This window comes from Colius striatus, chromosome 4, assembly GCF_028858725.1.
Source record: "Colius striatus isolate bColStr4 chromosome 4, bColStr4.1.hap1, whole genome shotgun sequence".
NCBI lineage: Eukaryota > Metazoa > Chordata > Aves > Coliiformes > Coliidae > Colius > Colius striatus.
The window spans coordinates 61,696,139-61,815,670 of NC_084762.1; the positions used below are offsets into that span (position 1 = coordinate 61,696,139).

The following is a 119,532-nucleotide window of genomic DNA, read 5'->3' on the forward strand; positions in this document are numbered from 1 at the left end:
GCAAGTTCCTTCCCCAGGAGGAAGTACCAAGTTGGGCTCATTCTTACCTGAAGCTCTGGCTCAGCAGCCAAAGGCTTCTCCTGTTCCTCAGCCTGGGGCGAACAGCCCAGGCACCTTCCGGGCTCTGTGCCCAAGGCTAGGGCAGGGCCTGTGGGACTGCTTCCTGAGGCAGGAGTCCCAAAATAATTGTAAGGATCTAAAGTGAACATGTTTTCAGACAAGAAAGTCCCCAGGTATGGCCTAGGACAGGGGTTTAAGATTTAAGCATTACACAACACACTGAAAAAAACCCAAAGGCCCACAGCTAAGACTAAAGGCTGTACAATGACAGTTCATTAAAACAACCTCCCTTCTCCCTCTTTGGTTCTGCTCCACCCCAACTGAAATGACGAGGGAACAGGTCAGGCTTTTCCATAGCTATTTCATTCAACTACTACACTCATTCTTGGAGCCTGCTGTGAACAGCTACAGCAAGATTTGTTCTTTGACATCAGGCTCCCTCATCCACCTTCTCAAGTCTTCACACTTTTCGGTGCCTGTTGAGAGTTTCAGAACACACTGCAGAACAATCCAATTCCACTTCTACTTCTTACAAAGACACTGACAAGGCTTTAGCTGGACAGTGTATTTTGAACCAGCAGCCCTGGAGGGTTCATTGGACTAGTCCACGTACAAGCACTTTTACTATTTCTTTTCTGCTTTGGTGTTCTGGGGTTTTTTTTAGACTTACTGTTCTTTTTCACCCTGCATTTGCCAAACCACCAGTAAGAACACACCTCTAAGTCAACCGAAGGGCACTCCCGTTGCGGCCTCTGGTGGGATGGGCTTTGTCCCTCGGGAAGCAGAGCGTGAGAGGCAAAGGAAACTGTCAAACAAGTAGCGGGGGTTTAGACAGGTTTTGATTGCACTGATGAAAGAGTTCAAAAACTTTATTGACCTATAACCTGATTAGAATATGCCAGATGAGAACCAAATATTGTACAGAAAGTTGTACAGAATTTTTTTTACATAGAAAACTTTACATATCTGTACCATATACATTTTGTCCATCTGAAAAAAATTTCTACATCCATTGTAATACAGAATGCTTGACAATCTTGTCTTTCAACCAGCAGAGCACAATTCACAGTATGAATACATTTCCAATAAATTTAACCATCCCCAAACCATGCCAGATCTGTTACTTGAATATATTCAACATTAAATTCTGTACATAAGAGTGAAATCTACATCAAACAGAAAACATCTGACAGCAGACACAACCTAGACTTGTTTGCAGTGATTCAAGTTCCAGTCCTTGAAGGATCATCATTTCAATGGCTCCTTATATTTAAAAGCCCTAAAACAAGTATATTACAGGTAGTTACGTCAGTCGTGGTATTCCTACCTCTGCTCTTGAGGAAAGTCAGCAACACTAACTTCTGGGCTACAATGAAACCAACAACCAAAAAAAAAACCCAAACAAACAAAGGAAGAAAAAACCCAATGATCAGAACCCAAAAAAGGAAACCCAAACTTCTAGTGCATTTGGTAAACAATGAAGTGTTATGGGTTTTCAGCAAATCAATAATACAGAAATAAAACAATTGAGGAAGAACTGTATAGTGTTAAGGAGTTTATATTACAGACCTGCATCTCTGTACATTTTTCACAGCAGGGTGATTACCAACGTCTCAGGCAGCCTGAGTGTGCAAAAATCTTAGAATAACAATATCAGACATAGTTGCTAAATATCTTTTACCATGAACAATAATCTCCGTTTTCTTTTCGCTATAAACATTTTATCCTTCAAAATACAGCTCTCCTGAGTTGTACTTCTTGCCGAAGCTCAAACCTTTACATATATAGTTCTTTGGGTACATTTTGCTTCCTCACCCGCCATAAACATCCATGTGTGGCTACTCTGCTGTCTGGGACGGTAAAGGGTATTGCAGCCCGTGCCGACAGCAGGACTGTGCTAAAAACGGCTCCCTGCTCAGCATGAGCCGGCTAAGGGAAATGAGAGAGAGAGAGAGAGAGAGAGAGAGAGAGAGAGAGAGAGAGAGAGAGAGAGAGAGAGAGAGAGAGAGAACCTGTCAGGAAACAAAGGGGCTGGAGTGTTGCAAGCCTTAATTATAGTCTTAAGTGTCTGTACCATTAACCCTTGGATGCACATTGCCATACAAAGAAACCATTTTTACTGGTGTCCAGACAGAAGGCTCAGCTACCTGATCCTTTAATTTAGCCGAGGAACAGAAGCTTTTAAACGCTCAGTCGCTACCTGCTACTGCTTGCTCATTCCAGGCTCTTGTTCTGGAGGTTGGGATATTTGGAAAACCACACCAATCCGCAGGAAGAACCTCCGCAGAACAGCTCGCAGTTCAGGAATGAGGTCAAACTGCATAATTTCACACAGCAGAGGATAGTAGAACGAGGCGTGAGCCTTGAACTGAGGAGAGAACAAACAGAAGAAATTCTTCCATTAGGCACTGACACACCTCCGGAAGTGCTGGCAACTCTGAATCCTCTCCCAAGTCAAGGGGAGAAACCCACAAAGCAACAAGCAGAAACATCTCCACCCAACTGAAGGCAGCAGCACCAGAATAAAGCCAAGACAGCTGTGATGTGCTCCAACAGAGGCTCGCTAGCTACACACAGCTCCTAGCTAATGCTTATTCTACAAGAGGAAGAATGTTTCTATTTTCAGTTCGTGTTCTGTTTGTAGTTGGCCTCTTTCATTTAGTAGTTCAGTCAAGTTTTGATTTAGTCAAGATCTAAATACAGATTTATTTACCACAGAACTGCTTTGGGGATGGTCAAGGTGACATACATGGAGCACTGGAAGCAGAAACAGGAGTCGTTTCTTGGAATAAAGTATCAGCCACTAATCCTCTTCCTCAGCAGGGAAGGGCAGTAAAAGCAACTTTACACACCCTTTATAAAGGATTTGAGCATCCTTTAAACTCTCTCAGGCACGTTGTGTTTTACCACTCACTGCATCCTCACTCTGCATTACACTGTGGGTATCTGTCAAGTGCAGTCTCAGTGTACATCCCCTCAACAAAGAGCACTGACAGAGCAGCAGGAACTTTTAAAGTCAAGTGTGTAACTCTGCATGGAGAACGATTCTGGAACTACTTTGAACCTGTAAATGTTGTCTTAATTACCACTCCAAACAGTTACTCACCCTTTCATCACTTATCTTCAGGACTTTTGTCAAAAACAAGAGTAACAGATTAGTCCAGGCTTCCCGATGACTTTCTGATGTAAGAGTGAGGAAGTAACTCAGAGCCTCACTGCAGACACTAGAGGAGAAGAGACACAAAAACCAGTAACCAACACTTTCTTTTGAACTCTACTGCAGAGAGAGAGCTTTGGCTTTGCAGCTATACCAGTGTAGAGCCCTGGTGTATTGTGTCATACCATACCATAGAATGGTGTCAGAGTTGGAAGGGACCTTAAAGATGATCTAGTTCCATCACCCCAGCCATGGGCAGGGCAGCGACACCTTCCACTAGCCCAAGTTGCTCAAAGCCCCATCCAGCCTGGCCCTGAACACTGCCAGGGATGGGGCATCCACAGCCTCTCTGGGCAGCCCGTTCCAGTGCCTCATAACCTCACAGTGAGTATGGTTCTTCCTTATATTTAATCTAAATCTACCCTCTTTCAGCTTGAAGCCATCGTCACTTGTCCTGTCACTACATGCCCTTGTAAAAAGTCCCTCTCCAGCTTTCCTGTAGGCCCCTTTAGGTACTGGAAGGCAGCTATCAGTTGTCCCTGAAGCCTTCACTTCTCCAGGCTGAACTCAGCTTGTCTCCATAGGAGAAGTGCTGCAGCCCTCTGATCACCTTCATGGCCCTGCCCTGGACTCACTCCAACATGCCCATGCGCTCCTTACGTTGGGTGCCCCAGAGCTACACACAGTACTCAGGTGTGGTCTCATGAGACTGGAGTAGATGGAGAATCACCTCCCTCAACCTGCTGCTGCTCTGCTTTCCATGCAGCCCAGGACATGGTTCTCATCAACCAATGCCCCAAACCCTTCTTTGCAGGGCTGCTCTCCATCTACTCATTGCCCAGCCTGTGTTTGTGCTTGGGATAGCCCTGACCCATGTGCAGGACCTTGCATTTGGCCTGTTACCATTTTATGAAAGTTACTGTAAGCCTGATCTGTAACAGAAAGCAATGATTTTGTTAAATGAAAAAAAAAAATTATATGTAGACTTGAAAAATCAATCTCATGCTGATGTAATCAAGTAGTTTTCAGCTCTGCTCTCTGGTCTATAAACTTTAAATCTCTTTCACTGTGTTACTGCCATGGTTTTAAACCCTCTGTTATTCCAACACTTTGTCGAACAACTTTATAAACTGAAAACATTTACGTTGACCTTAGTATGCACAAAAGCATCTGTGTGCCCCCAGGCTCCTCAAGCCCAGTGCTCATTTCTGATCAGAACAAACAGCATGAGCTCCCTAAAACACCTGAGCATACTGGAAGAAAAAAAAAAAAACCAAGGTTTAGGTGATAGTTGCTTTTCTTGTTAAAGAGGTCCTGTAACAACCACCCACCTACCCACATGCTATAAGAGGTGACATAACTTTTGTTCTCTCCTGCAAAACATGTAACTGGAGCAAAAAGCAGAGGCAGCATTAGTAGCTGGAGGCGCAGCATTCTCCATGTGACACAAAAACTGTTAACCTTAGCCACCAGCACCACACTGCCTTAGCTCTAGGAAATTAACTGCAAACAGAGGACACCTATCCTTTTAAATAAAAACAAATGTTCTTTAACACCAGACCTAACATCAGCAGGTTCAGCCACGTGGTCCTTACTTGAGCAGCCTGTGCTGGACTTCCTCCCAGGCGCTGGTGCGGCTCTCGTCCGTGTACATGCGGAACAGGATGCGCAGCCCGCAGGCCAGGCTGCTCGTCTCCTGCTTCAGCAGGTTGGGCTTCGATTTGCCTTTGAAACCTAGAGAAACCCCACGCAGCCTCTGTTAGATCTTTGTTCCATCTGACATTTTTCCTCCTGGTCCCTCACTTCTCCTTGTAAGCACCTTCTGCACCTGGACAGTCAGAAGAACGCACCTCCTGCCATTAATTGCTCTCCACATTTCCTATAAGGAGTACGGCTAAAATGTAACCTGTGTGTATACACAGGGTAACTGTGTTTGGCACCCAGCTTTAGAAAAGCTTCCAAGTGGATGTGAAACCTGGGTGTACAAAAAGATTGCACTCCAACCACCTGAACAATGGACTTGGTCTCAAACCTCTCTCTATAGTCTATACTCTCTTATTGCTTGGTTTTGGTAACATTTTATGCAACAGCACAGTAAAAGCTTTGGAAATGGTAGAACTCAACTCAGTTTGCTATTGGTGGTCCACACTGGCAGCAATCAGACCCAGAAATATTAATGCTACCTCATCCTCAAGCTGAAGTGATTCTGCGTAGGCACGTACCAGAGCACAAAAAAGCTTGCTGCACATTCACAGGATGCCTTCACCATTGAAGATACTAACAGAGCTGACTTTGGTCAGGAACAGATTCAATACGATGCTATGGACAGTCCATTTTCCATCTGTTTCAGAAAATGATGTCCATTTCCCTTACACACTGGCAGCTAGAACGACTTTCCCAACAAGTTTTGGGGTTTTGTGCCTGCAGCTTCCAAGCGTGGGACTCACACCTACAGCCAAGGGATCAACTTGGCAGCTGTAAGCCTTACATTTTTAGAAACAGAAAAGACACTTGGCACCTGCACAGATGAGTCTTCCTCTCCTTAAGATTCCAAGGTTATAAAGTTACAGCCTGATATTCTATTTTACATTCAGCATCAAAGTACTTTTGACCTATTTTTGGTCAAAGCACGTTCTCGCAAAATATTTCTCCCAGGTGACTGACTCACCTGCTTTCCAGAGAGCAGTTCTTTGCTCGTTGTTTGAATTAAACGCTTTAGCAAATCTGTGAGACTCCAGCAGACAATCGAGAAGTTTGAAAAGCTGCTGTGATGTTAGAAAACGATACATGCCTTGATCTTGGGTATCTACATGGACATCAAAGTCTACTGCATCTCTCTAGTAAAAAAAAAAAGAACACAAAAGATTTCAAGTAAAAATTCACAGCTGTCTTCAGCAAGCTCCTGCGATGCCTAAATCCTCCCCTTGTTTCCAACTGTCCTTGCATTTAAACTTGAAACTGTATTAGAAGTGAACACACACCCCAGTCACATAAACCCCTTCCAACAACACACGTTTTCATCTCCACGGTGCGCTGCCCCAGCACAGCAAAGGCGATTTAATGCAGGATGTAAAAGATCCCTCAATAGTCTGCTGGGAAGTTCTGAGGCGCTACTAAAAAATCTGTAAATTAGAAGATGATACGTGAGTTTATGAAGCTTTACCCACTGGAGAAAACCTGTTAAAAGGAGAGATGCCTATCAGTTCTACTTACTTGTGCTGCTGCTAGATTCTCTGCATCCTCTTTTTTGCTAGTTGCTGGGAAGAACACAATATTGTCAATAGTCTGAATCAGTTCCAGCTGTACAACGCATTTGATCAAAAGAGCAGCAAATAACTTCTGTTCTGGAAATTCTTTAAAGGAAAGAAAAAGAAAATTGTTTGTTAACAGAAGAACTGCAATACTTTTTTCTTTTTCTGAGCTATTTTGGGGCTAAGTTGAAGAGCAGCTTAACTTCAAGCACATTCATAAACCAAACCTGGAATCCACTTGTCTGAACTGTTGTTCTCAGACTTGGACTAATCAGCATGTTGGCAACTGGCAGGTTTAAAAACCACCTATTTCCTAACTTCAAAGATGCCCACCATGAATTGGACAAATATTCAGTGTTACCTAAAAATCACCAAAATCAGTGACCTTGTCGTTGGCATCAGTGCAATGGCAAGAACCAGAGTCACAGACTGTCCACAGGCAGCGGTGGCTTTGGACAGCACCGGCATCACTGGTGCTTGTTTGTACTCATGGCAAATACCACAACCACCAGGCATGAGCATTTTAAGCACCAACACAACTCAGCACAAGTATCTTAAGGATTTGATATACCCTCTTCAAATTGGTCCAAATTCACTTTTTTTTTTCCCCCCAGCTATTGCTTCTGTTGCATTCTGCACAGAAAAAACTTTGCTCTTAAGAAAAAAACCCACAAAACAAACCAAACCACATTGCTCGTTTCTATAGCATGGTAAGGAGAGTACTACTTTTCATATTTTACTTTGGGCAAAAAGCCTGTGAGTTGGCAGCTGAACTCTAGATTTTTAAAGCACAAATCACAAATGTGAACCCACAGGAGTCCACCAGAATTCCATCACACTGCCTGAAGACAAAAATCTAACGAATGTAACTTTCCTCACATCATGCTTCTAAAGTTATAGCTGGGGCTGTAACTAAAGATATCAAACACCTGCTAAATACTACTCTTCTCAGACATAAAATGCCAAATCACTACAGAACACGCACTTGCTGTTGGCCTGGTTTTACTCATTTCTTCACCTACTGTGGACCCTGCGCTGGGTTGAAATGGACGTCCATCTGAAGGTCTGGGCTGAATAGAATCATGAATATCTACCGACTTCTGTGAGATTGTATCCTGAAAAAGAAAGAAAAAATAAAGTATAATTGATTTACAGAAAGCTGCTGTGAGCTAATAACCAGCAGTGTTGTGCTCTTCATAGCTTAAGACATTTGCTGCTTCAACATTGCACTTTCTTGTTCAACTTTAGTCGTACTAGGTGTCAGCATCCAAGAAAGACACACTAAAAAGATGACCTACCAGGAAAGATCTGAAAATTTATCACACAGCAAAAGCTTAGTGACACGGCAAAGTCAATGAGTAGTATTTTGCACATAAACTTTTTTGTATGCCATCCAAGCACTGAGGATGTCAGCCAACAGTTTGACTGTTACTGCATTAAGTCTATGAGGTTTGCTGCAAGGTTCTGATACTGGGAAATGCAGTGTCTACCTTGATCTGCAGTACAAACCTCCAATAGCTTCTGTGAGAATTTGCACTCCTTTTGTAATGGGTGAAAACGTGAACACATAACTCTCAATTGACAACTCCAAACAATATCAGGTATTACTGAGTCTTTACTTGCCTTTACTCTCTTCCACATTCTGAATTGTAAGTTCCTACTAATGTGTTTCTAGGCGCTACAGGAATTTACCACAGTAAAAAAAATGGAGGAGAATACCTAAGTATCAAGAAAATGCTCTAATTTAAAATCCTTTTGCCAGGGAGCTGCTTCAGCAGATTTCTGCAACGTGTTCCAATTCTCCATGTTGTATGGTGTTACTTTGTGAGCCTGAACCCATCGACTTCCGAAGATGAATTGTTGGGGCTTCTATTTTTCAATAAATATCTGCTTGATCAATTGAATGCAAAGCATTAGAATCAATAGTAATGCCTATTGTTGGCATCTGCCTCTTTCAATGAATGCTTTCTGAAATGTAATCAGTAATAGAAGACATCCCCTTCCAGTAACGCAGCATTTCTATGGGTGTTTGTTCCGTGCGTGCCAAGGGAGACCAAATGTTAATGCTCTGCATTGGGTTGTCAGCGAGACTGAAATCTACACATACAGTTCCTATGGAGAACATAGCAACTCCTCATACCAGCAAACGACCAAGTTTTTAATCTCTATCAAGTATAAATACACTTTCAATAGATATTCTATCTATAGACAGTAAAATACTTCACTAGATTTGAACTACCTGAAGAAAAATTAGATGGAATTATCTAAAGCCTGTGAAAATTCTATCCTACCAAAAGTGAGGATCCAAAGTGTAGCTCCTTTAACACTATCTATTATACAACTTCTGCTAGTTTTGAAGATGTAAAGTGTCTTTTTACACTGAAAACAAAAAAGATTTTTGAACACATTCACATTAAACTATTTCAAAGAGAAAAGATCCTTCAATTTATCCATGACTAAGACATTTAACATATTTGCCAATTTATGTGCTATTATATTTGACATAAATGGATCAAAAATGTAGCCAACATTTAGATCAAGCCCTTTATACATCAAATCACTACAAATGAGTCAAGCTACAGCAAGTGCATTCAGTCACGTGGATGTAAAATACCTGTATCATGAGAAATGGCCATCGTCAACATTTAATGCCCTGTTGTAGGTAAATTATGTTAACACTCCATAAAGACAAACGGAGGGAGTGGATGTCTCTCAGTAGAGCTCCTTTGGGACCACATCTTTGAACAATTTTTATCAAATGCTTCATTAATCTGCAACGACCTTCATGCAGCAATCTCCTGAGAATGGCCAAAAGCTAAACTAATTCTCCTCAGTAGTAAAGTAGCTACAGTGCTGCCACTTGCAAGGAAATCCAAATTTTACATCAGTTTATTCCATCAGTGCTAAGAGATCTGATGGTTATACATATTTTCTATTTTAAACACTGATGTTTAAGTTCTTACTACGAGAGCGAATTCGAAAGGGGAAAGAAGAGTTAAATTCCTCGGGCCAATACACCAAAGATAATACTGAGCCACATGAAACTAAAACTGGAAAACAGCTCAAACCCAAATAACAGTGTTACAGAGACCTACCAGGCACAGGACATTACCTAAAACACACACAGATAACAACCTACAGCCAGCTTCTGGAAGCCAGCTTTGGTGCAAACAAATATACCTTTCTCTTTTTCATTTAATTCCTTGCCATTTTTAAGCATTAACTATCACTTTATCAGGACAGAACTTCAAGGGAATATAAATTTAGGTTTAAATTAAATATACTTTTCACTTCTCACAACACATTTGTACAAAACTCTTGCAAGCTTTTAAACTATTTCTTATTTCAGCAACTTACCAGCTTTTCTTTAGCATCAGAGGGCGATCCAGAGCCAAACTCTCCGCTGACTGGTCGCCAAGTCAGCAGCCTTGAAGACACAAAACCAATACTGAATTTAGGAAGTTTGAAATACAAATCAGCACCAGTATTCTAAAACATATCCACTTCAATATGGTGGGGTTTTTGTTTGCTTTAATGTAAATTCATGGAAGCCAAACATAAAGAAATAGATGGACATTTGCATAAATTAATACACTAATTTCAGTTTTAAGTATATCTTTTATTCTTTAACACACACTATTCAAATGTCACTGTTGTGTTGTTTTGAACTTCAGCGTTTCTGGCAATTGCCTTATGGTCAACTGGCTTATGTGGAGATGGATTAATTTTTCTCCCAAATACTGGGTTTGGCTTTAGGCAGTTCTCTAGTGCCAGCAGCAGGGCTTGTTCTCTCACACTGCCTTAAGCTTTACCTGGAATAAGGAATGAATCTACCCCAGGACAAATCTACATGAATGTCTGGAGATGTTTCGTATTCTCCGTTTGCGTTATGTTCCATCATTATGGTCTGTTTCCACTTAGGATTCACTGCTGTTGTGGGTCCAAGTCACTGACAATACTTCAGACCTTTTCCCCTACAGCTCATTGATGTCTTGAGGATTTTCAAGCACTACAAAAATTTCTCCTTAATTGTAACTTACTGAACCAATCTCCCTGCCAAGAATTTGGGGAAATCCAACTGAATAACCTACGTGATCCCATCATCTCTTGTTATATCAAATCTACTGCTACAAAGTAAAAATTAAAGTTATTTGTCACTGTTAAGATCTCAAACTATTTAGCCCCAATCTGTGAGGCAAGCTTGATGGACATTTGTGTCTGTATCCTCAGTGAGATCTTTCCCATTGTGTTAAGGACCCTCAATTAACTTACCACTGACCTCAATACAACTAAAGACCATAGAACTAAAGAGACAAATCAAGAGATAAAAGAAAATCTTGAGGCGTGAAATGAGACAACAAAGTAGAGCACGGAACTAAATTGATTCTTGAAAGCGACCAGGACACAAATTACAGATTATTCTGGATCAGAGGCTGTTAAATACAGTGCAATTTATTTCAGGCTATAAAGTCTTAAACTTCCATCTGCCAAGGGAAGTATTGGAATAAGGAGCCATTATGAGCCTGCAGAGATCATGATAACTTGTGCAAGGAACCTATTCTAACTCTTGAATTTCCCGAGGACAAGTGGCCATTCACCCCGATGTTCTCAGCCCCAAGAAGTAAAGATCTGCGCTCATGAAGCTTCAGAAAATTTCAATTTTTAAAAGTATAAGCACAATAGAAATTAAATAAAAAGAAGAATCAAATAAACTACTAAAAACCAAGTGAGGTGGACTGAAAACTGGCTGAAGAAAATGCTGGTGATCAAGTCTAGTCGAAGGCCAGTAACTAGTGGTGTATGGTATCCCAGGGGTCAATACCATGTTCAATTCTGTTCACAGAATCACATGATGGTAAGGATTGGAAGGGACCTCTACAGATCATCTAGTTCAACCCCTCTGCTAAAGCAGGTTCACCTAAATCAGGTCACACAGGAATGTGCCCAGATAGGTTTTGAAAACCTCCAGAGAAAGAGACTCCACAACCTCCCTGGGCAGCCTGTGCCAGGGCTCCCTCACCCTCACAGTAAAGAACGTTTTCCTTAAGTTTAAATGGAACTTTTTGTGTTCCAACTTTTGTCTATTACCCCATGTCCTATCACTGGAACTCTACAGATAAAAGTGCTGCCTCATCCTCTTGACATACACCTTTTAAATACTTTTAAGTATTAATGAGGTCCCCCCCTCAGTCTCCTCCAGGCTGAACAGCTTTAGATCCCGCAGCCTTTCCTCACAGGAAAAATGCTCCAGTCCCCTGATATCAGCTCAGGCAGTGTGGGTTGGATGAGTAGATGGTGAGGTGGATTGAGAACCGGCAGAATGACAGAGCCCAGAGGGTGGTGATCAATTGAGTGAAGTCAAGTTGGAGGCCTGTGGCCAGTGGAGTTCCACAGGGATCGGTTCTGGGGTCAGTCTTGTTAAACGTCTTCATCGGTGACCTGGATGAGGGGACAGAGTGTACCCTCAGCAAGTTGGCCAATGACACCAAACCGGGAGGACTGGCTGATTCACCAGAGGCTGTGCTGCCATTCAATGGGATCTTGACTGTCTTTAGAGTTCGGCAGAGAGGAACCTCACGAGGTTCAACAAGGACAAGTGCAGAGTCCTGCATCTGGGAAGGAACAACCCCATGCACCAGTACAGGCTGGGGATTGACCTGCTGGAGAGCAGCTCTGCAGAGAGAGACCTGGGAGTCCTGGTTGATAATGAACTAAACATGAGCCAGTAACCTTCAATAATGATCTGGATGATGAGGCAGAGCAGACCCTTAACAAGTTTGCTAGTGATACAAAGCTAGGAGGAGTGGCTGATACACCACGGGGTCATGCTGCCATCCAGATGGACTTGTCAAAGAGTCTAGAGAAATGGGCTGACAGGAACCCTAAGCTGTTCAACAAGGGGCAATATCAAGTTCTTCACTTGGAGAAGAACAATCCCAGGCACCAGCACAGGCTGGGAGCCACTCAGCTGGAAAGTAGCTTAGCAGAAGAGACCATGGGAGTCCTGGTAGAAACCAGGTTGGACATGTGTCAGCAATGTGCCCTTGCTGCATTAGAAGGCAGATGGCATCCTGGGCTGCAATAGGAATATTGCCAGCAGGTGGAGGGAGGTGACCCTGCTCAGCACTGTGTCCAGTCTTGCGCTCCCTAGTACAACAGAGACATGGACATGTTGGAGACAGTCCAGCAAAAGTCCACTAAAGTGCTGAAGAGACTTGAACATTTCTCCTCTGATGAGAGGCACTGGCAGCTGGGACTGCTCAGTCTGGAGAAGAGAAGGCTCAATGTATTTAAATACGTGAAGGGAGAGTGTAATGAGGACAAAGACAGGCACAGAGGCAGTGGGCACAAACTGAAACACAGGAGGTTCCCTCTGAACATCAGGAAACACTTTTTCACTGTGAGGGTGACTGAGCACAAGCACAGGTTGCCCAGAGAGGCTGTGGAGCTTCCCTCCTTGGGTATATTCAAAACCCATAGTCCTTGAGCAGGGGGTTTGGACCAGATGACCTCAGATCAGATGACCTCCACAGCCCCTTCCAACCTCAGCCATTCTGTGTGATTCTGTATTAGCATCTTCAGCAACCAACACCTCAGTGATTTTGTAGAAGCTTGGCAGGAGTAGAAGACTTTTCTAATTAGTGATCCTTGCTGAAATTAGTAGTTGACTAATATGCTAGTACAAAGTTTTCCAAACAAGGAAATAATATAACCATGTCTCTTTGCAAAAAAAGGTTAATCTGCCAAGAACCAGCAGAGTCTAGTACTGCAACTAAGAACTCTTGTAGCCAGAGCTGCATACCTTAATTTGAAGAAGCAACCTGGAAATGTTTTATATGAGTGCTAAAAAAACCCAAATGTAATCCTACCAGATCAGATTAATAAAAACCTCTGCCAGAAGATATCTCACACTCCTGAGATTCATAGCATCTGCCTATTTCAAGACAATTAGCAATAAAGCACTTTTCCATAAAACTTTCCCATATATCATTGTGTCATTTCTCTGTGTCTAAATCTCTACATTAACTATTATGTTACCTCCAGCCACAGGGAAAAAAGATAAAAGGAGCGTTTGCCATCTTCTCTAAGTACTGGGGCAGCTTCCACAAGGAGTATTAAAACTATGTTGTTAAAAAAGCCCATTACTAAAGCTAGGAGAGCAAACGAGCTCCACTGCAAAAATGAGGCCAACAGAGGGACTAAGAAACACAAATATGAAATACCAATTAAAAGTAGAGTGCCATAGACAGCACCCGGTACAGCGCACATACTTCAAATCGGGTATAGCTAAAGGCACCAAGAGTATTTCGAGTGTGTCTAAATGGTAAGAGATCCAAAACGCTGCTTTAGAAGGGTTTCTAATACTCACCTATAAGAATGCTCAGAAACCTAAGTTTTGATCACATGTAGAAACCAAAGTAAACGTTCTGCAAGTAAGTATTCACTTCAAAATCCTTCCAAGTATGGGACATAGTAAGTTACGACTAATTCAATTGTACTTTTACGTCCAGAGATTTGGTCTCAAAGTTCCTTTTCGGCAGTTACCAAAATGCAAATTTAAACAAAAAAGAAACTTGACAGCTCCCAGATGTTTCAGATTCATTTTAGTAATATTTTTTTGATTTAATTAATTCTTACCTACTCACAATAAAGAATCAGTGAGGTAATGACAGACGGATTAACTTATCTTTTAAGCATGAATGAAGTTCTGTTACAGGGCTATCTGATGCATAACCCTACAGCTAAGGAAAGAGTGATGTGCAGAAGGCTCCCTTTTGCTTCAGTTTTCTTCAGGGGTGAACTAGGTAATACCCAGAAGCTAACTTTATAAACTAGTTGACAGACATAGGACAAGTAATAACAGTTAAATGTTAAGACTATCACATTTGGAAATGACTGTGTTTCACCTCAGTGTTGGTAGGTTAGAGAGAAAAAAAACTTCCTCATCTTTGGTAAAATGCTGGATATCGGTTTTTGTCATTCTGCTCTATGCATACAACATACTACTCAGAACAGTACCTTGTTCCAAGCAACTTCATATAGAGTTAAACACAAAGAGAAATACGGTTACCAAATGTGCAAGATGGTTTTCATTAAAAAATCAGAATTAATAGAAAAATATGATGGAGGTAAACCATCAACCACAGTGACGTAAAAGTGACTGTTGCAGTATTTTAGCATTTTGTAGAAAGAGCTCCACGTGTAATTACAAACTGCAAAGTCTGCCTATCAATAGCATTCATCTGTTACAAAAAGAAAATGACAAGGAAATTATGTGGTACTTCTCAAAAAATCCAACATTTAAAATTGAATCAAGTGACAGTTTTGGGTTTTGCTTTGTAGTGTTGTTTTTTTTTCCCCTTCTCTTCTCATATGTTACTTCCAGTTTTTAACATTTACAATACAAAAGTAGTAAGTACATCTAGCACCTAATTTATCACTATGCTCCAGGAAAGCCTGCTACTATTTAGTTCATATGGTAACAGCTTTTTGTTCAATTAGCCTATTAGATCAATTAACAGTAAGTCTTCTAGTTAAAACTACTTTACAAAGTATAAATATTAAGGGTTATCTTACGCATGAGGGATTGTAGTTTTGAAAATATCCAGCATGCAAGTGCAAGTTTTGTCCCAGATTTCTAGGGTAAACTTTTCACCATTTAGGATGACAACATTCTCCAAACAGTTTGTACCAGATCGTGCCAGTTGTTCATTGTCTAGAAAAGACAAACAGTGCATTTGTTTATTCATATTCAACATAATAACATGTTAACATTGCTTAAGGTAATTTGGGACAGTCCTACCTTGCTGCACACACCAGTACAGCTGTGCAAATATATCATCCAAAAGAACATCACTAAGTACTTCTAAATACTGTGTGAATACATCACATATTGCATAAAGTGCGTGGTTGCAAGTAGTTGTCATCCATTCAGCTTTCTAGGAGTGGGGGGGAAAAAGAAGTTACAATTTTGTTTAGGACACACATCCTTGCAGGCATATGGATATATGTATTTACTCAATTTAAATAGCTTTACAGTGACATGCAATTCCTTTCCAGATCTCAAAGCCCCCAAATTCTGGAGCTTGAGCTTTTACTTTGCTAACTAGCAGGTCTAAAAAACCTACAGGAACAAACAACTATTCTTGGAAAGCAGATTATAGGACTGACAAGCATTTACTATCATGAGGTACTGAGGTACATTAGACTTAGTGTCTAACAGTACACCACCAAGCTTAACAATTTAACATTTAAGTTTTCTGTGTTTCTTCTAAATATTTTCCACGGAATAAAAACTTAGAAGGTGAGACGTGTCCTTCTACAAATACTCACACAGAGCCTCCTGAAGTCAATTTTGATCAAATTTCTAATATGAATAATTTACATATAATTTACATTAGTAAGCTCATTTCTGTTTCACTTCCTTGTCAGGACAGTGCTTGGCTCTGGCTTGGCAGCTCAAAATCCATTTGGATGGTCAAAAGGGTGCAGTGAAAGCAAAGCGCTGCTTTGGGATGGGTGGGGTTTTTTGTTTTTCCCTAGTCACCAGAAAGTTTTGAACTCATGCAACTTATTTCTTCTAATTGTGACTTCACTGCTGATTACAAGCCTTGTTCCATTGAGGATGTTGTAGTGAAATGATGTGTGTCTCAGATGCCAGACATCTCATGTAAAAGCCGCAGTTGTTCTTAGAAACAACTAGGCCTCTACTAGGCCTTAAATGACAATACCTCCAACAGAATGCTAATAAAACAAAATTAGGCTACTACACCCACTGGTCAACTATGCAAGTTTTGAATTTTGCCTTACACTACTTGATAAAGTATATTACTAATCAGGCTTTCTATTGTAAATATATGTCTCATGTAAAGTATCTTCTCCCATTTTTTTCACCTCCGTCTGCTGTTCGGGCAGCTTCATATTGTCAAATATCCTGAAGACAATTCGAAACAAATCTTGCCACCAGTGTTTTTCGTAAGTATGTCCATATGTCTTCATTATTTCAAACATTACTGTTAAGCCCCTGAAGTGAAGAAAAACAAACATACATCAAGAGTTACAAAAAAAGACACGCATTAGACCAAATATGTCCAATTGCAACTGAGATAAGAAACTCAGATGCTGTTAGGAAGGTTAAGCATTGATCTGATGTGGATCAGTTGCACTAGTACACTACAATTAAGTAGAAAATCAACTTAGTTAAAAAGTACTCAAAAGTTCCAGCTAAGAGCCAGTCACATTTTGAGAAATGTGGTAATTTCAGATAGAAATCTGGACCACAAAAATAAAGGAACAAGTATTTCCAGGTAAGAAATATAGAGGTCTAGAAATGAATATTAATCTTCACCAGCTGTAAAGAGAGCCCAGATACACAGCTCATATGCACATGTGTAAATTTACAATCATTTATATATCTCTCATATGTAGCATCAGATCTGTCACAGAACACACTTAATAGGGGAAAAGCCATATTCAAGGAAAATAAACAAGTTTTACAAGAAATCAGTAAAAATTTGCCTTTTCAATTGCTTCTGAAATCCTCAACCTGTTAATAAATCATGGTATAAAACCAGTTTAAAAATCCTCAAAGGAACTGTGATGGGAAAGATACAGGAAGGTAGGTGAGTTTTAATTTCGGCTTTGGTGAGGCTGCATCTTGAGTCCTGTGTCCAGTTTTGGGCCCTTCTCTACAAGAAGGACATGGAGGTGCTGGAGAGGATCCTGAGGCAGGCCCAAGCTAGTAAAGGATTTGGAGCACGTCTTATATGAGGAATGGCTGAGGGATCTGGGGCTGTTTAGCCTAGAGAAAAGAGGGCTCAGGGGAGATCTTATCACGCTCTACAACTACCTGAAAGGAAGTTGTAGCAAGACGGGAGTCAGTCTGTTCTCCCTAGTAACAAGCAATAGAACAAGAGGAAACGGCCTCAAGTTGTGCCAGGGGAGGTTCAGGATGGATATGAGGATGAATTTCATTACTGAAAGGATTGTCAGGCTTCGGAATGGGCTGCCCAGGGAGGTGGTGGAGTCATCGTCCCTAGTGGTGTTTAAGAGATGGGTGGATGTTGCACTTAGGGAAATGGTCTAGTGGTTACTAGAACTGGGACAAAGGAAGGCTGGACTTGATGATCTTAAAGGTCTCTTCCAGCTGAAATAATTCTATGATTCTAGGATTAAAACCAAGGCAAGATTCCAACAGAATTTTGTGGTTGGAGTCCACTAAAACAAAACCTACTAATTTCATGGAGCATTTATGTATATTTTAATCAGAGAAACGTGACACGAGGCTTACCCAAGTCAACTATGGCAAATCACTAAAATGAAATAACTAGGTTTGAATTTCATCAATTCAAACACTATACATTTATATTTACTAATGAACAGAGAGGATCACTATTGCCACTGGAAAAATACAGATTTGGATATCAATCCAACGTTCCTATCTTATTAAAAAAAACCCCAAACTGCAGAGGGACTTAAAGCATGTTGACCATTTAGAGTTGACATTCCGTGTTAAAATAACGCCTGCTCAATATATGTTAGGAAAATTCAGAGTTGACTTTCACATTTTGCTGTGTTCCATGTATAAACTGTCTCCATCATATCTGACTAAGTTGAGCTCAGCTCTTTTAAATAGTTTACAGGTTCTATAGTAAAGGGACAACAGTCACTATATTTTAATTTACTTAAGCTGTCATTTATTTTCAAAAGAACTATTTAAACAGTTCTTATCTTTGTGATTTCACCTTCAACAGGCACTATTTGAACATTTAATTTTAAAGAAAAGTAATAATTATCAATTTGGAATTATGCAATCACAACTACATAAATTCATTATTTATTATAACATAAATTGATTATTTATTATAACACAAGATAAACATTTCCTATATCAAGAACAAAGACTTAAACCCTACATTCCAGCATCTATTTAAAAAAAAATGTGGTGTTCCCACAGTGATATCATCTAAATGAAATACACAAGTCATTTTAGCACGGTTATGTTTGCTAAGAGAGCTGTTTCTATTTTAGAAGTGCAATATAAGCCTTTAAAAATTTGAATTACAAATACTGATTGTTACCTGGTTCTTACATCTAATTTGCATCTATTGATGATACAGGACAACTCAAACAGAATTGGGAACCATCCTCGCACCCACACTCTGTCTTCCGGAGCTACATTCATATCATCACTTGTGTATTCCTTGAATGCCTTTAGAAGAAAACACAGGGTTATGCAGAGTCATAAGAGTTAGATTCTTCTAAATAAAACTCAGTTTGGACTGTAAATAACAATCTCTGCTATATTAGTATTACACCCTGATATCTCAGGTGAGCTGGTAATCAAAAACATACTGAGAAGGTGAAGCATTTTTCAAAGTAATGCTCAGTATATTTGAAAAAGAAACAAAAAAGAAATAAAGGAGATGATACATTGAGGCACCAGTTTTTGCTTGCAGTTCAGCCTGAATCTTTCTTTCATAAAGAAAGCACTAAAAATTAGGATCAACCATAACATTTTGAGGATATCAAGCATTTTTGCTTATGGCATTATCCATTCTTCAGCTGAACTGGGTGGATGGGAATGCACAGGGAGGAATAAGAGAAAAAAACAATAATTTCAGAGCCTGTAGCATTTTATTTGCTTTGGAATAAAGTACACTTTTCACTAATCTCCAAAATATGAAGGGAAGCCAATAAAGTCAGCACATGTACTGTGCTTCTTTATTAAAGTACTGTTGATTAAAAGAGTTATAATTTAGTTAATACAGACTATACCTGAGGTCTATCAGATACATATTTTGCACAGTGGCGAATGAGGCGGATTGCTTCCATACTGGTATCTGGAAATGCTGCATTGCAGGCAAATTCAGACAAGCACTTTACTGCATCCTGGAAAGAATCTATGGTTGCTGGGAAGTGTTTTTCAAACACAATTGCTGGAAGAAAAGCGTAAACAAAAGGGGAAAAAAAGCGTCATACTTTAAAATCTATTAATTCTAATGTGAACTAACTGTAACAGAAGCTAAGAGAGACTGGTTCATTGATTAGTGCTGTCCAACGCTTGAGTAGTAATAAAAACTAAGAAATGAATGCTCAAACCCCTCAAAAAAAATCACCTATAGGGCATTCTATTTTGATAGTAAGTGTCTAAAATAAATCAAGGTAGCAACTAGCCTAAGGGAGGGCGATTTAACAGTTAAGGAAGAACACAGCAATAGGCCTATTACTTAACACCACCACTAGTCTGTATGATCAGAGCTTAAGAGGCCCACATAATCCATGGAGTTACATCTACAAAAGGACTTCCCTCAATAATATTGTCCCATTATCTTGATTTTGAGGAAAAAAACACTATCAATGCTGACAAAGTTTGAGGAATGTGCAAAAGTTAAGACAGAACAAAGAGATGCCCTTATATGGCCAAGGATCTAGATTAGAATGAGAATTAGAATGACGTTCTACGAAATGATACCATAGACAAGCACAATTCAGAAACAAGGAGAAGGGTAAACAAACAACATAATAGTAAAATGACTACACAAATAGAGAAAACAAATAGAAAATTCTTCACTCATTGTTTTACTACAGAATGCTACAAACTGATAATTATATCTTTTTTTTAAGGCATAAAGGAAGACAGATGGCTATAAGCTTATTGAATTATCTTCCTAAGCGTTCTTCCCAAGGATTACATGAAAAGAGTAAAACATTGGTTCTAAAGCATGAAGCAGGCCTTACTATGCTGGCTGTAGAACCAACAGATAAAGCTTCTTAGTCACGTACCACATTTCGGGATGCCTGAATCTGAATATCGTCAATACTCACTGACAATGTGTCCTGTAGTCTGGAATGCAAGTTCCACTATACTTTCATCCTGATCTGAGGCTGCCAGATGAAAGACTGAAAAAATGTTCTTCCATCCAGAACGAATATTAGCAGCCTGGGAGTTTACCATCTGTGCGATACAGCGTACAACCATGTCTCGAATAGTAGGAGACCTGAAGTAGGACAATAAACAACAATTGTTTAAATTAAATTACATAATAAATTAAAATAGTATATTTCTCCAGCAACTGATTTTATAAAAGCAATTTGAAACATTAATTGCAAACGCTGGTGCCTATGACCCCAGACAATTCAGTTAATTGTATGTTATTACCTGTTTCTCTTCATGATATGTTCAAACGGTCTTAGGAAGTCCTTCTGGAATCGGAAATTAGCAAGTTCTCCTTTTTCTAAGAACTTCATTGATAATTGCCTTAATGAGTCCACTGCAAAAATAGCTACATCTTCATTGGGATTGCAGCCAACCTGGTAATGTAGAATAGAAATGCATAGTAAGCCTGCATCACAAGTCTTACGGACTCAGCCCAAGATGCCTCTAAGTTTGATAAAAGAGAAATTAGCAGTATTGGAAAATTAACAAAAGTAACAAAATGAAACAGTAGCCAACTCCATAAACCACACTTTTAATGCAATTCAATAATCCCTGTTGAACTCTAGCTATTTTCTACACTATAAATCCTAGCATTTACATCTTTCTAAAAATAAGCAAGCTGTCCAGAAAGACTTCAAGGCGTTGTATTAAAAATGTATGACAAACATTCAGCTGACAAATAGTCAATTTAGTCTTGAACAGAAAACAATCTCTTATCCCAAGCTTCACAAAACAAACCCAAAAATGAGAGCAGCTAACTAAAGGCAGCCCATTCTAGACCCAGGTTGTGGTAACGTGTACTGCTGCTTTTACATTTTGTTATACTGTGTTCCTCTGTGTTCTCACAGGCCTTTCCAGCTTTACAATTTTTTTGGTGTTCTAAGCTACTTAGACACAAGGACAGAAAAAAACACTATCTTTCAGATGAGCACATGCTTTTCCAACAAATCTCTAAATAAAGCTTATTTGTAACTCTTGGTAACTCAAGAAGGAGCATGCACAGTACAATCATTGACACGGATACCTTATTAAAATGATCTCCAATAACTTCCCAGATTCTAGACCACTGTAGCCTTATCCGGCCCATGTTGTAATATGAAATCTCTACTATCTTCTGCAGACTAAACATTCGAGGGTGGGTGGCAGACAGCAGTTCATCCATAGATACAGCACAAAGCCAGCGAACGAAATCCACTGTTGAACGACCACAGATTTTAATGCAATAATTTTCCAAGGTTTAAGACAAAGTTGCTTGGTAGTTTACAGGGATAGGGAGCTGGAAATAAAACTTACCAATAGCATTTCCATCCAACCTTGTAGATCCTGTAAATATTCTGTAAAGTGCAGTTTAAGATATTGTTAATTTTTCTTGTTTTCAAAGCATCCTAAATGGATATTCAAGATTTTTAGAGAAAACACATACAGGCATTTCCTGACTACTTTTATTTTTTAAAAAATAATCAGTAATTGTGTGAAAATATTGCAGTTTGACAACAGACCCAGAAATATTTCCATTATTCCTATATTTAAAAATAACTTCCATAAACATGAGTGGAGACTGGGAGGTGAGCACTGTTTCTCATACTATCTGCCCATTGACAGTGACAATGAATAATGTCAGTAGTTTATGAACTATTCAGGCCTGCTCCAGATATAAAAGTCAAACTTCTCCAAAGTGCACAGTTCCTACGTGCCTTGACAAATAGATACTTCAAATACTTCCCACTACAAAGTTATGAAGTGAGGAGAAATACTGCAAATCTAAAGAGCTATTATATGCTTGACATTAAGCCTCCAGTTTGCTTTATGTGATTTTATTGTGAGGCAGTTTTCACTGAACTGACATTGATCCTGCATTGATCTTCTCCTCAATCACAGAAAGCCTTCAGAGCGATATCCATTTGCAATTGTCAATTTTGACAACCATTAAGAAAATGGCATTTTCTGATTTCTTATAAGCTGACAGAGTGTGATTCATTACCACTCCTCTCTGATCAGTACTTTACCATATAAACAGGGGAATGTTTATGGTGTGTACTATGCCTGATCAAATCCTGTTACAACAAATAAGATGGAAAAGAAGACTGGAATAATAATTCTGGGAATTTCAGGCAACACTTGCATAACCTAGAGGAAAGCGAGGAGTCAGTAATTGTATTTAGGAGAAAAAGGGTCTGACAATAATGCTTCCTCTACTAAGGTAAAATGAGATGTGCTGTATGTTGCTACATATAACAAACCAAGATTCACTGGACAGCACATCAGTCTTCATTCTGCAACTCTCCTGTAATCATTTTATATCACTAAAAAACAGCTTCTCCCCCAACATTTTTTTTATGTTCCTCTTGCAAAAATACTTCTGCTCCATAAAAAAGGAAAAAAAACCCCACAAAACTGACATTAATTATGATAATATTTACATAGGGTTTTTTTGAAACAAGAGTAAACTGATAGTGTCCTAGCACAAGTTTAATACAGTACCTGTCTACAGCAACGACCACACTTTGTGAGCTGGTTTCACCAATGGATTCCTGAATACTTGCTATCTGCTTCCAATCCACATTTCCACCAACTACAGTTAATAAAATTTGAAAAATGGTTAAGAGATAACATTGAAAGCACTGGAAAGAAAGAGGAAGAGAAGTCTTGCCACTACCACTATAATTAAATCTATTTTTAATTCACAAAAACATTACAGAATTAATTTCCCTTGTACGAGTTAGGCATCTCAGTGAACAGTTGCATCTCGGTCTAAGTCCTAATTCTCTAGATCCTCTAACCATTTCCAAACTATATTTGCCCCAGAAAATTGTCTACATTTGGAACAAGTGTATGTATAGAAAAGTACAACAGCACAAGAACCACCTTTTTCTCTCTCCATCTTTCAATATACCTTTGGTAATTCTGCTACTGAAAATACAGAACATACAGAAAATATTGCACAGGGGAGAACTTTTCACATGTTATTAGCAGTGACTGAGTAAATTCATCCCGATAGGGCTTTTTTTATAATCATTCAGAGAGACAAGCTCCCAGCAAAACTCCATCTTTAAGCTGCATCTCAAGTACAGCAGAATTATTGCCTAAAAACAGCGAGAAAAAAAAATCTGTAAATAAAAATAGTAATATTTATTTTGGAGGCTAGAAATGGTAACCCACAACTGGGAAAGCTCAGGTTAAGAAAATGCTAACTTCTGCCAAATTCTAAGTCTCCCTTCAACCTTCACTAACAAAACAAAAGGACTCTTGCAACCCCTCTTGGGTAACTCCACCTAGCCTATATGTAGGTTTGTTGCTTGTTGTTTTTTTTTTTTTTTCTTAGGCAGCCTATCAGCAAGTTGGGGAGAACAGACGACTGAAAGAAGACCAGCAGTTCTCAGAACTTTGCAGAGACTGAAAGTTATCACATTTCAGATTGCCACTCAAAATTCGTCTCCAAGTCTTGCTGTACTCCACACTTGTAAGTAGCTGGAGATGACTGGCTCTCAAACATAGATAAACTGATCCATCTGAACTGATCCATCTAGGACATCTGTACATACCTATGTAACCTTACACTAATATTTCAGCAACTTATCATTCTATTGAGTTTGATCAAGACTTCTCTTATAAAGCATACAACCTACTAGCATCAATTAGCTTTCATCTTGGTAATGTGTCATATAAGAAACATATCAAACAAGCAGCCTTGTGAGTTTGAAGAGCTGTTTCCAAGAAGTAGGTAACCCTAACCTACCGTAGGATTTATGATCAATGCTGAACAGACAGCAGATTTTTAGTCCAACAGTTACAAGACCTTTTACAATGAAACAGTCACCTATATAATTCTTCTTTATGAAAAACTGATTCCTCATATACCTATTGTTCAAAGAGGATTTCTAGTTACTTAAGAAGTACACTTTGGCTATGACTTATTCAAAGTAGCAGGTTTCGTCTTCTAACATTATGAACACAAACTAGAGTAGAAGAAAGCTGAATTTCACAGTTACAACTCCAAGTAATACAACATTCCTATCAAGGAAGTAAAGGAAAAGATGCTTGTATTTTTACTTTTACAATCCACATGCTGGGGATGCTTTGAGTTTTCACGTAAAACAAAGAAGGGCCGCAGTAGGAAGGTAACACAGGAGTGATGAAGACATTCAGATGTACATGTCTGAAGAGTGCACACCCCAATCTTTTTTCTGGCAGGAAATCGGCAAAGGGGTTTTGAGGGTCAGGTTTGTTTTGATATTTAAAAACACCACACACACACACTTCCAACTTCAGCAAGAAGAGTGAACGCTGCTGCTTATGCATTTCTGATTTTTTTAAGCAGGTTTCAATGATTAAGCTTTTGTGTGACCAGAATACAACTTCACTTACTCTAATTAAGCAATATTTTCCTGTAAAATATGTATCTGTATATATGGATATATGCACTATGGGTTCTTCACAGAAATTTAGGCTTATAGGAAGGTTGCTCAGAAGCTGTAGTTCCAAAGGATACCTCAGAGTGATCACAGACAGAAAATTAAAGTACCTGCAGCAGGGGATTTGTGAATAAGAGTGAAAAAGCTAAAACAGTTGAGAAAATTACCATATTTTAAAAGCCTCTAAGTGCATTAAAATAAAATTTCTTTGAATTAGGCTTTTTCCTATAAGACTGAAGTGATAAGATATAAAAGAAAAGAAAATGGTTAAGTTCCCATATGTGCACTCTAACAGGCATTCCAGAAATTCAATTCAGAGAGAAACATTTTATACATGAGGCCATAGGCTATTTTCCTTAGAAATGCAGTTAGGCAGAGGAGGAAAAAAAAGTCTTTATGAGCTGGACCTACACCAGTGACTAGCAAGTATGATTTAGAGACACCAGACTACAGTTTACATTCTTAAGCTATTAGGACTTTTTAAAGGCCAGTTACTTCAGTGTAGAGAAACCACCAGCATTTGGAAATAGCCAAGTTGGATAGGTCACTGGGGAACACTGAACTGGAGGACATACATTAGAAAGGCAGGAAGAAGCTCAGTATATGAGATGTTGTCAGACACATTAATTTCCAGGCATAAGGTTTCCCTTCAGCAACTCTTGGCAAGGTGAGGGGAGTACATAGAGGAAGGCCAAAGGAGACACAATAGAAAGAAAAGGATTGACTGCAGAGTAAGAAAAAAAGTCTGTGGAGAAAACAAAGTCAGATGCTTAGGACTAGTTGAGGGCTAAGATCAGGGAAGCTGGTTAAATAACCATTACTCCTCAAAAAAAAATTGCTATGAAAAACTGAGGCAACACAAAGCTTTAGCTTGGCTCTGGGTAAAGTTCAAAAGGCAGAGATACTGAGCATCACACAAACTGAGACCTTCTAATGGAGTTACATGTACTTCCTTGATGCTTCCATAGTTTCTGAATACCCTCCACCTCTGCATCTTTAACTGTGATCCTATTAAAACAAATAAAATAAACCTTTTAAAGATAATAAAAGATCAGACCAATATACTTCTGAAGGAGGCCAGGAAACAACATCTCATAGACTAAATTTTGGCTCCCAGGCCAACCCAAAAAAGGCACTTACCCCAAAAGGGGAAGAAATAGAATTTCAGAATTTAAGCTAAACTAGTCTCCCACTTGGTTTGAACTTGCATATTTCTCATGAAGTTTCATAACAGGATGCTTAATCTACACATACTACCTTGCCCATTTGGTAAAATACTTGGTGCTCTAACACTGCAGCATTATTAAGTCTGGTCATACCATCACAATCCACTCTTACTTGCTTAGTTGTGTCTTAATAGAAACAAATAGTGTATCATTTTCTTACACTTTCCACTCTCCAATCCCAGCAATAATACATAACAGAGAAAAACAAATATTCTAAAAATAGGAATCAGTCTATTCAAAGCCCAAGATAGTTTTAAAAGACTACTTCACAGACTTGTCTCCCAACTTTACAGTCAACAATAATGAAAACAAAGGACAAACGGTAATGTATCTCTGAACAAAGCCAGTTAAATTAAATACTTTATGTCTGCATTACTTACCCAGTCCCAGCCCCACAAATTCATCAGGTGTCTGATCTTTTGTTCCAGTAAAAGAACCTTCCCTGCCACGCACTGTCCCTGAGATGTAGCGAGGTTTTACTCCAGTTCCTATTAACTGTGCCAGTTCAAGTTGACTTATGCATTTCAGAATCTGTTCCAGACAAGAAAAGGTGTTTTGCAACAAAAAGTAATTTGGAATAGTAAAAACAAAACAAAATCCCAAATACAAATCTTTAGGTAGATCTTTAGAAGAAAAAAACTCTTAACAGTTAATGTCAAGCAAGTATGTCTGCTCTTCTGTCTAAAATTAACACTACTGCATTAATCTCTCACAGTTTCCTCACTTGGACTTTCCTACTTTCATTGACTATACAATATGCCACTCTAGTTAATGTATGTACAAAAGTATATACTTGGCACTTATCTGAAAACCACTGTATTTTTGCACAAACAAGTACACTACTGTGTTCCAAACCAGTACATGTGCTTTTCTACAGTTTAAGTATAAATGACTCTTGTACCTCATGCCAGGAATTTCCTAAATAGTTTCCATCTGTATGAGCCACCGTGATCAGAGTTTTAATTGTGTCAATATTCTTCTGCTTCATTTCAGTGATACCAGAACTCACTGTAAGTAATGTAAATCTTGCCAATGCTTGGACATAGGCATCTCTTTCCAGCTACAAATGAGAGAAAAAACAACCCAAATAAATTGTCTTGTAAGAATTTTCTTGGTTTTTTGTTCTTAGTAAAAACTGTGATTTCAGCAACTACATAGTATATTTTTTCTTGTCCTAGAAGGGAATTTCAAAAACATTCTATGTAGTGAAAATATCTCATTCTTCTGTAGTAAGCTGCAGGACAAAAATTAGGCTCCTTCCTGTGATTCTGTGAAGTGTAATGTCTGACAGCATAGAACACACAGGTTGTTGTTAAGATTTCTGGGTATGGTCTTTTGGGGAGGCTTTTTTTTTTTTTTTGGTGAAACACAATGCTGTTGCAGAGGAGACTTTGCTTCTTAGCTAGGCTTTTAATATTCTCGTGCTCTACCTGGACCTACTTTGAAAATGCTGCCTTGGCAGACTCTCTCAAGTTGAAGGATTTTTTTGGCAACAGAATCTAAACAATATACCTAAAAGGTATGTTTTGCCAGCTCCACAGAACTGCTTAAAACATATTTGATTTCATCTATGCCATTTGGAGCATGTCAGAAGTTTGTAAGGAAATGTTGTCCCAGGTGGGTAAACAGCAAGTGACCTATAAAGTAGACAGATTAAATCAATCCCACAAAAAAGGAACATTTCACCTATGGGATCTAACTTCTATGTATAAGGTAAAAAATGTGTCCATCAACCAGAAAGTAAAACAGATGATAAGCAAACTATGTTTATCCTTTTGATGTCTATCTTGTCCCAGATGTTTAAAAGACAGAAGTCAGACAGTGTGACAGTCTAAGCTTAAAAGCATAAACAATTAAAAGCGGAATCTTTAATTGTGGTTTTAGAGATCAACACACAGAGCTTAAACTATATTGTGCACTTTGGGAACTTTCCTAAAACTAAAAGCCTCCATCCCTCTCCATTAACTCTCAATGTGTGTAAACTAATGTTAACTGTTCTTAGACATCAGTCTTAACTTCTCTATGTTTATTCAATGCAATAGAAAAGTTGCCAGCACCAGTTACGCACAAGAGGAAAAAACTGCTTCCAACAGAAAAGATCCCTGTGTCAGCTCAGATACAGCTTTTCTGGCCTCCTTCAAAACACCAGAGCTATCTGGTGTCTGAAGTCAGACAACATTGCCATATAATAAGGACCTTATGCAATGGAATCATCTGTAACATAGTGAAATCATCAACAAACCAGTATTGTTTATAATTATAGCAACAAAACAAGATTCCCACGCGAAACCAAGAAGGAACATCATTCATATCGAAAATGCCAACCCAAGTTTCAAAATTTCAGCGAGCAAGAAGTGTTGTTATTGAAACACCTTCAGTTCAATCAAGTTTGTCCTGAGCCAAGAGTACTGATTCTGGAATGTTCTTGGAGCATGGGGATCTTAGAGCAAATGTGTCCTTGCCCTCCCCACCCAAAGCAGACCACTGCAGGACTGGGAGTTGACTTCTGCAGCTGCTGAAACTGGTATTCATACCAGTCCCACTTTTGCAGCTTTGAAATGAAAACAACGGGAATGTGAATTTCATTAAACAGCTGAAGGCTCCATGGAAGGCCTCCCTAATCCCATTAAAAAACGTGTTCACTTTTGGGGTAGAGGGGGGAGGTGTTAAGTGGAAAGACAGAGGTAAGAAACTTTACGTGATCTCAAACAGACTTTTTGTGCCATTCAACATTAGTGATGAAAGGTTATCGCATTTGCTAATTACAAGTGCAAGGGGAGAGGGAAGCAAGGCATTCATTATTATAAACACAGTTGAACAGCTTTTGTCTAAAGTTAGTCTTACAAGGTTGCTGGGCTGTTTAGTGGTTTGGTTTTGCTTGGTTGTGGGGTTTTTAAAATGTTTTCAATGTACACATGAAATAATGCAATGTCAAATATATGAATTTTGCTTGCTTCTTCCTTGAGCTATCCCTATGATGGACTTACTATAGACCAGTACTCCATTTATTAACTAATAGTCTTCAATGACATGATAGTATGTTCACTAACAATGAACTGATGATGTAAAAATGGAAAAATAAAGTCAAAAAAGCACACCACGTTTAATCAAAATTACTCTCTGGAGCCAGAAAGTCTGGAATTCTTGGCATTGTGCTTAATGTAAGATATATTCATGCATTACCTCAGGAATGATGTTTCCCGTGCTATAACTGTTAAAATGGTAATCAATTATAGAAGTCTCAGATTAACATAATCTCTCTGAAGTTGAGAGCAAACTTCAAATGGTTCACAGAGATACTATTTTGCTTATGAAATAGGACAGAAAGACTCAATTCTTAGGTAACATCACAACAAAGTGAAACAGTTTTGTAACAAAACTAGAGGGAAAGTACCTTGACATGAAAGTAGTTAACTTGTGGGGAAACAAATATTCAGTAGACAGGCATGGCAGCACTTACACAAAACACTGGGAAAAATAAAGGTCACTTCATTTGAAAACATTTCCAGTCAAATATCAGATGAAGTAGTAATCGCTGAAGCAGGCAGCCTCTACGTATTGAAAAGCACAGCTTCAACAACAAGGACTCTTACAACTCCACTAACATTTTGCCAGTATGTAAACGAAAGTATTATCTCAATCTTATTTTTCTTTACCTGAATATTGAAAATGCAAGCAATCCTGATTGCACATCGTATGCCCTCCAAACAAAGCGAGGCAACCTCTGTGTCATCACAGTCCTGTAGCCCCACACTGAATGCTGCTAGAAAAGGTGTCCATGCCAACTGGAAAGTATGTAAAAGAAAAGTCACATTAGCAAATGTTAGTGATTGAAGGCAATGTTACAGTTTCAGCATTTTGCTAAAGTGTAAATTTTGTCCCTAACTCACATTGTTAACCCTGAGGTTGCCTTTTGCCAAAGAGGAAAACAAATACAATGGATGCGAGACATAGAAGTATGGTTAGAAGAGACATGAAGTCATGCATATTGACGCTCCCCTCAAGAATCACAGAATGGGAGGGGTTGGAAGGGACCTTTAGAGATCATCTAGTCCAACCCCCCTGCAGAAGCAGGGTCACCTAGATCAGGTCGCATAGGAATGTGTCCAGGGGGGTCTTGAAGACCTCCAAGGAAGGAGACTCCACACCCTCCCTGGGCAGCCTGTGCCACTGCTCTGTATTCCACTTCCTCTCCTAACAACCAACACACACAACCATCTTCAGATAAATGGAAAAAACCCAAAAATGAAAGAAAATCAAACCCCAAAGCTCTGTCAGTTAGATATCTATTGTTAGGTATCTATCTTTACCTTTGCACAGTAAGAAACAACGTTCATAGTCAATAGTTATTGCAAGAAGCAACACAGTGTATAATAGGTTCCTTTATGATTTTAAGTATGTACTTGAATAACATCAGAAGGAGAAAAAAAAAAGGTATTGTGAAACAGGGTTGCAAATCTTACTAATTCCACTAAAACTATGGTAAGACAACAACAGTAATAGACAGGACATGACTCTTTCCCTGATTTCTCTGCTTTTTACTTGGTTACCCCGGCTCTCCAGTTTTTTTTATATTTAAACCACTGTTGATGTTTCACATTCCTCTCGCCTTAGGAAGGACTGAGAGTATAATATACCCAACTAAAAGTTATTCCAGGACAGTCCACATGGTCCTGTCCTTATGGTCAAGGCTCCTTCTCCCAAAGGCAGAAAAATCAATTGGAAGACTCAGAGGATCCTGCCATAATTATACAGAGTTCTGGAGAGGAAACTCAGGGTACTCAGAATGATTTTAGAAATAAATTTACCTGCAGTCATCCCTGATGAAATGCAGAGTCAATGTGCACAGTAGACAGCAACAGATTTGACAATTTCATAATGATGTACTGCAGAACTTCTGTTTAATTTAAGCCAGCAATTCCAAAACCACTACTTCAGGAAAGTATTTAATGCTTGCACACACCAAACCATAACTCTGGGACAGTATTAGACACCAGATGAATTCTTACATTCAGGCTTTAATTCCCTATTGCATGATCTTTAAAGGCCACTTCCAAATCAAACTATTTTATGTTCCAGAAGTGTGTGTTTATCATCACACTCCCTTCTAATTTTTTATTCCTATTGAAACCAAAACTAACCTTAAAAATCACAAAATTGAAATACTTGAAGAAGTATCTAGAGATCTGCACAGTCTGCTTTATAACTAGATTTATGCTGTTATTTATGGAGACTGTTCTGTCATCAAAGGCAAAAATTAAGCCTCTAAGCCAGACAAATTAATTTTGGGATGCTCAGGTGGGTACATAAAGGGTTTTTTTTTTCCTGCTTTAATCACTTAGCAAATCTATTTGTAAATATAGTTCTATTTATATCTAACTAGGTATTTATCTTTTCGATAGTTTATTTATAGGATAATTTTTACACTGACATTAATGGGTGGAAAAGACAGCAACATTTTATAAATTTCTAATTAAAATAAAAATTTAAAAGTCTCAATAAAAATGTGAAATTAAATATTTTACTACTTCAGTTCTTTCTTTCAGAAGACATCCCCCTGTTTAATACATTACTTTGTCCTCAGTAATTTAGTTAACGAACATCCTAAAGCAAGAAGACTTCCAATTCTTAGCAACTTCACAAAAGACATTTAGAGTGTTAATTTACTCTGATATTCCATATTTTACCTGTTTCAAAATGGATTTTGCAATACTGTTCAGATTCTAAAGGCTAGAAATGCTACAGAGTAATAGGGCTAGTATTTTAAGTAAAAATGTCCATGAATTTTAAAGATGCTGCCTACAAATTATTTCCTTTCAGCCCTTAAGGAAGCCCCTAGAGAGAAACGATGTAGACTACACCTCTAAGTTACACTCTGAAAACAGGTCTTAAAAAAGGCTTAATTTAGCATTATTCTGTACATAGTACTCTCCTATTAATATGGTGATAAAGAACTCAGAAGTTTGTCTCAGTTTGTAACAGTCCTACAGATAGATACTAAGTGTGCTGAGGTGGCCAAGAAAACCAATGGCATCCTGATGTCTATCAGAAATAGTGTGGCCAGCAGGACCAGGGAAGTGATTGTCCCCTTGTACTTGGCACTGGTGAGGCTGCAGCTGGTGAGATTGCACTTGAACTACTGTGTTGAGTTTTGAGCCTCCAGCTGCAAGAAAGACACTGAGGTGCTGGAGCGTGTGCAGAGACAGGCAACAAAGCTGGTGAAGGGTCTAGAGAACAAATGCGATGAGGAGAGGCTGAGGGAGCTGGGGTTAGCCTGGAGAAGAGGAGGCTAAGAGGAGACACGATCACTCAGTACAACTACCTGAAAGAGGGCTGTAGTGAGGTGGGGGTGGGTTGGTCTCTTCTCCCAAGTAATGAATGACAGGACAAGAGAAAATGACCTCAAGTTGTGACAGGGGAGGTTTAGGTTGGATATTAGGATCTTTTTTTTCCCCTGGAAGGGCTGTTGAGCATTGGAACAGGCTGCCCAGCTTAAGTGGTTGAGTCAAAAAAGATGTGTTGATGTAGCACTTAGAGAATTGGTTTCATGGTGGAATTGGTAAGGTTAGGTAGCATTAAGTTTACAGTTGGATTTGCTCTTAAGGGTCTTTTTCAACTTAAAAGATTCTGTGATTCTTGAGCCTAGAGCTCAACCTGACCTCACAGCACACTGCTTCAGGGAATATTTGGTTATTGCAATAGTAGTGACCTGTGGCTTTACCACCCTCAAGCAGTTCACAAAGGGTTTGTATAAGGATCACTACTTGCACAAGGGCAGTAAATGAGAGCACAACTATTTGCAATGGTAAGAGCCCAGTTATTTATTTCACTGGTAGTTAACAGTTATGATTTATACCCAAGACCATATCCAATAGCATACTGAGGCATAATACACTACTGAACATGTTCTCTGTCTGAGAATCTGAATCACTGGTGCAGCAAAGGCATCTGTGATGCAGACAGCTTTGCACACACTCAATAGCCAAGAAGGGTGTTAAGAACAACACTTTAACACAAATCCAGCTACCTCACCCAAAAGTATATGACAGACCCAGCCTTTCTGAACTATTAATTTGTAACACATAACACTTGACAGAAGTTAGTTCTGATAACTGTTACCATAAAATGCAATGAAGTAATCTTCCCTAGAAGCAGCAGGAGGGACACAAAGAACTGGGATTAATCATTTCTCACTTTTATAAATTTGTTGCTTTGACTACACCACTATACTTGAAATACAAATCCTATCAAGTTTTTAACAAAAACACACTCCTCCTAACTCCACCATTGTATCAGGATGCTGCTTCTATCACCACACAAACTCTTTAAATCCCAGGATAAATGAAACTGGAGTAAAGGGTTCAAAATCTTTTCTTTCATGTAGCAACTTAAATAACGTAGAAAATCATTAAAACATAGAAGACATAAATATTTAGTATTTTCAACAAATCCTGTCAGTCAGTTTTAAGAAATTATGTGACATTCTACGTAAATACCTAAACATGTATCTCACCTTAAACATGGGTCTCACATGCTCCAGGTGTGTTGCACTAGTAAAAGGTGCCTGAACATGGCTCACTGCCTCCATAAGAGCTTTAGCTGTCTTAGCCATTTGTTCCATTTCCAGATTATACAGGAGTCTTCTCTGCTTTTCACTAGCAACACCTGCAAACACATTTTTTTTCCTCTCATTTGTGCATCTTTAGCAGTGGTGTCTTCAGGAATATGATTTTACATTCTTCATTAAATGCCATACAGAGATGCATTTTTGGTACTAACTTTATATTCTGAAATTACCACATCACCAAGATATTTCTTTTACAGAATAGACAAAATTGAACTGAAGGCAGACTTACGTATGAAATGTAACCTCATTTTAAACCTTTACAGAGTTTTAAGATTTGCAGAACAAATACTACTTCTCATTCACCTCAACTGATAGCATAAACAGTCCATTCACCAAGCTAAATTCAAAGTGAACAGAAGTTTCACAGCAATCCATCAGCACAGAAAACAATAGAAATAAGTGGACGTGAACTACCTTAATCACCTTTTCATTTCAGTAATGGAGCCTCCATCTCATCAAGAAAGTGAAACCCTAGTAGCATGTCATAATCAGCTTATCTAAACTGACAATAAAACATTACCTTAATTGAATGAATACTGAAAATAACATGGATTCTTTTTTCCAGATGCAAATTTCCTGTTCATAAGGCTAACCTAAGACTTAAAGGTAGTAAAATTTTACTATGTCAGGGAAAAGTAAATTCTCTCTTAATGTCCTCTGTGGAAAAACTAGAACCAATAACATCTGATTACTCATATTGTGCAATACACACAAAAGTTTTTCTGGTATTTGACAGAGGGAAAGATAATTAATTTCAAAAGTGTATAAATTAGGGCCTTAAAAAGCAAATAAAGCAAAAATTTTGAAGATAATAGACTGGTTGTTGCAGGAACACACAACTGTTGCCTTAGAAATAGAAGTCACACTACTGTGTTTGCTCTGCACTATGTCTTTCAGCAACACTGTTACTTCATGAAGCCTTCAAATACATTTCCTTATGTTGCTGTTCAACAGCAATACCCGTCTTCTCCATGGTCAATGGACTGAATACCAGGAATTGAGATGCAAAAGGAAGTGAAAATAACCAGTTGCATTTAACACAGACTTGAAGGCAGCATCACATGTTTATGTTAAAAAGAAAAAGGATATGAAATTAGAAGTTAGGACTCATCTCCAGTTAGGTAAGTGGTGCTTGCTTCATTCACCTCTTACTTTAAAAATGAGATGGCTTCAAAACACTGAAGAGCCAACACTTTGAAGAAAGCTAACACTGCAACTACTTACTTTGTTTACTGGATTTTGTGGGTATGGTTAATTCTTTTGTTTCTTTCATTGAAATCTTCTTTCCAGCTATTTCATTATAGATAGCAGATAAATATTCTTCAGGAAGATCTTTACTGTCATTGATGCCTCTATTCATTTTAATATACTGTTCTTTTGTCATTTTATTCTTAACCTGAAACCCAGAAAGAAACTATTAATAAGAACAAAGAAGGCAAGTTCATAGCAGTTACAATGCTGTCTATAATGCTGACAAGCCATCAAGAATAAACCTGCTGATTCAGCAGGTATTTTGAAATATCTAACATATGCAAGACTACACTGTCAAATCTCAAAATAACACAAGGCCACGTGGACATTACAACACAAACATTCAGCAGGATCTGCAGATCAGACATACATGAAAAAAAAAAAGTGTTTTATCTTGCTATAAAGACCAAGCCATTTATTTTAAACAATCCCATAATCTCATAAGAAACCAATACTCTTTCCAGATATTGCTTAAATAAATGATGATGGCTAATCACCACAACTTTGAATATAACACACTGTAGAAGTGAGCTGCATCTATCAAAATAAAGCTGCATTATTTTTTCCATCAGAGTAACATCAGGAGCAGATCTGTGTTAACATCAACGAGTGATAATTACACAAGCTCTGCCTTTGACTGTAGGTTACATCACTACTGTAAGTGCCATAATAAAAAAGCAAATCCACACAATTCCTATTCAGCACAGAGTAGGGAAATGATAACTTACAGAAAGGTGTAACTTAAACAGCTTAAAAATCTCAACATTCATTAAACAAAATACTGTACTTAAAAAATGTACAAACATATGCTATCATATTTCTTACATACATACTGGTGTTAAATTGACATAATGGTTTTGAAATCACACTGACCCAAAGCCTGAAAACTGCATGTCTATAGATTACATAACCTTTTTTTAACAACATACCTGTGGACTGTGAAGATCTGTTGTTAACATGATAATTGAGTAAGCTAAAACATATGCAGTATCTGCACTAGCAAAAAGAGTTTGCCTGAAGTGAGAAAGAAAAAGAACACCAAATTTAATATATTAGGTTTTTTTACTTATTATTCAGCTTTCCAAAGTTCTGAAGGCAAATTATGGCTTACCCTTGGTTACATTCTAAATATCTAGCAGCAAATTTCTCCATTAGGCGATCAATTTTTTGAGCCTCTCCTGGAAGACGAAATCCCTCTAGAAACATGCGCAGCGCTGAAACAAAATCCTTTCCTGAGAAGTCGTGTTGATCTACATATGCATACATGACTTCTTTGTTAAATTTATCATTGTCTCCCAGGAACTCCCCAACCTGAGTCTAAAACAAGAACAGAAAAGACAACCTAGTGCATTTACACTGGATAAAAAAAGCCCAATAAATAAGAACAACAGAGTCATATTGGCCATAGAGGCCTATATGCAGTTAATCAAGACACATTCCTCCCACTTATCTACTTTCTACAAGTGTTCTGGCCATATATGTACACAAAAGTTAAAAATTTGGTTTGATGGCTGATTCTCAGTTCTAATACTGAGATTTGTTACTTCAGTCACAGCTGCAAGCATCTACAAGTCTTTCCTTAGAAAACAATGGGGGTAGCTACTAAGAACAATGGTGCGGACTGCTGATTCAGAAAGCTAAGTTCTTTGTGGCAATACCAACATGAGACATTCCTACCCTCCTCAGCCACATATTGCATGACCCTTCCCAGTTCAGCATCAGCTGCTAGCTGTAAATAATGTTATACACTTAAAACCCCTATATTGTGAATCAAAATTGGTATTAAAAAAAACAGCATGAACAAAAACAATCATCAGGAAAACAGTTTTCTTACCGAATCTAATCTTTCCTCCTGATGCAAGAACTGAGCAATATCTTCAGGTGTAGTGCCAAGCATTCCTTGTTCTTGCAGGTACTGAATCCCTCTCTTTGGTTTCTTATTGAATCTGTAAAATTAAGATGGAACGAGAGTTAATCTTTTTACACATGCACAAAGTCTTACTAGCTTAATTAAAAAGATTCAATGATTTTCGATGAGGTATTGAAAATCTACATATTAAATATTTTTCCTTTATCAAACTGTGCATTAGATAACAATAAGATGTTATCTTTTATGATTATTCCCTTCATTACTGGATTATTTTATGATTTTTTTTTCCTCCTGTAAACAGCCTTCTCTTCCTCTTTGCTACATAACTGCCAGCATGGCATCTGAGCACCTCCCAGTAAGGAGAGTTAAACACCATCATTTACTCTGGCAGTTGTGAAGAAAAAATGCACTCCACAGAAATAGAAAAGGTTTGGCCTGGAAAGGAACAATTATGGTCTGTCGTTTTTTGGTTTTCTTTATGAAAAAAAAATCAAGAAATCCAAGAGCTGCCTGCAAGAATGGAAACGTACAAGACAAGGAACCAGGTAATCAAAAGACATCGAAACCCTAAAAAATTGAGGCATGTTTGTTCAGGGTCTGAGAACTGTGCAACAGAAAAATGTTTATTTTTGCATGAAGTGACCTCACTGAACAGATAAGTTGACAAGGCTGAAACTACACAGAACTCTCATGTCAAATTGCACTGAGAAATTATACTATCCTCCAGTTCCAATCATGACAAGTTAATTACTCAGAAGGAAGCATCAGCTTTAGCATACAGGTACTTCCATCACTAATGTGTACGCTACACCAGGCTGTATTCAACTGATCGCATGAGTTCAATGTTCTTTTTACCCAAATATAAAAATCTTATTTTTAGACAAGCAGGTCTGGAGAAAAAAGAACAAACATTCAGAGTACTCATCTTCTAGCTGTGAGGAATTAGGTTAACACAAAACACTGTTGACAGGCTCCAAAGGGGACACCATTCAGCACTCTTTCACCAGAGGAAGTGCTGTTACATCCAGAGATTTTTTCCTAACACAAGAGGAGTATCTATGAGGAGAAGGAAGAAAAACCCAGGAATCTTCATAGCTCCAAAAGAATCCACCCTCCCATGGGTGATAAAAGGGCACTCACAAGTCAATTCCTTGTTCTATTATTTCCTTTTGTTGCTTTAGGACCTCAAACTGCTCTGGGTTGTCAGTGCCAGACATCTGTGTGCTGTAACTGCCAATTCCTGACGAAGCAGTAGAATCCAAGGAATTTAAGCTTCCGTATCTGTTAATTGTCTCAGGGTGTTTGGTTTCATTACTGTCCTGTTCAGTGGGTTTTTCCTGGCCTATAAATTGGAAAGAGTTACATGCAGACAAAAACATACAGTGAAAAGAAATTAAAATTCCAATTATTCTTCAAATCCTCTCTGAAGGCTTCTAATACTTACTACATTTATTTTAATTAATCTATTTATTTTTATACAAATATTCTGCTTTATTTTTGCTTGGGAAAATAACTAAAAAAAATCATTACAATGTCAACATCTAACCCTTAAATTACAACTGTAATTTGTAGGCACTTGGGGGAAAAAATGTGCAACTAAGAAATTCAATTACAGATCCTTCCTTTTATTTCAAGTCCAATGTTGCTTTTGACCTGAAGTAAAGTTCCACTTAAATATAAGAAAAAACTATTTCACTGTGAGGGTGAGGGAGCCCTGGCACAGGCTGCCCAGAGGGGTTGTGGTGTCTCCCTCCTTGGAGGTCTTCAAGACCCGCCTGGACATGTTCCTATGCAACTTGATCTAGGTGAACCTGCTTCTGCAGGGGGATTGGACTAGATGATCTCTAAATGTCCCTTCCAACCCCTACCACTTTGTGATTCTATGAAACTACTCTTAAGTTTTTTAAACAGACTGTCTAAAAGTGTTTATGATCAGACATGCCAAAGAGCTGGTGCTCTCAGTTGACCAAGACAGCAGTGCTAACCATCTCCAAAAATGTTACTGCCCCACCTAGCAACTTCAGGTGCTTAATTTGAAAATTCTGGCATAACATTAGTACTTTTCATCTCAGGATAGATGGAAATAAGATTAAACAAGTAACGATTTAGCTACTTCACTGCCTACAACACCGAAAGCTCGGTAGCTACATATTAATATTTTTTTTGAAATGCTCTCCATTCAGCTTGCTTCAGTAGTGATTTAATCAATATGAAGTTAGATAAAATTAGGAGAGTAGGTTTCGATCCTTTTAAAATCAGAAATACAAAAAAATCCCAGAGTTCAGTAATTTTCAGTGAAGTAACTTCTAGAAATTCATATAACTAAGGAAAGATAACTTAGACAACTTGTTTAAATGACACGAACTCAAATCTATCAATACTTCTACCAAAGGAAAAAAAAAGTTTATTCTCTCTTTTTTTTAAATGCAAGAGGTTTTACCAATCTGGACACAAATAGTAAATTTATATATATCTTGGAAAAATGCACTAAACTCTGCAGCATCTCTTTGCTAAACCCAGAAGAAATACATCACATGTCTTACCAAGTGTTGTCTGAGAATTTGGATTTACATACTGATCTTTACTCCACTCCACCATGCACTTCAAGATTGATACTAAGCATTCCAGCCCTTTTTTCCTCAAACTTAATTCCTATAAAAGATATCAAAAGCAAAACATTATTGGAATGGTGAGTTTAGTCTTATCATGCCAAGAAACACAAAGCTTCATGAAGTTTAGTGGAATGTTTACCTGAACATTGGACATGCCAAGTTCCTGGCTACCCCTTCCTTGAGCAATCTTTGATAGGTCATTAACCAGTCTTTCAAATATATTTGCTGCATTTAAATCACAGTCATAGTTCACGTAGATGTCCACTACACTCTGGGCATCTATAAACAAAGTGTCATTGTCAAACTTGTAACCAAAATTAATATCATTCCACAAAGGCAAGTACAGTTTTGTTCTTTAGCACAAATATATAAAAACTAGAACCAAATAGTCTTCAATACCTGCACATATCCTTGTCAGTGTTTGTATAACCATCCATTTATGATCAAACGAGCTAGTAGAAGTTTCCAAGATATACAGGAAAATTTCCTTGAAGAAAACCTAACAAATATTCCAAGAAGAGAAAGGAAAAAAAAAAAGAGAATGTTACAAGTCAACCAACTTTGATGGCCAATATTCTGACATAATTTTTAAAGCAGTACTTCAGAAGTACAGGAGATAAGAGAGGAAAAAAAAAAGAGGAAAGGAGGAAATATTGATATGTACATGATATAGTCAAATTAGGAATTTGGATAATTCCTTGTGTACTTCTGGAGTTCTGTCTAGCTGAAAAAATTGGTTTATATTCTGAACACTCAAAACCAATACCACCTGAAGGACAATTTAGCCTAACAACATATCTAAGGTGCTGTAAGAGTTCATTGGGATTTTGAAAGGCAAGTTATTACCTCACCACAAAAGATTTTTTCTATGAGCTGATGATATGGCACAACATAACAAACAGCCACTTATGCCAATGTAAAGTATTGGATTTTCATTAGAAGGGACAGATCTTGACAAAAAAGAATCATTCTACAGTATTAGATTATTGGAAAAGGGTAATGTTTGGGTAGCACAAAAAATGCAGTAGGTCCATTAATAAGAAGTTATTCTTACCTAAAATAGATATTACTGTTCCCTGAAATCCCTTTAATACAGATGCTTTTGTTTGGAACACAGACTACTTTATCCCCTCTCACCTAGCTCCTTAACAGGTCTGTTAATATTATAGGCTGGCTATTTCAGCTGAGCATGCTTAGCAGCTAAGGTAGGCTTCATTTGTTTCTTCCCTAAGCAGCAGGAACTGCTGTAACTACATATGAACTTGAAATGTTAACTGATACATGGCATTACATCACCATCCTACACAGCATTACATCACCGTTCTGCAATTCCAAGAGTTCAACTCTTCACAGCCAGCTGTGGCTATCAAATCCTCCATCATTTACATCTTATTTGCATTTCAGATATTTTAAATTGCTATCTATCATGATGGTACTTACTGCAACTCATGTCACAGAAGTGAGACTTTATTCCCAATATATCATAAAAGTGAACCAGAAAGGAGCTAATGATTTAGTTTGGTCAATTGGAAATGAGAGTTTTAAGATTGTTTATTCACAGCTATGAAAGGGTGGTAATGGTAAGTATGGCTAAATGACATCACAAATTCCCTGACGTCTAGGACTTGATTTGCTGCAAATATATTCATTGACCCATTTAGAAATAAAGTTACAATATACAATTAAGGTATGACTCAAACTGTTTTAACTGTTGGAGGGCAGTGTTAGCTGAATTTTTAAATCAAAGGACAAAAGAGGGTCATTTCCAACAGATTCTGAAAATATTATTTTAAAATATGTCAAAAATTTCTTTCACAGATGAAGAATGCAGTCTTAATCCTAAAATACATAGATTTTGCATATTATAAATCAGAGCATATGGTTTTCCTTACAGCTCCAAGACTCAAACTGAATGTGAAGTTATGTACTTGTCTACCCACATCTTCTGAATAACCTTTAGGATCAGTAACTGAAAGAGGAGAAATTCTTAGCTCACAACCAGGAAAAAGAATGAGTTTCTAGAAATTGCCGTTCCTGTACTTTGTAATAGATGGATACTTGGGCAGCATCAAGGTTTTGGCTTTCATATTTGTGAGGAGGAAATACAGCCCTGCTATGTAATGATGGTGCTAATTTAGCATATTCTAGAAGCTGCGACAATAGTTCAGTGTTCCCTACATCAAATTTTCCGGAGATATGTCTTCCTTTTCAGTTTGGAGTTTGGGGAGAGGATGGCAGTGATGGAAGCTCATCAAACTTCTGTCAGAGAAACCAGATTGCAATGCATTTACCACCTACGCACTGACTTGTAAGCTCTGTGAACACTTAGAGCATCCAACACTTTCTGGGAAGTGAGCAGGCTGTGTGACTGAAGAGCAGCTCAGCCCAGTCTGTCTGATGTGCTGAACACCACACGTGCATTGCAGTCGTATTGAGCATATAATTTTGTCCAGAAAGTCTTCAAAATGCATCATATTTTCAAGGCACATTGAATTAATCATTACAATTGTATTTCTATCTGAACTGCGCTCAAGGAAACACTTATTATTTCTTTCCCCCTAAAGGCATCAAAAGAACCTGGAAAGTGATCAGAACACACTATCCTTCTGTCATGGTATTGGCAAAATCAGGTTCTTCTTCCAAAGCCGCCACAACATACCAACTTATTCAATGACATCCACAGATGCAGAAATCTCTTAATTCACAATTACGTAATTCTTTCAGTTTGAAAAGACTCTTAATATTATCAAGTCCAACCACCAACCTCATAATGCCAAGCCCACCATGACACCATCTACTTAAGCACTTCATCTAATCATCTCAAATATCTCCAGGGATGGCAACCCACTACCTCTCTGGGCAGCCTGTTCAAATGCCTAACAGTGAAAAAGTTCTCCCTAATGTCCAATCCAAACCTCTTCTTGCACAACTTTAGGTCACTATCTCTTCTCCTATTATTCGTTACTTGGGAGAAGAGACCAATTCCCACCTCATTACGGTCTCCTTTCAGGTAGTTACAGAGAGCATCTATGTCTTCCCTCATCCTCCTCTTCTCCAGACTAAATGATCCCATTTCCCTCAGCTGCTCCTCATCAGACTTGTTCTCCAGACCTTTCACCAGCTTCATTGCCTGTCTTTGTACATGCTCCTGCATCTCAATGTCCTTTTTGTAGTGAAGGGCTCAAAACTGGACACAATACTCAAGATGTGGCCTCACCAAGTACATGGAGAAAAATCACTTCCCTGGTCCTGCTGGCCACATTGCTTCTGATACAGGCCAGGATGCCTTCTTGGCCACCTGGGCACACTGCTGGCTCATGTTCAGTCAACTGTCCACCAACACTCCAAACTCTTTTTCTGCAGGACAGCTTTCCAGCCAGTTTGCCCCAAGCCTGTAGCACTGCATGGGGTTGCTGTGGCCGAACTACAGGACCCAGTACTTGGTCTTGTTAAATCTCATACAATTGGCCTCAGCCCATAGATCCAGCCTGTCCAGGTCCTTCTGAAGATCTTTCCTGTCCTCAAGCAGGTGTATACTCTCACCCAGCTTCATGTCATCTGTGAAATTACTGAGGGTGCACTTGATCCCTTCATCAAAATGACTGATAAAGATGTTCAACAGCTCAGGCCCCAGCACTAAACCCTGGGGAACACCACTGGTGGATGGCCACCAAACACATTTAACTCCATTCCACATCACTCTCTGGGCCTGGCTGTCAAGTCAGTTTTCCACCTAGTGTAGAGTGGATCCATCTAAGCCATGAGCAGCCAGTTTCTTCAGAAGGATGCTGCTGGAAGTGGTGTCAAAGGCTTTACTGAAGTTCAAGTAGATCACATCTACAGCCTTTCTCTCATTCACACAATCAAAGAATCTTAAGAATTGGAAGGGACCTCGAAAGATCTAGTGCAACCCCCCTGCCTGAGCAGGGCCACTTAGACTAGGTCACACAGGAACTTGTCCAGGTGGGTTTTGAATGTCTCCAGAGAAGGAGACTCCAACAAATCATCTAGGCAGCCCATTCTAGTGCTCCATCACCCTCACAGTGAAGAAATTCTTCCTTGTATTTATTTGGAACTTCCTATGTTCCAGCTGGTACCATTGCCCCTTGTCCTATCAATGGATATCATTGAGAACAGTCTGCCTCCATCCTAACACCTGTCATTTACATATTTGTAAACACTAATGAGGTCACCTCCCAGTCTCCTTCAAGCTACAGAGCCCCAGCTCCCTTGGCCTTTCATCATAAGGGAGATGCTCTACTCCATCATCTTGGTGGCCCTGCACTGAACTCTCTCCAGCAGCTCCCATCCTTCTTGAACTGAGGGGCCCAGAATTGGACACAATATTTCAGATGCAGTCTCATGAGGGGAGGCGGGGAAGAACCTCTCTCCACCTGCTGGCCACACTCTTCTTGATGCATCCCAGGATGTCATTGGCCTTCTTGGCCACCAGGGCACATTGCTGGCTCATGTTCAGTTTATTATCAACCAGGACTCCCAGGTCTCTCTCCTCACAGACACAAGAATATACCATTCAGTGAGTACATTCCCAATGTCTCAGAACCTGACTAACTCTTATTGCTAAGAATTTATCTCTACTTGTGACTCAAGGAGTTAAATCATCCACACACTTTTTAAAGAGAACTCAGAAAATGAGATTATCTTATTCAGGACATATATCAATGTAAGCACTGATATACAATGGCAAGTGGCTACAACAAATAGCTGGGATTTCCCCAGAAACTAAATACCTGCTCAAGTGACCACAAAAAGAATCCACAGTGCATTCCAAGTCACTAATTTTTTAGTTTTAAAATTCCTTTGAAAAAGACATGTATTATATAGTCTTTTCATAATTGTACTAATTTTCTTAATTTGTGCTACATAGTGCCAAGATAAAACTTCCTAATTGCACTATTCAACATTAGCTGACTGAGCTTATCCACAAACCGATTTCTGAGTTTCACAGTCATTCTGTGGTAATACCATGACACAGCCAACAGAAAATTGCCATTAATTAAACTCATATAGTAATAGTAGTGAGTATAGGCATAAATTATGATTGTAAAAATTCATCTCAAACATAGAGTAAATAAACTTAACTTCTACACTATAGAATTTATTAGTTTATGTTGATGTCTACTCTTAAGTGATGAAATGTCCTCCTTATTAGGTACTCCATTTCATGTTCTACTAAAAATGATGCTATTTTTTTTAACAGCCCTACAAGTTTCCCCACTGCCTTCTACTTCACCAAAAGCTTAATGCTGCCACAAGTGTCACATTACTTATGATGTTACAGAGCAAATCTTATTTAATCTCTGACTATTCCAAAGGAAATGCTGACATTTTATTCAAAGGGGCTCTCAAGGGTCTTACTGCAAACAGGTTCATTGCCACTGGGGAGAAAAAAGAGCTTCTATGCATGGAAAGATTGGACAAGTCTTACATAAAAGCTGAGATTCAGAAATGCAAACAAATTTATCAAAGCAAGACCAAGCTACACAGAAATATAAACAAACATTCACTTATTACTTCCCCACATCTTATATTAGAAATTCATGTAACTTACCTCAATCTGCATCTTTAGATGAGTCTTAAAGTTTGAGAGGAGGGTAAGAAATATGGAAAGTGAAAGTTCAAAAACTTCTGGAACTGATGAGACTCCATTTTTTGACAGTGCAACACAAAGGTACTGCTTAATAGCGTTAATAAACATCTCATTTGTCCTGAAGACAGGTCCTGCGTTTTGCAGGATGGAAAGAAGCAACTGCAATGAAAGAATCTTTGATCGCAGTTCATGAGATCTAGAACAAAACAATGCAGCACATTAGTGTAGTGTTAGTCGTAAAAGTAAAATATTCTCTTGTAGTCAAGATACAGCACTGATTGATTACATGATTTAACATGTGCAATGTTCATGAAATGAACTCAAATTTGACACAAATTGGAGTAGAAAGTGTCATAAAAAGACATTGATCTTTTCTGTTGGAGTGATTGCTCTTCAGCCAAGATGATGGGCAAAAATAATCTTTTCCACTTATTGTTTCTCTCTGTTGTTATTGAGCCACTCTCTCCTCTGCAGCACAGCATTGCAGAAGAGCAGCAATAGCAGGCAATGCTGCCCATCTTAGCCAGGTGACGAAGGGTGCTTTCTTTCCTTGTAGCGGGTTTTTGGAAGATCCCATCTAAAATATCCAGTCCATCTACAGAACCTTGACTACCAAAAGCCAGAAATTCCTCCTCTTCCTCTATTTCCATCAGCATGGAGAGAGTTGAATGACCATAAAGACAACAGGTGTACTGTCTGATCTACTTCCTCCCAACACTTAAGTCTCTTTTCTCAAATATGGTATCTTATATTGTTTATCAGTCACTGTCCCCATCCCTCTCTGAGAGCTGCTAAGATAAATAACATGCCTATTTTAGTCAGGCAACTGCAGTGTTGTCAAGTGCTTCGTGGTAACATCACACTTCTAACAGACTGAAGCAAGCTCAATTCTTGTCAGAACACTGCTACTATTTATGCTTTAGGAAAAAAACACACAGAAAAAAAAAGTGAAACCCAAACCACATACACAAATGTGTAAAGGAAATCTACATTTATGAAAGTGTGATGCAATTTAAACAGCAACCTGGGTGAAAGCACACTCTCTTCAAGACTCCTGATGTTCCTTCCCTCTTCTGATCATCTCAGAAAAAGACTGTAACTGCTCTGAAGAGCAGGTATAGACATAAATGGCCTAACACGACAGTCTACAGTTTTGAACAACCACCCACTGACAGAGGACAGTTGTGAAATGTGAGGAACAACAGGAAATTTTTCATACAGTACAGCCCAAACAAAGTAAGGAGAGCTTCAAGTCAACATGACACACACAACAGTTACGTATTTGCTATATACTGCAAAAAATAAAAGCCAAACAAAGTGGGATGGGGGGAAAATCAACTAGAACATAATCCCAAGCTTAGATCTTTGTCTGAAGACACTTTTGAGAAGCAAAACATAGTCAAATTGACTGACGAACTTGCAAATCTGATTCCTCCTAATGTGTGTCAGGTAAAAATAAACGCCCAAGACAGTGGCATGAACTGTAAGAGTGCAAGACAATGCCTGGGCTCTGAACATTGCACAGTTGCATATAACCATCTCCTTTGATGCAATAGGTTTGATTTTTGCATCATGTATGAAGTGTGCAGGCAGGACATGACCAGACCATACTTTGCTATGAAATGTAAGAATTTAAATACGAAGAGAATCATAAATGCAGTAGCACATTGCCTTCTTCCAGCAACTGTTAGCTCCTTACTGAAGTCCTAAGTTGCTGGCCTTACTGGTTCTGTATAATGTGTATAGCCCACTTAAATTAAGAAATAAAATGTGAACCTTCAAGACATTTCTCCCTCATCTTATTTTATTCCAGGAAAGAAGCGGATGCAGATATTAAGCAACTTCCCAGGAAGCAAAAACTTGATCTCAGCTCCCAGACTTGTGATTTTAAGGTAAAGCTCCATGTTACCTATCAATTGCAGTTACCTACAATTGGTAAATATTTCCATTAAAGACTTCATAGCTAATTTCACTGAGAAGATGATTTCTAAAGATGCAAATAAGACTTTTAAAAAACGTATTCCTCTTCCAATTACAGTATGTTTGCAACAGTTCAAAAAGCCATCAATGCCTCAGAATCACTCATAAATTCTAGACACTTCTCCAAACACAGGACATCTTCAAATGCCTTTGCAGTTAATGCTTGTGCTTCTCCAATTTGCTCTATAGGAAGAACTTAATCAGTTTTAAGACTCCATGGATTCAGATGAGATACTCCAAAGGGTTCAATAGCTTTTGCTGCTCTTCCAGAGGGAGTTAATCCATTAAAGCCTTTAATAAATGGACAGAGTCTTAGTCTCAGAGAGCTGACTAAAACCACAGGATTCTTATGGCCTTTCCTGAAAGACAAATTCTCAAAACCAGGAAAAACTTCATGTCTCAGTCTTAATTCTTGAATGTCCTGACTTCCCATAGTGCATCACTAGATAACTGGAAAATGGTTCTAGACTAATCCTTCAAAACCTTTTTTTTTTCTACTGCATGATTTTTTTCACAACACCTATCAGTGATTAAATTGTCTTAGAGCAACTTGCTTTGAAAGTTAGACCTTGGAACAATAAAGCTGGTTCTATTTTGAAGAACACCATGCCCTCAAAGTTTTATTATCTGAAAAACAAAATATCATTCCTATCAAAAATTATTACCAATTGTTTCTAATGTGAAAAAAAGTGCATACAAATTCTATTCACGATCAGAAAAGCAAAGTTCTTTGCCAATTCTTACAACATCCATCTCTAGAGGAAACTTTTTTTTTTTTTGATTTACAGCAAACAATTCCCTAAGCCAAACTGAAAAATTGGTATCTTCAGTCAGAGGAGAAGATTTACAAACAGCCACATAAAGACTTCACTTTCAAAACATTTATGCTTTGATTAAGGAGGCTGTCGTACCTGTCCAACATGAGCAGAAGAATGAAACACTACCACAAATTTTTCACAACCAGTATCAGCTCAAAGCAAGGATCTTAATATAAGATAAAGTAAGGCTGGCTATGTGTGCTGGATACCCGATATGCAACAGATGTAAGAAATTGTGGGGCAAAACCAGTGATAGTTACAAACCTAGCTATTATTTTAAAGCATTAGCTGAGATTAAAAACCCATGAAGGCTTTCTTTACAAACCCTTCTGAAAAGTTCTATAAAAAGCAATTAGGAAGAGTAAGAAGTATTCACAGAAAGCACAAGAGTTTTTAAGAAACTTCTAAACAGGTATATGGGTAGTTGCAGTTGCCTTCATTTAACAGACAAAAGATGCATCAAAACATAAAACTGTCTTTTCAAAGTCTTTTAGTTTTTTCTACCATACCATTATTTTCTCAATAACTGAGGACTCTCAAAGATATTTAAATAAGTTTTTACTTTCAAACAGAGAAAACTCTACTTACTTTGGATCCGGTGGTCCATCTGACAGGGGCTTCATGGAAAGTTTACACAGTGACCTGAATACAAGGAAGGCATCCTTTTGTAAAATGTGGGAAAATTTAGCACCAGGGGTAGGTCCTGAAGAATTTCCAGATTCCTAAAGAAGTTAACATATTTCAGTATTCCATTTTGCATTAGCAGGGTGTGTAGGGAAATCCCCACCTCCTAGCAACAAGAAGTTAACATATTATACAAATATAACCAACTCACCACAGCTTTATGGTCTCAAGATAAAACTTTAAGAAACCAAAATACTCTGCAGCCCAATTAAAATGAACTAACTCACTAATAAAAATTGTCATTTCAGTAAAAAGTCAGAATTAATTAAAGACTGTAATGAAATTAGGTAGGGCAAGTTTAAGTAAGTTAACTTGCAATGAATTGCCTGCAGAAATTTTCAGGAGATAACTAGTTGTAAAAAAAGAAGTCTTGACATATTAATAGAATGCAAGTAGTTACATATCTGTGGCAGGACTCATTTTGTAAAATTTCCATAGTACAATATTATTACTAAGTTCTTGAAATTCTGTGTTGTTCTTTATGGAAGCAACACCCTTATTGTTAATCTTCTATTTGTATGGCATATGTGACCAGGATTTTTAAGTTTAAAACCTATTATCCTCAAACCTAATTATTCATTACACTTAGACAGCAGATGATACTCTGCCAGCTGATAGCACATATATGCTGATATCTGATATAACTGAGGGAGTATATTTTCACATCTTTCTTGCTAATGAAAATCAAATCATCTCAGACATGAAACTTTATCTGAGCAGTAAGGTCATGCTATAGGCTTGAAATGTCTATTTACCATTTGAAAAGAGCACACAAATTGTACAAGTATGTCTATAACTGGCTATAGACTTCACTATGTATATTGAATACTAATTTTATAGTTTCTCAGAAGCACTTCAAAAACCAGGGAATAGAGTTCTCTAATCTTGGAATTTCTTACAGGAGCCATCTTTACAGCCCTTTCCCCATCACCAGAAATGGCTCCAATGTCAAATCATGACAAATGTAGTCTATGGGGCAGTTAAAATATGCAAGGATTAAAAAAGGCATCACATGCAAAATTTACTAACAAAAATTTAACTTAAATTGTGCATTAAAATAGAATACTACTTGGAACATGACTTAATACTTGAAATTCATGAAAGTAACATTTTATGGAATTATATTAAACGTTATCTACACAAGCGTTGGACAACACTTAAAACATTACTTTTTTCAGTATTTCCTAATTTATAACTGCCTGTACCTGAGTATCGTTGGAAGAGACAGATAATCTGTCATCAGGTAAAGATGGTGTATAAGCAACAGAAATTGGAGTCCCTGGAATTCCATTTGCCTGAATGTTTTCACTGTCGCTGCCATCCTCTAATGTTCCAATTGTGTCATCTCTACCTGCACTTTCAGCAGTCCCTTCTGCATCTATCAGAAAAGATAACAATTATTAACACGTTACATAAGAATGTCCACTAAAAAGAGTGCCTAATCTAATGTTTAAATACTAAAATGATTATAAGCAAACTACCATGAGAAGGAACTAAAGACAGAATTTACATAGCACTATCTAAATAAAAAAATTCCAAATACTCTTAATTTCCATTAAGAAAATGACTTGCAACTTTGCATTTGCACGTTCATCATTCTACCAAGTCTCCAAGTGTTACTGGGGGAAAAAAAAAAAATCCAGTGTCTCTCACTTGCGACCTGATCTAGGTGAACCTGCTTCTGTAGGGGGGTTGGACTAGATGATTTCTAAAAGTCCCTTCCAATCCCTACCATTCTATGATTCTATGATATACACTTTTCAAGAAATACAAAAATGTAGTGCTATACGTCTACTACAGGGATAGTCCCATTTGTGAAGAGCTTATGTAAAGAAAATACAGGGAAAAACAAAAGGAACAAAAGTCTGTATCTTAAAGAGAACATTAGCCTCCAATATAGAGACTGTAAATCAATGCAGAAAATCTTTTCCATTTCACTGTTAAATAATGCACAGCTAAGGTCAGACAACTGAAACTGTTTTCTTCAGCATGTAAGTGTTAATTAAATAAGACCAGATTTTAGTTAAATATTTGGAAGCGTTAAAATAATTGTTAACATCGTGATTCAGACTGCAGTCACTACTGACTAGACAGAAAATGATATAATACCTCCAACTACTATGTTCACCATTTCCTGCACAATACTTTCTACAATTTCTTCTGCCTTCTCTTCACACTCATTGCTTTCACCGTCATACATTCCTCCATCAGCTTTAGAAAGGTCTTTAAAAAGAAAAACAAACCCAAACAAATATTATTGAGAAACTCAGAAATTAGAGAGCTATCTTATTTGCATTTAATATTTATAAATTAAATTTCTAGTCTATTACTAGGGAAGTATACATTAAAAAACAGTTGTTGTTTGAATGCTTCAAAAATAGCATTTGCAGAACATAAGTACTTCAGTGTTTAACCTGTAAATGGCAACTAATCCACCGGCCTATGCTAATAAGATATATCCATCCTGTATTCTCATGTACATTAAACACTGAAAACTTACTCGTTTAGAGATGTTATTCTCAAAAACTTTCACAATATTTTATAGGTGCAAAGAAATCTTTACTACAATGACTACAGCAGAGCTTAGGATTGAAGGATACTTGTGATAAAGTTCAACAGTAGTAACAAGGAGAACAGGCACTTCAGTCAGTTACTAGAAAATATGTCTGACTCCAGATTTGGGAGAGGGGAAAAAAGACAATCCTCAAGCCCTTCTTTTTACAGATCTCTTCCCTCCCTCCATGAAATAGAAATACACGCTGGTTACTTTCTGCTGCTGTGGCTTGGTCAGCTTCCGTCTGTTCATTTTCAGCACTAGAAATATCAGATCCATTTTCTGCCTCTATATCTTCTTGAAGGTTCTTGTCCATATCATTTGTGCTGTGGTCAAGCTCTCTCTCGTGTTCTTTGGACAGTTGATCAGTCTGTGCTGGGATATGTCTCAGTTGAGGTGACTCAGGCTCATGATGGCTTACTGGAGACTGCTGTTGATGGTGCTGCTGTCTGTGTCTTTCCTTTTCCATCTGTTTAGCTTCCTGAAGCTACAAAAACATTGTGATCACATGAGAATTTCACAATCAAAAGAAAATCTCTTACACGTTATTTTATAAACATGAAATCTCTATTGTCTCTGCTTACACAGTGCCTTCACAAAGCTGTAACAGTTGTAAGAAAATGCATCCTTTTATTATTAGAAATAATTTTGATATCAAAGGAGAAGTGTTTGCAAGAGGGCTGCTTCCCAACTACACATACTACATTATATCTTCACTGTGGAAAAAAAGGACAGCTAAACTCTTGGTAGTAGATGACCAAGAGTTGTCTGCTGGCCCTGTAAGAAGTTCAGCCAGTAGATGTGATAATATAGAAGGATAGTATGGAGAAACATCAAGGCAGATTTTTTTTCTTTTTTGAAAGGTCTCACAATGAAAAACACATTGCAGAGTCTTCTGTTATTCGACAAGCATGTGCTAATAAAGGAAAGACTAAAAAACTAAAATAATATAGAAAACTGACTAAAAATCCAGGGGAAAAACCATAAAAACAGGCTAAAACTGGAAAGAGCAGTGTTTCCAAAACACTACAGAACACAGATCCCCAGAAAGAAATCATCACACTTAAAACTGTAAGCAAAGACTATTTTAGATTCATGGAACCTTGATTTGAAATCTCCAGAATGGGAAGAATTTCTGTAACTTGTCTAATGGATTAAGACAACAATCATTAACATCAAACCAAACCAAAGTCTGCTGTTATCTCAGCCCTTTATTCTTCCACTTAAAGCTTTCTATGTTGCCTCTTTTGAGGTGCTAGAGCACCCCAAGTAGATACTACTTCAAATTACAGCTCAGAAAATTCCTTATAGAACTTACTATACTAACTGCTCTGAGTGTGCAGTACAAGCAGAATCACTTAACATGCATAAAGACTAGACTTAATAGTCTGGCAAAAATGAAGAACTGTAGAATAACAGTAACAATTGTCCTCTATATTAAGTAGCTTAAAAGTATGATAACTACATGGATTTCTCAAAGCAGTCAGGTATTGTACGGTTTTTGCCACAACTTATCATAAATACTATGTCTCATAAATCTTTGACTGTGACGGTATCACGTGTCAAGATGCAGTTGCTTCTGAGGGGAAAGCAAGTAAGAAAGTACTACACAGAGAAAAATGGAAGAATTTGTGATAATATAGTAGAATTACTTCTAGAAGTAGATAAGAATGCCATCAGTTCTGAAATCTGGGCATCTGCTTGTTTGTTTGGGTTTTGTGTGGTGTTTTTTGGGTGTTTTTAATAGGAATGATGGCAAATTACAAATAGTAGAACGCAGAGCATGTAAGCTGGTGTCCCTGCTAACAACTCAAAACCACAATTTCAGTGACATGCGAGTGTCTGTTAGTGAGTAATACACATTAAAATGCTAAAAAATGTAAATAATTACATAACTGGAAAGTTTCTGTTTGGAGTTTTTGTTTTAATCCTGGATTACTACTTCTATGTTTATCATCACAGCATCAGCACATTTGTCTAACAATAAAGTACTTCATATGCACTCTTATGCAGGTAGTATGGCGTCTCTCGACAGTCTGACAGCAGGAACTGAAGCTGAACACACTCACTAAATATAGAGGATCACTACAAGTTTAAATTCTATACACCACCCTCACCTCCAACAAAACAAATTTCACGCCTATTGTAGAGTGCAAAACACAAAAAGGAAAATACTTAAGATACCAATTATTTTGTTTTCAAAAGTACATCATTTACTAAAGATAAAAGGTTTGCATAATGACAAAACATATCTCTATAGCTGGTTTGGTGTTAAGAGCTAGTTTCTATATAAAAATACTGAGATACTTACTGCTTGATTTTCCATCCGTGCAAAAATGACATTCAGCATTTGTGTTAGAGTAGCCTTGGCTGTGGTTTGATTTATGAGATTTTTGCTTGCTAGATAAATATTGTAACATGTTCTTACGGCCTGCAGCACTGTTCCTTCGTGGATTTCTATGTGTTGAGATGTTACTGCAGTGAGCAAAGCCTAAATAAACAAACACACACACACACATGTATCTCTTTTTTCCAGTGAAAACTTTTTTTATAAAATAGTTTACAAATAAATGAATACCAGAATTAGACCACTTCTAAAATATAACTAAGTACATATCTTCAACTCCAGTTTAAGTTTTCCCATGTAGTCTTTTAGTCATATCAGAACATCACATGTACCTGTAATATGGAGAGTGTTTTTACAAAAAACCCAAGGAAATACATATTTCCTAGCATGAAACAGCAAGAAGTAGACAATGTAGGTAGTTAATAGAAGTCATCCTAGGATTTTCTAGACACAAAACATCAACAATACAATATCTGTTAAAATCCAGAAAGCAATCTGAAGGCTCTGAAAATTGTTTTACAAATAACTGTTAAGTATGAAGAAGAAAGACTGAGTGTGAGATCGGGCAGTTGTGAGACAACTGTCTTTTCTAAACACTCTCTTTGGGTAGATGCTAGGATGGTGTTACCCTCTCTGTATAAATTTGCTTTTCTCTTTCCACTTTTTACCAAAAAAAAAAAAAAGGGCAAATAACCCTTAAAAAGATCAGATCACAAAGAAGCAAGGAATACATTCTCTTTATGTCAGGTAGAGGCAGGGTGGATTGAAGAGGCAGATGAAAGCTGAGGACATTATCAGAGATGTGTGTTGGACAGTAGAAGGAAAGGGCAAGAGATTGGTTCACAATAGAACAAACATACTTACACCAATCAATATACTACAATAGAAGAAATCAAGGAATTTCATGCATTAAAACTTTCACATATATAACTAATTCATACACTCGTAAGTTTATCACAGTTAAAAACCAAAGTTATTTTGTGTTGTGTAATTTACTCAGAAAACTATGCCTCATTTGTCTTAATGACACTGTCAGCACCTCTGTCCAGACATGTCACCAAGAAGTGGACAAGGAGTATCCACTGCTCACTCAAACCCTCTAGAAACCACTGTATAGCTTAACAGCACAAAGAAAATCAAAGACTCGCCTCACTGAGCAGCTGTTGAAGAGACCTGAATTCTACTCTTAGATACACAGTTAGCTTAAGGTCCTTCTTTTTGTACCTGTGGTGTCTCAGTTCTCTCATCAGTAGACATAATGAGGTACAAGTATGGATGCCTGTACTTACATTTCTTACTGGACAGTGTACGTTCTTATCTGCATGACCACTAAACAGCATCTCACGCTACAAAGTCATACCACCTAAGTGTCCACTAAAACTATTTTTTATCAAACACAAATGAAAAAAAAAAGAAAAAAACCATTCAATCAACTAAAGAAAAGAAATCACAGAGACAGGCAAACTGTAGGCAATGCTTTTATTAAAGGAATTCAAGTCTCCAAGCATTGGTACTGTTCATTTTTTACTCCCAAAATGCAGCTTACATGTCACTGGCCTACTGAAAAAGTGCCAAGTTGAAATTCATAGTACTATCTTTCATTCTTACCCTCTCTGTGTAACAATATCATCTGCATCAACAACCTGGATGAGGGGACAGAGTGTACCCTCAGCAAGTTCCTTGATGACACCAAACTGGGAAGACTGTCTGACTCCCCAGAAGGCTGTGGCTTGAGAGTTGGGCAGAGAGGAACCTCATGAGGTTCAACAAGGACAAATGCAGAGTCCTGCATGTGGGAAGGAACAACCCCATAACCAGTACACGCTGGGGATTGACTTGCTGGAGAGCAGCTCTGCAGAGAGAGACCTGGGAGTCATGGTTGATAATAAACTAACCATGAGCCAGCAATGTGCCGTGTGGCCAGCAGGTCAAGGGAGGTTCTGCTCCCCGTCTACTCTGCCCTGGTGAGACCTCATCTGGAGTCCTGTGTCCAGTTCTGGGCTCCTCAGCTCAAGAGGGACAGAGAACTTCTGGAGAGAGTCCAGTGCAGGGCCATCAAGATGATCAAGGGACTGGAGTATCTTTCATATGAGGAAAGGCTGCAGGAACTGGGGCTGTTTAGTCTGGAGGAGACTGAGGGGAGATCTTATTAATATTTACGAATATGTAAATGGTGGATGGCAGGAAGTTGGGGCATCACATTTTACTGTTTTATCTAATGACAGGACAAGGAGTAATGGAAAGAAGTTGGAACACAAAAATTTCCACTTAAACATAAGGAAGAACTATTTCATTGTGGGGGTGATGGAGTCCTGGCACAGGCTGCCCAGGGAGGGTGTGGAGACTCCTTCTCTTCAAAACCCACCTGGATGCCTTCCTGTGTGACCTCATCTAACTGGACCTGCTTCTACAGGCAGGTTAGACTAGATGATCTCTAAAGGTCCCTTTCAACCCCTACCATTCTATGATTCTAATTCAGTATCTCCACAGAACTTCCCAATATTCTGCCTCTACTAATGGAAACATCATTTAGGGAAGCAGACATATGAAAGTTGTAATAAAATCCAGCGTCTCATCTGGATGGAGATCAGTGACAAGTGCTGTCCTCAGCGGTCTGTATTGGGACCATGACTGTATAGTATCTTCCTCAACAACACAGTGGGATTGAGTCCACCCTGAGCAAGCTAGCAGATGACACCAAGCAGAAAGATTCTTTAATCTTTCACTAATAATTCTGTAACATAATTAATCTTGAATATTTTTGTCTATACTAGCCCAAAAAAATACAATCAATAACTCTCGAAAACAAGTCCAGGCATAAACAGTAAAAATTGCAGTCCGGGCATAAACAGCTATTTTTTCCTAGAGCACTACTGTTTGGCCCAATACAGTAAGTACTTAGATTTAGTTAAGACTTCTTTTACTCAAGTCCAAAAGCTAACACATACACTTACAATGTTACATCAGTTTAAGAAACCACTACAATTTCTCACTTGGAAGATAAGGCCTCTTGCTGCCCAGTATTTGGGAGACTAACAAAAAGGTGCCGAGAGGCAGACGGATCTCTTTTGTTCTAGCTACATAATTCATAAAGTTACTCCTTTGTGTTAGTTTCTGTCTCCTTGCTAAATTTGAGTGATTAAGAATTTGGTATTTTTAAGTCCAATTTTAACTTCCAGTTTCTTTTCATAACTTTTAATAGGAGATGTCTACTAGTAGAAAAAGGTAACAAGGCTACAGAGGGACTATGTGCTCTTTTGTTTTAATTGGTTTAACAGCCTGAATTTCCCGAGTTTCTTCAGTACGCTTGTGATGACTATTAGAGCTTAGTTCCTTTCACACTACCCGATAAAGGAGCGTGGAGGAGAAGAAATGTTTATACACACCCACAGACACCTCCTTAACATATTAATCAAAATTCACTGAATGACTACATCTTCTATGCAGACTGAGAAAATTGTCTTTCCAGCAGGGCATCTCCTTGCACATATCTAACTAGTGAGACTTTGACTTGGCTACAGAGATCTCAACAGTCACTTCTTTGGGTTTCTTTCCCTCTCAGGCACTGGAGAAAATGAACCCTAATGACTGGGTTAAGGATCAGTTGATCAATCTAGATGTACATAAATCCATGAGCCCTGATGGAATGCACTCACAGATGCTGAGGGAGCAGGCTGCTAGACCACTGGTGCTAGACCACTTCCATTATCTTTAGTAAGTCATGGAGAACAGGAGAGGTGTCTGAGGACTGGAGGAAAGCAAATGTCACTCCAGTCTTCAAAAAGAGCAAAGAGGAAGAGCTGGGTAACTACAGACCAGTCAGCCTCACCTCCATCCCTGGAAAGGTGATAGAATGTCTTATCCTGGGTGCTGTCTCCAGACATATAAAGGAGGAGTCATTAGGAGCAGTCAACATGGTTTTACCAAAGGGAAGTCATGTTTGACCAACCTGATAGCCTGTTATGAAGATGTAACCAGGTGGATAGATGGTGGTAATGCTGTGGATGTGGTTTATCTCGATTTCAGTACAGCATTTGACACTACTTCCCACAGCATCCTCACAGCAAGACTGAGAAGGTGTGGGCTGGATGATCAGGTAGGGAGGTGGATTGTTAACTGGCTGAAGGAAAGAAGGCAGAGAGCTGTGACCAATGGGGCAGGGTCTAGTTGGAGGCCTGTGTCTAGTGAAGTCCCTCAGGGGTTGGTGCTGGGACCAGTACTGTTCAATATATTCATTAATGAGCTTGATGAGGGAACAGAGGGCATTGTCAGCAAGTTTGCTGATGATACTAAACTGGAGGGAGTGGCTGACACATCAGAAGGTTGTGCTGCCATTCAATGAGACTTTGATAGACTGGAGGGCTGGGTAGGGAGAAATCTAATGAAATTCAATAAGGGCAACTGTAGAGTGTTGCATCTGTGAAAGAATAATCCCATGTACCAGTACAGGTTGGGGAGTGAACTCTTAGAGAGTAGTGTAGGGGAAAGAGACCTGGGAGTCCTGGTGGACAGCAGGATGAGCATGAGGCAGCAATGTGCCCTCATGGCCAAGAAGGTCAATGGCATCCTGGGGTGTATTAGAAGGGCTGTGGGCAGTAGGTTGAGAGAGGTTCTTCTCCCCCTGTACTCTGCCCTTGTGAGATCACATCTGGAATATTGTGTCCAGTTCTGGGCCCCTCAGTTCAAGAAGGACAGGGAGCTGCTGGAGAGAGTTCAGCACAGGGCCACAAAGATGATGAAGGGAGTGGAGCATCTCCCTTATGATGAAAGGCTGAGGGAGCTGGAGCTCTTCAGCTTGGAAGAGACTTAGGGGTGATCTTATTAATTTTTACAAATATGTAAAGGATGGATGTCAGGAGGATGAAGCCAGACTGTTCTCAATGATGTCCAGTGATAGGACAAGGGCCAATGGGTACAAGCTGGAACATCAGAAGTTCCAAAGAAACACAAGGAAAAGCTTCTTCACTGTGAGGGTGATGGAGCACTGGAACGGGCTGCCCAAATAGGTTGTTGAGTCTCCTTCTCTGGTGACACTGAAAACCCACCTGGATGAGTTCCTGTGTGACCTACTCTAGGAGGTCCTGCTCTGGCAGGGAGGTTGGACTGGATGATCTTTCGAGGTCTCTTCTAGACCTTGAGATTCTGTGATTCTGTGACTACTAAACATGTTGGCAAACTGATAAACATTTTTAACTTTACCTTTCATATTCCTTATAACTGAGAGCCATTCTTAAGCTATTTGTCGTGCCTACTTCATGTCTCAATGTCATGATGTTCAATGAAAGGAGGAAGAGAGGGGAGACAGATGAGAAGACAACCTCCCAGCAACAGTCCCCAGTTAAGCAGGACTACATAAAACCTTGAACTGCTTCACAGCAATGCACATCCTTGAGAGATGAACAAAAGCTCTGCCTTCCTCCCAGCTACACATTCTTACTGATTATTTTGCAACATGTGTGGGGCATGAAGCCATCTGTGCTATTTTAATGGCAGCACATTAATCCAATTAAAACTGAACCCAAACCACCAAAACAAGTGCTTTTCTGGTGTTTCAGTTGGTTTGGTTTTGCGTTGCTGTTACAGGGTTTTTTTCTGGTTTTTTGTTTGGGTTTTTTTTTGGTTTTTTTTTTTTTTTTAAACAGTGACTTTAGTTGATTGAGAGTATTAAACGTATGCCAGGAACAGGAATGGGGTAGGACAACGTCTGGGAACAAAGCCTGAATAGAAAAATGCCTCTTTGCAGAGGTTCCAAAGAAACACAAGGAAAAACTTCTTCTCTGTGAAGGTGACAGACCACTGGAACAGGCTGCTCTGATGGGTTGTGGAATCTCCTCTGGAGACATTCAAAACCCACCTGTATGAGTTCCTGTGTGACCTACTCTAGGTGGCCCTGTTCTGGCAGGGGCATTGGAATAGATGATTTTTTGAGGTCCCACTCAACTCTTAAGATTGTATGAATACAAATCACTATGTAATATTACAGATGACTAAGTTACTCTAGATAGCATTCCACACTACTGAAACACAATATGATAAGGAATTGAAGAATTTGTTTCAAATGGTCTTTTCAATTTGGAATCTGTTCCACATAAGTTTTGTCAATTTTTTTCTAACCTATAATTTTCTTTATTCCTAAGAATTAGATAGCTTTTACAGTCTTCCGAATCTGTAACTCAACAATGATTTGTTCTCAGTTTTTAGTTAGTTTCAAAAGGCAACTTGTGTCTTTTGAAAGTTTGATTTAACTTTTCTTCGTCCATGGGCACTGCTCATGCTGACAGTGGAATACTAAAAAAACCACATACAGGAGTTGACCTTATGAACAGTCTATTTTTCATATGGAACACTCAGAAAGTTCTCACTAAAATAACATTTATGTTTTCAAACTACAGTCATCAGCACAAATAAAGGTTTTTATTAGCCAAACATAAGCTAGTTAAGCTGTAAAAGTATCTAGATAATAACAAATATTTACTATATACCAGAACAAGAAAACACAAATGAGGATAAACAGTTGAGCTCATGAGCTTCTTTCCTCATCTATATTCTTTCTTTATAGATTAAAAAAAAAAAAAAGTAATAATTGTGGTTCTTCAGGAACAAAAAAGCCAGATAGAAATGTAAACAGAACTTCAACTAAAACCTCTGCAGGTGTCAACAGGAAGTTTGCACACACCACAAATGCCACAAGAGCCCTAGCAGAGCAAGCCTGAAGGCAAAAAGGTTCAATCAAGGGAGGCTGTTCCAAACATAATTTGAACAAGCAATTTTCAATGACAGCACTAGTCTAGTTACTCACTTTTTTCTGCTCCAACTATCCCCACCATAACAACCGAACAAGAATTCGCATAGTTTCCCATCAAAATTACACCAATTAAACTAAATTACAAGAGGAAGGAAGGAAGGAAAAGCCCAATTTCCCAGTCAAGTTTGGAGGGTTTACAGATTAAAGAGATGAAAGTCAAATCAGGGGTAGAAAAGTCAAATCAGCCACCAGTAGCACCAGACGTATCTCCAAACTTAGATACCTAAAAAGAGATAACTATAATACTCAGTCTCAGCAAGATTATTTCCTTGGTAGTCAGCAGAAAGGTAGCTTCAGAATGCCTAAGCAGCTCCAGTGGTTAGTAACCTGCTTAAGACGACTCTACCGTTGACAAGACAGCTAGTAACTACCAAACAGAACCACATGTGAGCTCTTAAACAACACCGGCTCCCAGATCAGACTTAGGGTAGCACACTATATAAGGGCCATCCACTTAACATGCAGAACCAAGACAACCCCTCCCAGGAGGAAGGTGTCTGAGTATTGAGGTTCTTAGATTTTACCATGGTGCAGGTGATGCAGCTGCTCTGCGGGAGCTCAGCTTTGAAGCACGAACACAGAAAGCTGAGCACCCAGATCCCCTGCCTTTTATCTCCCTGATAGAATGAAAACACTTCAGAGAACATAATAATCACCAGGACCACAGAAGAGCCTGAAAAGACATATGATACGTTCTTCCAATCATACTAGAGAAGCAGGGTCCACACTCAGCCCAGAACTCAAGGGTTATGAAGCCTGAGAGAATACACCTGACTTAGCAGTTTCACCTTTTCCCCAACAGAAGTAAAATGTTTAGGTCTTTGCAAAAGTTATTTCTGACTTTAATGCTTTTTATAGTGTTCAGTGTACTGGCCAAATTTGGAGCCAAAACCAAAACAATACTCCTTGCTTTCCCAAGCATTTTGATATGGCAATTAGTTGAATGTAAATAGTAAGAAATTTAAGGCACTACATGAATACATGCTTTAATGCATTTTAGAATTGCTGAAAAAATTTTCTCAACTATTTTCTTGGACATAAGGAATATCAGTTCAGAGATAACCCTCTTCAGGCAAGGAGGACTGGAGTAAGAAAGCATTTAGAGAGAATGTCATGGTTGCAGCCACTGAAAATTTGTATCAACAAAAACTTCCCTTTGCAAGATGAAGATAAATGCTTGGGAAAACAACACGGCTAGGCAACAGTAACATAAATCAACATTAGTTAACAACTATCTGCTGGAGAAGTGGAGTTTCAAGAAAAAGATTTGATCTATGGAAAGGAGCAAGAGAATAAACTACATTCTTCACAGTAAAACAAGTAAATACAATCTGCAAGAAATGTCAACACCTCAGGATACACAAGAATAATAGACACTCCATCCCTCGTAACTAACTTCCATTTGTATTCTTTACTGCTGCTCATTGTCACAACCAAATACAACTATTAAAGGAGTGAAGTGTGGTATTCCACTACATAGCTAATTTCTGTCAGCTGATGTAACAATTGTCTGTAATAGATACCCATAATTAAGGGGTGCAATCAGAAAAGAGCTAAGGTTCCCCAGAAATACTTATTTGTACAAATTCCACATGCAACATTTACATAAGCTATGGAAACAAACTCTAGACCTCCTTCAAGCAAAAGTCTATGACACAGCAGCAAAAAGCTACCATGGTAACATCTGATTGCTAGGAATAATTGCATTTCATAAAACAATTCCAAAATGGATTTCAAAATCTGATGCCTAATTATCATCTTCCCCACTGGGAATGCAGGATTATTTGATAGCAATTACTCACAATTAGAGAGTGCCACAAGTCTGTTGTGAACAAAATTTCACCCAGTGACCTGTGCACCGGACTTCAGGTCACAACAAAATGTAATGGGAGAGAGTTGGGAAAGGAGTGTAAGATAGGGAGTGTCCATCTCAAACAAAGAAATAAACAAGATGATAATAATAATAATAGAATAATTTAAAATTAACATTACATTTTCAAATTAAACACTTCTGCTTTTGAATTGTGAGCCCATGAATGTCTCCTTGCTATCACCACTATAAATACTGTAAGGATTAATCATATTACCTTTATTATTTGTAGCTGAACTCCTTCGTCTGTTTGAGGGCCTTGAAAACAGCCACATATTGTCTCAATAATTCTATCAATTAATTTTTTGCCTGGAGTTGTACTGTCTGGAGCATTCCCTGTCAAGTGCCCATATGCTATAAGTTTCTGGTGAGAAGAAAAAAACTCAAATAAATAAGAGTTTAAAAAGTAAGTCAGCTTTTCATGATACTAAATAAATTCATTTGTTATTTGTTATTTGTATTTGCAGAAAATAATTAAAACGAGTCTCATAAAACATCAAGGATTTTTTATTTCAAATATCTTCCTGATTTACTCAATTTTCACTAAGGAACTGTAATAAGGTTTGTCAGCAAGCTTAACATCAAAGCTTTTGTTCATCAAGTAACAATGTCTTAAAGAGGATTCTAAAAATTAACTCACATCATATAAGTCTTCATATGTAGTCAGTACACCAATGTTTTTTATACCAGATAAACCACCTGCAAATATTGTCTCTTAAAGCTACTAGCTAGGCTTCTGTTTTCACGTGTTTTATTATTCCTTTTCCTCTCTAGGTCTTCAATACTTTGAATTTAAATTTATTACAAAATGAGCAAAATCTTTCACAAGTATTTGTAAATCTCCATGGCCCATCTACCTAGAAATACACATGGCAGCAAAGTATCATAGGTTGCCAGCCTGCCAGGCACTCATGTGCCTGTTAATATGTAAGTTCATCATCAGACTACTCAGGAGAAGCAAATGGCTGAATTCCATGCTGTAAAAGGTTTTGAAAATATTTCAGGAGCTTCAGTGTTCTGAGAGACCAGGCATCTCAAATTGAAAATGTTTTACTCGTAATTATAAATAGCACAAAATGAATTTCATAATGCTGTACTTGCTGTTAGTTCAGCACATAAATATACATGTGAAACTTGGTAGCTGTACATTAACATAATAAACTGATCCAAACATGTAACTGTGGTAATACATAGATATATATAATAATTACTAACAATAATATAATTATTATATAGCAATGATTAATAATGTAACTATCATGAGTAATTATATTATTAACACATACATGCACTAAATACTAAATAAGACGTACATCTGCTTTCCATGAGAAATACATTCAATGTGGCTTTGTGCACACCACAGTAAAATAATAGAAAAACAACGATATAATTTGTTACATAAAACTGTATAAGAATTTTGCAGTTAACAGTTAAAGCTCATCTTCATACCAACCTGTAAACAATCTAGAGATGTACTGACAATCCTGGGGCACTTTGACTGGCATGCCAATTCAAATGGTAGGAAGTATTTGTCCGCTTCAATGAAGCTTGTCTTTGATTTCACAGGTGGAAGAGTGCTTGAACCAGGCTTTGCTTCTCCATGAGGGGGACTAAACAGAATGATTGTATTAGAATGATGTGATCACGCAAATAATTCTCATCATGACAATGCTTACAAATACAATATCAAGAAAATTAACATTAGTGAAGAGTACTGAGTAAACTGAACAGTTAATACGGTCATAGAAATATTCTTAACAGCTTTTATACTTCATATGTGTCTCACAGATCAGGCAAACTGACTCATTTGCACATTAAGTGGATATTCAGTGGTTTAAAGGCGTAAAGACTTGTTTCCTCTGAAATTAGGAAAAGACTCTCCTTAGTGAGAGCAGACAGGAAGATGGGAAATCTATTTCTACTATTTCCCCATTAATGGTAACTCTGAATTAAGTCCAGTCTGTTACTACTAGAACAGACAAAAATACAACTTGCCAAAATTTTAATGTCCCTAAAAGTTAAGAACTACTCAACTACTGTATTATGATACAAGTTTGGTTCTGTGCTTTAGAGAAAGTACATGTATTTTGGAGATTAAATTGTGTCTGAATTTCGATACTAGACAAACTTGGGGGGGGGGGGGGGGGGGGGGGGGGGAAGAAAAAACCTAAACAAAACCAACCAAACCCACTAATGAGAAAAAAAACTCAACCAAACAAAACTTGGCTCTATCAGATGACACCATGGAATTTAAAAGTTCAGTGGTTACCAACGTATCTCATGTATCTGAAATGACTGTACAAAATTCGAGCAAAGTATTATATGTTGAAGTCTTATTGCTTACAGCACCTTTAGAAAGGGCATACTCATCAACACTTAACTAAAACGGACAATTAAGAATAGCTTCTTTTTTTTTTTAACTTGTGTAAATCACAGAATAGCTCATTACCTTTATACAAAGCATTCCTGTCTTTTTTTTTTTTTTTGCACACACATGTATCTTTATGTAAAATGTACACTGTCTTACATAGATTTGATAACCGGTATAAAAAAAAGCATAACTTCATATTCTGTGGTGAAGGATTACAAAACTCTTGCTGTAATTCAGGATACAGCTTTAAAGAACAAGTAATTTCAAATCCAGGCCCTATGTGTTTGTTGCAAATTAAATCAAGTGCTTTGAGGAATGCAAGTGGTTAAAAAAGGTGCATTTCTCATGTTGCTGAAGTAAAAGAATGAGCTCATAAGAGTTCGCTGTAAATTCAAACAATGAATGCAATTCCATGCATGATGGAGAGAGTCTTAAGCTAACAGTATGAGAAATCACTGAAGTCAGTTTTTCAAGGAGCAAGCTCAATTGTCCTTGAGAAAATGATCAGTACCACATTCAAACAGCCCTCCTTGTTTAGGCTGCTTAAAAAGAGCAACTAAATTCTAAGTCTTAATAGTGAATAATTAGTGTCACGATTCTGCTTTCTACTGAAAAAAATATCTTAGGAAGTCTTAAGGATTTATGCCTATATATCCTCTTCCTGAAAAAAGGGCAAGGCTTTGTTCTTCTGTTGGATGGGCAACTTTATTACCCAATATTGTTTTGCAGGACACAGGGCTCTTTTGGACAAAAGTCAAACCAGGTAAGTTGCAGAGGAAGTACATGATTTGTCCATATGTTTAAACATTTCTGAAAATCCTATAAAAGCTTCTCTCTGAAGAACAGAAGAGTTGTATATCTTTCTCATGTCTTATTCATGTAGTGATTTTATCTATGCAAATGATTAAAATTAGGTTAAAAGAACACTCCAGAAATAAAACAAAAAATTTTCATAAACAATGATGTGATTCTGAAAATTATGAACCTATGCAACAACAAGCTACTCTAAAAGCCTGAAACATCTCTTAGTGGAAAGTTACTTAAAAAGGCCCAAAATAATAAATACGGAAGATGATGCTCCATTTGTCTCTGGAAAGGTAAGTTCATCACCTTGCTGATGATGGAAGGGAAGGGGATAGCAGGGAGAGGGGTAAAGAAAAACTCAAAAGGTCTTAATCTCAGTGAAGAAATTACTTCAGCTGCGTTCTTTTTTCAGCACACTCTGAAACCAGAAACTGTCTCCAACAGAAGTTTCTTCCACCAAGGGGCCAAGCACAGGAACTATGAAACATGCTGGTAATTACATATCAGCCATAGAAACAGGCTAATGTATGTATCAACAGATTTTTAAAATTATTTTTGCAGCATTTGCTGTGTAAGAGTCACATAAATCAGCTTGTCCTTTCCTATTTCATTCCCCTCCACACCACTACCAAATGTCAGTTCTGCTTAAAAAAATTACATAACAAAATAAAAGAAGCAGGGTTCCATGAAAAATTTCTGGAGAGTATAAATTACTTCTTTTTCAATGCATTACAGGTTAACTGTTGAGATCAGTTTCCTTGAATAAGGACTGGAAAAATTTAAAGAATTTTCATTAGAAGTCTCTTGTTAGGATATTACAATCTCAATTACAGATATTAGAAACTGAAAATCACTTGATAAACTAAGATTTCTATATTCTGAGGCCTAGAAAATTGTATTTTCTACTGTATATAAAAAATTTTACTCTACAGTAATTGGGCAAATTCATCCATGGTTTCCAAGTTTAGCAATGTCTTCATAGCAGCAAAAGGCTGCTGTCAAAATAAAGACCACAATGAAGAAATCAAAATCTATCTAGAAAAAGTAGATGGGCAGGTAAGACACACACATTATGCCTAAAAAAACTACAGAATGTTTTGGTTTTGATGGGACCTTAAAGATCATCTAGTTCCAATGCCTTTGCCATGGGCTGGGACACTTTCCACTAGTCCAGGCTGCTCAAAACCCCATACAGCATGGCCTTGAACACTTCAGGAATAAGATATCCACAGTCTATCTGGGAAACCCATTCCAGTGCCTCATAAACCTTACAGTGAAGAATTTCTGCCTAATATCTAATCTAAGTCTACTCTTTCTGTTTCAAATCACTACTCCTTGTCTGGTAGTGCCCTTGTAAAAAGTCCCTCTCTGGCTTTTTCGTCAGACTTCTTTAAGTATTGGAAAGAAAAACAACTTCAGGTATCAATAGGACAGAATTTAAGCACCAAAAGTTCAGAAATGGCTGAACCATTCTTGTATAAATCATTTTAATTCAGTGCTCTCATTAGTTAGCATGCTATTTAGCTACAGGATCAGATGTCCCTTTTTCTTATTCAGTGCCTAGAGCAAATATCCCTCACTGAATTTATAATGTTAGGCTTTTTTTTCTTATCATGTTTCACAATGTGAACTTTTGCTTTATTTATACTACTGTAAGTTAAATAGATTCTGAAACCACACTATTACTTTCTGTTTAAGACTGTCCTGTAGTCCTTGGTACAAGATTTCCTGAAGACTACACAAATATTAAATTTATTTTTACAACCTTACTATGAGCTGATGGTACTGACTTTATTTCGTTGGTGGAAAGTGAAGCATGGTGACTCAGTCGGATACACTCACTAATTTTTATGTGCCTAATTTGATAAGCTGCAAGACTAAATTCTTCAGTATAGTTGATATTAAACTGTCTTTCATCACTTCTGAGGCAAATTCCCACTGGTTTTCTCTCCAGATAGAAACCAAACCCAAAACTTGTAGATATCAGACGAAATACCCAGGGAAGAAAGAAATCAACAGCCACCAATTGTGACAGCTGTGGTTTAAATTCTTTGCCTAAACCACAAATTCAGTTACAGGGCAGAATGTAGGTCCCCCAAGCACCTCTTATCTGCTTAGGTCATAAGAATACTTTCATTATCAGTGTCACCCACTGAACCAATTCTTTACCACACAGCCCTGACTCATCGTTAGTGATGTACACTCAATGAGGAAGCAGATCCTGTGGGACATGTAATTCAATACTAATAACAGATTACAGATCTTACCAACACTTCAAAATATACTTGTAGATAGCAGAAGAGTGCTCTATGTCAGCTTTGGCTTTGACCTTCACTTATGGAGGATTTGCCTCCAGAAGTCTATACCTATTCCCTAAAAAGGTCCTTTCCAGATGCCAGATAGAATCTTCTTTCAAATTACACTAGTTTTCTCCACCTACTCCCACTTCCTCATCCCAACACCCTCCCCTTGCTCACTCCTAGCTCAAATCTTTTATTTGCAGTGTAGGCTGTTCCCCCTCCTCTGAACCCATTCAAGAGCCTTTTATGCTCAGGCCCCTCCACCAATACTTAATTTCTGTGCCACTCATGAAGACCTTTTCTAACCCTGATCCCTATTCCTACAGGAAGGCCTGCTCTCTCTAAGCTACCCTCTACTCCCAGGCCCTATGCCTTGCAACGTAACAGCCAGTCACAGAAGCTGCACTTTCAGCATATTTCCAGATACCACCAACCTTAGAAAATACATTGAAAATCCTTTGCAGAAAGAGCCTGTAGTCCCAACGCAGAATAAGAACGGTACACATTTTAAAAAGTGAAAAAAGCACCATAACCCAGTACAATGAACTATGACATACCTTTGCTTTTCTGTTTCAGCCTTTATTTCCTCTGTAAAATGAAACAAAGGCATAGTTATGAAAATGGTATCATAACCACAAATATAAAATTAAATAACTGAAAATGATTGGAAAGCAAAACTATTTAGGCAAACACTTTAAACCAGAATTAGTTTAAAACAGAAAATATATGTTTATAAGCAGTTTTACCAGTTGCAAACTGCATAAAAAATACTTTACAAAACTATATTAAAAATTTTATACTTAAATTTGCATCCAGTCACACCAGTTGAACATCACATACCTAGGAAGTTTACAGCTCATGTACATAGCAAATATTATTAAAAATATTAAACTATCAATTAAGTTTATGCTGCTTATTAAATCTGGATTATACAGAAAAACAATAAAAAAACACCATTGCTGATTCTTATATGAAACCTTGATGACTAATCATCATCTTAGATTTTAAACAGTGTTAGATACCACAGTAATGACTAGAGGGGATGAAATAAAAGACTGCAGCGCTTCTTTTTCATAGTATTTCAAAATATATTAAAACAGAAGGACTAATAGTTTAATGCTGTTGACAACACAAGTAATCTTTCACAAAACATTTAAAAAGTAATTTTATATTAGTGAAACTCATTTTAGGAAACATCTTAAATTTCAAGAGTACTTTTGCCTGTATTCTCTAGTTACTTCATACACTTAAATCATACCAAATTCCATAAAGACCAAAATTTCCAATGTTGTAGGAATACATTCTTGAAACAAAATGTACAGGACCTCTTATGAATATACATATATCTATGTTTTAAGAAATTGTAGGTCACATAGTCAGCAACATTTCAGAAAAGTATGCCTTCCTGTCAGGTTGTGATGCTTGATCCATTTATTCGCTTGAAAACAAATTCCTGACCAACGGAAAGGAGAAACTTCCACCATCCCTCTCAGCATATTCACATCTTTCATTATTTTACCTCCCACCTTAGCATTCTCACGCAGAAACTCCTCTCCCTGAGATGCTCTGAAGCCTGTCCAACAATCATTACTACCCAATAGCTGAATGGTTTCCAAGTTCTAACCTTCCAACTAAAGCAATAAAACCGAGCAGGTTCTCACCCAACACTCAACTATTTTGAACACAGAATGAAACATAGTAGGTAAGAGAAATCAAAGAGGACCATAATACTCTGCTCACATAGTAATATCATTATAATCACAATAACATATTAGCAAATTTTGCCTGTAAAGTGACACAAGATGACATTAAGAGCAGTGTTATTAAAAAGGTTTCTATGAAACTTGAACTACAAATTTGAATTAGTTTGAGCAACTAAAACTCCTTTAAATCTTATTTTTCATATATATTAATTATTCTTTGTAATTTTATATTAATAATTTAAAAACAGTTACAAAATTTGAACTTATGTCATGCTACCAAACTTTCCTACTGTTTTATATTTAAATTATAATTCAGTATTGTAACCCGTTTTCTGGAATTTAATATGAAGAGAGATTATATTTCATTTCAAAAAATGCAATCAATGTCAACTTCCTGTAACACAGATTTCCATTTATAATTGCATTAGATTTTAACAACTCCAAACAAACATGGTATTTTCTACTTTTAGTTAAGATCCCTTTGGTACAGGAGTAAAGCTATATTGATAACACAAAGATTTGTGTATTTGCAAGTTATTTTATACTTGGCAAGGGGGAAAAAACTCCCCCCAAAACAAATCTAGAAAAAGAATTATTTCAGACTATTGTTATAAATGAAACAACAGAATGTGAAGCTCCACTTCATATGCAACTCTGGCTGCTCTTCTCAGCCAGCACCTTGCCACTGGAACGCCAATCCCTTGAGGCTAACTACTGCCCCCTAGGAAGGTACAAATTGTATAGTTCAACTTGTTCATTATTCAGAATGGAAACAGTTGTAAATATCAATTAAGTGTGAAAACTGTATAAGGAAGTACAAGATGACAGTTCTCAGCTGCCCATCCTCTCCATTTCACCATGAACAACAGCATTTTTCCAGTAAAAAATAGCATGTCCTAAGCACAAAATATTCCTCAGGCATTACTTAAAGCACATGTGACAGCAGGTGAGTGAGTGTTCAGGCACCCTAGTCAACTTTACAAGTTCCAAAACAGTGGTTAAACTGTATGCTTGAGCAAATTTCTTGAGCTGAAAGAACTGCGTGAACAAAGACAGTCCTTGGCAAACAGACAAGCGTAAAATAACATTCAGGAAAAGAAAGATTAGAAGCAGTGGTTCTGCTCTCCATTAACTCATTTTATTCCTGAACTAAACGAATGTATAAAACCCAGCTAGCTGTCATCTTGATGCTACATCAGATTATCTCTGAATTTATTCTCTGCTTTGTAAACCAGAACACTACTTGCAAAGATTACTAAAATAATATTAATAAATCCAGTTGGAGCTGTTTAGAGCCCTCATTGGGCTCCTGATGTTCTAACAAACTATCGCTATTCTTTATTAAAATACTAAAAGAGATTGTCTTCAGAATAGGTCAAAACAATACTTATAAAAAAACAGATTATTTTTTATAATTGAAGGAAGTATACCGCAATTACAAGGAAAAAGCTTATGCAAGTTGTCAATCTAATTAAACGTTACTATCATTTCAAACATCACTACATTAGTCTATTAATATGATAGTATAGATTTTATAACCTTTGTTAAATAAAAAGAAATGTTCCTATAGTGGTCAACAGCAATTATTTTAGTATACTAAAATATTTGAAATGGTAGATAAGCAGATTAGATGATAGTATTACTATGAATGATGTAGACAGCAGAGTTGAACTTTACTTTTACCCTTGAGAACAGAGAAAACTTAATTTCCTTCACTGATTGCTCTGTCTGCTGTCCACACCAAAACACAAGTTAATCACAGTACAATTTCATGGTCATGTAACAGCCACATCCAGTAAGAAGTATATATAAATTCAAGAAGCACTATCAGTAGAAAACCAGATTATAATAGAAGTAGCTAACAATTCTTACACTAGATAAATAATCTGATAAAGAAAGGTGAACCAGAACACTGACTCATCCATTCTTTTAAATAGGAAAAAGTAATCCCTGCAAAACTAAAGATTAGCTAGAAAAGGGAGATGAAGTCAGGCTTGAAAGTGTAGACTATTTCCTTATTTTTCTCTCCATCTCTCCAAAACACACAATCCAAACCACATAGAAGAGAGCCAGAAAAGCTTATCATCTCACCATCACCAGTTACTTTAGAATGGAAGAGTAAGAGATGTAAGATGTTGGAACAGGGAAAGAGTACTGCAACTGCCAGTTTTCCTCTGTGTTATCTGTGACGTAAACACAGAATTACACTATGGAAAATAGCTCAGATTATTCTACAGCACTGAAAGGATGATGCGGTCCTAAAATGGAACAATTTGAGGTTTATTTGGTACTCCTAAATAAAGTGCATAGAAATAGCAAAATAAATCCCTCCTGAACTCTCACATTCACATATAGCTCCAGAAGATGAACTCTTTATAAAACGCCATCACAGAATTAATGGAAATATATATGGTTTCTGCATAGAGAAGACAGAATTATCAGAGATGCATTACCTTGCACTTCTTCAATGCAATGCACCATTTCACAACGCAAGTAAAACATACATTAGACTCAACATTATTTTCCATTTCATCTATCATCATTTCAAAGAAATCTCTGAAAAGGTCTAAGACCTATGTTACACACATGTACTGGTTTTGGATGGTTCTCTTCCTGGTAACTTTTACGGTGCTGTGTTTTGGATTCATGCTGGTAACAAAGGGATGTTTTAGCTTTTGCTGAGCAGTGCTCGCACAGCATCAAGGTCTTTTCTACTCCTCAGTAATAAAAACTTGGAGGGGAGGGAGGGAAGTTTGCTTGCTGTTGCTGAGGACTGACTGGGCATCACTCACCTCGTGGTGAGACACTGGGGTTTTCTTTGCATTATTAGTGCTTCTTGGTTTTGATTTTCTTTCTTGTGTTATCACGTCTGTACCATCCATTCATGTCCTGCCCTTCCATCTCTTTATTTTTCTTATCAACCTGTCTTTATCTTACCTTGAAGTTTTCACATTTTTACCCTTCCAGTTCTCTCCCTGACACCAGTCAGTAAGTGGCTGCATGTGGCTTTGTTGCTGGCTGCAGGGAAATCACAAGAGGCATCCAGAATTCCATTCTCACTCCTCCAATTTTAACTTACTATTTCAGTATGTCATTTGAACATTTTTCTTTACCCTCTTCAAACTGCTCATAGTTTCCAGTATGAAAAAACTCAAACCAGCTTCATTCTCTTTTTCTCCCTTTAACAGCTTAGAATCAGCTTATCTCATTTGCAGCTATACAATTAACAAGTCTCTCTGTAATGACAGTGGCTAATGCTTAATCGGCAAGGTCAAAATGGGCCAAGTAGGTCATGCAGCTGCCTTAACTGGTCTATAATGCTGATCAGCCTCCATCTTAGAACTAATTCACTGTTTACTCTGTTAATCCAATTCAAAGGGTGTTTTAAACTTTAACTACACTGAAGGTTATCTTTAAATGCCATTTGACATTTGTTTATGACTGGATTATTCCCTTGGTTCGTACATCAACATATTCTCCTACATGTGAAATAGACTCTTTCCTCTAGGTTATATTTCCTCGCTTACCTAAAAATGCCATAAAACCATGTAAAGTATAAATATTCTATGGTTATATTTTGTGAGAAGTCAAGGCTAACATTCTCACCAAGTAAGGGATAACTAAACGGCTACCTTCAGGAATGGTACACACAGCTAAACTCTATGGGATCAGCCCAACATCAAATTGCATGTTAGATTACAGAGAACTTGCTACTGGGACAAAGCCAAACTACTTACCATAAAATGGGAAAATACTTTACAAGTTCATTACCAAGTATGATCTTAGGAAAACCTCACACACTTAAAAGTGTTTCATAAATATCTCATATTATATTTGGTCATTCTTGCAACAGAAATGTATTAAAAATCAAGAACATACTGCATTCCAACAATAAGATATTCCAAACAACTGACATTGCTTGCCAGAAAAGAATGTGCATGTCTCAATTCTACAAAGATTGGCATATCTAAGGAACTAATATTCAGTGTAAATATTGTGATTAACGTTTGTTTACCTAACTGAAAGTAAATATATTGGAATAGAAAACATCCTGCATTTTCATTAGGGGAGGAAGAAAATTGCCTCATAAAAATTGCATCCAAAACAGATATGCCAGCTCCTCTGCTTAGTAGGGGAGAGGAAGAAACAGCTTTTCTTCCACTTATGACTGAAAAAATTTTTTTTCAAATTCTTCTTATTGCCAAAAACAGATGCAGATGAATAAAAAACTATATTAAAACTGAAAAAAGAGTATTAAATGTACAATGAATTCAAGACAGTAAGCAGTGGTATTTTAAATAATTTTAGTCATTCTGGGTAATCAGAAGGTACAATCAGCCAAAGCAGCACAGGATGCAATACTCCAAGGAAACAAGTTAATGCTTGGAGCTCACATTACTTATACTGTAGAAGACTACTGTGAGAAGGAAGCAATTTGAATTCAATTCTTTCAAGTCAAAGCAGTTGGATGAGATTCAAGGAACACAGAGTGAAGAGGAATTTAAATTGTATCAATATTTTTTAAAAAGTGAAATCCTATTAGAACATTAAAGGCTTTTCTGAATTGACTTGGCTTGCTTCCTTCCAAGTATTCTAGTGACTATCTCCAATATCATACACAACACTGTGGCAACCAAAGGATTAAATAAAATCTCAAATTTTTCATCACTAACAATACTGAAACTGTCCTCCTCCATGTGAAGGTACATGGAAACTCTCAAAGACCTAGCAGTCTAAAGGTACCTGTCAATTTAAAACTGCAAGATAAAGTTAACTGCGCTGTAAGCGATAAAAAAACATAAATTTAGTACTTATTTGAAAGGAATTTTAATTCTCTATATTCCCAACAATTAAATAAAATGATTACACATATGGTGATAGTTTAATTAGAAAAAAAAACAAACAAAACAAAAACACCACAAATTGACAATTTGGAAGTCACAGTAGAAAATACACATAAACATGACAGGAATAAAAAAGCCCCCCAAACAGCATCTCTACCGAAGAGAGAAAATTCCAAACAGATCATGCTGAGTAAGTTTTCTGCCAAAAGAGGTTATAAGAACATATTTCTAAATAAAAATCCAAAACTTGATTATTTCCTTAATGTCTGATATCTTTTAGCTTCAAGCAATAAGAAGAAAAAGCACCTTACCTATTCATCTAAAGTAAGGAAGTATTAACATACTAAAGTCAATAATAGACTTTAGAAAAAATCTAAAATAACTAGGTCCAAGTAGTCCAAACAATAGAACTGGAGAAACATTTTCAACTCAAGGTCTGTTACATTCAGAGAATGTTAATCCAGAAAGGATCTCTGTTGGCAACTTCTGCCAAGTTGGTACATCTAAGAAACATCATCATGTTTCTGTGTAAAATACATGCAATATATGCATGCAGTATGTGTAATCTAATCTGGCACTTGCTCTTACCTAAACATTGCTCCTAACGTCTAAAGCCCTCACAGGTCTTCCAGGAAGCTGAGGATTTGCTAAGCAGCACACAATGTCAAATGTACATACCACACAGAAATTTCCCCCACACTTAGAACTGACCACTTTTCTTGCTCTCACAGAATCTGTGTTTCACTACTTCTAAACTCCAAACTACTTCAGTTTCAACATTATTTTCTTGTGCTGAAAAGTTCTTGTGGAGAAGAGTAACCAACAAACTCAGGTTACGGTATCTTCCCCTCCTATTTGACTGTAGTAGTGTAATTAACTTCTAGTAACTTGTAATACATATATCTTCAATGTTAATCCATATATGTAAATAGCAAACAGACAAAAAAAAAAAAAAGCTTCTTAAGAAGTCTCAGCAGTATCTCAAATTAAAGAATAATTAAATAGAAACAATACTGTTACTCGCCCAGACTATCGCATCAGGTTGACTTTCCTAAAACTGTTAACAGTGTATGCAAATTTATTATAGGAAGATATACTGCAACAATCAGTATTTCAGATAGCCTGAAGAAGAAATCACTCACTATGAAAGCTGAAATTGCTCCTTAAATGGAATTCCCCAAATGCATATCACAGTACCGCGTCTACCTGTAAATCCTTTCTCCATCATACCTTCTATGACAATGCAGAGATCTCTCCTTCCCTTCCTCAAACCTTCCTGAACATAATGACTGTATAATAGTAAAAAAATCCTAGTTATGAGCATCCATGAAGAAGCTAACAGTAGCACTAGGCCTTTAAGGGTGCAGTTTCTGTTCTTTGTTTTAATTCAGTAGGCTCTATTAAAGAGAAACGGGATTAGAAGAAATACAGATGCTAGCACAAACACACATGGCATCCAAGTGTACATTCTTCCCATTGTAGAACACCGTGAGTGCCCCTCAAAATTCCTGAGGTGACTTACAGATTTGCTCTTATGTCGGCTGTTATTTGGTGTGATCAATTAAACTTTTGTTCTGATTAATTTCCTCTATCTGCAAGATTACAGTTCACATAGCCATGGCATGGGGATGGAAAAGAGCAAAGCTCAGTGCAGATTTAAGTAAATCAATGCTCTGGTCACCACACAGCACTTATATAATAGGAAGTAATTCTCACAGAGACAAAAAAAAAATCCCACACCCCTAGGAGTGTATTTGAACACTTCCATTTGCTTTCCATTCCAATCTATCATGCTTCTGCAGCTTTAATGCCTGTAAACAAGGAAGATTAACCAGAGATTAATCACACTACTTAAGATGAAGCATTCCAAACAAATATCAGTTATATTTTGAGTCTGACAACTCTTGATGAAATTCTGTGTATGCAGATCCTCCTTGTTGTGCTCTACAAAATCCCAACACTCTCTTATCAACTGAAATACTATGTTATATTGCATTAGTTTAGAAAAACACAGAGCAGCAACCTGTGAAGCATGTAGAGAAGTACTTATGTGTACGTATAAACAAAGTTAAAAACTCAAAGCCGCAAATATAAACTTTGTACAGGTGAGGTGCTTCAACTTTAGGTAACATTAATCCTCTGAAGAGATTGTTGATATAATAAAGGAACATTATATGTTGTTACTTCCCAAGACATATTTTCTGTTAAAGGCTTGCAGCAAGTATTTCTCTATTGTTATATCTGGAATTCAAAAGACAGTATGTCTGACAGTCCTCATTGGTTAAGCAATCTTCTCCCTTATTCTCAGCTTTCTTTTTAGACATTCATACAAAGGTACATCTTCTCCCCACCCCTGCTGACAATATAGTATCATTTGGGAATATGCAATTCTGATGTAAATTCAGAAACAAGAATGCACAATCTGTCTCCACTCAGCCAACCACACTAGCTTCTCCTTCAGCTCATTAGGTATGATATTTTCAAACAGATTTAATAGCAAATCTATCCAAAAGAAACAAGTCTAGTGGTTTCATTCTGCTTAAAATTAATTCAGAATCACTCAATTCTTTGTATGACTAGGTTTTCTGTAATAATTTTTCTACTTCCTAAACCAAGATGAGCTCACTGTCAAGCTGCTTCACTAACTACTTGGGAAGAGAAGTGACGCATATATGTCACACCTTTCCAAGGTTAACAGATTTGCAGTCATTATTAGTAGCATTTATATTCTAATACATGGATGAAAAGCTCATTTTCTACAGCAGTAAATCCCTCTGCTTCTCCTCTATTATATAGGTCTCCATCCTTCATTAAATCTACAGCAAACTCCTACAAACTTGTGCTCTTTCCCCTTAAAGAATTTTCTTAGATAAAAATCAAAGAATGGAAATACACATTATAAGCGCATCTTTAAATAGACTTAATGGAAGAGGATAGCCATGTACACTTATAATAAATCCAGCAGGGTATACCTGTCAAATATGTTGTTCCAGCCTTTTTTGATACTTCCTCCCACTATCCCCATTTATCAGTTTCAGGCTCAGAACTCATGGCACAAATTGCTGAAAATGTGCATTAACATACAAGCAATTTGGCTGCTTACCAAATACATCATCATGGAACCTGATTTTATATATATATATATAAAAAATATTATATATATTATATAATATATTATTTCTCTCTATATATTGAGAGATATATATACTATATATAGAAAGGATCTTGTCTGGAGCTACAGTTTTCCAATAGGCTTTAAGTCAGTCCAACTGAGGGTTCCTCCTATTCTGCATGTGTCTGTGCTAATTTACACACTCCTCACACAACCACTGTCAAGGCACAAAGTTTAAATAGCTTGATAATTTTAGTTTTCATTGGGTCAGCGAGCTATTTCAACTCACTGTAGAGTCGCACGATCACAAGTTGCTACACATCATGTGTATCACATTTCAGGAAGCAAGAACTGGAACAGAACTGCCCATTGCAGTGGATGCCCACAGGTACATTGGCATAAACATACTGCAAAAACATGAAGTTTATCCACCATGTTTTAGCAGTATTAGCATTTTTTGTAACAAAGTAAGTTTTGCAAGGACAGTCACGCTTCTTTACCAGGTGAGGGGAGAAAGCCTACAGCTGTATATTCCTCTTCAACTTAACAATGTGTAGTGTTTTCTGACCCTTCTTTCTCTCGTTCTATGTTAAAATTCCTCTCATTTGTGAAAGTTCTGATTATAGAGGCTACAACTCCAGAATATAAACACAGTAACAGTCATCCAAATAAAAAGGCAGGCAGCATAACATTTTGAAAACTGTTTAAAATAATTCAATCATGTATTTTTATAACTTTTTTTTGTATTTTTTGCTGCTTAAAGAAAGCAAGCAGCATACAGATGCTTGAAAGATGCATAAAAGCATGCAGACAATTGAGTGTCCACTACTGCTGAAGGCTATTGCTGTCCACTAAATGAAGACTACTTGGTAAGAAAAACTGAAAATATTGTTCAATATGTCAAATGGCACAAACTCTTTTGCTACTTAATATTCCTTTCCTCTTGACTGGATCATCTAACTAAATTACTCCACTTCTGATATAAATTTCCAGAAACCTTACAGGTTGAAAAGTGACAAAGCAACACTGCATTAAGAAAGTAAATGTTGATGTTTTTAACTTTAAATTTCAAAGGTTTTTTTAAAAAGTATGGATCAATTCCTTCATATGGTTTTACCATGTGGCTAATGGTAGGATAGGGAAGAAAACAATTGCTTAAGCCAGTACTACTGTTACTGCTAGGGAAATATGGAGTGTTAATTATAACAGACTGGAAACACAGCAAGAACAGAAAATGTAATGCAATGTGGAAACATGAAAATTTGTACTAGGGGAGCCAAGTTATTTCCTTACTAAAGAATATGAGAGCACAAAACAGCACAGACAAACAACCAAATTAAAACAGACCCCCTAGAAGGATCCCATCAGAGGAGATACTACAACTACTCAGGTCAGAATAACTGTAATTTACAGAAAAACAATTTTACCAATTGACTACAATGGTATACAGTATACAGAGCTGTATACAAGAAGGTTCTTACCAGCTGTCTGTCATGAAAATAACATGCTGGACCAAGAAAAGTACTGCAGATCTTTGGAGACAAAAGAAAACCCAACCCAGCTTCTCTGCTTCAGTAATTGGCTTTTCAAATATTCTTGCCAAGAATCATAACTGCATTTAATTAACTCGTAATAAGTTAAAAGAAACTAATTACCAATTATAAATTCCATAAAATAAGGATTATAATCAGTGTCATTCTTTATAGAAGTCAGACTTTATATTTACATCCCCTCCAGCACTGCAGCCCAACATTACAAAACACTCTGAAGTATCTGTAACTCCACTAGACAGAGTTCGGAATCTACTCATTGAATTTTCAAATTTAAGGTGATAGGGGGAAGGTAAGCCTTGAAGGATGATAAAATTTAATGGTCTGAAATAATATGTAACTCCTTCGGTTTCTCTAGCATAGCTTGTGCAAGATAAACAGACTTTGGCCTCTCTTCCCGTTTAACTGGTCAACAGTTTACCCATCAACTGATGGGTAGATTAGTTCCTTCAGAATATGCAAAGATAAAATAGAGTGAAAACTCAGGACACACAGAAATTCTCAACAGTATGCATTGAGAAGAGACTCAACAAATCCAATCCTCTTCTCTATAAATTTTCTCAAGAATTCACTGAGAATCAATATTTCTAATTCAAACGAGAAGCTCATTTGTGTGAATACTGGTTTCAGTCAGCAGAACTGTAAAAGCAGGATTACAAGATACTCTCTGAGCATGGTGAGTTTATATGTCCTCAAAGCCATAAGGAAACGAGTAGCTTGTTTAAGATTGTGAAATGTGTTTGCCTAGTTCTAGAGACAGTGAATCATCATTTGCAACAGCAGCTTCTGAAATGTGGAAAAGCTAAATGCAGTCTCGGTTCTTCTGCTTCAACCTTTGAGAAATTAACTTGGATATAAATCTTTATATTTTTCCCTTGAATATAATATAGCTGTTTCGGAACCACATTTGAAAATAGAAATTTAAGACTACATCTAGATAAAGCCTTTTTGAGAGATACATGTGCACACATATATCCACAGTATCTCTATATCTAACATGATTTTTACTCCCTAGGTCTAATCTATAACTTGAAGTTTTAATTCATCAGAACATAGGAAATATCATAGACATTTGACTAACAGTTTGAATCAGAAGATAGGTCATCACTGAACCTGCAGTTAGAATACTAATACACTTGCAGCCTCTACCATTATTTCAGACATCTGGATGAACTTTCACAAAAAAGTACTCAAAACATAGATGATTCTTGTTTATTTTGAGAAGTCAAAACTGAAACTCAGCAATACAGGAGAATTAAAAAAAAAAAAAAAGACATACAATATTTCTGGTGAAATCTACCATATACAAAAGAAGCCTAGCATCATTTTTAAACAAAAGATAAACTTGTGATAACACACATTGTGCCTTTTCATGTAGTCTGGCTTCCCCCCTGCCCCCGCAACAGAGTAGGCTAGTATCTCTCTCTTTTAAAAGTAGAAACTCAAGTACATTCCTCATACTTTGCTTGGAAAAGTGTGAGTTTCTGCCAAAATACAAAGATGATAGAAGTAGAAACAAATTTTGTAGACACAAAATTCAATTTGAAATACCAAAAGCATCTTCAATCAAGTGATTTCCATCTGTCTGAAAAGGCATATCTAAAATTAAATATCTCCAGATAAAAATCCTGTGATTTTCAACTCATGTGAAAGGACACAATGAGCTTCTTTCTCTCTGAAGATCATCTTTAAGTCTGACCTTTAAATCCAAAATAGACAAATATGAACGACCCAACTCAAGAAAACAAAGACCTGATAGTACGAAATTATCTCACACCGCTGCAATAATCACTGTATTCTTCTACCACATCCATCCCTGTAAGAGAAATTTCTGTAGTCTGGTATGCTTCTGCCTATTTATTAACTTTGGTAATATCTAAACAGTGAACAAGCTGCCCACAGAAGTGGTAGAGTCTACTCCATTGGAATTACTCACTATTCTAGTGCTTGACAGAACTCTCAACTTAATCTAAACCCCTGCTTTCAACAGAAAACCTCCAAAGGTCCCATTCAATCTAGATTCCTCTATGACTCAACTCTATGCATTTCCAAAAGACTTCTGTTACACAAAACCACCTTTTCAGCATTTACTTGCAGTCAAATAATGTGATAAATAACAGGAACAAGTCTCTTAAGTATCTTTGAGTAACTCTTAATTAACATTTTAAGTTGTTTTCAGTGACACCTGAAAAAGCATCCTAAACACTCAATATCTACATCTAGAAACATAAAATGCCCATTCGAGGTAACATTTGGTTTGCTATACATGCTGTTCCTATCTGTATGTTTTCATGCATGCTATCCACCTGACCTCTTGTAAGTGCCAGCTGTGAACACACTTGTGTAGCCACCCAGCCAGGAGGTGTGCTTCAGGACTTGCCCAAACATTCTCCACAGTCAGCAGACAGCTGATCAACACAATCACTAGAATATAAGAGATCTTCTATATGTGAATGCCCCTAACTTATGGCATCCTTTAACTGAGTCCTGTTTCAAGAATTTATGCTCCATGAGAAAATCAATGAACTAGTAACAGAAGAAAAGGTGACAGGTATCATGAATTTAAGTCCCAAAGACAGTTTCCCAATTTCTCTTCAGCACCAATACTCTCATATTTTAACAGCAGCATTACAGTTGTAAAGATAAACCAGTTATAAACATAAAATTATGTATTTACATAAACTATGACAGAAACTCAAAGAAAAAAAGACTATATATTTTCACTTATGTATTTAGGTTATTTATGAATCAATTTTTTTAAGGCCTAAGTAAATATAAACTGGAAAAATCAAGCTGCAGCATATTTTGCAGCAGTTGAGCTCTCCTGGTGTTAGACAGGCATTCTGTTCTTCCTACTTTAGATCCAACACAGCTTTTTACACCTACATGCAAAGTTTAATTACTGAATTAGCTTATCTTCTGTTCATGATGCCACTCCCAGAACACCAGTATTTTCATCATTTCATGTCATAAGACAGGAACTTGCATGCTGTAGCTCTAATCTATTTAGTTAAGAAAACAATTTTCTTTTTCCTTTGTAGTTAAATATGCATTCTAATACATAAATCAAAATAATAATTAAAAAAAATTGGCATAAACATTTATGAACTTTTGCAGTACCCAGCTCAAAAGCTATCTGATCACAGACTGCAGATGTCATGGAATTAATTGAAAATAAATTTCAAATAAGAGGAACAAAGGCAACTAATCATGCTTGACAGACAATGAATGTTTCATGAGGCATATAAACAGATCAGTGTCCAAAAATTCAAACAAAATTGAACCATCCCTATCCCAGATTTTAAAATGAAGTTCATATAAACTTTAGAACTGGGGAACAAACCCAGAAATCAAACCTAAAACCATCAGACAATACTGGACAAAAAAAGACACAGGAATGGCAATTTTTTCTTAAACTCTTGATATGCAATCTCTATTTTGTGGCCACAAGTAGCCAACAGCAAATGCAGATTATAAAAGTAAATGCAGATTATAAAAGCAGAGCAATAATGCTACAATAATCCCCTCCTACCAGCATCTAGTCATCTCTCCATGACTTATACTCTTTCTGCACAAACACTGTTCCTGAAGGTTTGACAATCCTTGCTAAATTCTCATTTAATAATTTTTTAAACCCACTTAAACTTTTGGGATCAATGTAATTACACGCTGCAGGAGAGATTTTTCTTTTGCTTTACTTTAAATAAGAAGGGCTCTTTACGGGGTCTCCAGATCTGCATTACAAGAAATTATAATGCCTTGTTCTCTCTTCATGCCTAGGCCATTTAGAATCTTACAAACATCCTTTGCATCCACCTTTCTGATTTTTCTCCCCTCCAGGGAGCAAGGGGGCATAGTTTACATGGTCTGTTCTGGAAAACATTCTATGCTTTTGATCATCATTGTTTACTTCCAGAGCATCAATTCTAAGTTCACTCTCTCTGTGGAAGGCAGCAAAGCACAAAACACATGGAATAAATGTGGTAACAGCCACTCACAGTAACTCAAATTCTCCACTACCCTGAACACGGAACTGCTGCTATTATATCAATTGGGCCAGTACAGCACAACTGACAGCTTTAACACACTCTTTTCACTCTTAAGTAGTCTTCTGTCAAACTTTGTCACTTCATCATTCACTTCAAAACACTAAATACCTCTACAGACCTGAAATACCTGTTCAGAAAGCAGAGTATGTACTCCTTGATAGCTCAGTACCTTCAGGAACCTTGGGTGAACAAGAATTAAAGAATTTGCAGTGGTCAAGAAGAAGGGGGGACTGAATTAAAGAAGACATAGAGGTATCATAGCATAGAAGCACCATTTAGCTAGAAAACTGCAAGAATGTATTTGTAACTCTTAGGTATTTGGAATATTTGCTTTACGAAATCCTTAACCTTGTAGAAGTACAAGCTTTACCAAACTGCTAATCTTGTAGAGTCACAAGAGGCCTTCATTGCAGAACATCTAACGCCTATTATTATATAGCAAGAACAGAAAACTTATCTTGGACCAATCAGAGTGAGACAGAACAACTGCTCAAGCCTAGCCTGCAGTTTGGACAAACACCAGGCAGACAAAGAATCACTGAAAGGAGGTGTGACAGAGGTGTAACCTCGGTGGACTAAGGTGGGACAATGGGTGAAACCAATGAAGAAGTGTAATGAATATGCATATCTAGTTTATACAAATAGAAAGTTTTGCTTCAAAGGGTGCACACACTTGGTGGAGCAATCCCTTGTGTGCCCAGCACTGCAATGAAGAATACCTGCTTAACAGTCACATTGGCTGTTGAGTCTTGACTGGCACTTTCTCAGCATCAAATACTGGTTGAGGTTTACTGTAAAATTGGATTACCTTGCACTTATCTACATACTCATTTACTCTGCCTTACACGTTCATTATGGTAAGCTTCCTCTTTGCTAAGTCTGTGCTGATTCTTCCTCACCATAACATGTGCACCCATTCTACTGTCTACCAGCTTTATTCCTTGCTACAGTTCAGACTTGCCAGGCTGAAGTTCTCAAAATTTCTCCATCTCATATACCCTTGGCAATTTTTTTTTTTTTGGTTGGTTTTAGGGAAAGAGAAAGAGCGGGGGGGAAGGGAATAAAAAGATTGACCATACTCAGATTTAGTACCTCCCATTCCTTTGTTAGCAATCAATGATATTTCAGTATTATATGCTCCATTAAACAGTTCAGCAATTTCAGATTAGAAGTCCTTTAGAAACTCCTAATCCTAAAGATTTAATAGGAACTGTGGTTTAAACAACAAATTAGGGTTTTTTTCTGACTCATTCCCAGCAATTCCACTCTAGGAAACTTTCTCAGTTTCCATATACAAGAACACAAATAATGTATTTCGGTCTCCTTCAATATGTTCATATTCCCTAAATGCTTCTGTGATACCATTATCAATTACAAACCATACAGATATGAGTGTGTTTTCTTCTCTGCTATTTGTTCATACTGACTTTATCACAGGCTTTTCATAGGCTTTTATTGATAGCTGGTACACACTTAACTCTGACTGTTCATGTGACGAAGAATCACCATATTGGCTCTAAGCATTTGCTCCCTTCAGAGTGTGCTCAATCCCACATTAACTCTTTTAGAAATTACAAAAACCCACCCTGATCTGTAGTGACTCTCTTTCCTTACTCCTATGAAGCTTAATTTGAGCTTATGTTGAGCACGTAATGAGAACACTCACTACTACAGACCAGCTCTTCAGTTGCTACTTCTTAAACAGATTCCTGTGTAATGCTTGAGAAACACTCAAGAGCTGCTCAATACACCTTAATTGAATGATACCTGTCAAAGCAGCTGATTTATTTACCTAACATGACTAAGCTTTCTGTAAAAATAAACACTCATACTTTCATAATTAATGCTACAGAATTAAAACTTTTCCACAGATTATCAATCCTTGTTCCTGGCCCATTAAAACAGAATCCTCATTTTAAAACCAGGTATTTCAGTTGACCATTTTTAAAGACTTTGGGCAATCATACATAAGCAAGCATACATTTGGTTTTTACATAGTTACCTATTGATTAAACTATTTCTTGAGACATCTCTGTTATTTTCTACTACGTTCTAGTTGTTCATTTGACTGGGTAGTGACAACAGAAGACTGAAATAAACGTTTTACTAATGCTCTGCATTTATTCTGACAAGGACAGGCTGCTGCTACAGAACAAAACCATCATTATGCTTCTGAGATTTGTTTCTGGATCACTTCGCAGTACAAAGAAAAGCTGCATGTCCACTTTATACACAGTCCATCTCTGCAGTAATACCTTGTCATGTAACATGATCCTTCAAACATTCTATTTTTTTCTTAAGATTTTTTTTTCAAGAGAAAGAAACACTTGCGTAGATAGGATGATGCATTCCATACTTTTTGTATTATACACAGTTACTACAAACTACTATTACATACACTTTGAAGTCACTGAAGTTTCACAGTTTTACCTTTTTACTCAAGGTAAGAAAAGCAATTATATCTCTGTTGTTCCCTCCATGAACACAAGCATACAATATATTACTATGATACATATATACAGAACAGATTCATGAAATAAAATCTGGCACATAACAACGATTATTCTAAATCAGGCATTTGAGCACATTTATCTCAAAGCAGGTGTCTATTTTGACTGCTAGAATATTACTTTTTTTAGAATATTAACTTTTTTTAAAATAAATCCATAGTTAAAACTGATTGATGTGTGCAGTTGCCCTTCCTACATTCTGCAAAAGGGAACCTTCACACTCTTCAGTTATCATCCAGATGTGAGCATTTGCTGTACAATTTCAATGCCTATGAGAAGGTTTTGTATACCCTCATGTCCAACAATCAGTAGTACAGTGAATGGTCAAAGACTAGTTACAACTGAGGACAATGAGCTCAGTGTGAAGTTCTAAGAACAACTAGAATAAAACTAAAAGATCCCTTTGTAATATGCAAAAACCTACATGTAATTTTTCAGTTCTATCCCTGCTAACTGCAATTATTTTCTGTCCTCTTGGAAAGAGGTAGTTTAAAAGGTAAATCAGAAGCTGAAAATTACTAAAATTACTTTGTTTCAGACTTAAATACAGGATGCTTGGCAAAAAAACCCCTCAACATACACCCATTAAATAGCCTGCTCACTATAGTAACTTCAAAAGCAATCTGTAAGTAAGGATGAAGAAAAAAAAGCAGCAAAACACATGACACTAAGACTCTGTCCAGTGATAGGACAAGGAGTAATGGACATAAGGAGGAACACAAGAAGTTTAAGGAAAAACTTCTTTACTGTGCAGGAGCCTTGGCACAGGCTGCCCAGGGAGGGTGCGGAGTCTCCTTCTCTGGAGGTTTTCAAAACCTGCATGGACACGTTTCTGTATGACCCGATTTAGGTAGACCTGCTTGAGCAGGAGACTAGACTAGATGATCTTTACAGATCACTTCCTACCCCTACTATTCTGTGATTCAAGCACTAAAACTTTAAAGGTCACACGTTAATCTATAGAAGGTTACAAGTACTATAATTCACCTAATTAAAAAGGTATTATGCCACTTCCATCTTGTCATAGCTCTGAATCATAAGAAAATTATCATCTTCTGAGGTACAAGAAGATTGTCAAGAAACTACAATTTAATGACTGTCTACAAAATTCATCAGTTACATTTGACAGAGAAAAAAAAAAAGATTGAATAACTAAAAACCACAGACTTCAGTCCATGTTTTTTCTATCTCTGTGGTATGGATCCCACCTCCCAAAGATTGCAACAATATCAACTTTGTAATTTTTACTAAAAAATGTCTGTTTTTAAGAGAAAATTTTAACTTTAAATCAGAAGTCCTGATGTGAGATCATTGAAATTAAGCCTTCCAATTGCTATTACAGTCCTGATTTCTTAATTAGCTTCTGCTATAGGAATCAGTTCAGACTAAGATGTTTGAATGAAAACTGGAAGTATTAATATGAGTATTACAGTACTCTGAAAACCCTAGTGTAGCCACCTTCAACACAGCACATAGACATTAGATTAGTAATACAATAAAGCCTTTATTTTCTATCAGCTATTTTTTATTTACGACTATTTTTTTTTTAAGTTCAGACTGCTTAAATTAAGACAACTATTCATATGACAACTATTCTTTTTTTTCTCAGATGCTGATCAGAAGGCAAGTGGAAAAACTCTCCATCCATGTTGCACATTGTGTTCCAAGGAAGTTCTTCTTTTACCATTGCTTAATCCAGTATTTACTGGATCTATAGTTCATCATAAACTACTATACAGAACTGTACTTGGATTGGCTTTTGTATCTATATACCATTTGTATTTACCACTAATTACTTACACTTTCGATTGCACTGAGATTGTGCCCCTCCTCCCTGCTCTTAAAGAGTGTTTTAGAGCATGTGATTACATAAATGCTCTTATAAACTACAACAGCCAGTCAGAGAACTTTCAAAATCACCCTCTTTTTTCTAAAACAATACTCGGTCTTTCTAACTATTTGTTGTTATCAAAATAATGGAAGTTCCTTCATATTTCAGAAGGCAGCATATAATTCTGTGACTATTTCTAGGCAATCCATTCGTGATCAAATGCGAATATAAATATCTTCCACAGCAGCTAGTGCTCATCAGGCACCTTAATCTGTGCTACTCAGAGAATTACTATTATTACTACTACTAATAATACACTGGTATATAAAACTATCTTGGCCATTTGTTTCCCTGCAGAGGCAGAAATCTTTCCCATCAAAGTTTAAGCTATGAATCATTAGTGTATGTACCGCTACAGGTACAAACTGTATATAAAAATAAGTCACTGAATTTACTCATATCCTTTAAGTTTTATTGATATTGGTAATTAATAGCTAAAGAATCTCGAACTTTTTAAAACAAAATCCTCAAAATCTCACTTTAGTCTTCTCTAAAAAAGAAATTTCAACTCCTTTCTTTCCTTGTCGCTGCATTTCACCCTTAGCCAGTGCTCCTTTCTGGTCTAGTTTATGAGCAGCTTTGGACAGGCAGGAAGGGGGATTTTTGATTTGGAGGAGGAGGTGATGGTGAACACCTGCACAGAAGCACAGAAGAAACAATTACCAAAACAATAAAGGTAGCAAACATCTCTGTGCCATGCCACCTGCCTCAAGTCCATCACTAGAAGGCCTGGAGAGCAACCAAACAGACAGCAGCTTCTTGCTCTCATGTGAAGAAGCAACAACTAAAGAAAGAAGCCCAAGTGCTGTTTTAGCTTCAATGCAAAAGATTATTAATTTGAATGCAGAAGTCTGTTGTGAGCTTAAGAATCCTCTTCTCTTTCTTTTTGCATCTAAGATACAAACCTAAGGCTCCTCCAAACATTGCTAGCCATCACAGTCTATTTTCCCCAGAGTGTTGGAGACATTTTCAGAGAAGAAAACTGTTTCTCTTTACAGCAAAATTTCTAAGTGTTCCAGATCTATTTATACGCATAATTATGCACACAGAATCACACAAAATGAAGTGTCATGTCTTAAATCACAAGTGGAAACCACCTAAGCGTCTCATTTCACTGCAGGTGAAGAAAATTTTAATCATACTTCTCAGGCACTTAGGCAGTGTTTACCCAGCTTTCAAACTTTTATGCAAATGCAGCTGTCCCAGTCTAGCAATTTTACTTACAGCAGTTATAAAGCTCTGTTTTCATTATCCTTAAATGGAAACAAAAGTTAATGTATTCCTATCCACTTTCTCATACAGAGCACAATATCCAGTACAGGGCTCTTACAGACATCATAATCCATTAACCAAATGAAGCAAGTCAAGCTAAGACTCTGCATTTTCCAGCTTTCTTGACTTGAAGAAAAATCCCTGTGATTTTATGCCAGCTGTTGCACTCTCAGTCCATGCAACAGCACTGCCCAGACCTCTATATACACCACTATAACCTCCAAGGTTGCTTGCCAGTTGTGCACAGGTGTGTTAGGTTTACACATAACTGAATAATGCCTTTACAAAAACCACGTTAATCTGAAAGGGCATTTCTATTACTTTATGCTTATTACCTGTATTAAAAGTAGACTGGTTTGTGTCGGTATACCTGTGTTAATTTGTAGCGCGGTTTTAAAATTGAAATATGATAGGGTGCTACCAAAGAAATCACACCAGTGCCACACTACTTATAGCTAAAAAATTTCAAATGTGTAAATTAAATATATCTCATATTATTCAACTGAACAGCTGAGCCCTGTAAAACACTGTTTGACATCTTCAGAAAACACCAATATTTTTATCTCAACTTGAAAGTCTGAAAATATTTCTCTCACAGAATCTTAAGGGTTGGAAGGGACTTTGAGAGATCATCTAGTTCTCTCAAACTGCAAAGCTGCATATTTCAATGTTGAAACACATTGGTCATTCAAACATTCCAGACAATTGAGCATCAATTTTCATTGAAGTTACGAGTCCAATGATTACATCAAGTAAAAATAAAAAGCAGTAAAACACTCCTTTACTGACTAATATCTCCTGACATTAAATATGTACAAACCTAATTATACTTGTCTTTCTAAATGAAGAAGAGGAATAACATTACAAAATCTGTTAATAATAGTACAGCATCAAGTGCTAAAGATGGTGAGAGCAGAATTTGTATTACTAACAGATCATCTTTTTAAACTTATCTCCCTCTGTGTTTAAGAGCAGACACAAAACAGGGCTTAAACACACACTTTTTTTTTCCTGATACAAGAAATACGTGAAAAGAAAAAAAGCTTGAACATCACTGGATAGCTGACATTACCTATTTCAATGAAATCAAGCATTAAATAGCACAACATCAGTAGCTATGTAATCTCATACCACATTAGCTGACAACACACAGAGTACCAGAAATGTTGGCAGGGGGAGGGGCATGGAACAGACACCAAACAAAAACATTTTGAACTGAAATCAACAATTAAAAAAAGCCTACAGCAATCATTCTCTAGATGTCTTAATAAGAGATTCTCTTAGTTTTGGTAAAATTTTAGGTAACCTTTGCGAGTGTCTACACAATTATAAAATAAAAAGCTGGGATAAAAGACAAAATAACCCCACTCAAGCATGACAAAACAGCTAGATAGATAACACAATTAGAATAAAACCTGTTTAGCAGAAAAATTAAATAATACTGGAATAGAACACAAACCACATAACTACAAAACCAGAACCTCAGCCAGTGAAACAGCCAGCCATGTGAGTTTAACAAATTAAGACAGGCGCTACCACTCACTACTTTAGTCAAGTGTAAGTCTACTTTTCATGGTTGGGTTTGTTTGGATTTAAATCTACCTGAGACACTACTAAAAAATTGTGACAATTAAAATTAGTGAGCAGAAAGATGTTGTAGGAATCTAATTAAACATTGCAACCAAATATGTTACTGCTTCAGCATCCTTCACTGCCAAAATACGTTTGTTTGTAACTTAGAGAAAAAATATAAGTATCCACTTCAGAGGATAAACGCCATCAGAAATCAGCAGTGGTGAATCAGCTCAGGAAGTTCCGGTGATGTACCATTCCCGAAGAAGCAAAACAGTTTCTGTAAAATCAGGTGTGACTTTCTTATTAACCAGAAAGAAATTTCCAAAATTGAATCATCCTGTGTGCAGTTTAAGAGAACGGATCCAGTGTGACTGCCTTACACAAACTTCTGAAAAGCATAGCCAGGTGTAAGACACATCTAAAGCAATTTTTGCTGGAATTAAACCACATTTTTTTAAAAGAATGAGTGATATGAAGATATTCAACATCACAGAATAAAACCAGCCCACTGTTTTCCTACCTATGTATAAACAGAAGCAGACTTAATCTTGATTCTTGAGCCATTTTTTTCATTCTCTAATTCACATGGCTCTTAAGCACATCTTATCGATAATCTATGAGGAACAGTTAGTATAACCTCCACATTCTCTACTCAAGCATCAAAATTGTTCTTGACTAGGGCAACACGCTAAGCTCAGATTCCTAAAAACTTCAAGTTCTTTTAAGAGCTCCTGCTTCCCAACTCAAACTTCATCATCTAGTAATATATCCACGTGGAAAACTAAAATGTAAAACTTCAAATTAGCAAATAAAATTAGACCCAGAAACACTCAAAGAAACCCAAGCAAACTCTTCAAATCCAAGAATATCTAACAGCTAATACCATGAATAGAGTAGAAAGAAGCAACATGAAAAATAAGGGAAAAATAACAAAGTTTGTCAGTATTTATAAATGAAAATTTAACCAAACATTTTCCTAACAGTTTGACAGTTTTTACTTCTAATCATGTGCAATTTAGAAGAACATAGGAGTTATAAAAGACTAAAATGTGGGGGAAATGCCTTATCAACCTCAAAACTAAACATGGTAGAAGGCTTGCATTTTTTGCCTTTTTTCATAAACCTTTCTCAAATGCTTACTGACACGCATTTTTGTTCTCACTCACATCACTTATCGGTTACTCCACTACCTTGCCTGGGACAAACATTAGGCCAATACACTAGTAATTACCTAGGTCATACTATTTATCCTTGTAACAACATTGGTGCAATAGCAGCTATGTTCCAGTCCTTTGGAATTTTCTCAGTGTCTTATGATCAATTAGAAATCAATAAGGGACTTCTGCCAAGTACTTCAAACTCTTGGGACTTGACAGGTTTATTTTTAGCAGCTCTTTTACAATTATACTGAAAATAGGAAGCATCATATAACAAGTATCATCTACTTTATCCCTCAAAACAGATATTTTTATTTAATGCTGCCCTGCACACCATTAAGGTATCTATAAAATATATCTATAGGGGGGTGAGGTAGTGTTTGGGGTTTGTTTTTTTCCTAATTTTAAGGTCTGACATTAAGTGTTTTCCACAGAAACGAAAACCACACCAGCTACCATTTGTTCAATTACCCTTGTACAATGGTCTCCTCCTATAAAATCCCACAGAAGTACTTTATGTTTTTCCTGGTAGCTTGGTGATTTTTTTTTTTTTTTAATGTAAGTTAGCGTCTTCTACCATTTACTCATGAAAAAGGTGTGGCAATTAACAACTAGCTATGCACAGAACACTTCTTGGTCTGTATGCGTCTGATTAACAAAACTAGATTTTTGGCTTTCAGACACACACAACAGAGTTCTGCCTTCTCTAATAGATAAAAAATATCGAGCTTCTTACTCAATTCTGTCTAATGAATAGGCAGATACCTTCCTTCTTCAAAACCTGCAGAGCTGTGTTTCCCAAATCACTTCAGCCTCTGATGCTCCACTGACAGTAGCTGACTTTCCCAGACAAAAATATTTTCTCCCTGCACACCACGAACTTCCACATCACAATGAAAAGCTCTCTGGCTGCATGCAGAAAACACCAAACTCCCTTCTCCCTGCCTATTGGTATCACTGATATACGACTGGCTATTGCAGAATTGAATGAGAGTCACATACAAGTTTGCTTGTCTTTCTTCCCAGACTCCTGGCAGCATTTATTTAAAGTACTAACTAATCAGCCACTTGATAAAAACCTCAACGAAGAACTGCTAACTGATAGACTGGTGCCCCAACAGAAGACAAGGCTTCCTTGTGTGCTGCCATTCAGCGGGATCTCGACTGGCTTGAGAGTTGGGCAGAGAGGAACCTCATGAGGTTCAACAAGGACAAGTGTAGAGTCCTGCATGTGGGAAGGAACAACCCCATAACCAGTACAGGCTGGGGGTCGAACTGCTGAAGAGCAGCTCTGCAGAGAGAGACCTGGGAGTCCTGATAGATAATAAACTAAATATGAGCCAGTAATGTGCCCTCATGGCCAAGAAGGCCAATGGCATCCTGGAATGAATCAACAAGAGTGTGGCCAGCAGGTCAAGGGAGGTTCTTCTCCCCCTCTACTTTGCCCTGGTGAGGCCTCATCTGGAGTACTGTGTCCAGTTCTGGGCTCCTCAGCTCAAGAGGGACAGAGAAGTGCTGGAGAGAGTCCAGCGCAGGGCCACCAAAATGATCAGGGGTCTGGAACATCTTTCATACGAGGAAAGGCTGCGAGAACTGGGGCTGTTTAGTCTGGAGAAAAGGAGATTGAGGGGAGATTAACATTTATATATATCTAAAGGGTGGGTGTCAGGAGGTTGGGACATCCCTTTTTCTATAGTAGCTAGTAACAGGACAAGGGGTAATGGGATGAAGTTGGAACACAAAAAGTTCCACTTAAGTATAAGAAAAAACTGTTTCACTGTGAGGGTGAGGGAGCAGTGGCACAGGCTGCCCAGAGGGGTTGTGGAGTCTCCTTCCTTGGAGGTCTTCAAGACCCGCCTGGACATGTTCCTATGAGACCTGACCTAGGTGAACCTGCTTCTGCAGGGGGGTTGGACTAGATGATCTCTAAAGGTCCCTTCCAACCCGAATCCATGATCTAGCTCTTCTTAAGTACATGGCTTCAGCTAGGAGTTTCACCAAGAACAGGGATTGACCAACGCTTCCCTCTCTATAAACACCCACGGGACAAGCGTCCCTGACAACTAAACAAGTTAGGATAGTTAATAGCCCACTATCAAAATACTAGCTCAATACCAATTATTCTCTGAAGGACTCCAGAAAGGTCTTGGAATGTACATCTGATGCCAATGCTCAAACTAATGTAGTTTTTTGTATGTAAAGATGACGCACAAGAACAAGTGACTGCTGTCATCCTGAAAAGAAAAAAAAAAAAAAAAAAAGAAGCGATGTTTAACTGGAGACAAAAACCAAGAGAATAGAGGAAAATATTATAATTACAGGAATAATATACTGGAAGAGGGTACAGAAAAAGATCAACTATAACAAAAAAAACCCCATAAATCAGTTAAGATATTTCATTGTAAGAAACAGATGCACTCTACATACAAGACAACAACTTTTCACTTTAAGCTTCAACATTCAAATTATTGTTCTAAAACATGCAGCAGAACAGAGGTATTTAAAAGCTGCCCTTGTCACAAAGATGTGTTGAAGTCTTTCAAGGTTACATTTTAAAAGATACTGAAAATCAACGTTAAAACCTTGAAAGTATCCAAGGCTTTAATTGAGGACATATTTCAAGACAAAGCCAAAGTTCCATCTAAAATAAACCCATCTTTTTTTTCTTCCAAGACAAAAAGCAAACATTTGATACTCATTCTCCATTAAAATTTTTCCAAACCAATCTATCTTGTCTTCTACAAAAGTGTTTCTCCATGCACCCTGTCAACCATCCCTTTCTCAAGGGAGATAAAAGCTCATCGGCACTGCTATGCCACAGTCAGGAATCGATTGTATTTAAAATAACAAAAATACCTACTATACACAACTTCTCTGAAATCAGCCCCATCAATTCAATAGAAATGGCACTTTACACGTCAAATGCAGAAGTCAACTGGGAAAGTATGTTATCGAGCCATCAAAACATTACTGTTACCAAGCTAAGTTCTACATCTTTGCAAAAGTAGATGAGCTCTTAACCACACCGAAACTCCGCTAGTTAAATCCAAGCTTAGCAAAGCAAGTAAGAGGAGGGAAGGGCAACTGAAACTTAAGGATTATTTTTTCTCTTTAAATATACCTCTTGGTTTGTACTAGTAGAGAAATCTTCATTTACCCTGTTTGCTTACTTCTAAGTGTTTCAGAAAAACAATTACAAGCAGAAAATAAATTCTGTATGGACAATGCTGACTTGTATAATGTGAAATGAACGCCTATAGCACATGCAGACAACAGACAGTTGTCTGATAGTTTCTATTCAGTATAGAAAAGACTCCAAAAATGCTGGGCCTTGGCTTCTAAAGAAAGACTACTTTGATGAAAGGCAGTCTACAGAGAACACCATAATTCAAAATATAAACAGGAATTCAGCTTGTCTAACACTTCTCCAGTAAAACTAATTCCAAAGAAATAACAACGAACATGGTCTACAAAATACATTTTTAACTGTGCTAGTTCTGAAAGTTTTTTTTTCCAATGCCCCCAGCATTTGCAAAAGGTATGTGCATTTCTGTACCGATTGCTAACCTAGTTTAATCATGTTCTGTTATCAGAGTATCTATAGATGCAAAGAACATGAGAAAAATGAAACTAGGGGGGTTAAAAAGACAGAAAAATTCATTCAGGTGAGATTTTCTCAGGTCATTTACAATGCTCAATGGGTAAAGATATAACTGAACCTCCCCACCTCTAGGAGTTCTACTTAAAATGCTACCTGTTTTTAGAAAAACTAAGACTCACCACTTAAATATACCCGGCTACTTCATCATCCTACACATGCATGTGTAATGGTAGCACAAACTGAATGGAGCTGTTACTTGGACATCACTTAAGACCTCCATCATCCAGCAGGACCTTTGCATGACAGATTAAACAATCCAAGGAGCACTGAAGAAAACTCTGACAACTAGACTTCAGCCCTCTTCAGTCACTACTTCCAGAACTCCAAGCAGCACATACACACTCTTCGGTAAAGTACAATCAGTATTATTTTACATGATTTGCAGTTTGGAGTTTTACAGAAGAGCTGTTTGACTCCTGATGTGCAGGAGTGATGTGCAGCCTTTACACAAGTAGGGTATCCTCATTTGCTTGAGCTGGTCCTTCTGTAACCTACCTTTCCAGGTGGACAAATCCACATCCCAGAGTCTGACACAAAGCACCAATGGGTTTTGTTCAGTCTATTGAAAACTTTACATTCATCTGAGAATTTTTTTCCCCCAAGACGTTTTATGGACTATGTACAATGGAAAATGTTTACTGTAAGGCTTCCTAGACTATAATATATGGCAGAAAACCAATAAAGAAACAGCAGTGCAGGGAACTGGCTGGGAAGAGAACCTCTAAATCTAATCTTGCTGTTGGCTTGCTGCCTGATGCTCTCTGTAAGTGGACAATTTTAAAGAGAAACTCATCCCTTACATAAAGAGTAGTTGCTATACAAATAAAAAATAGGAAGTTCTAAATTAGCTATATTTCATTAGGTGACTAGAGAAAGAAATGTTACATTCTTTACATACAAAGAATGTCTTTCAGAAAGGACAATGTCACATGAAAAAAAATACATTGTACCTGGAGTATATAAGCATGTATATATGGATTAAAAACTACCATTTACAAAGCAGAGTTTTAATTTGTTCGCCTATAGTACAGGAATACTGCATTTCTGATATTCTAAATTACAGCTTGTTTCTGATATACTTCAACAGCAGCTTTAAAAAAAAAAAATCACCACAAAACCAAACAGAATCGCAGGATGGTAGGGACTGGATAGGACCTCTAAAGATCACCTACTCTAACCCCCCCCTGCTAAAGCAGACCTGCCTAGATTAGGTCACACAGGAACGCTTCCAGGTGGGTTTTGAAAATCTCCAGAGAAGGAGACTCCACAATCTTCCTAAGCAGCCTGTTCCAGTGCTCCCTCACCCTTACAGTGAATTAGTTTTTCCTCAAGTGGAACTCTTGTGTTCCAGTTTTTGTCCATTACCTCATGTCCTATCACTGGACACTACAAAAAAAAAGTGTTACCCCCATCCTCTTGACATGCACCTTTAAATACTTCTAAGTATTAATGAGGTCCCCTCTCAGTCTACTTCAAGTTGAACAGGCCTAGATCCCGCAGCCTTTCCTCGCAAGAAAAATGTTCAAGTCCTCTGATCATCTTGGTGGCCCTGCGCTGGACTCTAAGTTTCCTGTCCCTCCTAAGATGGGGAGCACAAAACTGGGCACAGTACTCCAGATGAGGTCTCACCAGGGCAGAGCAGATGGTGAGGAGAACCTCCCTCAACCTGCTGGACACATTCTTCCTGATGCATTCCAAGACGCCACTGGCATTCTGTCCCCTCATCCAGGTCATTGATGAAGATGTTGAACAAGACTGGCCCCAGAACCAATCCCTGTGGAACTCCACTGGCCACAGGTCTCCAACTCAATTCTGTGCCATTGATCACCACTCTCTGGGTTTTGTCATTTGGCCAGTTCTCAATTCACCTCACCATCCACTCATCCAAGCCACACTGCTTGAGCTTTTTGATGAGGACATTATGGGAAACAGTGTCAAAAGCCTTGCTGAAGTCAAGGTAGATGACATCCGCTGCTCTCCTCTCATCTAGCCTAATCTAGGTGTCTGGCTATCTCATTAAGCTATCACATTAGGCTATCAAGTTAGTCAAGCAGAATTTCCTCTTGGTGAATCCATGTTGACTCCCCCTGACCTGTTCCTTCATGTGTATTGAGATGACACTCAGGATGAGCTGTTTCAGTACCTTTCCAGGGATGGAGGTGAGGCTGACCAGTCTGTAGTTTCCTTCTTGCCTTTTTTGAAGACTAGAGTGGCCTTCCTCCAGTCCTCAGGTACCTCACCAGTCCTATCCTCTTCCCAAGCAACCAGGCCCTTTTTCCACCTTACATAGATTTCTGTCTTCTCCCTGAGAAGTCCCAGTAGTTCTTTTTTCATTCATGCAGACCTCTCACCTCCTTTTCCTGATTTTCTACTTGTGGAAACACACCAAACTTGCACTTGGAGATCGATCAACTTCCTTGGGCACTCCTACCATCTAGAATCCTGTTTAGTGAGATTCTTCCAAGCAGGTCTTTGAAGAGGCCAAAGTCAGCTTGCCTGAAGTTCAAGGTCACAACCTAGCTTGGTGTCCTGCTTCCTCCACACAGGATCTTGAACTCCACCATCTCATGGTCACTGCAGCCAAAGTTGCCTCCAGCCTTCCCATTCCCAACCAGAACTTCATTATTTGTCAGCACAAGGTCCAGTAGCACAGCTCCCCTTGTTGGCTCCTCAACCACTTGTGACAGGCAGTTGTCATCAACATTCTGTAGGAACCTCCTGGACTGTATGTGCCTGGTTAAGGAGCTTTACCAGCAAATACATAGGGTGGTTAAAGTCCCCCATGAGGACCTGGGATTGAGATTGTGAGGCAGCTCTCAGCTGTTTGTAGAGGCCCTCATCCTCTTCCTGAACAGGTCTATAGTAAACTCCCACAATAGTATCATCCACACTACCCTGCTCCTTAATTCTCCCCCATAAGCACTCCACCTGCCCCTGATCCCCACCCAGGCAGAGCTCAATGCACTCTAATCGCGCTCACACATAGAGAACAACTCCACCCCCTTGTCTCCTTTGCCTGTCTTTCCTAAATAACACATAGCCACTCATGGCTGTGCTCCAGTCACATTGTAATTTCAATGAGATCATACAAACAACATTAAGTAAAGAGTGGATTAAGAAAAAATACTGAAAATGTTTTAAAAAAATGAAACAAGAGTCTACATTATTAACAGCTACTAGCTAGAATGTTTGAAATACAAATAGTAACATTTTACTGCAGTCATGCAGTGTTAAAAAAAAATTAAAAGGCGAAGTTTTGTACTACATCAGATAATTTCAGTGAACACTAATCAATTAAATATTCTGACTGAAAAAAGTATGAGGATGTGGAATTGCTGCCATTTTTAAAAGCTGACTTTGATTTAACAACCATCCAATAAAACTTTCAAGTTAGACTTTGCCAGAGTTAACACCAAATTCAATGCAACTCTGACTATTTCACAGTTCTGTCATTAATGTTGTTCCTCAATAAAACAAAGCAATTTTTCAAAAATAAGCCTGTACTCCTTGCTTAAGGTGGCAAAGAAGTGTCTAGTTTAAGAGTACTGTCCAACAGATGAGGTAGATGGAGACAGCACCACACATGCATCCTATTTCCAATTCTGCTAGGAAAAAAAAAAAAAAAAAAAAATCACAGCTCATCTTAAACACCCAATTGCTCAGCATGTGAAATGAAGAGGTTATTTCCTTTTCTCTGAAAAGCATTTTATAGTTAAGATATGAGCATTGCTCTATGCAAGAGTTACATATTGTCACTTTTGAATTAGGAGCCTATCACACACAAAACCAGACAATGGACCATATTACATTTACAATCACCAACTGTATTTCATTGTGCCACAATCTTAAAAAAATTGGTTTCAGTAAGATTCTATGGTAATTTGCATCAACTGATATCTTCCAAGTTCATGAAACCCTTCTATATACATTAAGCTAGTACATACAATCTTGTATTTCTGTTTTCCTGCTTCAGTGGTATTTATATGTGAACACTGTATTGTTTCCCTATTAAAGTCTCAATCACACAGTCAGATCCACACAAGAAGGCGCCAATGAAGCTGTAGCATATAAGTCACTGGGATGTGTGCTTGGGGGTCTCCTTGCATAAACCAGCTGACAAGATAAAAGATGCAGACTCTGCAGTCTAGAGGGCTTGCTTTATAATCTCTGTAACACAATGGAGCCATGCTTGGAGAGATCTAGTTGATACTTAAAACCAGATCAAGCTACTGAAATAAAAGTACCGCAGAAATACAACATTAATACACAGTACCTAATTCTATAGATGACACACAGGTTGAATATCACTTCAGTTTAATAATAACAAAACATTTATCTGTTTTGTTTCTAACTTGAATACACAGTGTAAAGTCAATGAAAAGGCCAAAGGGTAATCAGTTTCACTCTATCTGCCTAAATCACAGAATTATTACCAATAATTCCAGTGATAAATGAGACAGGTAAGAAAAACCTCTTTCCAATCTATTTAAATTTCTAAGAAATAAATAGTTTGACTACTAAAATTTCTCCCCCTTCATTTGTCAGGGTCTTTCAATAACAAAGCAAACAAGAACGTAATTGTTCTGGTCTTCTAAATCTAAAGTATTATAAAAGTCAACAGAATCACAGAAGAATAGCTTGAAATTACTTATTTTTAAACCAAGCAAGTTTCAGTTTAATATTATCTCTTCAATCAAATACATTTAAACAGACACTATCATTGTACAAAATCAAGGTAATTATCTCAAAATCCAGAAACAATTACACAAGAATGGGAGGGACCTAATCCATTTATGTATTACTTAAATAAAACAGGCCTTTCTCCAGAAGTCTTGCAGTAAATACGTCAATATTTTATCACATAGTTTCAAACTCAGCCTGTATTCATCATGCCAGAATTTTAAAGACCAAGTTCTCCTTTTTTTATGCTGCCTGTTGTTGAATGTGTTTGCGTGCTTTGTACTATTCAGCCCTGGTACTTCCGTCATGCTTCTAGACGAGGTGGTGTTGACACAGCTGCCCTATAAATCCAACACTCCTGTTCAGCTCTAAGTAGGCAAATATGTCCCACATCTTCCATGGTTGCACCGGCTCTGTTGTGCACAAAAAGGCCCCCTTCATCAGCTGTTTCTCTGCTAGTAACGTCACGGCTAAAGCTCTCCCTCGCATATGTATCTCTCAGTCCATCCTCTTCCTCTCTAGCCCTCCTCCCTGGAAGACTAAGTCCCGACTCGGAGGGGCCATCAACTCCAGACGTGGCCTGGTGTCACTGTCTCTCGCTTTCCGCCACTCGTCCCCCGTCCCTCCTCCCTTACCGCTACCTGTCACCTGCTCCCTCCCCGCCGGCCGTCTGCTTCCAGGTCAGCTCAGCTGAGCGCCTCCGTCTCTCTGCCTATTCATCCTACAAGCGAGGAGGAGGAGAGCCCGTCGGGTGCCGCAGCGCCCTCACCGCCACCGTCAGCGGGGGCCAGCGTGCGGAGGGGCCGCGCTCGGCCAGGGGCGAAGCTCTCCCCGCAGCCCAAGATCTCGCATACTGCCAGAGGGCTTCGCAGTAAGATGACGACAGGCCTCGGCCTCCCTGAGCACCCGCCCCGAGTCTCACACAACTAACCAGCTCCTACGCTCGATCCCAAAACCTGTGCCATGGCTCAGCCCGCAGCCCCACCTCCCCCCACCCCAGCCCTTCCCCTCCGGGCAGCCCCCTTCTGCCTCATTTCCCCAGAGAGGCCACAAAGCTCCCTCTCGCCACCCCCTCCCGCAACACAAGTGCACACCAGGCAATGGGGGAAGGGAGCCTCGGAGCGCACCCCGACCCCTGGCCGCCCTGGTGCCGTCTCCGCCAGCCGCCCCTTCCCGCTCCGGGCTGAGCCTCACCTAGAGCCACCTCGCAGGCTTTACGCAGCTGGGAGTGATGCGCCTTCTTCACCTCCTTGTCGGCCAGGATCTTCTCCAGGGCCCGGGTCAGGAACATGTTTTTCGTCTTCTTCCCTTCATACATGAGCACGATCAAGCCGGGAGAGGAGGGGTGAGGTGGGGAGGGGAAGGGAAAGCGATGCACCGGCCGCTCCCGCCGGGGGAGGGCTGTGGGGGACAAGGGAAGGCAGCGAGGCCGTGGGGCAGGGCCGAGGCAGGCACGGGGGAAGGGCTCCCTCAGAGGGAAGGGCCGCGTCGTCCCGACGCCCGCTCGGCGGCTCCCCCCCAGAGGAAGCTTGGGGTGGGCCCGGGCAACAGCGACAGCCAACCCCCGCCGCTGAGGGAGGACGAAGCCTTTACCTTCCCCCCACCCGCCCCCGCTGCGTGTACGCGCGGATGGCGGCCCCGACGCGCTCAGTTGCCGGGACGCCCCTGGCCGGCATCCGCCTCCATTAGCAGCGGCGGCTGCAGCAGCGCCAGTGGCTGCAGCAACAACCTGCCCTCGCCATGTTGGAAGGAAACGACGTCAGGGCCGCGGCTGCCCGGCTGCGGAGCAGGAGGAAGCGGCGGCCGTGCCCCGGACGGGCGGGCGGAGGCGGGCGGGGGGAGCGCTAGCCTTCAGCCCGCCCCGCGGCAGCGCCACAGGTGGAGTAGACCCACGAGAGGCAGCGGAGAGGGAGGTATGGAGATGGCTGCTGCCACCTGGGAGCTGGCTGAGGAGGAGGAGGGGCAGGGCTTCCCTTCCGGGCCACCAGCGCTAGCAGGGGGAGGAGGGCTCCCTGGGGAAGCGCCACCTGCCTCTAAAGGAGGACTTCGCCAAGGCTAGAACAGGATGCTCTTTCGGAGAGGAGTTGTCGTCCTAGTGGCGGCCTCCTCTGATAAGAAGCCCCTGGGGCTCTGCCTTAAGGGAGGAACGAGCGAAGAGCAGCTCTGATGCCGAGGGAGGCAGAAGCGCGTTAGGGTGCAGGACATGACCGCGCTTCCCGCAGCCGTTCCCGGCGAGACGAGTGTCCGGGCCGGCGACGCTCCCTCCGCGTTCTTTCTCTCGCCTGCGCCGGTTGGGAGCCGCGCTTCCCTGAGGTGCGGCCGGTGCACCATCCGCTCTCGCCCCCGTTGCCCTTCACTCTCGGGGGTCGCACGGAACGCCTCATCGGAGTGTTTTCATGGTGCTTTTTCTATTCGGGCGCTCATTCCTATCGCCTTCTTCTTCTGCCTTTGAAATATAGCCATCCCGCACTTCTTCCCTGCTGTACATGGACCAGGAATACAAAGCATTAAGAAAAATATTGCAGCTTTGTCTATAACTAAGTAATGACTTTTGTGTCTTGCTGTTTTATTAAATTATTACAGATTTTTGTCTTTACTTATTTGCTTGCTTGCAGTGCACGTGTGGCCTTTTTACTGCCTTGCTAAAAGGTAGTTTCCTCATGCTTGGTTCAGGGCCAATAAAAGGTCTGGTTGATTTTGGCCGATTGGTAAGCAGCAAAAACACAGGGCAAGTTTTTGCACTCAGAGGTGGTAAACCAGTGTTTAGAAGTAGAATGTGGCACTAACTGAAGCCAGGTCTGATTTAGAAAATTTTTACCTGATATAAAAAGTATTAATTAAAAATTAATCTGAAAATGAAGGAACCGACTCTCTAGTGGAGGGTTTCACGCAGAGTGGGACAAGATTATAACATCAGCATGCCGAAGGCAGAGATGGTTGTAGAAACCAGGGGCCATCTCTGACCTTGCAGGATGGAGAGCCAGCACACTGGAAGGAGATTATCCCCATATAACTTTTCCTATCTGTTCTCTGGTCCTACTGCATCAGTCAGAACAACAGCCTTTCAAAGTTAATCCTGATCCCTTCCTCATGGAGATGACGTGCCTGTGGCTGTCATGCCACCATGCTAAGGCCTCGAAAGCACCCTTTTGTTCTGTATTGACTGAATAGTCGATTTGAGCACCTCTGATCCTTTGTCTACAATGGAGCAGTTGTAGTTGCATTAGTAAACACAGTCATCTCAGCCCCCTAATGAAGAGGCAGCTGATGGTATCACTTTAACCAGTTTCCCAAATGAAAAATGATGTCTGAAAAAATGACTTGTTGCCTTATAGATATCTATATATGGAGCTTTTAAGGAATACCATGGCATGTAGAATTCTGATAAAGCTATAGGTGAATGCTAGACCTGGCTTTGGGAACAAAACACGTATTTTGCTGAAATGACTTGATCTGCACCAGGGGCTTTTTTCTAGTCACTATCAGTTAAAAGTCACAGACTATTTTAGTATTCAACTGATCAACAATATTGAAAATACTAGAAGGGTAGACCTGATTTTAGCCTTCTAACAGTTTTGTGAGAGAGTTACAAGTCACATCACCAAGCACAACTTTTTTTTGATGACCATATTCAGGTGGGTTTGGTTTATTCAAAAGGCTGCCCCTTCAGCAGCGCAATTACTAAGCATAATTGAATTCCTCCTAGTTGTGTAATTAGGGAAAAACCTTTTGCCCATTGGTTAACTTTCAGGATTTTTATGCAAGTTCAGATTATGATGTCAGAATTACTTTGCTTTTTCAAAGGTGCCTGGCAGCAACCACGTGGCAAGAGTAAGACTTTCCATGGAGTTCTTGCTGGTAGTTTTGGATTCCCAGTCCAGATTTCCTTTGCCAAGTCAGAGCTTGCAAGCGTTATTTAGCAAATGGAGTTTGCTATTGATTTTCACTGTCCATTTGGCAGAAATAGACTTGTAATATCATGAAGACAATGGGTATCTGTATGTAGAGAGCACCGAGGACTACAGTTATCTGTTTTGTTCGTTTTGTCTATTTTCATATGCTGTACACAAGATATTTTTGCATGTAAAGTATGTTTTAATTGAGCATATAGAATTACTGCTGAAACATCAAGCTAGTAGAGGAAAAGACTTGTCAAAAAGACACACAGTTCAATATCTTTGACTTCTGCTCTAATATGAATTAAACCTCTTGGTTTGGTTTGTGTTTTTTCAATGTGGTTTGACTCTATTCTCAGAATTTCCTTTCTCAGGTTCAAACAACTGCTTCTCTGTCACTCAATTTATAGCTTGGCACAGCTAGTACTCTACATTTACGTACCAGTCCCAAGGCAACTCCTGCCTGAAGCCCATGGAAGTATAGAGCATGTATGTTACTGAAGGATTGCTTCTGAAATTGCATGGGAAGATCTTATTGTAAATCATCTGTCCAACAGTTTGACAACCAGTTTCCTTCCAAGTGCTGAGCCAATAAGAATGGAAATCACGAGGGAACTGTGCTAAAAGCATTGGAGATAAAAAAGACAGACCAATGTCTTTATTTAGGGGCAAGATATGAATAGTTGTCAGCTTGTGTCCTGGGTCCCAGTGCTTTGATTAGAGCCAGTTGTTACGACAGCTTTATTTACTAGGAAAGCCGTGTATTTACGATAGTGTTTGGTCAATTAAGGAGAATTTTATGGACTTGGAGGAAGCATTTTGAGGGTAGATTTTGTTACAGAGATTGCAGCCTGTAAGGGACATGTTTAACTCTTCACTGGTCAGTGTCATGGTTTTGTGTGGAGCTATTTCTGGTAATGGGGAAGGGGCTGCAAAGATGGCTCCTGTAAGAAGTTGCTCAAAACTCTTCCCAGCTCTGAGCCAGACCCACTTCTGGGGCTGAGCCAATTAGGCACCTTCCATGATCACTTTTTAAGAAGAAGCAGAGGGTTCTTCCCATTCCTTCTTATTCTGTCCTTCCTTCTTTTTCTGGCTGCTGATGATGCAAGGAGTTGGGAGAGAGAGAAGCGACCATGCAGACCCCAAGGTCAGTGAGGAAAGAGCGGAGGTGTGCTGCAGCAGAGATTCCCAGCATCCTGCAGAAAAGAGTGCTGAAGCAGTGACTTGTTTGTACTTTGTTAAAGATCCTACATCAGGGGCAGTGACTCATTTTGCTAAAGACCTCACATCAGAGGCAGTGACTATGCCCAGAGAAGGCCATGTTCCATGTGAGGGACCCCGTATTTGCAGAAGCTGTAGCTGCTGGGAACAACCCACATCAGAAGTTCATTAAGGACTGTGTCCTGTGGGAGGGACCCCGTATCAGTGCAGGGGAAGGGTGTGAGGAATCATCCTCTGAGAAGAGAGAAGCAGTAGAGCCCATCTGTGAGAGACTGACCACATCCCCCACTCCCTCTCCCCCCTGAGCCATTGAGGAGGGAGGAGGTAGAGATATTAAGAGCAGTGAGCTGGGCCCAGGAAGAAAGGAGGGATGGGGAGGGAGATCTTAAAGTGCTGGTTGCATTTTTCTCATCATCCTGCCCTGTTTTTGCTTTTTCTGTTTCTTGTAGGAAGTAGAATAAAGTTTCCTACTTTCCTCTCTAAGTTGAATACTGGAGTCTGTTTTGCCCAGAACCATAATTGGCAGTGAGCCCTCCCTGCCCTTGTCTTAAACCACAATAACCTTGGTTACCTTTTTTCCCCCATCTCCCTGGGACCTCCACCATCCTAATGAGGGTGGGGGTGAATGGGGATGCAGTGAGCAAGAGACTGTCATGATGCTTCATTGCTGGCTGGGCAAAACCATGACGGTTAGTTTAAAAGCTAGGATTTTATCTCTATTGAAAGGAGAATAAGAAAAGGTGATTTAGAACATTTCTGTTTTACGTGGGTCCCTAACTAAAGATAGACTCAGAGTCGTAGAATCATAGAATTGTTTAGGTTGGAAAAGATCTTTTTGCTGACAGAGCCCAACCATTAGCCTAGTACTGCCATGACCACTACTAAACCATGTCGCTAGGCACCACATCTACACATCTTCTGAATACCTCCAGAAGTGGTTGACTCAACCACTTCCTTGGGTAGCCTGTTCCAATGCTTGACAACCTTTTCAGCAAAGAAATTTTTCTGAAACACAGAGTCATTTTGGTTGGAAAAGACTTTGAAGATCATTGAATCTAACCACTAACCTTACGCTGCCAAGCCCATCACTAAACTAAACCATGTCTCTAAACACATCATCTACGCATCTTTTAAATATGTCCATAGTCATTTCATGGTGGTGGTGACTCCAGACCCTTCACTGGACACTCTACAGCACCTCTATGTTTTTCTTGTAGTGAGGGCCCAGAACTGAACACAATATTCAAAGTATGGCCTCACCTGTGCTCAGTACAGGGGGCACAATCACTTCCCTTGTCCTGCTGACCACACTGTTCATGATACAAGCCAGGATGTCATTGGCCTACTTTGACATCTGAGCACACTGCTGGCTCATGTTCAGCCAGCAGTTTACCAACATGCCCAGATCATTTTCCACCAGACAGCTTTCCAGCTACCTTTCCTTGAAACTGTAGCGTTGCATAGAGCTGTTGTGGCCCAAGTGCAAGAACCAGTACCTGGCCTCATACAACTTGAACCTCAAGCAACTGGCCTTGGCCTATCGCTGCAGCTTGTCCAGGTCCCTCTGAAGAGCCTTCCTGCCCTCAAGCAGATCAACACTCCTATCCAACTTTGTGTCATCTGCAAACTTACTGAGGGTGCACTCAATTCTCTCATCCAGACAGTTGATAAAGATAGTGAGCTAAACTTGCCTTAATACTGGGCCCTGGGAAACAGATGGTGCTATACAATAGCATTGTCTTACAGAGAATTCTGAAATTCTTGTTAGGTGCAGTGATTCTACTCTCTGTACTGTTTTGGTTTCAGCATGCAGATTTCTGCTTCACTGGTAATTGGCATTGCTCAATGACTGTAATCCTTGTAGCTGCAGAGATTCCTTTTTGGTAGCTGGTAAAGTTCTAAAGATGTAGACAAGGAGTGATAATTGGTTTTTTTCTGCTCGACCTACTAAGTCTGCAGGCAATGTGTACAAAATATTATAGTTGTGCTGTCGAAGCTGAGAAATGCTTTCTGACAAACCTAAAAGAAACATTTTGGTATGTATGTGATAAAGCACAAAAGCATCATTGCTTTGTTGGAGCCTTTCATTTAAACATAAAACAGCACAAGAGAAAAATATAATTGAGAAACACTAAAAAAATTAGTACCTCTTTATTTACAATTGGAGTATTAAAAAAAACACATTTATATTGTTTCGTAGAAAAAAATGTTTTGAGTGACAATAACTTGTTTACTAAAAAACTCTGGAGAGCTCTCTTTGTTAGAGGGAAAAATTAGCACCTCCTTCTGTTGGGTTTGTGTACAGCAATTGTATGTAATGCTTGTCTGAAAATGCCATAAAACTAGGACTTTTATCCCTCTTCTTCCGAGGACAGTAAGAAGTGATAGTAAAAATGCAGTGTAGTGGTTGGGGCAAGCAATTTATGGCTGCCCTGCCTCCCAAAGTGAACTCTCACCAGTATGAGCTCTCACCCCCTTTCTTGGGTTGGTGCAGTTGTGCAGCTGTGCAGTGAGTCAGTTCAACTCAATGGTCCGCCCAAATCTCAGCCTTACAAGAAAGTTAGTTTTCAGTGGGGTCAGTGAATTGATCAGACTTAGCAGCATATTCAGTAATTCTTACACAAGAAAGGGAGTGGGGAAGTGTGGTAGGGGTGATGAGAAGGGCTGGTCTACTGCTCATGGGAGCACTGTTGTCTTAAATCATCTTGATGAGCTTTGAAACAGCACAATAATAGTTGGACTGTGATGATTTTAAGCCAGAATAAGACAGAACTGTCACTTAAAAATGCAATTCTTCATCCTGCTCCTATCTATGTGTTTCTTGCTTCGTTTGTTGGCATAAGCATTTGCATTGTCATGTTGTGAATTGTGTGCTGCACTATATTGAGAATTTAATGAGGTTGAAATTAACCTGACAAGAAACAGGATATTTTTAATCCAGATATGTTCCATATCCTGAATCATGAGCCAACCTCATAAATGTTTGTGTTAGCTATAGGGGAGGAATAACAGAAGGACAAGAATAGGAAAATGGTGAAGAAGAGTGCAGGCTTGCATTTTTTGGCAATAGTACCAGTTTTCCAAATTAAAGTGTTGTTTAAACTACTGCATTTAATATCGATTTTCTTCAATTGTTCCACTGTTCAAGAGACCACTCAGCCCTGTCTCTGTGACCCCACATATAGGATGGATGGGTTAATAGATAAAATCAGTGTATTAGTGCCAGTGTGTGTGATCCCTTAATTGTGGTGGATCACTTGTTGGCACTTTCTTCAGCTGCAGTGTAGTACATTGCATTTGCTCCTGCTCTGTTTTCATGTACCAGATGCAGATAATCAGTGCATGATGGATCAGCATCCAGATGGATCTGGCAGATGGAAACCTGGAAGAGGAGAGAAGCCGTGATCCTATTTTGCAACTGCCGGCACTTTGGTGGAGAAATTTCCAAGCCTCTTACTGCATGCATAAGATTTAACAGGTTTGCTGGTGGTACTTGGCTATGTAATCCTGAGGTACAAAGAAGGCATTTATCTCTGTCTCTTTGTGGAGTCCTAGACTTGCCACCCTTATAAAAATAAGTGAAGCATAATTCAAAATACCCAGTGCATCCATTATGCAAAGGAACACAATCTGTCAACCAAACTGCAAGAGTTACACTCGATACAAACCCCTACCATTCTATGATTCTATGATACAAATGTACTTCAATATTTTTAAGAGGATTTGGAGTTATTTTTAAGTTAAATTCAGGAGCTGAAATCAAGAGTTTATAATTTGTCCATATAGTGAGCGTTCTAAGAGGTTAAAACAGGCTGCAGTATTATCCACTGCTGCACTGAAAGAACAAAAAGCAAATGTTTGTCAGTGCAGGGAATCAATAGGTAATTCCTTGGTTGCTTCCAAACATTTGTACAAAAGCATATGACACCAATAAAGAAATAAACATCCATCACTGTGGAAAGGCTCTTGTAAAGTGACAGATTTATTCCTTAAAGCTAAAAAGTACATGTAGTGTACAATTGAAATACATTCTCAATACTACAGTTAAGTGAGGATATGTACTCCCAGTAAAGCATGATGTTTGTCAGTTTGTGACAGCTGCATGAAAAATGTCAGAGAGCAGTGAAGAAAAAAACACCCCACCTCTGTGGCTGGTGGAATGAAGTTTTGAGTTGTGCCTGGAAACTATGGAGGATGTCAAACATTCCCAGCTGTAGTTTGCATTCATGTACTGGAAGTTACATCGCTGTGTTTGCTGGGATGTGATCCCTTTTTGCTAGGACTTTTTCTGTGGGAATACCTTTTCATCTAGCCTACCTACAGGAATTGTCAAGTTCTTTTTTCAGTATTTTCCTCATGCTAACAAATGAATAATTCATTTTCTAGCTTCCACGGCATCTCAGCATATGATTCCCTAATATTGTAAGGAAGAACAAATACGAGTATCCATCTTAAAGACAGAAGGAAATACATTTTTTAAAAATTTATTAGATGGACTTTTTTTGAAAAGAAAAAAAAAATCTTTGGTAGTTTTTCAACCTTGAGGACCAGATTATGGATGAATGAGCTGTAACTATCTGAGAAGGTGATTTTCTGAGATACTCTGCTGGAGGAAAGATACAGTGTTTCTTTTGGGGACTATGGAAATGAGGAGCACACCTTCACCCTGAACTAAGAACCTACCCTACAGTTATTGTTGTACTTGAGGCTGTGCAAATACAAAGGTAAATCTGAGTCAGTATTGTGACTCCTTCACAATGGCAAATATTTCTGTCTCTGAATATTGAGAAAAAGTTCTGGGAATTTCCTAAAAACTTTGTGCTGCAAAAGAAGATGTATAGAGGATGTATGGCAAAGGCAACAATGAGATCCACTAATTTATCTCCTCTCCCAGCCAACTCCAGCAGATAAAATGGCTAAAAAACTTAGTGGATTTTAAGGAGAAACTTTTGAAGGCAGAAACCACAAGATGATTACCCTCTTTTCTTGGGAGGTGCAATCCATGCCCTTACAACTTTTCTAGGTTACTCTTTGCTTCTGAGCCTGGTTAATTAGTTATCTCCTCAATCACCTCTCATAGGAAGGACTGCCATATTGCATGAGTATCACAGAATCGTAGAATGGTACGGGTTGGAAGGGACCTTTAGAGTTCATCTAGTCCAACACCCCTGCTAAAGCAGGTCCACCTAGATCGGGTTGCACAGGAACGCATGTATCCTGAATTATTAATCTCCAGTTTCAGTTTACAAAATGGGAATATTCTGACCTGAGACAAATTAGAAATGTAACCAATTTACTGAAAATGATGACTCTCCTACCTTTATATCCTAGCTTCAGGCTCCAGCAGGTCTTTGTAACTGATGTCATATGATCAGCATAATGCATGCTGAGTTGTCTTACAAATTAGGCATTAAATAGCCTAGATATTAGGAGCATGAAGCATTCGTTTTAACCTAATTTTTATATGCTGAGTGACTCTTCCTCTTGCTCTGAGGTGAATTTAGAGTATCACTTTAACTTGTGCGTTTTCAAAGGTTTACGCAGATCTCTTTCAATAAGCTCATAATAACAAAAGAAAGGCTGACAATGAAGAGGAACTGAGAAAAGTTGAATGGAGTTCAGATGGAGAAGAATATCACTGTAATGTTTGAGTAGGATAAGTCAAATGAATAACAAGGATCATTTCCACGTATTTTAATATCTGTGTTGAAAAGCTTAGACAGGATGATCATAAAAGCCATATGAAATACAGTGAGAAGCAGGGAGATTGGAGCAATAACCACTTTTACCTGCTATGAAGTGGTCTTTCAATCTGCCTGATTGTTTTCGCCAGCAACTGTAGTGAGTTATTTCCTGTCAAAAATGCAATAACTGATATTTCAGCATATGTGTTATAAACTATGGGCTTTGTGGCAGCAACAAAAGATTTTTTATATGAGTAACTAGAAAGATAAAAATGAATGAGAGTTATGGATATTCTTGCCTAGAAGAAAGACATTAAAGAAGCACTGTAATGATTCATTCTAGTATCCCAATTACTTCACAATTTACTAGACATATGTTCACTCAAGTATCTTTACAAGACATTTTGAAATGCCTAACACAGTTTTGATTTGACTTCCAAGGCGGTTTTAGTTTCCAGTCAAGTGTCAGAGCTCACATGCAATCTGAGTCATTAAAACTGGACTGACTGGTTCACAGCATGTACGATGGATGGTTTTTCATGACATTCAAAGATCTGCTGCCTAGGTTCAGTGGTGTATAGTTTTCACATCTAATAGTTTGTATTGTGTTCTTTTTCATGCTACAAGTTTTATAATTTTCACTCTCCTTACACAGGAGTAGGCACAGTGGATATGAGAGAATGTTACTCTGCCACTGGTGGGACTGTTGAGGTCCAATTTGTAATTGTTTTTAGCTGAGGACAAACAAATGCTGTTGGGCTGGTAACAATCTCATTTATATTCAAGACCCGCCTGGACACGTTCCTATGCGACCTGATCTAGGTGAACCTGCTTCTGCAGAGGGTTGGACTAGATGATCTCTAACAGTCCTTTCCAACCCTTACCGTTCTATGGTTCTATGAAAATGTGAGACCTGACCAGAGTTTCCCTCAACTTTGTAGAGGTTTAAATTTGTGATTTCACTTCTTTTCATTGTACTGCTGGATCAAAGCTAGAAGATTAAACTTCAAATAGTCTTTAAATTCACAGTGTTCCATATAAAGATGAGGTTGTGACCCTCAAAGTAAGTGTGAGCCCTGTATGGAAGCTGACTGTGCTGTTTTAAAAATCCAAGAGATAACAGCAATCTCTCTGTATTTGTGTACGTTTGGTAAATGTGGTCACTGTGAAATGTAATATGAAAACATTCTGGTGTATTTGCAGACCTAAATGTTGTTGCAATAATTGCAAAGAGTCATTTAATTCAAAAAAATTATAGAACACAGCAATCTGTAGTCACTATTTCTGTGCATCACTTCTGAGGTTGTTTTACTGTGTCATTTACTAGAAAGCATTTAGTTCACTCATACCGTTCTAATAAATGTTTTACCATGAAGCTATGGATGTGTTTTGTTTTGCATGCTCATAAAAAGCTCAAAGTGGATTTTCTTTCTACAGCTTAGAGTATTTGTTCACCAGTCTCACTGATAATTTGCATCAAATATGACGTTCTTATTAATTCTTGTAAAAATAAGATAACACGTTCACTTTAAATTTAGGGTGTACTTTAAACTCAGTAGCCTTTAAATATCATATAATGCCTGCTAGAAGCAGGAAGGAGGGATGATTAAGAGAGGAGACTGACTGCTTAAAGGGGTGTCTCCTATGGATTCAGCCAGCAGCTGGCAGCCACTCAGCTGCTGGGGTAAAATCCACAGGGTCTCACCAACCCTGGAATTACCTACCTTCAATGACAGATTTGGGACTGCCCTTTGACAAATTTTGAATGCTCTACATTGTTTGATTATTCATGTACTGCTATGTTGTGTGTCTTTGGTATTTTCTGTGTGCTGTATGGTATCGCTTGTTTAACTTCTGAAATAACTGTTCAGGAAAAAAAAAATAAAAGAAGAAAAAGAATGCATCAGACAGCCAACTCAAAAGTTAGAGAGCTAATTGTTATTACTGGGGACTCAAACTACAAGGAGAAGAAATGAAATGTGAATGTAGAGTAACAAAAATAACTGTCAGGATTAAAAGAGACATGAGAGAGAGGGACAGAAAGGGAGAAGCTTTCATGGTCTGAAAGACACCAGGCTTCACTTGTGACTGAAGAAATTGGGCCTACCCAAATTATAGTTGAAATTAAATGGCAGAAATATCTGTAGATGTTTTGCTGATTATGTGTAGATAATTTCCTGTAAAACAAATATTTACAGCTGAAATAAATAACATTTCTTTTTAAGAAGGCTCTTTGTTTCCTGAATGTCTCACATGCCATGGGCAACCCTAAGAGAAAGAACTTCAGGCATCCGAATTCAGACAAAACTGGTATGTAAACATGGTTGATGTACTGGAAGTTAAAGGATATGTCTCATCGCAGACTGGAATTTGTCTTAATTAATTTAAATGGTTATAACAGCTAGGCACTAGTCTAAGCTGTCATCTGGGCTCTTACTGTGCAAGAAGACTAACACCTAACGAGTAACTCATGCAGTACCGATAGTACCGTGTCTAAGATAGATGTGACTCGTCATCCGCTACATCCTTTATTTTCCTCTACCATCTACAGAGGAGCCCAAGTCAATTTAGTTTAGATGAATAGCTGTCATATAGTTGAAGACAGATGAGTTAAATCCCACCTTTGGAGCAGGAGGACTGTGAAATTCTCCTCCCAGACAGATTAAAGTTGCGGCCTGCCACTGCAGCTGATGAATACAATAAAAACAGAAGGTGAACAGCAGCATCAGTGAGCCTGTAACTCTTAACACCTTGTTCCTAAGTACCCTGCATTTCTGCCCCCCACAAGGGCTGCCTATTTTTTTCCAGCCATGAAAGAATGAGGGGATTTACCAAGATATCTCAGAAATCTCAAGTATGCTTTTGACTGTAGGATTTCGTTGTCAATAGACTGAATTATAGTGAATGGGCTGTTAAAGGTTTGGATAGATTTGTCAGGGAACACCTAAGAAAAGCACAGAAACATTTGTGATGGATGTGTGTGAGACTTGATAAGTAATACTCTTTTGTGTAACAAAGACATTTGCAGAGTTTAAAGATTAGTTATTGTTCCTTTTTTAAAAAAGGCAGATACTAGGCAAATACACTGACTCTGGCTGTGTTAAAATAATTTCCCACACTGAATGGCAAGTGATACATACCCAATAGTTTTCCCAATCCTTGCAGCCTTGAGATCTGTCCTCCCGTGAATTTGAGCATAAAGTGTGGTTTAACTAGAGATTATCAAGATTTAGTGAAGCCTAGGAGAGCCTTCCTTGGAAACGTTCCCATCTAAGTCTCATCTCCTGGGTTCCAGTACTGCTTTTTTGCTTGAAATTTATTGCCCGTCTTTGATTTCATGCTGTATATTTGTGGTACTGCAACTTTATCCTTTTCAGCTATGGTATCAATCTGTTCTTGAAAAGTTGTGTACTTGCAAAATGCATTGCAATGCAGAAACAGAGAGAAAAAAATGGTCACTATGTGGCATTAAGTGGGCAAAGTAATACGCTTCTACCTTGCAATTGGATCAATTTGATGAACTTTATGACAAGTGAGGTTTTCCATAAAGAAAGGTAATTCATCTTAACCCTCTTTACCTTTGGGTTTCCAGCATCTTCCAGCAAATATATGATACCTTTCACACTTAGACCTGTGTCCTTGTGGAAATACAGCCCAGATATAATGCAGATAACTCCCTCTGCCTCTGTATGGAATTCACTGCTCTGCTTCTTCACACAGCAGGTAGATACTCATTCGGTTTTGCTGCATTAGGCTTTATCCACACATACAGCTGGAGAGGATGAGTGCCAACTTGCATAGAGAGGGGAACACTGGAATTGTCAGGGGAGGTAGGGAGCATTACTACCTTTGCCTCTGTTAATATCCACATACATAAAAAATTAATTATGTCACAGGATTCCTGGGTGTTAATTAGCATTGTCCCCATGAGAGTGCTCCAAAGTTATCCTTTTAGGTAAGAGAAGCTTGATTGTGGGCTCTGGCACCATTAGATGAACGGAGAAGTGATTTGCTCAATTTTAGTGTCCCTGTGGTCTTCTCTGCTTGTTACTTTTGTAAATAATCCCAGCAGTATCTGCTTACTTTACTTACTCAGGATTAAGATATTTATATTCTTCTTACAGAGTGTAGTTTAATCTAAAATGATTAGTGTCTACTTGTTAGCTGATTTTTCTCTAACTTTTGTACTTCCAACTGTTTGTTTAGTCACAGATAGCCGACTGTTGGCTCTCCCAGTAGGCTGTCTCACCCACCAGTCCTCTAATTATTCAACACTTTAACATTACTCCACATTCATTCCTTTCAGTGATTTTATTCCTGGTTAAAAATAAAATACCCTTTTTATGCTAGTCCAAGTAATCTCTGCTGCTTTTGGGATCTATAATCTTGCTATTGAATTTGAACTTTCTCCTCTATTCTATGTTAGACTTGTGTCCTTAGCCTTTATTTTTAGTCCAGATACCGAGTGAAGATGGAAAACCTGCTCCAAATGTTCTACCTTTGGTCTGTGTGTTCAGAATTCCAGTATTAAACATACCATACTTACTATGGTTTTGGGTAAAGGTTTTCATAACTCATTTATCTTCTGAGATTATTTTTTTCCTCAGTGTACACACAAAGTGTTACTTTTCATCAGAATGGAAGTGACTGAAGTGAATTTTTAAGAAATCATCTTTTTGTGTATCCTTCAATGGATAACTAAATGGGGGAAAGTTATTCTTGCACATATTCAGGCTTTAGCACTGATGGATTATTTAAGATTCTCAAAGAGGCAAAACACAAAATAGGTCAGTAATTCCAGCAATTTTAAATAACCCTGTTTCTGATGGTCTGGGTGCCCGTGGATCTGCAGCCAGGCATATCAGTGAAAGAGCCCTTCCCCTGGTGCCATGCAGAGGAGTGTGGAACAAGCAAGCACCTTCCCTTCTCTGTTAAAACTCTGATACGGGCTTTTTTTTAAATATAGATATGGGTGGTTTTTTGAAAAGTGCCATCCTGACAGCTGTGGAGATGTGATGTTCCTACTCTCAGCTCAAGAGGAGATTGTTGTAGATGAGCTTTCCAACATTCATTAGCCAGTCTGCATCAAAACTGCTCTCTGAAGAGCAACCTGATCTTCAGACATGTTTGCTGCGAGGTCTCTACTGAGACATCTCCTGAAGGTTGCACTTATTATCCACAGTGTTGGTAGGTGTGTGTTTGACAGGTAGTGGACTGCATCCACTGACTCCCTGAGCAGCCTTTGACATGATAGCAGCTTCAGGTTATTTCAACCTCAACTTCTTGGAAAAGAGGCTTTATTTTGCAGAAAAGGACCCTCATAAAAAAATTCAGAACAGCTCTCATTAAAAAAAAAAACTTTAAAGTTTATAAGAAAGGTGGCTTTCTGGTCTAAAATTAATGTTTTAAGAATGTATTTCTGCAAATGGCTAATATATACAAAAAAATGTTCATGGGCTGGAGCAGTCTAAAAATCCTAGTGGCAGCTGGTATGGGCCTGTAAGCTCTCTGGTGCACATCTTAATGCTACCAGACTTTCCAGGAGCAGCCTCAGACATCCCCTATAAAGAAGGGATGTAGTGGAGGGGCTCACTCCACTACAAATGTGCCCCCCCCCAAGCAACTTCCTTGACTTATATTTATTACAGAATTACGAAGTCATATGATGACATTATCTGCCTACACAAGGACAAAACCTGTCCCTGCTTTCGCATGTAAATTAGGTCTTCCTTTCATTTGCCTTATCTCCCAGTGATGGTCCAGTGATGGTCATGGGGGGATGAAGGCTGATAGTCTTGAGTCTTTCTCACCCCTGGTCTTTGCATAACTTCAGATATCACTTGGCCCCTCACCAAACCGGTTTCGCTGGCTTTTCTGCCTCCAAGGAAGTTGGAGGACCCCGTAGATATTGTATGAGCAGATAAGCATGACCTTTTTACAGCTCCTGTGTGCAGATAGTTTTGTCTGTATGAGATAGAAGCTTTAACCGTTAAACTGTATGCTACTGCAATTGGTATAAGGTTTATTAATATATGTCAGTATAAAGTTCCACATCAGCACGAGGACTTTTTGTAACCCAGGAGGTAACAAAGGCTTTCCGGGATACAGTCTGCACTGGGAGTTGAGGGTGTGCCTTACACAGGGACCTTCTGACAGCCTCTGCCCTAAGCCTTCACAATAGCAAAACCTGACCTCTTAGTGCTGTAGGGTGCAAGAGACAAAGTGCTTGACCGAAGATATGAGCATGTAGGAAGAGAAAACCCACAGAAATAGGCTGCAGTAATCTCATGAGGAGAGGGAGTTTCTTGTGTTGCACCAGTGAAAAAGTTTCAAGGGCTTTTAGAGAACTAGCCAAACGAGCTGAACTTGAGTATGCTTACAGCAGGCAGAGGAGAGATGCTGAACACATGTTGTCTGCTATCAGCAGCCCTGTGGTTGCCACGGATTGGATTGCAGCTATGCCATTATGTAAATCATTGCACAGGACACATTGTGCAGATAGATAGATATCTTGTTTGTGTGTGTAGGTATGTGGGGAAGTTCACACATTTTAACAGGTTCGTGACTTAAATTTAGCACCTAAAGTTAGGCTCTTTTATAGCCTGGTTGTCACTGACAGACAGTATTCACTTCTTTTGTGAGATAGAGGAAGAGAAATGGAGATGTATGCAGCAAAATATAGCAAATTTACCCCAAGTCTCAAGTGCATGTTGTCTATTTGACAGATTCTGCACTAACAAGGCCAAAGAGCAGCTCTGGTTCTCCTACCACAGTAGTATGCGTTTCACTCATTTAACCCTTCAACAACCGTCTGTCTCACAGGAAAATAACAATGCATCTTTCCAAACCATACTAAACTCCATGTCCCTTCCAGCCCTTATGATTCTGTGATTCTGTAATGCGGTAATTTAATTCAGAGTAAAGCAACTAGTCCACCTAAGGAACTCAAAATATGCCAAGTTGCTTTTTTAAAAAAGTAGCTATTTCTAGCTCATTAAGCACAGAAGAACCCGTTACACTCAACTTTTTAACCACTCCTTCAATTCAGCCCAATCAACCCACATTTTCTCAATCTAGAAACAAAGTGAAATGAAACAGTAAGTCGTTGAGTGATTTCTGCTGCTCAGCTTTTCAGGCTGCTATACTAATTTTTTCAGTTATGACATGCTGAAAACAGTAAGCTGCCTGAAGACTCTGTCTCTGATTTTAAGTGATGCATTATTTTCAAGAAAACTGAAACATTCTCTGACTCTTCTGTGTGTATATATCTTCAGACCTAACTTAATATTCTGCTCAGAATTGGTAAAAAAAGAAAAAAAAGGTTTCGTTATTTGGTTGAGCCACCCTGATATACAGAGGAATAGCCTGGCCCATAGTAGTCAGCACAACAGACTAAAACACCTGCTTACAGCCATATCACAATATTTATTTCAGAAGTGGTTATCTATTATTTGAGATAAAGTATATGCTCCTACAGACCTCAGGGAAGATTAAAATATTTCATTGTTATGACTGTTCTGCCATGTGCCTTTTTCAATAAAGCTGAGCAGTGCTAAGGTGGCTGGTCTCTAAGAGCAAGCAAAGTGCACTTGCTGCATGGCTGGGGACCATGGCAGAATTTTTTAATTAACGTTTGAATCTATTATTTATGAGAGTGTTCCCTGATGTTTAAATTCAAGGGCAAGCCTTGCTGTGCTTGACTAGGTTTCTTGGGAGAGCACTTGAAAGGATCTGCAAGAGGGGATAGATGAGACTTTCCGCCTGACCGCTCCTGCCTGTCAGGCAAGGACAAGCATTCAAGGACTGAAAATTTGCCTATTCTAAATATCCTTGCCCCAAAGATTATGTGCTAAAGAGAACCATGTTAGCTCACTGCTCTGGAGTGACTCTTGTTATCCCAAATTTGTGGACATTAACAGAAGACCTTGCTGTAAAGGCAGGCCCTTCCGACAAGCTGCTCTCCCAGTGCATCGCACTTGGGGGGAAAGACACATTCAGCTGAGGACTGTGAAAACCACTCTATAGAGTTGTTCACCTCCCTCCAAGACAGACCTGCCAACAGCATCAGTACTCCTGACTTCGTGGTGCTGATGGGGCTTGAAAGCCTATTGATGCAGTCAGCTAGAAGGCAGCTCTCTCCACACCCAGCTTTCCTCCTACACAGTTAAGGAGGAAGCAGTTACAGCTGTTTGGACTGCAGTTTTTTTATCCTGAATGAGTATGACACTGGGGCATACATTAAGCATGCCAAGCAGCTAACATTTTCTGTGGGCAGAAGATTTTTACATTTACAGTTCAGGAAAGGTATTTGTGTAGATGAGCATTTTAAAATGTTTTTAAAGAATGATAGCTAATGTCATGGGGTTTATATGTAAAAGATCTCTTTAATTTATTTGATTTTCTTTTCTCTTGTCCTGTTTTCTACAGCAGATGGGTAATTGTATCTGTAAGCATCTGAGCTATTATTCTGGAGTTTTACCATTGCTTAAAAACTACATCAAAATGGTAACATCTGGCTTTCAGGCACAGAAGCAAAAAAAAAATGAAGTCATAATGTATGAGACTAACATTTTTTAACAATGATGGTGAATGCTAGGTAGCAGTGAACTACAGAAATGATACAGTAGTTTTGCACAGCCAAAGGAAATATGAAAAGATTTACAAAAATACTACTCTATCTGTGCTACTAAGTAGCTTATTCTTTGAGTGGTACCATTAAACTGAATGTATACATTAAAAGGGAAGGAATTGTTTAACATGAACAAACTAGAATAGTTGAATGGTAACTTATTTTTTACAGGAAATAGAATGCTTTCTTCTGAACCTTAAGAATTAGACGCAGTCTTTTTCATTAAACAATTGTTTTGTGCAATGGACGAGTAGGCAGCTCAATCTGCACACTGCAGTTTGTTGCAGATAAGCAAGCTGACACTGGATATTTTGTAGGAAAGGCATGTTGACAGTCAGGATCACGGGACACTTTCTATTCAAATTTCAGAAATTTAGAAAAAAATAATTGCAGTTTTCCATAGGCTTTACATGTTACATGTGTGTGACCACATACACAGGTCTTTTGAAGCAGCTTCTGAAAAACACAGGGAGCTTCACCCATCAGCTGTGCTTTTTCTTTAGGGTTTGCAACCAAACTCAACATCCTTTGCCTCTGTAAAGGCAAATT

General features: G+C 38.4%; 1 protein-coding gene across 2 annotated transcripts; it reads right to left on the reverse strand.

The window, feature by feature from the left end:
* Positions 1–2,008: 2,008 nt before the first annotated feature.
* Positions 2,009–101,511, reverse strand: ARFGEF1 (ADP ribosylation factor guanine nucleotide exchange factor 1). 2 transcript variants are annotated; one of them, XM_061995626.1, is made up of 39 exons: positions 100,748–101,511; positions 68,107–68,137; positions 63,528–63,684; positions 62,292–62,438; positions 53,364–53,543; positions 51,266–51,539; positions 50,608–50,721; positions 49,704–49,876; positions 48,403–48,536; positions 44,978–45,212; positions 39,805–39,904; positions 39,545–39,684; positions 39,337–39,445; positions 37,934–38,135; positions 36,758–36,869; positions 36,035–36,240; positions 35,853–35,937; positions 34,897–35,068; positions 33,559–33,710; positions 29,702–29,830; positions 26,947–27,105; positions 26,426–26,576; positions 22,889–22,979; positions 21,701–21,741; positions 21,432–21,601; positions 20,630–20,781; positions 20,296–20,468; positions 19,246–19,406; positions 18,549–18,679; positions 16,363–16,492; positions 15,272–15,407; positions 15,046–15,184; positions 9,826–9,895; positions 7,454–7,583; positions 6,431–6,570; positions 5,886–6,054; positions 4,813–4,951; positions 3,167–3,284; positions 2,009–2,428 (listed from the first exon to the last, which is right to left on the reverse strand). In XM_061995626.1, the coding sequence occupies exons 1-39, from the start codon at positions 100,869–100,871 to the stop codon at positions 2,264–2,266; spliced, it is 5,541 nt and encodes a 1,846-aa protein (XP_061851610.1). In that variant the 5' UTR covers positions 100,872–101,511; the 3' UTR covers positions 2,009–2,263. The 2 variants fall into 2 exon arrangements, 1 of the variants encoding a protein (XP_061851610.1); XR_009818665.1 differs by lacking the exons at positions 2,009–2,428; positions 3,167–3,284; positions 4,813–4,951 and adding an exon at positions 6,199–6,339 and having other exon boundaries at positions 5,970–6,054.
* Positions 101,512–119,532: the final 18,021 nt, after the last annotated feature.

Coding starts and splice junctions, on each gene's coding strand:
- ARFGEF1 (XM_061995626.1), bottom strand. CDS start 100,871: ATGTATGAAGGGAAGAAGACGAAAAACATGTTCCTGACCCGGGCCCTG. Junction 27,106..29,701: donor CTTGCATTTTCAATATTCAG/GTAAAGAAAAAT, acceptor TCTCATTTGTAG/CTGGAAAGAGATGCCTATGT. Junction 15,408..16,362: donor TGCCCGAACAGCAGACGGAG/GTGAAAAAAATG, acceptor CCCCACTCCTAG/AAAGCTGAATGGATGACAAC.